The 143144-nt window shown below is 48.6% G+C and overlaps 3 protein-coding genes across 5 annotated transcripts; 1 reads left to right on the forward strand and 2 right to left on the reverse strand.

The window, feature by feature from the left end:
• Nucleotides 1-6777: 6777 nt before the first annotated feature.
• Nucleotides 6778-7152, forward strand: Qrfp (pyroglutamylated RFamide peptide). The gene has a single exon (XM_032901843.1). The coding sequence runs from the start codon at nt 6778-6780 to the stop codon at nt 7150-7152; it is 375 nt and encodes a 124-aa protein (XP_032757734.1).
• Nucleotides 7153-12221: 5069 nt separating this feature from the next.
• Abl1 (ABL proto-oncogene 1, non-receptor tyrosine kinase) lies at nt 12222-113668 on the reverse strand. Of its 2 annotated transcripts, none has more exons than XM_032902807.1 (11): nt 112031-113668; nt 36792-36965; nt 36094-36389; nt 30292-30564; nt 24872-24956; nt 24423-24600; nt 22757-22941; nt 20294-20446; nt 18735-18824; nt 18075-18239; nt 12222-15399 (listed from the first exon to the last, which is right to left on the reverse strand). In XM_032902807.1, the coding sequence occupies exons 1-11, from the start codon at nt 112164-112166 to the stop codon at nt 13700-13702; spliced, it is 3435 nt and encodes a 1144-aa protein (XP_032758698.1). In that variant the 5' UTR covers nt 112167-113668; the 3' UTR covers nt 12222-13699. The 2 variants fall into 2 exon arrangements, with proteins under 2 accessions (XP_032758698.1, XP_032758699.1); XM_032902808.1 differs by lacking the exon at nt 112031-113668 and adding an exon at nt 50845-51018.
• Nucleotides 113669-119798: 6130 nt separating this feature from the next.
• Nucleotides 119799-129669, reverse strand: Exosc2 (exosome component 2). 2 transcript variants are annotated; one of them, XM_032902810.1, is made up of 9 exons: nt 129534-129669; nt 128300-128401; nt 126395-126440; nt 126180-126269; nt 125185-125250; nt 124352-124420; nt 122598-122774; nt 121655-121783; nt 119799-120912 (listed from the first exon to the last, which is right to left on the reverse strand). In XM_032902810.1, exons 1-9 carry the CDS (start codon nt 129653-129655, stop codon nt 120832-120834), a joined length of 882 nt encoding a protein of 293 aa, XP_032758701.1. In that variant the 5' UTR covers nt 129656-129669; the 3' UTR covers nt 119799-120831. The 2 variants fall into 2 exon arrangements, with proteins under 2 accessions (XP_032758701.1, XP_032758700.1); XM_032902809.1 differs by lacking the exon at nt 119799-120912 and having other exon boundaries at nt 121350-121783; nt 129534-129661.
• Between the last annotated feature and the right edge of the window lie 13475 nt (nt 129670-143144).

Genomic DNA, 143144 nt, shown 5'->3' on the forward strand with positions numbered 1-143144 from the left:
CTCCTGGTTGCTTTCAAAGCTCATTTGCTTTCCCACCTCAAACAAGGTCCACCTGCCCTCCTGCATTGCAACCATGGGTCCCACTCCACATCACCTGCCTATGGGGCAAGAGGGGTGGGGTGGGACTGGCCTAAGCCAGTGAGAACCTCTTGGGGTGAGGCTGTGTCAGGCTCTTGTGTCGTGCCAACCTCTGTGGACTGACTCCAGGATCTTCTCAGAAGCCAGAGTTAGAGTCAGCCAGCCCTGGGACTCAGCATGGCCCAAGACTGCAGAGAGGCTGCCCCCTGCTGGCCATCATGGACACTGCCATCAGGGCCTAACGGGGCAGGGGACAAAGCATCAAGCAGGTTGGACGTCTGGACATTTCCTTGTCTAACCTTCTCAACACCTGCACAGGTTATCCCCCAGGAAGGCAGGCTGCAGCCCCACCCTCAGCTACCTTCTTGTCAGCTGAGACGCTCTCATGGGAACCTGACAGGGGCTTTTAAAGGACTGGGTGGTAAGATGGCAATGGTGACCTCCAGTCAGGAGGCAGAGACCCATGCCTCTTCCTTCTGCCAGACTTGTGCCAAAGCCTGAACCCCGCTGACGAACTGTGTGACCCGCTCAGTCCCTCATGTTGAGCCTGGGGTCTTCAGCAAGGGTCTGTCGCACATCGGTTGGAGTCAAAGCCATCCTAGGTGCTAGACAAGGCTGGCTATTGCTTATATGTCCCAAGCTGATGGCAAGAAGCATGGGTAGAGTAGCCAAGGTTCTGATGGGACAAGGGATACACAGGGAAGTCCCCTCCCATTCCCTCTCTGTCCTCGACACCCGGCACCTAGCTTCATTGCAGAGGTGGGTAGGAGCCTAAACACATCCCGGCAGACACCACCCGCCCCCGAGGCTGCTGCTGAAGTGGCTTCTGTTGCCAGCTGCCGCTTTGAGCGCTGCTCAGAAGTGCCGAGCGCTTTCTGATGTGGTATCAAACAAACCCCTTCGAGTGAAGCAACGGATTCACACAAGCGAGTGTGGGACAGGAGAGCTTCCAGCCAGGACTGAGCTGCAAGGACGCAGGAACTGAAGCTCATCCCACCAGGGCAGCTGGTGGACAGGTGAGGGGTGACAAGCATCCCTGTCTGCTCACATCGGAAATGACAGCCCTTTCAGCCCAGCCACTGCCCCAGGGACACCAAGTCCTCTCCCAGGACAGGTTGGTACTCTAGGGGGTGTGGTTCTGCCAAACACTGGCGGAGTGGGCACAAGGTAGGGAAAAGTAGGGAGAGACCAGGTCAATAGTCCTTTACCTTCCTCGTGTGCACCCTCCAAGGGCAGGTGGGAGCACTGTCCGTGGGAGCACTGTCCGTGGGAGCACTGTCCCTGGGAGCACTGCCACAGCACACTGGGCCACAGCATCCAGCCCTGGCTTGAGTTCACTGGTCTGATGTCTGTGTAGATGGCTGCCAACCATGATCAGAGTAGCTGCGGAAATCAGGAATGTTTTTGGGGTGGGGGCAGGACAGGTGCACGGAGACATGATAATGTCAGCAGGCCGTGGGCCCTGAACCACCGGACCTACTTTGGTTTGGCAATGGATGACTAACCAGGGTGAGTCAGTGATGTCACCTGGCAGAGTCACACTGCTTGCCTTCCTGGGCGGGGCCTCCACACCCCACACTAGGGTCTTGGCAGTGTGGCTGTCTCTTTGCAAAGCATCGAAACTTCCTTCCAAGCCCTAGCGGGCTCTGTGGATTCCACCAAAGGCCTCCCAGCTGGCTATACCTGGATGGCAATCCTGGGATGATGAGAGACCAGTCAGAGCCATGAGCCTCTCCGGTGGCATTAGTGGCTTGTGGGAGTGGCAGGACACTAGTGTTTGTAGTGGGAGTGGCGTCGCCAGCTTCCGGTTCTTCCCTGCCCCCAAACCCGTGTCACCCCAAGCCTCCAGGTGGAGGACCGGCATCTGTGGTCATGGTCACTACAGGTCTTGGCTCCCAACAGCACTTCTGGAAGAGAGCAGGCCCTCGAATGACCAGAAAGTCTCCGAGCAGCAGTGTGAGCCTCCAGCTTTGAATAAAATGACTTGACCCTGAGGCAGGAGACATGGATGAGCGAGGGGTAAGAGCCAGGCCCATGGCTGCCCTGAACCCTGTGATCTGAGGAGGAACACGGCAGCAGAAGTCTCATGGAACCCAGGAGTGTGGTGAAGCAACATGGACGCAAGCATCCGGAGGCCTCTCAGTGCCTCCGTCTGCCTTCGGTGAAGGTTGCCCGAGGTTCTAAGGCTCAGCAACTGCAGGATCCATAAATCCAGAGGCCGGGGTCAGGCCGCTGTGGAGTTGGGGGTGAAGGAGGGGTCAGACCTGAGGCTGTGAGGAGCAGGGCAGGCGTGCATGCTGGCAGATGCAATGGGACCCTGGGCTGGGGAGCAGCTCTGAGGGTCAGTGCAGCACCCCACGGGCAAATAGTGTGGGACGGTTGCTACTTGGGGCTTTGTGCACTCAGTGTCTTGTATTTCCCCGTCTTCAATAAAGTCTCGTGGTGACCCAGCACCAGCCTTCCCTGATAGTACGCGCTCCATGCCACAGCAGAGTGAGGCAGGTATCCTGTGCTCTGGGACTGTGCTCACTGCCCTACTCTCCAGATGGTTTTGTGCTCGTTCCCAAGGAGACACAGAGACAGAGACAGGCTAGGCAGAGACAGGCAGGCCTGGCAGCAGGGCCAGGTCAGGCCAGCCTTCTGCATAGGTTGCATCCAGCAGGGCTTGTGTCCTGGAGTCTAGGTCTCACCTAGGCTGGCTCTGTGCAGCCCACGGGTGTCTCAGTGGTGATGAACTGCCCCTAGAGGGGATGGGTCCTGGGGTTCTGAGCAGTCAACACTCTGAGAAACTAATTAGCAATCATTCATTCCTAATAGATGCTTCAACTTGAAGCCCAAGTTATCCCATGAAAGGCAGTGTTGATCGAGGGCCCACATTGCAGGAAGTACATGGGAGGGCAGGGCCTGGCATGAGGGCAGACAGGGAGGGACCTCACTCCTGTACTGCGGGAGTGTCCTGAGGCCATGTCCATGGGACATTAGTTCTCAGACTCTCTCCCAGGATCCTCAGTGTCCTGTCCTTTAGGCAGTGCATTCTGGGACACGGGGCTGAAGGGATGGGGTGGGGGAGATATTTGGGGACAGAACTCCTGAGCCATGCCCTCAGATATCCCAGGTGATTGTGTCCAACTGACTCTGTGAGAGCACACCCACCTATGTGGGGGCCACCGCCATGATGTTTCCCTCAGCTGAACCATTCTGGCTATGGCTCCAAGAGCCAGCTGGATGGGTCTTACCAACCCAATCTCACAGAGCTTTCTAGAGCTATCAAGGGGCATATACTGAGGGAAGAGGGTTCGGTGGGGAGACTGGAGAGGCCCGAGTAGTGGTGAACGTTTGTGGGGAGGGCACCCTGCTGGCCTTGCCATCCTCAGGATGTAGCGTGTCCTTCATGACATGACTGGTGTTGACACATCATCAATTTCAGAGGTTCAGGGCTGCCTGAGATCATGGCCACATGGAGTTCCAGGCTGGGTCCTATTCTGGGATGGATCAATCGGATGAAGCCAGGAGTCTGCAAGGGTACAGCCCAGACTGGCTGTCGTGAATATACCGGTTCACATCCAGTCCCAGCCCTCCCTCACACCATGAGAAATAAGGATGGGTCCAGAAGCCAGGCTGTTAGGGGAGCTTGGATGGACGGCTGAAGCCCTGCTCCCGCTGGAGCCTTGGAACCTTCTGAACTCCCCAACCCCCACGCTCCCTCCTGTAGCACTGCTTCCTGCTGTGCCTCTAACCTCGATGGACCTGTGCTGCTGGATGACATCATAAATGCCCTCAACTCCCGCTTCCACGCTGCCCCGGACACCAGTTGCTGGCAAGGTCCCACATCATGGTGGTCAGCAGCTGACAATACTAGGGCTCAAGGATCAGAGAGACAGATGCACGCAGGAACCCGGGAGTGTGCCTGAGAGCTCTTTGGGAGTCTGCCCAGGCCTCAGCGCTAGCTCCTGGCCTGAGAGACACAGCATTGCAGGAGAGACCCAGTGTGAGCTGAGGAACCAACTGTGGGGCCCAGGGGGAAGGGTCCCACCCCACCATGCAGCTGCTAAATCCACGTCTCAACTGGGAGCGGGGTGGGTGGGGACATTGTCATTAGTCACTGGAAGAACTGTACTGAGTAGTGGCCCTGGAATGGGCAGTGACCATGCCTTGGCCAGAGCACCCGTGGGCAGCCTCCAGAGGGATCTGGTAAAAGGAGTGCACTGTGGAGATGAGGTGTCCACAGCCCCTGTGGAGACACACTCGCCTCGGTGATGCTAGTATAAGACCAGCACCCAGTCATGGACTCAGCTGAAGAGAAGCCATGGCCTTGTGGTGAGGGGCGGTGGTGACAGACAACCCTGTCCTTACTTGCGGGTGCCAGTGTGGGAGGAGCTGGAGTTGATGACATCATCATCTGCCCTACCCCTTTGCCAGGGTCCACCTCTAGCTAGCAATGATGCCTTATCTTCAGGCCACCGTGACAGCCACTGTGGAGGTGGGTATGATCGTACTCTGCTGTTCAGAAGGACCGGTCCTTGTGGTTTTACAACCGGATGGGCAGCCAAGTCTGAAAAAGTACATATACCCAGGCATCAGGTACAGCCCAGCCATGGGGCCGCATGGTGAGAGAGACAGAGTACACCATCACTGGGACAGAGTATGTTGCTGGAGCTGGAGGCCAAGAGGGGCCTCCTTAGTCATGAGTTCTAAACCCTGAACCCCCAAGAAGCAAGAATTCCTGCCCAGTTCCATGTATCCTAAGGAATCACACAGACCGGAACACCTTACCTGCCTACAGAAGGGACTGGGTGTCCATGACCCTCCAGCACCCACAGTGGTGAGGAAGCACCTCTGCAAGCCCACTCTCTCTGGAGGGAGGTCAAGGCAGCACCATCAGGGTTCTCAAGAGTGGGCCTCCATGTCTCCACCCAGACCCAGGGTCTGAGCCCGCAGTCGACCCGTGATGATGCTACTCTCCAAGGGTACTCTCATCAAACCACATCCTGTTTGCATTGTGTCTCTTTGTCCTGTGGTCCACAGCGTCTCTTCCTTCGCCACCAGCAGCCCCAAAGGAATCCTAGGGCTAGGAATGCAGAGCAGCCAGGCAGGTGGGGGCTCACCACACTAGGGAGCTTCATAAAGCAGGGAAACCCCAGAGCCATGCCTGCCGATTCCGGACCTGAGCAGCTCTGCCTGACACTGGGACCCAGGGACTCGCCTGCCCTTCTTAGAGCAGCCCACAGCACAGTGAGTACAGGAGGGGACAGGAGGACAGGCTCTGCAGGTAAGCTGGGTGCAGGCAGGTACAGCAAGGAGCAGGAACCACACCGGGAAGGGAAGGGCGCGTTTGTGGGAGACCTGCAGCTTCATCCTCAGCTCAAGTTCCACCAGAGCCAGTCAGCCCTAGCTGCCAGCCAGGAAGTATTAATCTCCTAGGATAAAGAACTTCCCTTGGTCCTCCCCTTCCTTGGGGAGAAGGCAACTAGGCTTGTCTGTCCCCCATGGGGGGCCCTCTCTACCCAGGCCTGAGGATAGCCCTTTTAGCAGCAGCAGACTGGAGGCTACTCCAGCCCCTGGGGACCAGGGGGCTTAGCGAGCTGGATTTGGGTAGAAGCAGGGCTGCTTTTGTTGTTGTTTTTGAAGCTTTCTGGCTGAGCTCACTTCTTTGAAATGTTTTCAAGGGAGCTGTTTCTGGAAAGAAGTCCTCCCCTCCCCTCTATTCCAGCTTTAGGGGTTTCCTTAGAGGATGAGCCAGCCCAGCCCAGCTCACCCATGGACATTGCAAAACAGACTTCCTCTGTGAAGGGGGAGAACCGGTCCCAACAAGGGGTGTGTGTTGGGGGGGACTCTGGGACAGATTTGGGGGCACGGAGTAACAAGGCTGCCTTGAACTCAGCTCCCTCCCTTATAAAGCTAGGGGCAAACCCTGAGCCTCTTTGAGGCTGAGGTATTGGGGGGTGGCCCCCTAGTTGGTGGGCTGGATGGCTGCACACAGGACACAATCGATTCCCCAAGGACTGGCACACGGAGAAACCGCACTGATGTGAGAGCCCAGAGTGTGTGGTGGGGCCGAGTTTGCTGCAGATAGACTTACTGTGGAGAGAGGTCCATTCATGTGTGTAATCTTTAGCCCAGAACCTGTCCTGTCCAGGGAGCTCAGTGGGTGTTGGTTGTCCCCAGCCTTACCTCCAGCTCCTCTCCAGGTAGATGTGTGACTTACACAAAGGCCACCAGACCCATTCCCCCCTCCCAAGAGCAACTTGTTCCTGAATTAGGGAGACAGTGGGGTTTCCCAGCAGAGCTGCTAGACCTATTCATTATCAAGTTGAAAACACAGGCAGCTTCTCACTCTGCCCACGGCCCAAGCGTCAATAATTATAATAGAAAATTGAACCCAAATACACACAGCCCCGAGGGCCACCCAGGTACCTCTGCAAGCCAGCTGGCAGCCCTGGTATTCTAGTACTGAGCCACCAAGGCAGGCGGCTCCCTGGCTGCAGGTGAATGGGAATCAACCTAATTGGTACAGCCAGCTCTCCAGCTCCCACGCTGGCTAGGAGAGCCCGGTGGCCTGGCTGTTAGGGAATCAGGCTAAGCGCAGTCAGCAGCTTTCTCTCCAAAGGCTGCCGAGACCTTGGGGAGCCTGGGGCCAGGGATCCTGTGTGGCCAAATGCTGGCCACTCACCCGCTCTTCTCTCCCCTTCCTGTGCTCAGATGAGGAGCCTCTGCTCTTGGCTTTGCCTCCTTCTGCCTCTGAGTGCCTGCTTTCCTCTGCTGGACAGAAGGGGACCCACAGACGTCGGTGACGTCGGAGCCAGGATGAGCTGGGTCCAGCTGACTGAGGGACACACCCCCCGCTCAGTTCAAAGTCCACGGCCACAGGCCCTGCTCGTGGTGGCCAAGGAGCAGCAGGCCTCTCGAAGGGAGCACACCGGCTTCCGCCTAGGGAGGCAGGACAGTGGCAGTGAAGCCGCGGGGTTCCTGCCCACTGACTCAGAGAAGGCCAGCGGCCCCCTGGGGACTCTGGCAGAGGAGCTCAGCAGCTACAGCCGGAGGAAGGGAGGCTTCAGCTTCCGCTTCGGCCGGTGAGGGCCTGCGTGGACTCTGCCCTGACTGTCCACTCAAGTCTGGGCCCCAACCTTGAGAATCCAGACCCAGAGAGAATATCACAATGAATCTGGTGGTGAATAGGTGTGTGTTTGTTTTCATTTACAACTTTGCTAAAGTGAAAGACCTGGGTGGTGTTAAAACAACAACAAAAAAAAACAAAAAAAACCCAAAAAAAAAAAAACCAAAAAAAAAAACCAAAAAAAAAAAAACCGGGGTTGGGGATTTAGCTCAGTGGTAGAGCGTTTGCCAAGCAAGCACAAGGCCCTGGGTTCGGTCTCCAGCTCCGGAAAAAAAAAAAAACAAAAACAAAACCCCGGCTGGAGATGGCTCACAACCATCTGAAATATACATTAATAAATAAATAAAACCCCAAAAAATGAACCTCCAAAAATTAACAACCCCCCCAGAAAAACCCCCAACTCTGCACACAGGAGGACCCAGTGTGTCTTGGTTAATAAAACAATGCGTCTTTCTCCCAGCGCTTGTCTCCAGCTGCTGTCTGTCTCAGCCTCGTCTTTCCCCAGCGGTCTGACTGGAGCAGCCCCCATCCCCCAGTGGCAGAGCATTGAGGCTGTGATGGGGCCACGGATACAACAGGCCTCTGGCTCTGTTGTTCATTTGTCAGTAGGTGGACTGAGAGATTACAGCGGGAAATCAAAGTTCTGACAGTCCCCAAAGGGACTCCGGTAGCTGACATCTGAAGGGCCGCGGCGAAACAACGCACTCCGCTGTGTATAGACTGAGAGTCTGAAAGTTAGAAACGAAGAGGAAGAAAATAACCCAGACACAAACAAACCCAAAACAGTCAGTGTGTTCTCCATCCCATTAGCACAAGACGCCTCTGGCAAGAAAGCCCGGCAGAGGCACCAAGCTGCCCGTTGAATGGCCGGTGCATCCCCTCTGGCTGCCCATGGTAGTGTTAGCTAACCTAAGGGCCTCCTGGGAACGGAACCCTGAATGGGGTGGGATTTTTTGTTGTTTTTGTGCTAAGCAAGGTTGAGTTTCAAATACCCAAACTAGGAATTACCCTGTGTATCTTCTGAAATAAAAGTTGTAACAAGTGTAGCATCATAATGGGATGCTGGCCTCCTCCTTGCAGGTCCTCTGGGCTCCAGAAACTTCTTTTCTTGAGTTCCTCCAGCCTTCACTTTGGGGAGATGGAAATCAGGTTGCCTGTACCCCGTACACCTCTCCAAGCAGCCCCTTAATTGGCAGCTGGGCGAAGGTACAGGGAGAGGAGAAGGCACAGGCTGTTTTCCTCCCCACTTCCCTGTTCCCTGAGTTTCTCAGAATGAGTGCGAGGGAAAAAAAAAACCGACATCTCCACCTGGGGGAGGCGAGAGGAGGTGTGTGAAGGGGGGACAGGCTCGGTCTGGGCTGTGTGCAGGCCTGGGGCCACGCAGAGCATCCCTTTCAAAGGCTGCTGAGTCTCCTACATCCCATCCCGGGTCACACGCAGCCGTCAGAAGCAGCTCACTCCAGGGCTGGCTGTGACTGCTGAGATGAGAACTTATATTGATGTTTCTATGGCAACATCTCCCCTCCTCCTTGCAAGTAGCGGCTTGCCCCCGTTCACAATTGAATAATTTTCCATTGAGCTGTCACAATTAATTGGTGGATTTTTATTAGCCTTTTAGAACCATACTGGGCCAGGCCCAGCTTGGCCCCTCACAGTATTCTGGTGTTTTCCATTCTATTAGTGACTTTACGTCCTCTGTAGCAGCTTTCAATCCTCGGCAGCCAGGAAGCCACTTCATTAAGGTTGACAGATCAGAGCCACAAAAGAACCGTGTTGACTGGGGAGCAGGGCCGGGAGGTGAGGTGAGGAGGGGGGCCAGAGTCAAACACCTGACACTGCGGTGCCCTGCCTTCCCCCAAAGATACCCTGGGCTCCCCCCGGGTCTTGTACATGAGTCCTGGGCTGCAGACACAGGGACAAGACAAGCGCACTAGAATCTGTAAGGCACCATCTCGGGAAGATGTGACGGGGACTGTGTCCAGCGAAGGGATGCTACTGCTCTCCCCTGGTACGGACATCACGGGCACCACCATACTCCCTGGGTCAGTGTCTGTGAAGACAGCCCTGAGAACACGGATCATCTGTGGACACAGAGAGGCAGCTGTGTTTCCACTCAGCTCCCTCGCCAGCCAGGGATGCCCACCCTTCTTCTGTGGGGCAGTACCCTGCCTCATTCAGACACACGTAGACAGGCTGAGACAGACAAGACCACAAGCCAGGGCTGAAGGGCACCCTGGGGACCGGGCCCTTGTGCCTCTCCTGACCCATGAGGCTCAGCCTGCACACCCCCATTCACTCTGTGGGTAGGTAGGGCTCGTTTTGAATTTTCTTCTTTTGTGGTGCTGGGGTTCCAGCTCAGGCCCTCGTGCACGCTAGGCAAGCGCTCTACCACTGAGCTGCACCCCGAGCCTGGCAGGTTCTTAATTTAGCAGGATTAGATTAACCTCATCGGAGAGGACTGGGATGAAGGGGGAAGCCTTCAAAGGAACGCATCTGCCGTCATTACCTTTAATCATTAGAAGAAAACCAACAAAGCTATTTTTTCCAGTTTGCTTGTACATTGGAGCTCAATAGCCCTGAAAATCAGAACAGTCAGACTGCTAAAGCATTGATCTGCTAAACCAGCTCGCCTACGTGGCGCTAAGCTCCGTCTTTAACCCCCTGCCCCCAAGTTTCCCACGCTCTGGCAGGGTCTAGGCCCTCCGCTGTCCTCTTGGGAAGGAGAAAAATCACTTCTCTCCAAACCGGGGAAGGGGAGGCTCTGAGAAACAACCACCCCGGAGTAGACTCAGCCCCACGCTGCTCGCCCGGCTGGCCTGGCATCTCCTGCTCTCAACCAGGAGCTGTCTGTAGCGCCGCCCTGTATTTATTCAAGACATAAGCAAGAGGCAGGCATGGTGGTGTAGACCTGTAATCCCTCATCCTCAGGAGGCTGCAGCTGGAGGATCAGAAGTTCAAGGCCAGCTTTGGTTTCACAGCCAGATGGAGGCCAGCCTGGACTAATGAGTCGCTGTCTCAAAGAACAAAAAGAGAGAGAGAGGGAAAGGCAAATCTTCCCCATGGTATGTACACATATGGGTTATTAGCTGCTAAGATGGGTGAAAAGGTCTGTTCAATTTCCCTGTGTTTAAAATAGTAATTAAATGCTTAAGGAAGAAGAAAAAGGAAGGCCCAGGACAGGTGCTTCGGTACCAGAGACACCAGATTCACAGCCCCCAACCCTGATGCGTTCTGGTGCTCATGGGGCCTAAGTCCCGAAGCCCCTGGGGAGCGGAGTCCCACAGGTGTCTTGACTGCAGAACTGACATTAGCTGGAGCAGAGTCCCAGGCAAGAGGCTAAGTGGTTATCAGGGGTGAAGGCAGATGAGGTGGGGGTGGGGTGTTTGTGTCCCCGGCCACTTTAGTGTCATCTGTGCAAGACCAGGCTTAGAAATGACTTCCCGGGGGCTGAGGACCATAGCTTTGTAACGAGCCTGCCAGGTAAGCCAGGAGGAGCTAAGTGCAGGCTCACAGCACCTACAGAGAGGCCGGACACCAGTCTGTCATCCCGGCTCCGGCTGCGGGTGTGCGGGGTAGATGGCAGTGGTGGAAGTGGAGACAGGGCTTGCTGGCCAGTTAGCCTAGCCAATGGGTGAGTTTCAGGTTCAATGAGAAACTGTCCCCTCGTGCTGTGTGGGGGTGGGATGGGGTGGTGGTGGGTGGGGGAGGGTAACGGCGGTGAGAGAGACACTGTGTGGTCAGGTCAGCTAGTTTACCATTGTAGAGCCCAGCCTGGAGGGCGCTTCCGCATTGTCTACCAATGCCCTGGCTAAGTGGCTTCGCCTCTTTGAGCCTGGACAGCACCAGACCTCAGGGCGGTTATGAGCATTCCACACGGTGACACGGGACCGTCACGGCTGTCATTTCCAACTTCCTCTGTGTACGTACTCAGGTGTGCACGCACACGCACCACGGTGTACACATGGGAGGTCGGAGGACAACTCGCAGTGGTTGGTTCTCTCTTCCACCACGTGGGCCCCGGAGATTGAACTCGATCATCAGTCTTGCACTAGGTGCTCTGGGCGCTGAGCCATCTCACTGGCCCCTCAGAATGGGCGTGTCAGGGTGTGTCTCTCTGGGCAAACGTCTTTCTATCGTTGTTTTCAAGCCAGGGTTTCTCTGTGTAGCCCCGACTGCCCTGGCACTTGCTCTGTAGGCCAGGCCACCTGCCTTTGTGGGCACCGCCATGTCTGACAAGAAAGCCAGCCTTAGAAGTAACAAACTAAGTTTCCGATGACAACATCAGGACCTCATTTGGGAGACAGGAAGTATTTTATGCTTGGGACAAGGTGACAGGTCTCACGCCTGTGGCCTTACAAGAAACAGAGAATAGAGGCAAACAGTATTTGCGTGAGGTCACCGGAGCACCCTTGGGTCCATGTCACACATGGGCTACGCAGCTACGCTGTGTGTGGTAGCTGCGGTGGCTGCCCCTGGGACCTCCTGCTGCTCCTGTTACACAAAGCAGCCACTCAAGGACGACCCTATTGGCTACAGAAAACCTGCAGGAGGGCCAGTGTCTAGATTTGATGGGTGTCTCTGAACCACTCTAACATTTGTGACAACAGCCAGGGGAGGCAGAGCCCGTGTGGAGCTGTCGGAGCGGCAGGGTACCGCAGCCTGTGGCCCTGGCATGGGCTCCAGTGACTGAATCACACCCCTCCCAGAGCCTGCTGGAGGAGGGGCTCGTTCTCTGCCCACTCAGACTTCACATCTGGCACTCGAAGCCACGTGTGTGAGTGCCGGGCGGCCGAAGGCTAGGGCAGGAAGTAGGCTCAGATGCAGAAGCGATCTTGCCGGGGAGGGATCCACTCTGCCAGCAAGAATCTCAGGTGTTTAGCCGCTCCTCCTCCAGGCCTGACACAGGACACGACCATCTGCTGTGAGGCCGACAAGAGCTGGGCAGCTGGCAGCTATGTGCTCAGGACAAACGGGCTGTGACCCTTTGGGACATGAGGGGTGGCAGGGATGAATCACAGACCAAGCAGTCTGCCAATAGTTCTGTAAACATTTATTTAAAAAATACTACAGAGAGATTTGGATTCAAAAAACAGTCATATACAGAAACAAAATGTACTGGACTGAGAGAAAAGGGGAATGCTGTTGGAGTGCCAGAGGGCACAGTGGTGAACTATTTACATGTCACTTATAAGAGCACACGGCTATTTAAAAAAGAGTGGAATACCAAAGTGTAATACAAAATATAGTGGCACCAACATCAGCTACAGAGCAGTACCTTGTGAGCATGGTGTCAGCGCATGGTAGTGTCTGGCAGTGTGGACCATGGGAGAACAGTCCAGAGGAAATCATCTACCAACCCCGAGTCTAGGGGTTGTGTGGGCCTGGGGCCAGCACAGCGCAGCACAGCGCTGCAGGAGTGTGGAGGTGTCGTCCAGCCCCGTACAGGGCCTAGGTAGGTGCCCCGTTCTTCGCTGGCTGCTCTGGGTCAGTCAAGGAGTTGCCCACACCTGTCCCTGCCTGTGCTCAGCTCTGGTCCTGGCTGCCTGGGGAAGGAAGACAGGCCCTGGCTAAGTCTACAAAGTACACCCAGCCGCAGCTGTGCTGTGTGCTCCCAGGAGCTCTGGGCTAAGCCCTGCTCAGTTGTTGGGCAGCAGTTCTGAGCAGTCGGGGCTCAGGAGAGCCCGGTGGTTTGTACCTAGTGGCTGTTCCTTCCTATGCAGACCTTTGAAATGCTCAAAACCCCAGAAGGCTGGATCCTTGTCATCAAGGCAAGGACCAGAGAGAATGGGTCTGACCTTAGAACAGGAGAGGGAAATGAAGAGTACTCAGAAATTCAGATTTTGGGGAGTCCCTGGAGCCCTAGGCTTGGCCTGGCTATGTGCCTGGTCAACCAGTGACTGCCACCCATGAAATTCAAGCTTGCTGTCCAGGATCTGCAGGGCTGCACTGCTGAGGACATTGACAGCGGGTGACAGAGCACTGCCCAGCGCCTGTGTCCAGTCCCACCCACCCGGGCACCTAGCTTTAGCACCTCAAGACCCTTAAAGCAATTTTCCTTCACATGAAAACACAGTGAGCACAGGCTCTCTGGGACAGTTTGTGAGCATAGAAGGTTAGGGACAGCAAGCACAGGGCTCCCATGCCTTGGTGACAAGAAGTCCACCAGAAGAGGTGGTTTTCCTGCAAGGCTGACCTGGGAGCTGGGTCTGAGGCACCGGGGAGTGAGGAGCCTGGCGGCCTGGCGGGCCAGGTGCAGTCTTCAGAGCAGGAGGCCGGCCCACAGTGGGACAGTGGGGCAGTGAGGAGAGGTGGCTTGAGGTGCCTGGGTTGGGCAGGAAAGGTGCACAGCGTAGGTGGAAGAGCCGACTCCATCACACCCTGGCTCTGTGTGGTGCTCTGTAAAGCTCCTGGGAAGAGGTACCAACTCCCCAGTCCTCTGTCCCCATCTTTATAAGCACAAAAGCCCTGTGGACTGCAGTATCTCTCGCTGACATACACTGGTTGCTGCTACCTCCGGACAATGTCGCTGATCTCCTTCACAGAGCTAAGCAGCTTGCTGAAGTCTTGTGTGGCCGCTGGCCCACTGGAGGCTGTCGCAGGGCAGATCTGCAGCTCTCGGAGGTTGCTCTCCAGCTTGTTGATAGCCTCGCGGAAGGCAAACTTGTTCCTCATCTGCTGGATAGAGTCCACGTAGCTCACACAGAATGTGTACAGGTTCTTGCCTGCCTCCAGCACAGCACTGTGGCTGGCCATCTGCTCCGAGTTCCGGGAGATGGCAAGGCATAGGGCCTCAGTACTGTCCAGAACCACACCCTTGGTGATGGTGCCACTGGCGATGCGCTCTGGCGGCTGTCGGGTCTTTCGAAGAGACACTCGGGTTGATATGAGGGGGATGAAGGCAGCAGAAGATGGCTGCTGGTCCCCAGTCAGGGGTGAAGGTGCTGGCGCTGTGGAGGGGGTGGAGACCGGGCTGGTGGGGGTCCCCGGAGGCTTAGTAGCTGACTGAGGCTTTGGCACAGATGGGGGCACAGATTTTCTCAGTCCTTCTCCAGGCTGGCCAGCCTTGGGGGAGTCACTGTTCACAGCATCCACAGACAGACTTGTGCATTTTGTCTTGGTGGCCCCACCCGCCTCCCCAGCCACATCTTGGTTGGGGCTCTGTGCAGGCTTCCCTGCTTTCCCTGTGGAGGCGGGCGGAGGTGGCGGGGCCGGCTTGAGCTTGGACAGCCGCCCCTTGTCTCTCCCTGGGGACTCCGAGCTGTGCTTGTGTCTCCTTGCACGGGGCTCCTCGGAGGAGGCCTTGCTGAGGCCCGCTTTGTTGCTGGGGGCTGCTGGCTCTGCAGTGGCAGGAGTCCCCATGCCTGAGGCATTGCCCTTGGTGGCCTCGTCCTTGTGAGAGGGGCCAGAGGAGGGGGAGGCAGGGACCTGCCTACGGAGGAGTTTGGGGGTCAAGCTGGGAGGGCTGGAGCCAGGGCTGGACTCCGTGTCTTTGAAGACATCTTCTGTGGCCTCCTCAGTCTTCTTCACCAGCCGAGGAGGGGGTGTCGCTGTGCTTTTGGCCACCTGCTCAGACCTGCTCTCACTGGTGCGTTTCCGAGGCAGAGCTGGCTTTTCACTTTTGTGCCCTCCAAAGGTGGAAGAGTCAAACTGCTTACCAGCAGATGGCAGGTCCCGAGGCAGCGTGACTGACCGCCACTCAGTGTCCCTAACCCCATGGGGCATGCAGGAGGCCGAGCAGGAGCGCAGGAAGCGCTTACTGGAACTGAGGCCACTCTCCTCTTCAGCAGCAGCTAGGCGGCTGCTGGTCAGCGTGCTGCACTTCTTCCACACGTGGGGAGAGCGGAAGCCCGAGTTGCCTGGCTCCCGGAAGGCTCCATTGGGGACACCAGCCCCATTGCTGGCCTTTGGGGACTTGGTAGGCTCTACTGCATCTGAGGTGAGAGCTGGTGGCCCATTGCTGATTTCCCGGCCGCCGTCATCCTCACTAGCCCCTCTGCGTTCTGACTGGCCATCCATCTCTCGGAAGGAACTGCTGCGCTTAGGGGGCGTCGGCGCCATTTTCTTCTTCTTCTTGATCAAGGCGCTGAACAGGTTGGTCTTTTTGTCTTTGGGGAGGAGACGCTCATCTTCATTTAGGCTGCCGTCTGGGGGCCCACGCTCTTTCCGAGGAAGCAGTGGTGATACAGCAGGTTCACTGTCCAGTGCGTCTGAAACAGAGGAGAGAGTGAGCAACAGTGCCCAGCAAATGCTGCCTCAGGGCTAGCGACCCACTGTGGGGAGGCTCCGCATGGCACGAGCAGCACGGAGCTCAGCGCCACTGGAGGGTGGAAGACACAGCTGTGGCACTCCTCACGGCTTGGCCTTGTCATCGATACCATGATGACCCCTGTCACCGTCAGTAGAAGTACAAGTCTCTCTCCCTGAACCCAGAGGGTCAAGGGCTGGAATGACCCTGCCTTCCTCATCCTGAAGCCTGTTAAAGCTGTGGAGCCCTCCACTGTCAGCAGAATGACAATGCCAAGTCAGACCTGCTGAGGGGAAGACATCAGCTGTCCCTTGGGGGCATGACAATCAGCTGCTGTGACAACAGGGCAAGATGACCTTTACGAAACTTCACATGGGTATTTTTAAAACACGAGGGACATGGCTGGGCAGAGGTGCCTGCACCCTACACTCAGGAGGCAGAGGCAGCCAGATCTCTGAGTTTGGGGCCAGCCCAGTCTACAGAGTTCCAGGTCAGCTAGGGCTACACAGAGAAACCCTGTCTTGAAAAACAAAACAAAAAAGAAGCCTTTGTGCTGTCAGGCACTGCAGCCAACTGTACAAGGCTTCCTTCTGTCAGCCTCCAGGATGGAGGTAGACTGTGCAGCTGTCCTATGACTGGTAGACATGAGCATCAGAATGAGGCAAGCAGAGGACCTGGGTCTCTACTGGGTCACAGAGCCACACCCAGAGCACAATGTTTGGGGCACTACCCAAAACTTCAGTAATGACACTGATGGAACAATCTCTCAACCTCTCTCTCTCTCTCTCTCTCTCTCTCTCTCTCTCTCTTTCTCTCTCTCTCTCTCTCACACACACACACTCCTCTCTCTCTCTCTCTCACACACACACACACCTCCCCCCCCCTCATCCTGCTCTCCCATCACTGACTTTTTCTAGTCCATGCTCCTGCAGCAGCTTCTCTTTCCCACTGCCAATGACCTGACAGCATGGCAGCCAATGGGGAGGACAGCACAGCTTGTGTGCCGCAGCCGACACAGGCGACACAGGGGAGGGAGATGATCCAGTGGCTCTACAGTTTGGACTTTCTTGTTTATATAAACTTTCTTAAGGCACACACGTGTGTGCACATGCCACAGCATATCTGTAGAGGTCAGAGGATAAGCGCAGGCATCAGCTCTCCCTCCCGAGGTTGTTTGAGGTAGTGTGTCTGTTGTTTACTGCTGTGTGTATAACACTAAGGGGCCCTTACATTTCTTTTTTTTTTTGGTTCTTTTTTTTTCGGAGCTGGGGACCAAACCCAGGGCCTTGCGCTTCCTAGGTAAGTGCTCTACCGCTGAGCTAAATCCCCAGCCCGGCCCTTACATTTCTGAGGAGTCTCCTGCTGCCCCTCCTGTCTCTGAGGAGTACCGGGAGTTTCGGACATGTTTCCACATGTGACTCTGACTACTACTCAGCGCTTCCCACTGAGCCACACCCTTGTCTCGCATGCAAACTTCCAAACACGCTCCTTTAGCACCTGTGTCTGGATAGCTTTATGACACAGTGACAGTCACATGAGCAGAGAGCCTCAATTGAGAACACCCTTCCATAAGACCGGGCTATGGACAAGCGTGTGGAACACTTTTTAATTAGTGACTGATGGGTGGGCCCAGCCCATTGTGAGTGGGGCCATCCCCAGGATGGTGATCACAGGCTCTATAAGGAAGCAGGCTGAGGAAGCCACGGGGAGCGAGGCAATAAGCAGCACCCTCCATGGCCTCTGCATCAGCTCCTGCTCCAGTTCCTGCCCTGACTGAGTTCCTGTCCTACTGGAGTGGACGATGACTTGTAGTGTGGAAGCGTACGCTAAGGAACCACCGCTTTCCTCCCACGTCCTGCAGTCATAGCGCTTCCCGGCAGCAATGGTGACCCTGACTGAGACAGTCCCTAGAGCCCTCTTATGCTCTGTAGGTTTGACCACGCAGCTTCTCATCAGCAGGAGAATAGGTTTAGAACTACAACTGTTTAAACAACAGAACTGTGGAGTCTGCTGAGCAATGCCTCTCATGAATTCCTAGCAGAATCAAACTTTATCCTGCCTGGTCCCACGCAACCAGGCCGACGGCCCATCAGCCCATGATGGGAGCCCTTGGGGCCCTTTGCGTTCAGGGACGGGCGGGCAGCCCCCGGGTCAACTGACTTTAGTGGGTCTGCAGGAGAGGCGGCTGCTGTTGTCCTGGCACTTACTCAGGGCACAGCCGGCATGCAGGAAGCTGCAGACACTTGTCATACTATCCCTGTAGATCTCAGGCACCTCCTGCCCCAGCTCCAGTGCCCTAACTGAGCCTGGGAGACAGCCTTTCCAGAGACCACACGGAACTCAGTGCTGACTGAGCCCGGACTGCTCCGTGGGCTCCATGTTGTTTAGTGCTGTGACTGCCCTGGAAGATGCCCACAGGGCTGTGAAGAACACAGCAAAGGTGGGTGTGCTCTCTTGGCAGGAGTCCCAGTTTTTGGTTTGTCTAAGCAACTGCTGAAAGGCTCCCCTGGGCAAGAGGCGAATCTTCCTCCCTGGGCTGGACCACTGAGGAGGGACTAATGCCCTCTGTGTCAGCCCCACTGATGGCTTCTGCTTGCCTGCCTGGTTTGAGGGGTGAGGGATGGGAAGGGCGCGTACCGCTTTCGCCCAGGCCCTTCGTGTGGAGCAGTTCCAGGGCGTCAGGTGCATCTTTCTGCTCAGCAGTTTTCCTGCAGGTTCTGGTCTTGGTGGGCAGCTCTGGGGCCTGCAGAGTGCTCCCGGCGGCTCCTCTCATGCCTCGTTTCCCCAGCTCCTTCTCCACCTCTAAGGACCACATAAACATAACCCAGTAGTCATCAGCAAAGATGCCAGATTGCAAGGGATTCTTTTTTCTTTGCTCTTTTTCTAATTTATTTTAAAGTTACTTTTTGTATGTGTATGGCATTTTGCCTGCAGGTATGTCTGTGTACCACATGGGTGCAGAGGCCAGAAGCTGGTAATGGATCCTCTGTGACTAGTGTCGTGGGTTACCATCATCTGGGTGCTGAGAACTGACCCCAAGTCCTCTTAGCCACCATGCTAGCTCTCCAGTTCCTGGGATTCTCTTTTTCTTAAGATTTATGCAGTTAGAGAAAAGGAACACAAAGCTGAAGAAACAGCTCTTATCATGTTCTAGAACTCTGCGTGCCTGCACCTGACAGACACAGAGCCACCACCAAAGCCTCTGAAGAGTGCTGTCTGGTACCAGGTCTGAAGTGAAGGCTTGTCCAGCCTCAACCCAGCCCTCAACCCACTGCAGGCCCCTGGGAGGCACATTACCGTCTGAGATGCTGGACTCCTGGAACATGGTTTCAAAGGCTTGATGGATTTCAGCAAAGGAGGGCCGGTCAGAGGGGTTCCACTGCCAACCTGGACAGAGAAGGCCACGTCAGAGCAGCCGGAGAGCATCGCTAACAAACCAGAACTAGCCACGCCCAAGGAGCAGTCTGGACATGAAAGAGGCATTCCAAGCCTGCTGATGGCTGAGGCTGGGACAGGCTAATGGCAAAAACTCCTGTGTCCTCTGACAGACACTAAGAATTTAAGAAGACATCATATACAGGCAGAAATACTGTTCGCAAAATTCCAGAGACACCGATAATAAAAACCACATCTATAAACGTTTCTCCAAACCCCAGTGATAGACAGGGAATTAACAAGGCAACAGCCTGCCTCGGTCACCATCCTTACTGATGTTATCAGTGTCTACCGTTCCCCATTAGCACAGACGAGCATCTCTCTTGCTTCTTTGAGATTAGACCTCATTACTGTCTGGGCTGTTTGACAAGCGATACTCCTGCCTCAGCTTACCTTGCACTGAGACCACAGCCTGTACCACCAATGTCATGACAATGAGACTAAAAGGACTAGGGCTTGGAGAGGTGGCTCAGCAGCTCAGAGCCTTGCTGCTCTTGCACAGGACCCAGGTTCAGTTCCCAGCACCCATGGGACTCACAACCGTCTGCAACATCGCTGGCTTATTATTACAGCACAGATTCTTTGGACCAACGGCCCAGCTTTTAGGAATATCAGTGCTATATGCAGAGACGAGGCTAATCGTGTGTGTCTGCCTTATACGCAGCAGCAAACACAGGGCCACAAAATGGCGCACTCTGCCAAGACTGATGCTAAGTTTGACCACTGGGATCCACATAGTAGAAAAAGAGAACCAGCTCTTCAAAACTGTCACTGTAGAAGGCATGCCCCATAAACAAACAAAATAAATAATAAAAATATAATTAAAGCAAACAAGTGTGTAAAATATGAGTGGATGCTTCAAACTGTTAACTGAAATGCTAGACAGCAGCACTGTCTCCAATACGCTAGGAAAAAAAGGTGAGGGAATGATCACATGAACACATGATACAGCCATGTGCACACATGCACACCACACAGATGCGCTCATACACTCGCACAATACAAACACCAGAGTTCTATCATCTGGAGCGATTTGTAGCCAGGTATTTGGAAGCAGGACCTAGGGATCTGTACTAATAATACCCAGGTTGACATCTAACCCTCTCTATGCTTAAAGAACTTAAAGCGACCTGGGCATGGTGGCTCATACCTGTAGTCCTCGAGCTTGTGTGGTTCAAGCAGGAGAGTCACTATGTAGTCAGGGCTACATAGTTCAAGACCCTGATCCAAAACAAAAACCAAACAAAAACCAAAACTAGCTGTCCCAGAGGGAGACAAAACCAACCCAGAAGTACTGCATCTGGGAATAAGCGCACGGAAGACTCAAAGCCACACTGCATGGATGGCTTGGGAACACAGGACACTGGAATGGCTTTGTGCAATTTCCTCAGAGTAGTGCTGAACGGGTTGGGGAGGCTCACATGCTCGCATGAGTTCGTAGACCTTCTCTGGGCAGCCTTCCGGGCGCTCCATGCGGTAGTCTTTTTCCAGCAGCTCATAAACCTGAGACAGGTCAATTCCCGGGTAAGGTGACATGCCATAGGTAGCAATTTCCCAGAGCAATACTCCAAATGCTGAAAGAAAGAGGGAGAGGAAGACTATCAGGGTGTGTGAGCATTGGCCAGTGAGGTAGCATCTGCACAAAGCTAATGACCTTTCAATCTTGAAACCCGGCATAAAGGTGGAAGGAGAGAAGTTGTCCACAAAGTTGTGCTCTGACAGTCACATGTGTGCCATAGCATGCACACACCCAAACAGACATATCACACACATACATACCAAAACACCCAAACACACATCCACACACCCCCCCCAACACAAACACAGGACATACAGGCATTTTCCACGCTGTGCAGCAGAGAGACCTGCAGAGCAGTCCCAGCATTGACAGTTACCAGGCTCTCCATGGTAATAGCCTAGGAGAGGTAGGACAGAGCAAAGCTGTTTACTCAAGCTACTCTAAAGCATGCAAGGGAGAGAGGGGAAGGTGAGCCTCCTGGGGCACAGCGTCCCCCTCGGGTAGGCAGCATAGGGCTCTAAGTCAGCTGCCATGTTCTGAGCATAGCTCTGTGACTGTAGCCACATGCCTGTCGGGCCGTGGGTTGTTTGAAGGTGAGATTACTTCCAAGGTCCCTTCCAGCCGCAACGGTTTGTAAAAATCCTGTGAACTCTCAAAGTCTTGGCATCCTTCTTCCCACTAAGAACCAGGATTCCTTAGAAAAACAGGTGATTGAGACCTAGGACAGGGAAGAAGCCTGGACTATCTTGTTCCCTGGAGCACAGGTATTGTGGAAGACTACAGGGCACTGTCAAAGGACAAGGAAGGAGACGGCCAGAGATGAGGAGAAGAACCACAGTACACTGGAACACAGGAAAGTGTCAACAAAGAACTCAGAGTGACACCACAAAACACTAGCAAATCAACTGCCACCAGCACAGGCACTTGGAAAAGTGGGAGACATGAAAGGCAGTTTCTGAACCCACCACTCCTATACGGAGTCTACCACTGGACAACCAAGGACACAGAGGCTTTTCCTTTTATACTCCATGGCTACAGCCTGTTGAGAACACCGCTGACCATCAATTGCTGCTACACCGTATCCCTCCAGTGCAGCGGTGTCTCAGCCTTCCTGATGCTGGGACCCTTAATACGGTTCCTCACGGTGTGGTGACCCCAAGCATCGAATTATTTTCATTGCTACTTCATAATTACAATTTTGTTATTGTTATAGATTATAATGCAAATATTTTTGGAAATAGGTTGTCAAAAGGGTCATGACCCACAGGTTGAGAATCACTGTACCAGAGGGAGAAAACTCAAGCATAGATCAACCAACCTAAAACCATCAGCCTCAGGGGTTGGGGATTTAGCTCAGTGGTAGAGCGCTTGCCTAGCAAAGCGCAAGGCCCTGGGTTGGTCCCCAGCTCAAAACAAAACAAAATAAAAAAAAAAACCCCAAACAAACAAACAAAAAACCTATCAGCCTCTGCTAACGTACTGAATGAAAGAAAAGTCAACTCAAATGTCAGCAGCTAACCAGACCTGACCCAGATCACAGCACAGAGACACAGTGAACACAGTCTAGAATCTAGACAGTCTAAAGAAAAGGGACAGAGTTTATCAATAAATGACCATCAGGGAAATACAATCAGTGATGGCAGACCCAGGATAGAGACACACAGGATACATCAATGCATTGAGGGAGGCATGTCTGGCTCCCAAGTGAGGCAAATACTGAAATGTGTGTGTGCAAAATCATGTCTGGAGTTTGCTTTAAAATAACAAGAGGAAAGGGAGTAGGCGGGGCACAGGGCTCACTACTCAACTCCACCTTCTTTGATTACTCTTGGCATGAAAAGTTCTTAAAGCTGGGCAGTGGTGGAGCACACCTTTAATCCTAGCTTGGGAGGCAGAGGCAGAGGCAGGTGGATTTCTGAGTTCAAGGCCAGCCTGCCTACAGATTGAGTTCCAGGACAGTTGCAGTTGTATAGAGAGATCCTATCTCAGAAAAAAGAAGCTCTTTAAAAATGAAAATAAACAACAGGTGACACTTACACATGAAGTGCCCTGTTTACAGCCCAAGCCAAAGTGACCAGCTTTCTGCAGAGAATATGATTCTGGATGCCGCCCCAGGGTGGGCTCTGGCATCATCAAATCCAAGCAGCAACATGGAATGAAGACCTGAAGGTGGTGCTATTCTGGATCATTCTAGAAGTGGCTTTTGCTTTATTTGTTAAAGAAAAGAGCAACAGGAGTTTAAAATAAGCCAGAAACAAACCAGAAAGACTGTGGTGATGGAGGAGAGATGGAGGTGTGGCAGTAAAGAGTGAAGAAAGTAGAAGGGGAGTCCCCTGGCCAGGACTGGCCAGGATCCGGCCCTTACCCCAGACGTCCGACTTGATGGAGAACTTGTTATAGGCCAGGCTCTCGGGTGCGGTCCACTTGATGGGGAATTTGGCTCCAGCATGGGCTGTGTAGGTGTCCCCTGTCATCAACCTGCTTAGGCCAAAATCAGCCACCTTCACCAAGTGGTTTTCCCCTACCAGGCAGTTCCGGGCAGCAAGGTCTCTGAGAAAAGAAAAGGGTCATCTGCGGGTGCTCCTGGCTGACGCCCTTCCTGTGTCACTCCCTACTACTGACAGGCATGATGCTGACAAGGAAGATTCAGTGTGGCCCCCAGAAGCTTCCGAATGCCCTGCCGTGGAGCGACCATTCCTCAGCAAATACCAGTCAGGCTGTGTAGCACGGGCAGGGCAGACACAGTGGAAATGGGGCAGGTTCTGCCCCATGACCTGGAGCCTGTTAATTACCTTGGAACTCGGCTACCTCATCCATGACATGAAGATGGTAACCAAGCGTGCCTTGGGCAGCTGTGATATCCCTACTTTCCTCTTGCTTCCTGATGCAGACTCCAGTGTGTTTGAGAAACTCTCCTGTATAATCACCTCCTGAATCTTCAAGGGAGGAAGGGTCTAATCTCTGGTTCATGGATGTTAACCATGAAATCCTGAGGCAACTGGGAACCGAGGAATGAGAGGATGAGGGAGCTCAGGGCAATGACTGAATGCTACAGATTGATCACCAGCAACGGGAGAGAAATGAAACACACAAGAGTTGTGCCTAATAGGATTTTGGTAAGGCATTTTAGTGTGTGAATGGAAGGGGAACGGGGCTGGCCATGCAAGGCGAGCCAGAAGTCAGGAAATCTCAATTTGCAGCATCAGAGGCTACACTTTGCTGAGCGACAGGAGCATTTGGATTGGGCTCTCGTGGAGCAGAAAAAGATCTGTCTTCCGAGGGGCTGCCAGCATTTCACACACGCTACTTATTCCTGGCTATGAAATCTCATGTCGAGGTTTCACACTTGAGTTAATTGGGTAGGAAAGGTCACCACAGTGGCGTGGAGAACATCTTGCATGACGGAGTTGGGCCAAGCCCATCAGGCTCCCTCAGGCTCCCTCCTGCACAGGTTGTCACTCTGCTAGGAAGCCACTTCCAGCAGCAAAGCATGCAAACCCAGATAATTGTGGTACACTTGAAGGTCAAAACACTCTGGGTTTTAAAAACAGCAACGGGCTTGCATGTATATAATTCTCCAGCCATGGAGCCATCCCAAAGCCCAGTGACAGCTGGTGGACAAGGAAACACAAAGGGAGGAGGAAAAGCCACACAATGAAGCTAAGCCCAGGCAGAGAGAGGTCATGACTGACCGAGTGCTGGCCTCAGGAATGCCTGGTTTCAGAGGGAGCCAAAATTATCAGGAAGAAGGTCTTTTACGAATTTCATTTCATATTCCACTAAATCCAAAATGGCTCAGAAATGAAACACTTCTTTCCCTGGGGATTAGCTGCTCCACTGGCCCAGGCCTTGGGCCTGAAGCACTTAGTCCCGCCAGCTGCAAGCAGTGCTTACACCAGAATTGGTGTCTGCCTTCGTTTCGAGGGCCAGTGAACTGCTAGGACCAAGGCTGGAAGCTGAGCCCTAAAACCCGCAGCTGGGTGCTCTGAGGCAGGGGTGAGGCTGGCTGAGGCTGCTTTGCCTAGCCCTACCTGTGGATGAAGTTCTTCTTCTCCAGGTACTCCATGGCTGAGGAGATCTGTGTGGCCATGTAGAGCAGCACCACAGCGCTCACCTCCTGCCGGTTACATTCCCTCAGGTAGTCCAGCAGGTTCCCATAGGTCATGAACTCGGTGATGATGTAGAACGGAGGTTCCCGGGTACACACCCCTGACAACAGACACAGGCTTCAGCATGTGGCTCTGAGCCAGGGGAAGGAGCCCCAGGAAATCTGGCACTGAAGACAGGGCTCCTGGCCTGTAGGAGGGCTCAGACCCCAGAACCCACGTGAAGGTGGAAGGAGAGAACTGACCAGAAAAAGCATCTCTGACCTCCCCCACCTGCCCTAAACATTCAGTCGTCTTTTATGAGGAAGTGGTGCCCATTCAGCCGACATCACAGCAGCGGCTTGCGGCCGTCTCCTGCGTCTGCGCTTGGTTACCTAGCAGCTGCACCAGGTTAGGGTGCTTGATCTCCTTCATCACTGCGGCTTCCTTCAGGAACTCCTCCACCTCCATAGTGTCCTCCTGCAGAAGGGAAGCTCAGATGCATGACATCTGTTTAGAAGGAAGTGTCTAAGCGGGAAGACAGCTTCACGGCTAAGGCAAAGAGCAGTGGCGACCTCCACTCAGCCCTGGCCACTGCTTCCGATGAGCACTGGCTATGCTGGCCTTGAAAGGCCCATGGGTCTTGTCCTGGTGATGTGAAGACTCCTGTGGGGCGAATTCTCACCCAGGGCATTATGGGTCATACATGAAATGTCACCGAGGGCTCGTGTTGTGAACAGCTGCTCCCGGCTGTGGGGCAGTTGTGGGAGGCTGTGGAACCTTTCAGGGGGGTGGGGCTTGCCCGGGAGTTCTCATTATAGGCAGGCTTCTACAGCTCAGACCCAGGCTCTGGTCCTAGAGCAGCTCTCCTCTTCCTGGGCTACAATCATGGGAACAGCTTTGCCACACACTCCTGCCACCATGGACCAAACTACTCTGCCAGGCTTTCTGCAGTGATGGACTGAAACCCTTTGACACCATGAGCCAAGTTGGATCTTTTCTCCCTTAAGGTGTTCCTGTCAGGTACTCTGTCTGGCCCAGAGTGGCCTGATATTGCTGCCTGGATCTTCTGTGGAGTCTTGGAGAGATGTGCAAACACTACAGAACTATTTCTACAAGTACTGTTTACTTCCTGATCTAACACCCTTAACATTAAAGAGGGAACACTGTGAAGAATCTGAAATGGAGCTGGCTTGAGAGAGCCACTTTCCAGAATGCAGAAATAGCAGACAGACCCTGAGCTACTCAGGTATGCAGTGTCATGAGCACCTAATGAAGCAATCATCACTGACTAGGGGGTCAATCACCCAGATTCTAAATCAGTCTTACCAGCAGCTCTCTGATGACTCAGAATCATCTGTGTAGGTCACACAATACAGGAACAGAGATGGGCAGACCACCACTGTTTCCACCTTTCCAGGCTGAGTCTGAAGGGCTGTGGTCTATGCTACTCAGCCTCCTTGAACCTAAGCCACTGTTCCTTTGAATCAACTACCATAAACAGAAAGCAGCAACAGTGAATGGTAGGGTATCCCTAGCTGCAAGAACAAGGCTCTGGAGGTAAGGAGGACAGTAGGCCACATGCAGTGTCTGCAGGGAGTCTGCCTGTGTGGCATGGAAGAGGTGTCATGAAAATCAGCTCTCTGGGTAGACAGCTTCACCAGACCTCAGGCTAAGTGTGGAAGTGTCTACACTGTCCTGTGCTAAGTGCAGAGCTGTCTACACAGTTGGCACTGTGGCTGTTCCAATTCCTGCCGTGGAAAGGGAAGTGACACTCCAGAGGGCAGACCAACCTTTTCTTGATGCTTTCTGGCTTTGGTCAGCCACAATGAGAAGCAAGTCAGAGCCAGTGTGATGGCTCGTTATTACCAAACACGGGTTCTAGAAGACTATGGAGATGCTGTCTACTCTTTAACAACACAGGCTGCTCTAATGCTACCACAGCATGCTGGCTGTCAATGCCCAGCAGTGCAGAGGGCATTCATCCCATGCCACCCACCCACTGGCTGCTGGGCTCCTCAAGTCTCTTCTGTTCTGAAGCTGCAGGCAACCAGTCTGGTGTGCGGCACTGTGGTGACACACTATGGATGGCTGCCAGAACCAGGAGGTCAATGCTGCACAATCCAACTGGTTTTGACAAAGTTCCTCTTCAGTGGTATTCTCTAACACTCAAACCTTTCTGTTCTAAAGCAATGCACCAACACAGTAAAGCATACAGGTTCATCACCTCAGAAATCTCCTTTGCTTTCCTACCCTTATCTAGAGACCCATGATCTCAAGGCAGAGTTACCCAAAAGCTCCTTCCTGCTGTGACTACAGATCCCTACTGTCTCTCACATACACACTCACACCCTGTGCAATCATTCCTGTCTGTCCCCACCCCGTGTGTCTGTCTCTCTGTCTGTCTGTCTGTCTGTCTGTCTGTCTGTCTGTCTGTCTGTCTCTCTCTCTCTCTCTCTCTCTCTCTCTCTCTCTCTCTCTCTCATGTATGGGGTAATCATTTCTTGTCTTTTTTCCTTTCAGAAAAATCAGCGTGAGTTTGTCTCCCCCTGCTGGAATTAGACATGATTCAACAAATCATTTAAACGGTAACCTAATGTTTTTAAATATTGAAATTTAGATGGCTCAGCAGTTAGGAGCACTGGCTGCTCTTCCAGAGGCCCTGAGTTCAATTCCCAGCAACCACAAGGTGGCTCACACCCATCTGTAATGGGATCTGATGCCCTTTTCTATCATGCAGATATAGGACTCGTTAATATATAAGACAATCTTTAAAAACAAGAACAAACTCCTCATCCCAATTTGTGAGGTCCCTGTTCTTTTTTTTAATTCACCCTATCCTTTTGAAGACATTTTCCTTCTACATGGTCAAATAGAACATGAAGGCGTGGGTGAAAGAAATGCTTGGGGGATTTTCCTTTTTCTCTTCATTGCTTGTGCTTATGCTTGTCGGGGAAAAGAGGGGTCAACTGATCTCTTCACAGGGCCTGCATGGCACCACTCTTGTGGGAGGCCGAGGAACTGAGACAGTGCTATGGGGGTGTGTGTGTGTCTAAGAGGATGGCTTGTTGGTTATGCTGACCTGGCTCTGCTGCTGTGTGAGACCCTGGCAACTTAATGACCTGCAACCCTCATCCCCACTCTTCTATGAATCTTTCTTTTCTTCTGTCTCTCCTTAGAGGCAGGAGCTCACATGACGGCCTCAAACTCCCACTCTCCCTGCCCCCACCTCCCAAGAGCTGAGATTACAGCTGTAGACAGTGCCCAAGGCTCTGTGCAGACAGACAGGCACTCTGAGCTGGGCCACATCCTAGCCTCCAGACTTGTTTCAGTGACTGGCCAGCAGACATTAGGGACACACTGACTGCAGTGGATGGAACAAGCACACCGCTCGTTTGGAAGGAGGACTGGATTTCTAATGAGCCCTGTCTTCTCATGGGCATTGTGGAGGGAGTGCCTTACACAGGCGGGCCTTGCACCCTGCTGGTTAAGGATGGGAGGAGGCAATGCTCTGTGAGACTACTGAAGGCCAGCAGGGCTCTCTTGAGGAGTTTCACAGCCAAAACCAGCAAGGGAAGTCCAGGAGCAGCCTTTCCTAACCTGCGGCTACCATCCCTTAGGAGTCACAGATCAGGTATTTACAATTCATAACAGCGGCAAAATTACAGTTCTGAAGTAGCAATGAAATAACTGTGTGGGGTCATAAGGCACCGTGTTAAGGGTTGCAGCATTAGGAAGGCTGAAAACACTGCCTCAGAGGATGCGGAGGAAGGTCTCCTACGGAGCAGAACTGAGGCCCACGTGTATTTTTCATGGGGTCTGAGGAATAAGACTCTGAGGGAGGGAGATGGTGAAAGAGTTGGGCCTGGGAGCTGGGTGCCTGGCTTCGAGTTCTGGTTCAGGGCTCCAGCTTCCACAGCCTTAGTGGTGATGTGTTAGTACTTGCATGAGCTGAGGAGCTGCTGTACGGACTAGTACGTCACACACTCAGCTCTGTAGGCTGCACTAACTCAGGACTCTGGCCATTACTGTAATTGTGTAGCTCTCGACGTCTGCCGAGGAGGTAAAGAGCCAAAATCCTTTACTCCTCTCTTCTGAGAAATGGGTAACTAATGGCAGAGCCTCACTCCCGCAGGGCTGGGCAGAGTAAGGACAGAGCATTTAGCAAGTTGCACGTGTGAGTCCTGAGTTAAGACAACCTCCAGTGAGGTCAGGCGCCATGAAGGACTACTGGCAGGTACCCTCCCAACAGAACCTATTACTCCTTACCAACCATGGTGCATACATGAATGAGGTGCCTGGGAACCTGCCGAAGTCTTAACAGAAAATATCAGGACAGACCTTCCTCTGGATACTCTCTGCTATGCAGAGCTGAGCACTGCCCATCATGGGGCCTCCCAGCTGTGTAACCTCCGTCTTCCTTAATGCCCTGTTTATGGCGTGTGGAGAGCATCGGTTCTCTCCTTACCATGTAGGTTCAGGGGAGCCCTCAGTGTGAGGCTCAGCCCAGTCCCTTTACCTACTGAGTCACCTGGCCGACCTCTCTCAAGAGGTTTCAAACAATCTTCCTTCCTTGCTGAGTCTTAGACACCCTGTGTTTCCCTCTGGCTGTGTTTGTAAATCCATGTCAGCAGTGCCTTGTCCTCCAAGCCAGTGCGCGGCACTGTGGCCTGGTGTACTGAACACGGGCCATCGATACTCTCCTCTATGCCCCTGCAAAACTGATGGTGTCAGGTTTGCCTAAGTGCCCTCAGCTAGGGCTTGGAGGCCGGGGTCTCTCCTGGCCTCTGCCCCCTCTCACGGCAGGGGTTCACATTTCTCTATCCTCTCTGCACAGCAGAGCTCACACTGACCCGCTGGGTGGCCATTATTGGGGGTTTGTCCTGTCTATCTGACATGGGCACCCAGGACTGGGTCTGTTTGGCACACAAATGTGAAGAACTCCTATTATTACCTTTTAAAAAGTTGAATTTGGAAAATGCCCAAGAGTACCCCAGGCAATCCTACCTTTGCCCCATCTCTTCCCTCAGTGCTGGTCTGCCACAAGGCCAAAGGAAGGGAAATGCTAACCAGCAAGATTCACTCTGTAATTAAGGAGGGCAATCTTGCTCTAAACAGTTACCATGGCAACCAAAGTCCCAGCTTCTATTTCCCCGTCTCTCATTGGTGGAGCCTGGGCTGTCAGATGTAGTGACTGGCTGAGCTGAGACAGGAATATACAGTCAGACCTGTGCTTCCAGCAATGGGCAGCAGCCACTCACAGGTGATCATCAGAGTCTGTCTAAAACATGCACAAGCAAGAATGCAGTTCAACACTAGGGGACACTCTCACCACAGGGACAAGCTCGGATTATGCAGATTCAGGGAAGAACAAAACCACACGCAAACAGGACACGTGGCTCAACAGTGGAGAGGTGTGTGGCCCTGTGATTCCAGGAAGGCCACAGCCCAGTGACAAGCAGAAGCCTGCCATGTGAGAAGAAGAGCAGGCCAGGACACCTCACTGGCCTTTTCTAGCAGCCCCCAGAAATCCACATGGGACTCATGATTCTCCTTCAACCCAGCCTGTGTACTTTCTCTGAACTCTCATTAAGGACACAGCCTCCATGTCACGGACGAGAGCAGAAAGCAGGCTTTGAAGGAGCACTGTCCTCTAATAACGAGCCCTTCCCGACCCTCAGCACTGGGCAGTGCTCACCATCTGCAGTCACAGATGGAGGCGCTCAGCCTCAGAGAGGCCAAGCCAAGGAGGCCAGGGGCACTGCCCAGTCACAGCAGACGCCCATCCTCACCCTTCAACCAGGCCCCAACTCACCTTCAGGGTCTTCACGGCCACAGTGAGGCTGTACTTCTTCCAGACGCCCTCGTACACCTCCCCGTACTGGCCTCCACCCAGCTTGTGCTTCATGGTGATGTCTGTGCGCTCCATTTCCCACTTGTCATAGTTGGGGGACACGCCGTAGATGGTGGGCTTGTTGCGCTTGGGAGCTGGGTAGTGCAGTGTGGTGATGAGCCCGTCAGCCACAGTGGAATGATGGTGAACTAACTCGGCCAGAGTGTTGAAGCGGCTCTCCGAGGAGACATAGAGCTGAGGAAGACAGGGGACAGTCCTCACTCACAGAGCAGAACCCTAGGGAAGGCTCTGCAGACTGCTTAGCGTCACCTGCAGCAGCAGCTTCTAGCAGGGATAGAACTCACCCACACAGATGCCCGAAAGCCCAAGGGCACATGCACCTGCCTCGCTGAAACCCCACCCAGCATTCTCCCCTCTAACATCAATCTATTACTTTTAATTTCTTTAAAGATTGTTTACTTCATTTATATGAGTACACTGTAGCTGTCAGACACACCAGAAGAGGGCATCAGATTCCCAGATGGTTGTGAACCACCCATGTGGATTTGAACTCAGGACCTCTGGGAGAGCTGAAAGTCAATGCTCTTAACTGCTGAGCCATCTCTCCAGCCCCTACTTTTAATTTTTATTATTTTTGTTTTATGAGTATGGGAAATCCCATGTATGTATGTATGTATGTATGTATGTATGTATGTATGTATGATGTATGTGCATCATGAGCATGCCTGGTGCTCTCCGAGGCCAGGATAAGACTTCAGACTCCCTAGAAGTAGAGTTTCAGAGAATAGTAGTGAGCCACCATGTGAATGCTGAGAAGAGAACTGGGAGCCTCTGGAAGAGCAGCAGCCAGTGCTCTTAACCCTGAAGAGACATCTTTCTAGTCCCTACCCTCCAATTCAAATGTTTTCCCTCAGTGTTCAATCTGAAGCCACCACCAGGGTGGAGGACAGTGTGGTTCCACACCCAGCCATGTTTCTGTCAGCGCCTTGCAGGTCAGAAGCCAGCAAAGCCTTTTCCGAGATGGGACACAGGAAGACTGAGATAGGAGTACTTCAGGCTTCTCTGAGAGCCACAGCACTGGGGGCCTCCTGCTTCCAGGGATCACTCTGCAGACACAGCAGAGGGGACAGCAGTGGCAGAAAGCACTCAGTGGGAGTGCAGCCACCTTTATCTCCTGTTGCTGCTGTGTTGTAGGAAAGAACTGCTCCATGCATAGCCACAGGGACAGCTGGGCTCCGGGCACAGCAAGCACTGAGCACCTGATTTGCCCCAGTAGCGCATTCACAGGAGGGGCTGTGGAGGGGCTGTACTCAGACGTGCTAATACTTGGTGAGACAGGCATAGAAAGAAAAGGGTCAAACTGTGGCTACAATAGTGACATCTGAAGGGGGGGACAGAGACAGACAGGCCGACAGACATGGGGGGGTGGGTGGGAGGAAGCCCGAGACATACATAGCAGACATAAGATCTTTGGTTGTTGGTTACGCTGGGCACCAGTCATCATAGTCTGTATGCATGGTCATCAGATAGCAATGTGCTGTGGTGGGGAAGCTTTAAATAAATGGTGTGGTCTCAGGAGGGTGGGTAAGGCCTTCCTGAGAGCCCAGAGCTCTCCTGCTCCAGAGTGCAAGAGGGGGGTTACAAAGGATCCAGCCTGGCTCTTCCCCCTCTCTCCAAAGAGAAGCCTGTTCTTGCCCTCAGCTGACTACTCCACTAATCCACTGTTCTTGGGCCACGGGCCTGTACCACATTGCTTCAATTTTCAGCTTTCCACACCAAGAGCTAAATAAAACTGTTTCTGTGAATTAGCTGCTTCAGGTTATTTCACTGTGGCAATAAAATACAGACCAAATTATTTTCTATAGCTTACAGTATTAATATTAGATCATTAAAACATTTGAAAGGAGATAACCACAGGGGGTAGGTAGCTCCCTTCTCCGCTTGTCCAGAGAATATACTTTAGAAGAATCTATAATTCTACTAAAATAAAAGTTCAAAGACAACCTAGACATGTACCTCACTTCTTGTGTGACAACTGTGGTCTCTCTGTGAGAAGCTGCATCTGAGCAACAGGACACTCCAGGCTGAGGAGGTCCCCCCCCAACTCACTCTCTCTCTCTCTCTCTCTCTCTCTCTCTCTCTCTCTCTCTCTCTCTCTCTCTCTCATCTCAGAGGCTGTGTGAACCTCTCTGGAACCACAGTGAGTCAGACTGGGGCATGAGCTGGTGAAGGAAGAGGGTAAGGGAGCACACAGCAGCCCGCCGTAAGCCTGGTACCCACACCATGCTGCCCACAGCCCTCCCTCAGTGCTGGTCAGACAGTGTCCTCTGTAGGGTTCAGGGGACAGCTCCCAGTCTCTGCCACTCCCCAAAGAGCTGTGACTGAGTTTATGTTCCAAACCTAAAATGTACATACCCTCATTCATTAAACATTAATGCCACATTGCTCCACCCCGGCCGTGCTCCTACAGTCACACCGTCCACTTTGGTGGCTGCCTTCTGACTGCCATCGCTTCTGATTAGAACTTCAGTGATAATCGGGACGAACACTGAAGTCCACGGTGTGCTCAGAGGAGCAGGTGAAGTTAGTACCGTACGTAACGTGCTCTGTGCTGTGCTTATACCCCAAACACACAGCGTGCCCAGCCAGGGCTCTGCCTCTTCCTGTCCATCGAGAAACCCTATACTGACTCTCCTTGGTGCCACGCCATAGGCACATGCCAGCTGTGCTCTAGAATTGAACCTGGGTCTTCAGAGCTGCTCACATGCTCTCTCGGAGGCAAAAGCCCTTTAGTTCCCACCCTGTCGCAGCTCTTTCCCCAAGAATGGCTACAGCACTGTTCCGCTCCAGGGGAAGGCAAAGCCCAGATAACCTGGAGGCCAGGGAGCCAACCCATCTTTCTGCCTGGGCCCCATTCCTGTGGACTCCAGCTGCAGCTTCTGACCATGAAACAACAGAGGCTGGGAGGGATGGAGGGAAAGCTCAGCTGTAGCTGCAGGAGAACATTCCTGCAGGAGAGCAGCAACAAAAGGCAAGAGAGGCTGTCGCCTGGAAGGCAGCCCTGTCTAAGGTCGCTTCGGAAAAGCACAGAGCACCTCAGAGAGGGAAACAAGTCAGGGGACAGAAACAGAGATCCGTTGGCCCCACAGAAGAATCTTCTGTACCTGCTTGTTGGCTGGGGCTTGGCTGATTTTGAAATAAAATACAAGCCTCATCAGTCCCGGTCTGTGCCTCCTACCACTCTTAAATGTTCTCCTTAGTAATCAGAGGATTGCATCAAAGCAAAGCTATGTGGGGCGCATTCTTCAGTGTTGAGCCCCACTATCCCACCCAGAGCTGAGGCACCTCCCAATCCTGATGCATGTCTCTCACTCCAGGGACACGATTCCATCCAATACAGTTTCCTTGGATGTACTCTCTGCAGAGGGCTGAGAAGTCTCCAAGGTCTCTGGGTGCCTGGACAGCAGAGGAAGAACCTCGTCTAGGGAGGGGCAGAGAGCAAGCTGTCAGCTGAGCTGCTGGTCATGGGAAAGGCCTCTCCACAGAGACACACAGCAGCCTTTACACAGTGGGACCTCAACACTTCCCCAGTACTCAGCCCAAGCACAAGCTACGGAGCTGCCTTAGAGCTACCTGACTGCGCTGTTCTGAGGTTGGTGACTAAAGGACTCTGGGGACGAGACAGCAATGCTTTGCTCAGTGCGGACCTCAGTGGTTATCCTGAAGCAGCCCAGCTGGCTATGTAAAAAGAGAGCAAGTGGGAGCAAGCAGACAGCTCCAGAAACCCACCTTCAGGGAAGAGGCACTTTGTAGCCTGAGGGCTCTTCAAAGGGCCATCACCCTGGAGTCCAGTCTCCAGCATAAACACCTAGTGGCTAGCCTGCCTGTGTTAGCCAACACCTAGGGCAGTTCACTGTGAAGCACAGCATGGGTGTTTCTGTGACAGTCTCCAGCATGGACTGTGGGGGAAGACCATGCCCAGTCAATGTGGGCAGCACGTCCCAGTGACTGGTGTCCCAGACTGAACAACAGGGGATAGAGAAAGTCAGTGCATTCCTGTTTTCTGCTTCTCCGTTCCCTGGGGTATGAGCAACAGCAGCACCTACGGATACGCCAGCCCCACCAGGACTTGCCAAAATACACAGACCTTTCCTTCCGTGAGTCGCTTCAGTTAGGCATCTGGTCAGCATTGGGGAAAGGAGTTAAAACATCCCTGAAACCACAGTGCTACACTACAGATGCTCCTAGAGACAGGCAGGAGGAAAGAAATCAGAGAGGCACATGGATGGGCACGGTGGCACATGACTTTCATCCCTGTGCTCTGGAGGCAGGGGCAGGCCAGTCTGGTGGGCAGAGCAAGTTCTAGGAGGGGACTGTAAAGATGCCCACTCGATACAAATGAATGGGTGAGCCACTGGGGAAATGCTGAAAAGATTCTCCGAAGTCTCACCCTAGAAGCAAACAATCAGGGGACCCATAGACTCCACACACCTGAAAGTGCGCCCCACAACCTTCTCTAAGCAGGAGAAAGACAGACTTAATAAGTGGAGCAAGAATGGCACATGGGTAGGAATCCAGTCCCGTAACAAAGGCGGTGTGTGGTCTGCTGAGATGCTCTAACCCTGGTGAGGGAGAATGAGCTCTCATGGGCCGTCTGTCGCCTTTGCTTAGTTCAGCCTTTATCTTGCCGACGCTTACACCAGTGCAGAGAAACAATGTAGCAGGTCACAGCCTGGTTTTGGTTTTGTTGCTGTCTTTACACTGTGGCTCACGATGTCTCCTCGCTGTATTCAAACTCAGCAATCTTCCTGCCTCACCACCCCAGGAATTGGGCTTTTAGGTGTAAGCCACCACAGGACCTGACAGAGGCAGGTCTTCATGTGCCACTGCCAAATTCTCCAAAACACCCACCCTGTCCCATGGGGAATGGCCAGGTATGTGAGTGTGCAGGCATTACGTGTCTCTGCTTCATAAAATGATACACTGGGTAAGTCTGAAAGGAGCTGGAACAGTGGGCAGACTGAGCTAGGAGACAGAATTAGTTTTCATTGTAATGAGTTTACCATTTGAAATCATGCACATACATTACATAGAAATGAGAAGCAGGCTGCGTGTGGCAGTGCACACTTGTCATTCCAGCACTCACGAGGCAGAGGCAGGAGTGTTGCCACAAGTTTAAGGCCAGCCTGGGCTACATAGTAAGTTCCAGGAAAGCCAGCATTACATACATAGCAAGATCCTCTCTCAAAATCAAACAAAAAAGTGTGTGTGTGTGTGTGTGTGTGTGTGTGTGTGTGTGTGTATAAAATGTATCTGCATTAACTGCAGTTCTGCAGCGAGAATACATGGTCATGCTAGGCGAGTGTCACATGGAGCCGATCACCCCCCAACCCACCGCCCCCACCAACCCTGGTTCAGAGGCTGTGGTGGTTTAAATAAGAACACAGCTCATATATTTGTGAAACTAATGGAAGTGTCTGCTGTTTACTTGGAGGACTCCGACGACATTGCCTGGTTTGTTTGGAACAGGGTCTTCATGCAGTTCAGGCTGCCCTTGGACTCACTATGCAGCCAAGGAGAGCTCTGAATTCCTGATCCTTCCGTCTAGGCCTCTTGCTGGGACTACAGGCATGAGTCACCACACCCTGCGTGGGGTACCCTGATGGAGCCTTGCTGAATAACTCAGCGCCCTGGGCTACCACCCGCTCCCCTCTGTGCCTCCCACAGCCCTTCACTGCTGGTCCCAGTCGGGGTGTTACCCACCTTGCCATCAGAGGCAGTGTTGATCCTGTAGTGGTACACCCTCCCTTCATACCGCAGCGAGATGGACCTCTGGCCCGGGCTGCTCTCGCTCTCCCGCACTAAGAAGCTGCCGTTGATCCCACTGCTCAGCAGGTACTCTGCAGCGTTTCGAGACACAGGCCCGTGATACCAGGAGTGCTTCTCCAGGCTGTTGACAGGGGTGATGTAGTTGCTTGGGACCCATCCTTGGCCATTTTTCGTTTGGGCTTCACACCACTCCCCATTGTGATTATAACCTAAGACCCGGAGCTTCTCGCCTTAGAGAAAAGAATAAACAGACATCATTAGCGACCGGCTTTCTTCTTGCTAACCTTTCTCCAGCACATCTTATTTTCTGGTTGGTCAGGAGCACACAAGGGACAATGCTGCCTCGGCATCTAAGGTCATACAAGTTTACTCAAGAGTTTCATTCCCATTACAAGAAAATGTCTTAAGGAAAAAAGGCTTTTGCTTGGGGAATTAAAAGCAGTAGAAAACCCCCATGTTTCCAGCGTGGGGTTCAGGCGTCTTCTGTAGGAACACAGGAAGTGTGTTGCCCTGGAGCCTCGCACCCACCCGCAGGCATTTCTGCTCTTAGACTGTAAAGCTGCCCTCTCAGGGAGCAAAGGGCGGGCCACTCCAGCCACACCCTCCACCCTTGCCTGCCATCTTTCCTTTACCTTTAGTGATGCTGAGAGTGTTGTCTCCACTGGCCACAAAATCATAGAGTGCCACAAAAAGGTTGGGGTCATTTTCGCTGGGCCCAGCAAGAAGGTTTTCCTTGGAGTTCCATCGAGCTGCTTCGCTGAGACCCTGGGGCTCAAAGTCAGAGGCCACCGGCCTCTGCAGGGCTTCTGTAAGACAAGGAAGAGGCAAATGAACCTGGAAGAGAACTTGGGAGAGCTGAGCTGAATTCACTGTTTAACATCTAGATGTTCTACATAATAAAATATTTAGTTGTCTTTGTCAAGTACTCTGCAAAGCACTAAACGTTTTCATCTCCTTGATAGTTCCTTATGGTGGTTTACGTGAGAATGGGCCCCATATGCTTGAATATCTGAATGCTTGGTCTGGTCCTCAGAAATGGAACTGTTTGGGGAGGATTATGAGGTATGACTTCATTTGAGGTTCCCAACATTCATCCCATTCTCAGTCAGCTCTGTTTCCAGGTCAGGACGTGAGCTCAGCTCCTGCTCTGGCAATGGCCTGCCTGTGCCACACTCCCCACCATGACTGTCATGAACTCTCACCCTCTAGAACCATGAGCCCCAAATTAAACACTTTATGAGTTGCCTTGCTCATGGCGTTCTGCCACCGCAATAGAAAAGAAACTAAGGCATTCCTGGTCCCCAGTAGTTTAAGCCTGTAAATTCATTCATTCACTCATTCATTCATTCACTCATGCAGGCAGGCAAGATGGCTCAGCAGGTAAAAGCAATAGCTGTCAAGTCTGACAAGCTGAGTTTGATCCCCAGAACCCACTGGTTCGTTGGAGAGAACTGACTCCAGGAAGCTGCTTTCTGACCTCCATACCCATCACGGCATATGCACATACAGACATATCCCCCAAATAAATGTGATCAAACTCATGCACCCAATATGAGCTTTCTCAGAAACAGACATAACCCATCTCTATAATCTGCCACTGCCTACAACAGTTGCCATCCCAGCATTCTCTATGCTAGTGTGAGAGCAAGTTCGCGCTGAAGTCTCTCGGTCACATATTAAAGTTCTTCTCCACTGAAACCTCTTGGGCATACACAGTTCAAATGACCCTGAGCACCAGTGTCCTCCATATTCCTACCAGCATGGCTCATTAAGCCCCACTTAAAGCATTCCATGGCTTTCCAAATCCAAAGTCCCAAAATCCACATTCTTCCAAACAAAAGCATGGTCAGGCCTATCACAGCAATACCCCAGTCTCTGGTACCAACTTCGTCTTAGTTAGGGTTTTACTGTTGTGGACAGACACGATGACCAAGGCAGCTCTCATAAGGAGAACATTTAATTGGGGCTGGCTCACAGGTTCAGAGGTTCAGTCCATTATCATCAAGGCAGGAGCATGGCAGCATCCAGGCAGTCATGGTACAGTAGGAGCTGAGAGTTCTACATCTTCATCTGAAGGCTGCTTCCAGGGAGCGAGGATGAGGGTCTTAAGCCCACACCCACAGTGACACATCTACTCTAACAGGGTCAAACCTTCTAGTAGTGCCACTCCCTGGGGCAAGCATATACAAACAATCAGAGTCCCAGAGTGAGTTTGAGGCCATCCTGGGCCATGGAGTGTGTTCTAGGCTAGGTAAGTGCTACACAGTGAGTCAAGGAAGAGAGGGAGGGAAAGCAGACATGTCTAAAGGATGAACAAGACCCATAAACAAACAACTCATGGGGAACTAAAACCATCATTATACATGGAAAGTGTGATGCCTCGCTAGGACTGAAGAGCGGCAATCCTTCAAACCAGTGGGCCCTTCTGAACAGTGGCAGGCATGTGGTGGGTGAGATGTCATGACGGCAGGCAGCCCTCTACAGTGCCTCCTGCCCTCTACAATGCCTCCTGCAGCCGTGTGCACTGCAGGGTCCAGGGCAACACAAATCACCTCAGTCTCACAATCTTTCAACATCTTTAGCAATGTATCCCAAGACATACAAACAGTGACCAGTGCTCACCAATGTATCCCAAGACATACAAACAATGACCAGTGCTCACCAATGTATCCCAAGACATACAACAATGACCAGTGCTCACCAATGTATCCCAAGACATACAAACAATGACCAGTGCTCACCAATGTATCCCAAGACATACAAACAGTGACCAGTGCTCACCAATGTATCCCAAGACATACAAACAGTGACCAGTGCTCACCAATGTATCCCAAGACATACAAACAGTGACCAGTGCTCACCAATGTATCCCAAGACATACAAACAGTGACCAGTGCTCACCAATGTATCCCAAGACATACAACAATGACCAGTGCTCACCAATGTATCCCAAGACATACAAACAATGACCAGTGCTCACCAATGTATCCCAAGACATACAACAATGACCAGTGCTCACCAATGTATCCCAAGACATACAAACAGTGACCAGTGCTCACCAATGTATCCCAAGACATACAAACAGTGACCAGTGCTCACCAATGTATCCCAAGACATACAAACAGTGACCAGTGCTCACCAATGTATCCCAAGACATACAAACAGTGACCAGTGCTCACCAATGTATCCCAAGACATACAACAATGACCAGTGCTCACCAATGTAAAAGACAAAAGAGCAGGAAGGTCCAAAACACACACTGATCAACTTAAGACAAGCTGAGTCCCATCCATAAACCGGGACACTTCAAAGTCCAATTGGGATGTTTTAGACAGGGCTCAGGGGCAGGACACCAGCCTGGAATGTGAGGCCTTGGGTTTGATTCTCAGTATCACAAATAAACAAAATACTTTCATTGAAAAACTCTCTAATGGCTTGGGAATATGTTTATAACACATTCATTAAAATTTTAAATTATACCCTGGCATATATAGTAATATCCCAATTTTCTTTTTTCTTTTTTTTCCCCCCCCCGGAGCTGGGGACCGAACCCAGGGCCTTGCGCTTCCTAGGCAAGCGCTCTACCACTGAGCTAAATCCCCAACCCCAATATCCCAAGCTGACTTAGTGCAGGGGGTCACAAGACTGTCAGCTTTCCTCGCTCCCCTCTGTTATAGCTCATGTGTTAACGTGACCAGGTTCTTTTTATAATCAGCCCCCAATCCCAGCACTAGAACGGCACGTAAGTAGGAGCCAGGGTGCTTACATAACAGACAATTTAAAATGGGTAGCTCTGGGAAGAGGCTCCTCCCACTGTCCTAAAAGAGCACTTGTGTGTTTCCCTGCATGCCCCAACCCGGAGCCAGAGTGTAGCGCATTGGAAGGCTGGGCCCATACAGGAAATGAAGGCTGTGTCACGCGTACAGAAGTGCTTTTCTTCTCAAACGCCATTTGACCTCTTCTATCAAACATTCTGCTGCATCTGGATTTGATCAGAGTTACATAACCAGGGGAAGTGGCCTGGAAAAACACCTGGAGTAAGCAGGACACATTCTGCCCAGAGGTGAGGAGGGAAGTAGGCCTGTCCCCAAGGCTGGGATAGAAGCTGACAATGTAGGTAGGGGGTGAAGCCTTTGTTAGAAAACTGTCCTGCAGCTGCCTGGATCCAACAGGATAGCCTCCAAGCCCTCTCACCCGCCCCTACCCCATCCCCCAATCCTGGTCCTCCAGTTAACAGCCAAAGCCCAAAGGGAAGTATTGCTCATGCATGCCTCTGGATGGAGACATCGAGTGCAGCCTCAGTTCAGCAACAAACCTTCCAGCCAATTCCCAGTCCAGGCTGATGTCAAAACTGACTCACAGTGCATCAGTGCCAAGTTACTTTCTTCATTTCATAGTCAGCCATACTCGTCAACTGTAAAAATGATCACAGCTCACCAGGCCAAAGCTGCAGAATGTACTCAAATCTTTGTTGCTCAAGACATTAACTTTCTGCCAGTTCAATGTCAGGAAACCACAGCATCACCACCACCAAGCCTGAAAGCTTTACTCACAAAGATGCCTCGACAAGCTCCCCTTCCCCTATTCCCTCAGCAAGTCTTTGACTGCATTCTCAGACAATTTTCAACGCACACCACTGATTAATTCTCTTCTCTACCACAAACACTTTCTGTTGTGTCCTTTTGAATGACATTTTAAATATATTTAATTCGGATTTTTAAATGTGCCCGTTGTCCCCTTTAAGACCATTTTGTTCTCTTGCTGTTAGTAAGGAGGTTGCCGCCCATCAGTGACACTCAGCAAGAGCTGCTAATCAGCCTATTGCAGCACCATGAATTGGTGCCATCTGAGAACTGCCTCCAAACCACTAGGAAACCCGGGCTCTGTTGGCAAGTTCAAGTGGAACCATGCCATGAAACTGTGCATGATTGGCTTGTCTGGACAGTACTCTAGGGAAACTGTTTGGGTCTTTAAGTTAAAGATCCTTTCTATTAAAATAAAAAGAAATCCCTCTTCAAGGTTGTGAGTCACTGATGAAAACTTTATAGAAGATCCTTGGATGTAGCATATCTGGGCTAGACCACTGTGAGGAGTGAGGCAGCCAGCGGCTGCCCTGAGACCCAGGTGCAGGAGACTTTCTTGTCTCAGGGAGATGGGAAAATCAGTCTCCAGGAAAAACATCCCCAGGAAGCTCCAGCCTTCCTGTTGGCACCGGTCCCCAGGTCCTCTTGGAGTGTGGGGCAGCCAGATGCACAGCACTCCCCCTGGCCCTCACCTTGGGCCCTGGGAGACACTTCCTTTGGGAAAGGGACAGAAAAGGGTATGTTCCTGAGCACACAGTCCCATTTCCTGCGCTCATTCCTGCCAATGTAACTTTATTTCCTTGGTGGCCCCTTTGAGATTTCCTCTGGTTAGAGGAATCCACACAATGCGCAGATCTGTAAAACAGACCCTTCGAAAAGGAGAGAGACGGCTTCATGTTTTAGCTCCTCTCTGTTCCAGCTGATGAGGTCATGCTCAGAATATTCTCACGTCAGTCTGTAACTGCCTCATGCGTTCCTCATAATGTGAGCCTGGAGGAAAAGTCTTATTTCCCACAATGTGAACTTGCTGAAAGCCATTCCATCCCTCTTGTAGCTCAACCCTCGCCCACAGTTCAGATTATTGAAAAAACAAAGCCACTCTTAACTAAATACAGCCTTTGTATTACCCTCACACCCAGAACCCAATTTTCCCAGCACCTTGAAACACCGAGTCATGGGGTATAGAGGAACTGGAGTGGAGAGGTAAGAACACCAGAGCCATCGGTGGCCTCGTGCCAGTCCTGGTTTGAGAAGCAGCTATGAAAGCTAGATAGATATAAAAGTGAAAGCCCAAGAGGGGCTGTCTCTACAGATGGGGTCTCCTCAGGGAGAGGAGACCGGAGACAGAGGCAGTGCTCAGCGAAGAAGGGGATGGTCCAAGGCCAGTCTGACACCCTGATCTTCATAAAAACATGCTTCTTTATGAACACCTTTGCTAAGAAAGGCCAAGTAACACCATCACTGAGGCAGTGACAGTGTGAGCCCCTCTGCAGCTGTAATGTGTGGAACTGACTTCTGCTGGAGATGGCTACCGTCTTGTGCTTCCTGTGTTCCGGCCAGAGACTAGTGAAGCAAAGATGATTTCTTTGCAAGGTGACCCTGGCAAGGTCATGGACCATCCCCGGCTCCCATGACCTTCAGAGTAACAATTCCTGCACAGGGCTGCTGAGGTGTCCCAGTGATACCCAGGGACCAAAACAGCAACATGAAGAGCCTCCTGGGGCCGGTGTAGAGAGAACACATACTTTGCAACTTTCTCTTTAAATGATCATTTATTCCTTTCTTCTTCTGATATTACAGGTATTAGGAAATAGGATTCTAGGGAAACCTCTTTTTTTAAAAACATCCTCTTTTTTTAAAGTCATCCCACGGCCTTGCAATCTATTACAATGTACTTACCTAGACAATTAAAACAAGAGAATTCTCCCTGAACCTCCGAACTCTGATCCTGCCAAACAGCCCAAATACTAACCTTTTTGAAGATACAACCCTTGTACCCAAAAATAAAAAAAATAGGAAGGACTCTTGTATCATCTTTTACAGATCGTTGTTGGGGCTGGCGATAGGGCTGAGTGGTTAAGAACACTGGCTGCTCTTGCACAGGACTGGAGTTAGGTCACCAGCACCCACATAGCAGGGGCGGGCGGGGCTCACAACTGCCTGTAACTACAACTTCAGGAGATTCAACACTCTGTGAGGGAACCTGCACACATGTGGCACACGTAGAAATAAAAATGAAAACAAACCATTTTTAAAAATTAATCTATTGTTTAAATAATCTATAATACTATTGGTGGAAATGACTAAATATTTTTGAATTTTAGTGTTTATGAGTATTATGATTTGGGGTGTGTGTGTGTGCATGTGGGAGTCAAAGGACAGCTCTTTGCAGTGGGTTTACTCCTTTGACCTTTATGTGGGTTCTGAGGTGGAACCCAGGTCACAGGACTTGCCCAGCAAGCACTTCATCCATTCAGTCACCTGACAGCCTTCTAAAGAATCTAAAATAGAGACCATCTTCTAAAACCTCTCAGAGCACCTGTCACTCAGGCCCATGTCAGCACAGTATCCATCCGTCCCCCGCCCCCACACTGCCTGCCATGTAAGGGTCCTTCTGAAACACCAGTCGGACTACTTGCTACCTGTTACTGGCCAGCCACCCTTTATTAGCAGTGTTACCCAGGCAATGCTCAGATCATCTTGTGCCTTGCAGGGTACGTAGCTGTGGGGAGCTTTTTGGACACTGCTCTTAAATCTACACAGGCCTCAGAAAGTGACACTACCAGTCCTACCCATGGTAGGACACTTCAGGCCCCTCCTGAAGCGGGTGGCAAGGTCCGCAGGCTCCAGGTGGGGCTGTGCTCTTCCATCTTCCCACCCCTTGGAGTCCTACTTCCCCAGCCCCTGCTGTGTCACCTGACTGCTCCTGACTGATCCCACCAAATCCAGTGGCAGGCTCTTCCCAGCCTGAAACATCCTCCTGCCTTTCCTATCTGTCGCTGGACCTCCCTCCTACCTCTGCGCCCCTGCATTATTACGGCTCCCTCTGGACCCACACTTGAGCACTTGGTATTGACTCTGCCACCAGCTATCAGATGACAAGGACCCTCCCGAATTCCCCGGCTTGGGTTCTGACATAGACAAACTAGATTAAAATCTCAGCACACTTTGTATCAAAGATGCTCCTTCCCAAGCCTGTCTCCAGGACACCAACAGTTTCAGCCAACTAGACTCAGGAGGGGTCAGTGCAGCCCAGTGCAGCCCAGCACAACGCACTGCTGGGAAGCTTAGACACAGAACCCTCCATGCTTGTTAGCAGGGAGCAAAGTAATTTTAGGTCAGAAATGAAAAAGTGCACCGAAACAATCAGTTAACTCAAAGAAAGCCAGCAAAAATGTAGGGCAAAGCAGCCTGTCTGTCCAGAAACCCTCTAACACAGCCGGGGGACACAAGGGACTGTTTTCAACAAAACGTAAGCTATGCTCAAGATCTTAAAACAGGGCAGGACACAAAACCCTATCTCTCTGTGCTTTCAAATCAAACAGGGAGACAGCGGTGCAGCCCTGGGTGTCTCGATGGACCATCCCAGAAGTCCCTGCACTGGCTGCAGACTCCAAGTATCCATAGTGAGCCTGATGACAACACAGGGTTTTTACTGTTTCAGGGTGTGGACAATGAATGGACTGAGAGCCAGGGACAGACTCTATGCTCATCCTGAGGTTCTTTGTCTTTTGTCTTCTGGTTTCCCTGGGACCTGGCTGAACTGGACCACTCAATGGTAGCCAACTCTTTCATAAGGTCTCACTGCCATCAGCATTTTTATTGCTAATCTGGATCACTGAGAAACACTGACAAAGACACACATGCATGCACACACACAGGCTCCAAAAAGTCACGTCTGATTCTACCTGCACCCAGAGTCGAAGTCAATTTTTTTTTCTTTTTTTTTTTCTCAGAGCTGGGGACCGAACCCAGGGCCTTACGCTTGCTAGGCAAGCGCTCTACCACTGAGCTAAATCCCTCAAGGTCAATTTTAAGATGACTGTGTAAAATGTGCTACATCGTAAGGGGCTGGAGTAAACATTGGAGCGCTATAGACTCAGACGGGAGGTTCAAGTCCAGTTACTCCCTGGGTGAGCACTAGCTAATGACCCATGATGAGAGCTGATACCACATGACCCCGGGGAGGTGACCTTACCTACTAGGTGAGGCTCTCCAGCTCTCCAGTCATCCTTGTCCCCACCCTCACCCATCACACTGTACCTGTCCCAGTGTCTTGTCTGTCCCTCCTGCTGGCTGACCTCCCCGTGTGTCTGCACACACCCAGTCTCCCCGCCTGTTTTCCTTCTTCTCCCCTGACTTTGTTGTCTTTGTCTCCCTGTCTCCTGGGAGAAGTCTCTTTTTTCTCCTTTTCTTTCTCCTCCTCTTCCTTTCCTGCCCTCTCCACTTACCCACCAGCACTCAGCAGTATGTGATAGGAAAAGGGACTTGAGTGTCTGAGGAACAGTTCTCGTTTGTGGACAAAGTTATATTCTCAAAAGGAAAGGGCTGGCTGGGGAGAGAACTCTGTGGGGAAAGTGACTGCAACATGGGCATTAGGAACCGAGTTTGTATCCTTGGAAGCTTTTGTCAGCTAGCATGCTGCACACAGACCAACAGTAACAACAAAAAGACCTTGTCTCAAACCAGGTAGAAGTCCAGGACTGACAGCCAAAACTGTCCTCTGACTTCCACACATGCAGATATGTGCAATGTCTATCCGCATTCCCACACATCACACACATATTATATACAGACACAGAAAAAAAAAAAGGCAAGTGACCCTTCTGTTACTTTTGCAACTACAGCTTCACCATGCAAGGAAAGAGGATCACACAGCTTGACCACTGTTAAAGGTGGGTGATACATGCAAGGGGGTTCCTAACTATCTGCTTTTGATGATGTAAGATCTCCGGGGGTGGGGCTGGGGGACAGTATTCTCGCTGACTTATACCTATAATTTCAACACTGAGAGGCTGAGACTGGAAGACAACTTCAAAAGAGATAAATACAGAAAATTAAGAATATAATTTATGAATTGTTCTATGAATTATGATTATGAAGGAAAACCATTTGTGTCTCATTTGATCTTTAGTTCTAGTTTTGCATGATGTTTGTGCTTGTGTGTGTACATGTGTGTGTCTACATACATATGGACATGGTGGGTTTGCGAGGGAGATAGTTTTTTGGTTTTGAGACAGGGTCTAGCTAAATAGCCCTGGTTGTCCTAGAACTCATTTTGTAGATCAGGCTGGCCTCAAACTCATAGGGAGGGAACCATCTTCCTCTGCTCATGAGTGCTGAGTGTTTGTGTGTGCTGACTATGAATGTGTGTACACATGTATGTATAAAGACCCTCTCATGACCTAATTCGTCGGCCCCACCCCATGCTAGGGTTGCAAGCACAAACACTGACCTGGCTTAGTGACGCATTTTTAACCGATCTATTCCTGTTTTCCCACACCCACCTCAAATCAGCAACAATACCAGCTCAATTCCAGACTCAGTTCTTTCTTTCTACTTACACTGGTGTTTTTTGTCCAAACAGATATCTGTGTGAGGGACCTGGAGCCACAGATAGTCAGAAGCTGCCATGTGGGTGCTGGGAATTAAACCTGCACCCTCTGGAAAAGCAGTCAGTGCTCTTAACTGCTGACTTATCTCTCCAACCTCCACAATGACACAATTTTTAAAAGCTCTGAGCAGCACAGGATTTTAGTTTGTAAACGCCCAGGGCTGTGGAAATATTTCTTCCTTGGCAGAAAAGAAAGATACTGACCAAAAATCAATGGGAATGCTTCTTTTGGTCCCCCCGCCCCCCCGGAGCTGGGGACCGAACCCAGGGCCTTGCGCTTCCTAGGCAAGCGCTCTACCGCTAAGCTAAATCCCCAACCCCGGGAATGCTTCTTGTACCATTAAAATATTCACCATGGGATGGACTAAGGAGAGGATCAAGGATCCTCGAGGAAGGAGGATACTGAAGAGATGCTCAGTGTCTAAGAGTACTAGGTGCTCTTCTAGAGGCATTCCCGACATCCACAGTGGCTCAAGCCATCTGCAACTTCAATTCCAGAAGATCAGAAGCCCTCTTCTGACCTCCACACAGCGCCAGGCATCACATATGATGCACAGACACGCAGATAAAAAATGATAAGATAATTAAATTCTAAAATCTAAGAAGACAAAGTATTAATTTTCTTGCATATATATTTTTAAATTTTGAAATAATTTATTAACAAGAAAAATTATGGGTGAGTCTACTCAATTCTATCATTACTTCAGCCATCAAAGAAATGGGTAAAGTCTCCATTTTTTTTTTAATTGCTAAAGATCTGTTTATAATAACAACAGCTTACAGTTACTGGCTCTTGCCCAGTGACAGGCGCTGGATTGAACAATTTACATGTCTCTCAACAATGAGGAGAGACTACTGTGAGCCTCATGTTATGTCAGCTGCTCAGAGAGCACCCCAGCTAAATCATCTGAGAGGATGGCTGGCTCCTGGGGGTGCCTGGCTCCAGAACTGTCTACACTTCAGGGACCCAGGGGTGGGAGGGGAGGTCTGATGCTGCCAGGACTTGGAAGGGAAAGCCTAACAATGTCTGAGGGCGCCAAGGAGCAACCCCCAACAGTTCAGTGGAAATGCACGTTTTTGCCTCAGCTGTTTTTCAAGTGGTCAACTGGGATTCTCATGGGTCCTTAAAGCAACCCACAGGCTAGAACGAGGAAGTCTCCTGACTTGAACAAAAGAAAAGAAAGCCAAGCAAGCCAGGGTAGGATGGGTTGGGGAAGGGGGAATCTTTTAAAGCCAACTTCTAAAGTGCGGTCACCAAAGTGCTCTGATGGTCTTCCCTTGGGAAATCAACAGGGCTAGTCTGAGAAATAAGTGAGGATGTCTGGGGTAACAAACTGTCACATTGTAAAAGCTCAATGATATTAACATAACCCAAAATGACAAAGATTGACCTGCTAGGTAACAGAAAGAGCTTGGGATCCTCTTGTTCCTGAACAAGGGAACAAAAGTGGTGAGCTCAGGAGAGGACTCAGAGCCCAGTTCTAAAAGCAGAGCCATGCGGCTGGCACTGCAGGAGGTGCTGGCTGCACAGTCTCAAGCTGAGAAGCTTCAGCGGGCTCTTCAAATAAATGAGAAAGGTCAGCGTGAGTTCACTCTGCAGACCGCACAGAGCTCGCAGAGTCCATACACATCCCCGTGCTAGCGGATGGATACAGGCAAGGCAGTGAGCGGACCTGGAGACCCAAGTTCACAGAGAAGGAACACTGACAACACTGGGGTTCAAGGTGGACCAAAGACTAAAGCTGATAGTCATTCTGGACAGAGACTTCAGAAGAGCGAAATTCCCGCATCACAAAGGCTTCTTAGAAATATAAGCTACTTCTAGAGGGGCACAGTTCTCTTAGAAAACCAAACCAAAAAATAGTAATTGCCTCTAGGAAGAGAATAGGAGAGCCAATTAATTTCCATTAAATATTCTTTTTTTTTTTCCTTTTCTTTTTTTTCGGAGCTGGGGACCGAACCCAGGGCCTAGGCAAGCGCTCTACCACTGAGCTAAATCCCCAACCCCTCCATTAAATATTCTTTCAGAATTTCCTTACAAGTATTCTTATGCTTGCTTAAAACTGTTAATGGTCCTGTTGCTTTATGAAAGTAGATGTTTTCCTAATAACAGATGCAGAAAGGGAAGACTGGTCTAGCTTAGGCCCTAGCTGGGCACGTCTGAAGACATCATTGAATGATCCACAGTATTTCCCACAGGAGACAAGTGATCCGTTATTAGCACAGAGAGGCTAAGAGTGGGCTTTCTGGGCCAGCCTAGGTGCTCAGCAGGCTGAGGCAAGAGGATGCCAAGTGCAAAGCCTGTCTCTGCTACAGACTGAGTCCACAACCTGACTGGACAACTTGGCAAGTCCCTGTCTTGAAATTCAAAAGTTGGCAGGGGCCTATGGGTGTAGTTCAAGGCCCTGGCTTCCAATGCCCAAAAGACTAACTTACCGACTGACTTTGTTTTCCCTCCCTCCCTCCCTTCCTCCCTTCCTTCCTCCCTTCTTTCACAGCGATTCCCAGATGGTATAAGTTCAAATCCTGGGACCACCACTCGCTAATTCTGTCATCTCAGAGACATCACCTAACTTTTTGGTGCCTCATTTTCTTATCTACAAGATGAGATAGCCAGGGCCACCACAGGAAGTCAGGAAGTGAGGTCATGTGGAGTGCAGACAATGCGTGGCCCACGATAGCCCTCTAACTGCTACTGCTGTCTTGCTGCCCATGCCTTCTCTGCCCAAGGAGCAGGGAGTGTACATTTGGTAATAATGGAAAATTCACCATATTCAATTCTCTCCCTGGCCTGGGAGGCCTAGGTCCCCGAGTGAGTGTCAACGAACTGATTGATTGATTTAGGATGTAAGCAAAAAATGAAAAGCCCAGATTACTTCCCCAGATTCTGGCAACAGCTCTCTTCCCCAGAGACAGACAGCACTTCCGTCTTCAAGACATAATTACACTGAGGCTGGCTTGATTCCGTCAGCTACAAAACAAGAATTCCTTCTACCTTTTTGATCTTAGTGAGCAGAAAGAGCTCCTGGAGAGACACCTTCCTGGACAAGGCCTTACAAAACCAAAGTGAGAACAACACTTCTTTGGAACTTGGCAATGCTAGAATTCAATTTAAAGTATGTTGGAATAAAAATGGATTTTTTTTCCTCCTAAAACAAGAATTAAACCAACCAGATAGTCACTAAACTCCACTTTACCCCCAGGAACAAGCTGAGACCTAAGCAAATTTGTGATGTGACCTAACTTTGCAGTTACAAAAGTCCATTCATCTCCGCCTCCAGCGGCCTCAAAATGGAGATAGTGCCTCTGACTAACTGGATACAGATGGGGAGGAGAGATGTGCGTAGAATGTGGAGCAATTTGGAAAAAATAAGCAACACAGTAACTGAGGATGACTCTGGCCCCTCAGATGCCAATTCTGGGGACAAATAAACCATCTTCCTCCCTCTGATGTTAGGCCTTGAGCTCAGCCATCCACACCAAGCTCCTCTGAGGAATCCAGTCCCTGGAGTCAAATGCACAGCTTGTAGCAGAGGGAGAACGCGCTCCACCTGTGCTGGGCACTTAAGTTGAGATGGGCTGGGAGGGGCTGTAGGCCTTTGAGTGAAGAGTTGGGAGGGAGGAGGGGTAGGGAAGCAGGTTAGGTATTGAAAAGTCTTCAATTCTTTACAATTCAAAACAGGAGAAGTCCAAGCTGTTCTGAAGTAAACTTTACATTTCTACCCCTATCTTGACTCTTACGTGGAAGAGGCAGAAAAGCCAGGGCGTCGCACATCTGTGAGCTCTGCCCTTCTGAAGAAAGCAGCAGTGCCTACGAGAGTCAACCATACTCTAACAGGCCTGCCAGGCCCAGTCCCCAGTACCGTCCCCTCATCCTTTTAGACTTAAACACTAAAGACAACAGGAAGGAGCCATGGAATTAGAGGAGCAGGGTAAAGCAGGTAAAAGCAACAGGTTCCGGATTCTAAGTTTAAGCAAAGAACAAAACATGAGGGGCTCCCTGACCAACCACCAAACTAGATGCTCGAAACTCCTGGAAATACAAGCAAAACCATTCTCTTTCCCTTCTGAAAAGCGAGAATTCCCAAGACCTCTTCGTGGTCTGCAGAAAAGTGGGGGTGGGGGTGGAAAGTTCACACGAAATTCTGTACCCATAAATGGTAGAGCGGGATCCCTTTGTACGCGGCACTTGGTGGAGGTCCACCTTTGTGACACAATTCCCAGTTGGCCGTGGAAACGCCACAACGTGGGCTCACCAGGACCTAAAGGCCTGTGGCGCTGGCTTTTTCAAACTTTCTGGGCAGGAGCCACACCATGCGCTGGGACCTTGCCAGCGCCAGAGCCGCGGCTCTCTCACTCTCTGGAAGTCAGAAGAAGCCACCAGCACCCGCGGAGGCCTCAGAGGGAGAAGACTAGGAACCTAGAAAGCACAGAGAGCGGGTGGGCAGGCCACTCCTGGTTGGTCCCCGCGCCCAGGCCGGGATTTACCTTCTAGGTAGCAGCTGGAGGACGAAGAGAGCCCCTTCTTGGATTTGCAGCCCACCAACTTCAAGCAGATCTCCAACATGGTCCCGCGGCCACGGCGAAGGCCCCACCGCCTGGGCCCCCAGCCCCGCCAGGCCGCGCTCTACGCGCTCCCAGCACGGCCCGCGCCCCGGCCCGCGTCCCGCCTCCCGCCTAGGCCGGTAACAAAGGGCCCTGCGCTCCGCCCCGCCCGCCCCTTAACCCCTTCCAGGCAGAAGGCAGGCTCCACGCCCTCCCAGCTGCGTCGCAGCGGTGGCGCAGCCCTTGTTGCCGCGTGTCCGGGAAGGTCGGTGGAAATGCAAATTCCTCTCCACTTACCAAGACTGATCTCGCTTATATTTGGGGAGCAACTGTGATTAAACCTAAAGTGGGTGTCTGAGGTATGTGAACAGTCAGGGCTGGACCCCACTAATACCGGACGCTGCTCCAACCATCCATTTAGACCTGGAGATGTGAGTTTTAGTTTAGGGAACTGTCTCTACAGTGCATGTTCATTGTGGGCTGAAGAGGCGGCCCTTCCTGACCTCATTTTCAGGAGAACTTTACCTCTGTTTTCAATGCCACGGGTAATCAGCGTTTGAATTCATTTCACGGTGTTTTTACCTTTTCCTAAACGCTGGCTTACCAGAGGTTACCAACAAGATTTTAATTAAGCAATGGTCATAGCAGTGGGCTACTGGCACTAAGTTGGTGGGAAACAAGGACCCCAACTACAGCCAATCTAATAAAAACTCACCCATGTTCTAATGACAAAGGGAAAATAAACTTATGAGATAAGCCATATAACCAAGTCTGGTCCAATCTTTGCACTTGAAGAGATGACCTGTACTGGGATGGTTCTCTATGAGAAGTATTCCATGTGCCTTGCCACCCATGGGACCTGTGCACTGTAACCCTGTGAGGAAAGTCAGATCCTGACCCTGGTTCTTCATGTGAAAACAGACAGTCTAGAAGGTCACATGGTGGAAACCAGAAGACATGTGCTCAACTAGGATCTGCCTGGTTCCAAAGTTTGGCCTCTTGGCTACTAAGCGGACAGCACTGGGTAGCTAGAGCCATGATCACATGGCAAAAGTTATGACCTGTTTCAGAGAAAAATTTGGTTAAAGGACTTTGGTTCCAAAAGAAAGAAAAGCTGGGCAATGGCGGAGCACGCCTTTGATCCCAGCACTTGGGAGGCAGAGGCAGGTGGGTCTTTGAGTTGGAGACCGGCCTGGTCTATAGTGTTCCAGGACAGCCAGGGCTATACAGTGAAACCCTTTAAAAATAACCCCCACCCCAAAAAAACAAGCAAGGATAGGGGACAGGGCGGGACCCTGGTTCCCGGCTGGGCTACCCTACAATACTGATTACTAGGATGTCTGGAGCATCGGCACAGCGAAGGAGCAGGTCTCCACTTAGGTCTACCTAAAACAGCAGATGTAATCAAGAGTGCCACGTCTGTGTCTGGGACAGGCCTCTCAGCCAGGATGTCACACACTTTTTGTGCTAATCAACACTAACATATATTTGTGCTGAAGCCAAGTGGATCTACTTTGCTGCTAATACAGGTGCCAGACCAGGCCTCACAAGTACCCAGAACTCATGCCACTCAATCTTCTGGAGAAAAGGACCAGAGTGACCAAGAGACCACGGTCCCAACTGGATACTTTCCTGATCCTGGAAGACCATTTTCTGCGAGCTCCCACATGCTGACTAGTGTTGTCTTGATCCCGCCAACCTCTACGTGATGCCAAAAGTAACACTGAGAGAGGTGCCGCCACTTCCCATGACGCAGGGCCTGCCTGTTCTGCTACCACTCGGAAAGTCCAGGGGTCTTGGATCAGGTTATAATAAAGTCGGTCATAGAGCATATCAGATCACAGGGTTATATTCAGATTGGCAGCTTAATGCCAAGAACTACACATTAAAGGGCATTCTGAAATTCTAACCACATCCTTGAATACTCTTTAATACAAGTCAGACATTCACGTGTGCTGGACTTCATGCTGGGATGTAAGCCTGTTTTTAAAAGCTAATGACTACTACTAATATTCTGCTTTTATGGCAATGACCTTATCCTCTGAAACCCTCTCTCAAGGTGAGTAATGCTTCTAAATTGTCTAGATTCGTTACAATTAAGATAAAAACTATTCAATAGGCCAGGCAACACACTCAAGCAGCAGCGCTCATGGTAGCCATTGCCAAGTTGCACACAAACACAAACTGACTGAACTTCTATCCAGCTATAGCTTTTGAACTCTTGCAAGATAGGGAGAGTGCTGTGTACAAGCACATATCTGCATACATGCAGGCATATTGCTGTATACATAATAAATAAATCTTAAAAATTAAAAAGAACTTGGCACCTAAGCTTCCATGTCTGAGCACAGCAGAACCCTGTCTGAGTTGCAGCCTACTGCTTCAGAATGTGTGGGCTAAACTGCTAAAGCCCCAGAGGACCCAACCAGGGGCCATTTTGGAAGAAGGAAGGAAAGGCTGCTACTGGATCCTATCAGGAATGGGACAGACCTGGATGGATGGATGGATGGATGGATGGATGGATGGATGGATGGATGGATGGATGGGAAAGCCAGCGGGCGGGCAGATGGACGGACGAACTCCATGAATTTGGAACTCATCTGAAAACAACTTGTAGATTTAAGAAATACATCACAGTAGAAGTAATTAATAAAAGAGGGACTCTAAAATTTTAGATTGGATTTATTTTAAATTTGGGGTTCAATCTCTTTTTTAAAATGGGGCAGGCACCTACCATAGCAGTGGGTCAAGAGGAGGCAGGAATGTGGGAGAGGGACTGGAGTGGGAGTGTGAGTGGGGAAGGTAGGTGAGTCTGGCCAGGGGGCGGCCTGGGCCCTCCACAGCTGAACCCTCCGTCTTTTCAGCACAGCTGGTTGTGCTGGAGGAACAGGGATGGTCTGTTTCACAAGTTCAGCCAATACAGCCCACAGCCTCTCTGTTGGCCAGTTTCTCTAGCTTGGACCATCTGTCTGTGTGGAGCTGATCACAATAGCTACACCACTTCACTGCCCTCAAGGACGCATGTCCCTGGTAACCCTTGGAACCTTTCAGTCATAACTGTTTGTCTGCAGTCATGGATCACTAAGGTCCAGTGACTCCAGTCAGGCAACTGACAAGGCCAAGCTGTAGAGCTTGGAAAAGCTTAGGCCATGTTGGAGACCTGCTTGAAGCTGGTGGGCTGCAAACCCAAGAAGGGCTGTCCTCCAACTGCTACCTGGAAGGTACACTCTGGTGGGAGTGCTGGGGGACCCTCCAGGACTCTCCTGCCTGTGCCCTGCACATGCTCTAGGTCCCTAACCTTCCCCTTCTGAGGTCTCAGCAGGTATTTGTGGGTTGAGCAGACAGCCTCATTCAGAGCCCCGATTTCCTCATCCGTGAGGTAGTGGGAGTGTCCTAAGAGTGGTCTCCACAGTGGAAATAACATATGGAGGCCTTGATACAGAAGGTGCCTAGTGGCTGCTATAGCATTTTCCAGAGGACTCTGCACTAGTTAAGGACAGCACTCCTGCATGAGTACTGGGTGTATGTTGAGACACAAATGAATACTCTGCATCAAGAATGACTGGAGATGGGACTGGAGAGACAGCTCAGTGGTTAAGAGCACTGTCTGTTCTTTCAGAGGTCCTGGAGTTCAATTCCCAGCAACCATAGTGGCTCACAACCATCTGTAATGGGATCCGATGCCCTATTCTGGTGTATCTGGAGACAGTGACAGTGTACTCATATATAAAAAAAAAAAAAAATAAATCTTTAAAAAAAATGACTGGAGACAGCACAACATGAATTAGCTCTGTGGTGGTTTGTACTTGCTTGGCCCAGGGAATGGCACTATTTGGAAGTGTGGCCTTGTTGGAGGAAGTGTGTCACTGTGGGTGTGGGCTTTAAGACCCTTATCCTAGCTGCCTGGAAGCCAGTCTTCTCGCACCAACCTTCAGATGAAGATGTAGAACTCTCAGCTCCTTCTGAACCATGCCTGCCTGACTGCTGCCATGCTCCTGCCTTGATAATGGCCTGAACCTCTGAACAGGCAGCCCCAATTAATGTCCTTCCTTCTAAGAGCTGCCTTAGTCATGTGTCTGTTCATAGTAGTAAAGCCCTAACTAGGACGCTCTGGAAGGGTCGGGGTTGCTCGGGTTCAAATGTCATAGAGCCTACCTGACATCTACCTGACATCTACAGCTGACGTTTGGGAGACTGAGACTTAGACTTAACCAGCCCCTCTACCCTCACCTTCACCAGCCTCTTGCAGACTCAACATACCATGTACATGCACACTGCAGGCTGCCCTGCACATCATAATAATGCTCCTTGTCTGGTCCATCCTCTTGGGATGTCTAGACTGTGATTCTCAGTGAGGGCCCAAAGCAAATTCTCTTTCTAGAAAACTTCATAATTTGGAAGGTGGAGGCAAAAGATCAAGAGAACAGCTTAGGCTAAGGAGACCCTGTCTTAGAAAACAAAACAAAAATTTCATATACTATATATACACATGACTTTACTATAGTTTATAAGTAAAGGGTATAAACCTATTTGGTCAAAAAAAACCTGGGTTGGGGATTTAGCTCAGTGGTAGAGCGCTTGCCTAGCAAGCGCAAGGCCCTGGGTTTAGTCCCCAGCTCCGAAAAACAAAACAAAACAAAACAAAACTTAGTTTGATGAATAATAGTGCATCCATGTTAATCACTTTTTACTTTTAATCAACGTAATATATACACTCTGCTAAAAAAATCAAGCAGCATGAAGGTTCTTTTAATAGTCTTAAGATTAAAATTAAACCTACACATGGTGGCACCCATCTTTGATTTCAGCACTCCAGCGTCAGAGGCAGGTGGATCTCTGAGTTCAAGGCCAGCCTGGTCACATAGGGGATTTAGGCCAGCCAGGGTATACTCTGAAAACCTACTGAGAAAGGAGGGAAGAAAGAGAGGAAGGGGAGAGGGAGGGAGAAAAGAGAGGTGAGAAGGGAGTGACAGAGACACAAAGACTAAAACTAGTCCTGCAGCGTACTCTGGTCTGGTCACAGAAATGCCTCCTTTGGGTGTCTAATCTTAACACTTTGCTGCTCTGGGCTCACTAAGTCACACATCACTTACTAACTCAGTAGAGCAGCATTACACAAAGGTCTAAAGCAGACCTGAATACAATTGTGACAGTCTAGCTGGGTATAGAATCCTCAGCTAATTGGAATTTCCCACAAAGTGGTAATAGTGGCATTCATCTTAATCCCAGCACTTAGAGAGCAGACAAAAGAAGGGTGAGGAATAATTTCCCTAATTTTGAAGGTATTTCTCCATTGTTTTCTAAGTCTACAAGATCGCCATTTAGAAATGCAATCCTATTCTGATGTCTGAGCCTTCATAAAATAGCTTGCTTTTCTCTTAGAAAACTTTTAGAATAGAATTTTCTTTCCCCTTTGGTATTCATAAACTTCACAATGATGTGTCTTGGAGTAGATCTCTTTCATATACAGTAGTTGGGTACCCAAGAGCTATCTAGATCAGAGTGACATCATGAGTTTAGGAAAGCACTTCTCTAAGCTCTGAAGATTTCCCTTTAAAGAAATACGATCAGTGTTAGGAGAGTATGTGTGCCACCGCAAGCTTGTGAAGGTTGCAGAATCACCTCTGCCTTTCTACCTTTCTGTGTATTCTGGGAATTGAACTCAGGCCCCAAGCTAGTGTGGCAAGTACCTTTAACCGCTGGGCCATGTCACCAGCCCCAATTTTTTCTTATAACTGTCTTCTAACTTCTGTTTATTGTTGCTATTATTATTACTTAATTCTCTTTCTGAACTTCTTGCCACTTGGACACTCACACCCTGGAAGGGGCTTTTAACCTCATTATTGTCTTCCTTGGATTTCTTGTACATGTCTTTATGTTTTACATTTTAAGGTAAATTTGATTTTCAAATCTTTGGTAAAATTTTAAATTGGAGTTATAATTGTTTGTTTTTTGACACAGGGCCTCTCTATAGCCTTAGCTGTCCTGGAGCTTACTGTGTGAACCAGGCTGGCCTTAAACTCATAGAGGGCCACCTGCCTCTGCCTCCCAAGTGCTGGGATTAAAGGCAGCACTGCCCAGGCAATGTTTTTATTAGTAAAATATTGATGCTTAGGACTTCAGGGCTATCTCAGCTACATAGTGAGTTCAAGGCTTACCCGGGCCACTTAAGACTCTGTTACACGAACAACAATTAACAACAAAAACAACAACAACAAAAAGTGTTTTTCGGGGTTGGGGATTTAGCTCAGTGGTAGAGCGCTTGCTTGGGAAGCTCAAGGCCTGGGTTCGGTCCCCAGCTCGAAAAAAAAGAACCAAAAAAAAAAAAAAAAAAAAAAAAAGTCAAAAAAAAAAAAAAAAAGTGTTTTTCCTTCTGCTGTCAATAGCACATGCTGTTTGATGCTGTGCTGTCCCTAGGGACCAGAAGACCTGTCCTTTCGAGCTCCTCTTGCATGTCTCTATTCCCACTGAGTTCCTGAGTTTTGTGCATCTATTTCACTTTTTCTAATCATTTAGAGAATTCTCAGAATTTTCAGTGAAACTTAGGTGTTCATTCATTCATTATCTACAAGGACTTAGACTTAAGTCCTGTATCTGGAAAGGGGGTACCACGCTTTGAGGGAAGGAGCTGAGCAGCCCCCACTGCTGGGATCTGGGGGCACTTTTCTGGGGCCATTCCACTTTTTCAATCTGTTGTCTGCTAAGGCCTTGCCCAGCAGGCCCTGGAAAAGGCTGGGCATCTCACCACTCTGCGGACTTCCAACAGCAAACCCCATTCTTAACTATACCACTATGACTAGCCACAGGCTTACCTGAATCCAGCCTGCTTAGCAGGCTCCTGAACCCACAGCATTATGGGAAACACGCCATCTCATGTGACTGAGGTGGAGTAGCGTGCAGGGCTGGGAGCCCTGTGAGAAGTCTCAACACCTTTGCAGGTTGCCCTCTCCAATCCTGAGCGTTCCTCAGTTCCCCACCAGTGTACAGGGCTCTCGGAGGCCAGGCTGCCACTCTGGGCTGCCTCCCATTCCCCAGCACACGCTGCATTTGTTACTCACTTCCATCTTCCCTCAGGTTCCCTCTATCCTTACACATCTTCAGTTTAAAAACTGTATTTCTATGTGTGGCTCATGCTCACAGTCCAAGGACTCAGGAGTCTGAGGTCAGAAAGACTGCCATCAGTCTGAGGTCTAGCTGGGCTCCACAGTAAGGTAGGCTCAAAGCAGCAAAATCTTCCTGTCATTTCAGTGGGGCAGGAAGAGGGATGGGGAAACAGTCCCTTCTCATAGACAGCTCTGTGCATCTTACAAGTGTCGCAGCTGTGCCTAAGGTTAAACAACTTGCATCAAGTCACCCGCACTTTGGTAGCAAAACCAGGCATGGAACCCAAACCCTAAAAGCCCTTTCTTACGTTTTCTTCACAGATAACATCCACTAGATCCCATAATTAACAAGAATGTGATGGTGAGGAGATGGGTTAGTCAGTAGTGTCTGTCATGCATGTACAGGACCTGAGGTTGGATCTCCAGCACCCACCTAAAAGCAAAGCCTAGTGGGAGGTCTGTAACCCTGGTACTGTGGAGGTAGAGACAGGAAGACCCCTGGGGTCTGCTGAACAGCCTTGTATCCAACTACGAGCTCCAGGCTCAGTGAGGCCCTGCCTTAAAACACTGAGAGTGACTGGAGAAAACACTCAGTGTTGGCCTGGGACCTCAATGCAAGGCGCTCGCACACATGCACACACACACACACACACACACACACACACACACACACACACACACACACACACACACACACACACACACACACGGCCATCAGGGTGTGAGGTAATCAAGAAGACATTGGGCTGAAAAACTAAAACTGTTTCAGTGAACAGGTCTCAGCTTTGCTGATGAGGATCCAGGCTCCAAGTCCTTACATCCACTCACACGGGCACCTTAAGGTTTGCTTGTAAATAGGAATCTTATTAAACACAAATAACACAGAGCCCAAGAGCACTCTTGTTCTATTCTAAAGCCCAATTTCAACTGTAGTTATTTTTCATGCTTGCACAAATGTCTGTTTTCCTGTCCTTGGGTTCATTCTGCAGTGAGGGTCAAATAATTTGTGATTATTTGAAATACTATCTTGTTTTCTTCTCACCTGAATATTGAATAAAGATTTAAGTCTCCACAGCCAAAGTTAGCACAACCCTTTAAATGCTAACATTCAGAAGGCTGAAGCAAGAAGATCATAGATTCTAGGTCAGCATCAGCTGGTAGCCCCTGTCTCCACCACAAAAAAAAAAAAAAAAAATATATATATATATACTATTAAAGCCCTACATCCTTAGAGCTAACATCTGTGAAATAAGAAGTCTCACGGGGGAACTTACAAGCCCAGGTGGACTCTGTTACCCTATCATCCTTTTGCTTCAAGGCCAGCAGCACTGTGCTTGGCTACTGGGGTTTGGTTAACTTGGAACTGGGAAGCTAACAGTTAATGTCTTTCCTCTCTTTCCCTAAGACTAAAGGAATCTGCACAGCGGCCTAGGAGATCACGTTACTTTTGGGGGTGGGGAAGAAGGCAGCTGGAGAGGAGTGCAGAGAGAGGGCTCCAAGGGAAAGAAAACAAGCTGTCCAACTCTCTGCACAGTGTAAACTCAGCTGGGAGGAGGAGGTAGAAGCGCCATGTTTACCCAAGTTATCAGCCATGGTGCCCTCCCTTGGTCTGGCAGCCTAGTTCTGCACCCAAGCAAGCAAAAGCTTGGGACCTGAGGAATGTAGCTTATGTTCGAGTCTTAAAAGGATCTGCACTGAGCGTCCGGCTGGCAATGTTTTAGACACAAGAATAGATGGGGCTGTCTTCCCTCCACTCAGAAGAGCAAGGACAGTACTTGGACAGGCCTGCTCTTCCTCCTTAAAGTGGCAGATGGAGCACATCGATGGTTCACAGCTACGTTACGAACACGGAAGGAAGGGCAGCAGTTGACCTGAAGAGACTCCTCAAGGAACAGTGTGCTTAGCGCCAGGAAAGGGCCACATCTGGGTTCCTGTGCCCCTTGAACAGAGAAGACAAAACTGGGCTTGCTTCCCAAAGGTCACTTTCCTACCAGCTAGCACAGAAGGTGCATGGCACAACACAGGGTCTCCAACTGATCTCCACTGAGTGTGATTCCCTAAGTGTGGCAGCAGTGGGTTTTGTGTCGCCAGAGAAGTGATGAAGCATTATTGCTGGTGTATCTGTGAGGACAGGGTTAGATGGGATGAGCCTTTGAGTGAAGGGACGGCCTTTATCCTATCAGCAGAGGGCCTCACAAAAGGAAGAAAAAGGAGGGTGATGTTTACCTTCCCTGGGTCTGACTGCTTGAACAGGACAGGATCTTCTGCTCTCCATGTTCCCAATTCAAGACATTTGTATCTCACACTGCCCTCGGGTCTCAGACCTCTAAAAACACCACCAGCTTTCTCTAGCGTGCAGTGTGGATGGTGGGACTCCAGGGCCTAAATTCTCATGAGTCCAAACTTAAAATAAATCTCTCCAGAGAACATAGGGGAGAAATGGTATCAGTTTGAGGAATGCAAATCCATGTATCCTACCATGAATCTGATACATAACTACATCCCAAAATGCAGCGAACCCTTCCTGCCCAGTTAGAACATGTTCAAACTGGTTTAAAATGGGCAAAAGAGTCATTGGCGTGTCACCAAGAACCAAAACAAATGGGTGATAAGCACCCAGGCCAGGCAATGGTGGCATACACCCTTAATCAAAGCAGGAGGGAAGCAGGCAGGTTCTAGGCCAGCCTGGTCTGCTTCTAGGGGACAGAAGCACAGTGAGCTCCCCATGTCCGCTGCAGCGAGCTTCCACCTCACCTCACTCCAGGGCTACAGCCACAGACAAAGCACTAGCAAACGCAAGGCAAGGCAATGGACACACAGCTCCTTTATAAAGGAGTTTTTCCTGGGGAGATGGACAGACAGGTGAGCTCCAGGTTCAGAGAGAGACTCTGTCTCAAAAATTAAGGTGGAGAGCACTGGAGGAAGACACCGGTGGTTCTCTGACCTCTGCTCGACATACAGAATTCCAAGACAGATAGGGCTTCATAAAGAGACCACGTCTCAAAACAAAACAACTAAAGCTGGGATAAAACACTGTGAGCTAAGCATCAATTGAAGAGGGAGGAGAGTATATCCACACGTGAACTGTGTGAGAATGTTCACAGTAGCCCCAGTCACCAAGGTCCCAATGCCCATCAGGTGGCAAATGAGTAATCAAGTGTCCCTCAGTAATGGGGTAAGCTCCAACAGCAAGCAGTGAGGTGCTGGTGCTATGCTACTACCTGGACAAAGCTCTAGAGCATGACAGTCAGTACAGCGCCTGCTACACATCAGGAGAACTTAGGTCCATATAACACCTCATACAAAGCCAGATGTGGCAGCACGCACTGGGCAGATGGAGACATGATTACCTAGTGGACTGATGGGTGAGCTCCAAGTTCAGGGAGAGCAATGGAAGAAGAGCCCTAATGAGATCACAGAGCTGTCACAGCCCCACCCTCCTGACACCTCCAGCCAGCACATACACAACGGGTTTCTGCTAGGGAGTGGGGGAGGGGAATGCCATACATACAGATGAGGCCATGGTATTCAGGCTGATCCCAGGAGAGGCACAGGGGAAGCCAGTGCCTGGTACAGCTGGGACCAAGACAGAGACCATGCCTCCCAGTCAGGAAGCATAAGACGTTCTCAGTGGCATAGCAGCTTCCTAGGCTGGGTCTTCAGAGACAGAGAGCAGTGCTCACATACACCGTGGGCCCACCAGTTGAATCCTTGTGGAAACCAAGTATTATATAGAATTGGATGGGTCAAATACTTACAGCATTTAGACCTGCTGCAGAAAAAGTTCTAGAAAATAAACATCATGTTCCTAAAATGCTGAGGCAGCTTTGTCCAATTAGCTTTTAGGATCAATTAACAATCAGTATCTCATGAATCATAGGCTTATAATAAACAAAGGAATTTTAAGAATCAGGCAAATAGGAATTTTCAGTCCTGGTGAAACACTCATGAGACACTCACTGGGAAACAACAGTTGTGCCAGTCTGGACCTGAGGTCACTCCCCAGAACTCATGTAGGGGTGGAAGACGGAAACTGACATCCAAAAGTTGTCCTCTGATCTCCATACAAGCACTGTGGTATGGAACCCCATCACACACACACACACACACACACACACACACACACACACGAGATTTTAATAATAACAATTTTTAGTATTGTTTGGTCTTCTCTTCCATTTTCTCACCTTCCTCAGAGTGGGTAAAGGCAGGCAGGGAAGAAGTGCAGGGTAGCAGGGCCTGGTTCTGTCTGCTTCTGTGGAGCCAGCTCCCTGCTCAGGGCTCACTTATCCAACCTGACCCAAAGGTAACACAGCTCATCACTTACAGGGTGCATGAGCTTCCCTCAGGAAAAGCAGTGTCACAGAGCTGCAGGTGAGGGGCAGGAGTTGGGGGGCTATCTAGTTCTCTTGAGGACAGAAGACACTAGGTCCACTGTATGGGGACGAAACCATCCTTTGTCCCATGGCACCAGATCACTTGTGGGATGCTGGCAGCCCTGCATGGCACACTGCTTGTCTTTCTCATTTCCTGTTCCCAAGAGCCTCATGGGGGAATTTGGCAATATTCCATAAAAGCCAAAATTGCAAACATATTTGCCCTCTGACCCATCAACTCTTCTGTGGATTTACTTTACAAACTTACCTGTGCATGTACACACACACACACACACACACACACACACACACACACACACACACACACACACACAGCACTGTTTAAATATCAAAAGTATCATCATTAAGTTAAATTCTAGATTAACTTTCCAGTGGGGTGCATGAAACCCCCGAGAAGTGTGTGGGTGGGTACTTGTCAAAAGGGAACCACTGTGAGGCCCTCATGTTCATTCATTTCTTCTCTGAAACTGTCAAGATCCTGGCCATTAACTCCCTTTTCCAATGTGGTTTCAATGTCTGCTGCTCCCCAGGAGGGGTGGCCACCTCTATCTTGGTGGTTGTCAGCATTCCTGGACACCAAACCATAGGATACATGGAGAACACATCACTGTGGAAAAAAGTGTATCAGAAAGACAAGTAATTAAAATGTCACCAGGGGGCCAGAAAGATGGCTTGTGGATAAGGCTCTTGCCCAGCAAGGGCCCCATAGCAACTCCCACAGTTGTCCTCAGATCACAACACATGTGCTGTGGCATACACACATGCACTCATGTGCATACATGCACAAAGATACACACAATACAATATGCATCATTAAGTCATCAGGAAATAAAAACTGAGTACTCTGCAAACATTTTCTGGAGAATCTACCGAGAGCTGGTGTTCACTTTGGCTCTAAGACTGGGGTTGTTTACCTTGGCTCTAGGACTGGGGTTGTTTACCTTGGCTCTAGGACTGGGGTTCTCAAGCTGTGGTCTCAATCCCTTGGAAGGTCAATTGACTCTTTCATAAGGGTCGCCTAAGACCATCAGAAAACATAGATATTTCTATTATGATTCATAACAGTAGCAAAATTACAGGTATGGAGTACAAATGAAAATAATTTTATTGGGGGGAGGGTCACCACAGCATGAGGTGTTAAAGGCAGCATTAGAAAGGTTGAGAACTGCTGATCTAGGGTCACAATGGTGACAGGCATGAGAAAATTCCCCCCCAAACCCCCCCCCCCGAGAGAACATTCAGGTTGAGAAGAGACACAACAAACTAGGGAAAGGCTGTGAGTCTGCAGAGCTAATCCACACAAGAGGTCTGCAGTTTTAGATATGGTGGCCAGGAAAGCCACCTCTGAAGATTACCGCAGGTAAAAGAAAGAGGGACGTATGGGACAAGTGCTGTCCTGGCAAGAGAACTATGTGCAGAGGCTCTGCACAGGAAGGACAACTGGGGGAGGTTCAAGGAAAAGCAGAGGCCAATATGGTGGGACACGTGGAGGTGTGTGTGGTGTGTGTGTGTGTGTGTGTGTGTGTGTGTGTGTGTGTGTGTACATGTGGAGGGGGGGGTTATATGTGTGAGCAGATGAAAAGCAAATCTTTAAAGATGAATCTGGAAACAGTTGTGTGAGACCTTCATAACAAAGACTATAAAATACTACAAAAAGGAATCAGAAGTTCTAAACTCCTGGGAAAGTAATGACTGCGTGCTGGGATGAGACAACTCCAGATGTCGGCTGGGGTTACAGAGTCAATCCTATCTCAACAAAGACCCAGCAGGTTTCTATAGAAATGAATGAGCCTAAACTTAAGGTGCAAACCTGAAGACTGAAATAGACAAAGCGGCTTTGGTAGTAATATGGAAGACTGACACAGTCAACTACAGGTCTGCTATAAACTAAAACAGTAAGTACATCAGCAATTGAAAGGATGGTGAGCAGGAAGTGGACTCTCACACGAGTCCTCAGCCAATTCCCAGCAGTGATGAAATCTGTAGGGAGCAGAGTGACTGCAGCAAGGGGGTGGGGCTTATTCGGCCTCCTGACTGCCACAATGATTAAGCAACAGCTTCTGACACCATACCTTCCCAGATGGCAGTGTCCTCTGATGAGCCAGAGTAAACCCTTCTCTTCTCCCTTTAGGTAGTCTCTTAACAAGACCAGACTGAGTACTGTCCTGTGGCACCTAGACAAGGCTGCCCCAGGATGTCCAGATGCTTTGTTAAAGAATTACGGAGCCTGGTAGAGTGGCTAGTAATAGGACTCAGTGGTCAGGAGTGCCTGCTGCTCTTGTAGAGGTCCTGGGTTCAGTTTTCAACACCTAAGTTCAACCACCTATAATTCCAGCTCCTGGGGATCTGACACCCTCTTCTGCTCTTTGAGGGCACCTGCAAGCACATACACAAGTGCGCACACACACACACACACACACACACACACACACACACACACACACACTGACATAATGTTGCTGTACACTATGTAAAGATTATCCTTATGTTATTCAAATGCTGATTTCTCTGCTCCCAGATCTGGTTGCAATCCAGACATGGCATTGTAATGCTTATAATTATCTCCTGCGTGAATGTTGTGTAAGCATTGTTCAGCATTTATTCTCTGACTTGTCAATAAAAGCTGATCAGCCAATGGCTGAGAGGAAAGAGAATAAGGCTGGACTTCTATTGGAAGGGGGAAGGGCTGGTGAGAGGGAGAGGATTCATCACAAGAAAGGGTTCAGGAGACATCATGGGAACACACCTGGAGCAGAGAGAGCCAGACCAATACTAAAATGCAAGTATCTCCGGGATTTGGGCTAAGAGGTAGCCAGATCAGCTTAAAGGAACAGAATAAATTAGTAACTACTCAGCTGCTGTGCTGTAAAGCCTATCAAATAATCTTAGTCTCTGTGCATTTATTTAGGAGCTAGCCAGGAGAGAGAAAAGATTATCACTTTAAAAAAATGCTTTTAGGGGCTGGAGAGATGCCTCAGCAGTTAAGAGCACTGACTGCTCTTCCAGAGGTCCTGAGTTCAAGTCCCAGCAACCACATGGTGGCTCACAACCATCTGTAATGAGATCTGATGCCCTCTTCTGGTATGTCTGAAGATAGCAACAATGTACACACATACATTAAATAAATAAATAAATAAACAAATAAATAAATCTTTTAAAATGTTTTTACACACACACAGATAAAAATGACTTTTAAAAAAGAATTATTCATTCAGATGTGTCTATGAGGAAGCTTTAATGGGAGCTTAGCATTTACACTGGTGGAGAGATCACCCTCCCTAATGTGATGGATCTTTCTCCAATCAATCAACTAAAGGCCCCAGAGTGTGACCCACACTGGAGTTGCCAATTCTTCCTTCTGGTCTGCCTGCAAGGCACCTGTGCTTCACCTTTCCTCTAGCCTCACTGCGAGAGCAGTTCTACCTGGGCCAAAAGCTGGCAACCTTCAGGCCGCAACCACCTCACTGGCTCTCTGCAGAGCAGGGGCCTTGCCAACCTATAATTCCAAATCCTTACTATAAATTTCTCACTTTTCAGGACAGACAGACAGAGGGAGGGGGGAGGCATGTGAAAGCCAGAAGAGGTGCTGGATCCCCCAGAGCTGCACTCACAGTGACAGCTGCTTAAGACTGTCAGCTGCGTATGCCAGGGACTGAGCAGCAAGCATTCCTAACTGCTGAGCCTCCCAGCCCTACGGCAAGTGTCTTTCCACACACAAACATGCACACTGCTGAATCTGACCCTTTGTGATCCTGATGAAGAGATGGCACTGCTCGTTATATGTCCTTTAAAGGCCTCCCTCTAAGCCACGTTACAGCTTCACATATTTCATCCCGGAAAACCTGCCTAAGGGACAATGTCCATGGATGGGGAAAGGTGAACAATTCTTGTTTTTTTCTTGTGCCTAGAAATTTTTATTTATTAATTTATTTATTTTGAAGACCCAGTCTCAGCCCAGGGTGTCTGGGACTCAGCATTCAGCAAAGATGACCTTGAAGTCCTGATCTTTCTGTGTTCACCTCCCATTTGATGGAACTATAGGTATCTGCCACCACAGAAGCTACTAAACTTTCATTAGTTGATAATAAATACAATTAAATAAAGAAATATGAGCATGTCTACAACAAATGTGGTTTATCTATTCTAAAAAACTGTTCAACTACTAAGAAGGAACAATGACGAATTGTTTCCTAAGTTGCTGGCCATATTGAACATCTTAAACATCAATAACTTTACTCCTGCAAAAACCAGATAAATCTTTCAGAAGAACCAGTAAGTATGGCCTAGAGAGATGGCTCGGAGGATAACAGGACTTGCCATACAAGCATGAGTACCCCAGTACAGGTCCCAGCGCTCACATTAAAAAGCTGGGTGTGGCTGCACACACCTACACCATAGATGGGACGGAGAGGAGGGCCTGGGGGTGCTTGGCTGTTATCAGCTGAGCTCCTCGGTCAAATGAGGCCCTGTCTCAAAGAAATAGTAAAGATGACAGAGAAAGACACCTGATATCCCACTCCAGCCTCCAGGAGCACATACATGTGCAGCTAGCACAGGCACATGTGCACACACACACACACACACACACACACACACACACACACACACACACGATATACAAAAGAAAAAAGCATTGAATCTCCTGACTGTAAAATGACCAAGTTACCCCCTCAGACAATGAATTCCTTTCCTCTTTATCATCAATGAGACTTAATAGCTTTCTGGCATTTTGGGGACTTGTGTTCACAAAATGTTCCATATTTTTACAAAGTTGTCTTTATAATAATTTTACTTATCATTGTGTTTCCAAATTACTGCCTTTCCCTGCTCTGTCTGTGGCTTTGCCAGCATAGCTCCAGTGAGAAAGCTCAGTATCCCTGGCTCAATGAGTCAGAAAAGGGAAGCCAGGAACTGAGTCTTGACATGAGTGATATAACCCTGGAAGAGAGGGATGTGAGGAGCTGCAGCCCTACTGTGTCTCTTGAGAAGACTGAAAGAATACAGAATTCCCACAACAGAACTTCAGACCACCCTGAATGCAATCAGAAATGCTGGCTGTACAAGGCATTGGGGAAACCAAGTCACAGTGTAACCCAAACAAGGTCCTACCTGGTTTGCAGCAGCTCTCACAGCTGTTACATGGGTGACAAGAGGAAACATGTTCCAATGAGTGAGTGAAAGTCTCATTGAGGTCAGAAACCCCAGCAGGGGGACAGAGACAACACAAAGACTCAATGGAAATTCCAGAACTGAAAAACATGAAATACAAGAAGTGAAAAATTCACTAAATGTGCCTAACAGCTGACGAGAGAGGGATGAGGAGTGGAATACCGAGAGAGATAGATGAGCAGGAGCAGCCAACGGCATGGCGGCTCACAACTGCCATCCCAGCATGGGGGAGGCAAAGGACTGAGTATGTGTGCAAGACCAGCCTTGGCCTACACAGTGAGTCTCTGCCCACTTCCCAAAAGGAGTCACAGATAGAAAACCAATACACAAGAGAAGAAAGACTAAAAAAAAAAACAACTAACTCAGAGTAAGATCTAGATGATACCAAGTGGTCAACATGGAGAGCTAGAGTTGCAAGAAAGCAGAAAAACAACGGATGCAAATCGTCTAAGTTTAATGACATATAGAAACTGGAGGCAAACCACTAAATGAACACAAGAAGAATCAAAGCAAGCCACACAGGAAAACCAAGCACCCAAGGCCTTCGTTGAGTTTTTATTTTTATTTTATTTATTTATTTATTTATTTATTTATTTATTTATTTATTTATTTATTTTTTTTGGTTCTTTTTTTTTTTCGGAGCTGGGGACCGAACCCAGGGCCTTGTGCTTCCTAGGCAAGCGCTCTACCACTGAGCTAAATCCCCAACCCCGAGTTTTTATTTTTTTTAAGATAGAGTTTTGATGTTGCCCAGGCCAGTTTCAAAGCCACGATCCTCCTGTGTCAGCCTTCTGGAAAGCTGAGACTGCAGATAGACACCGCCATGATCACTTACGAGCAAACACTGAAGGCAACCATAGAATGATCTAGCAGAGAGAGAGAACACGGCAGCAAGGCAGAAGACTCAGTTCTAGAACACTGCCTTAGACAGGATACTCTTCAGGAATGCAGCCTGGGCTAGGGTTGTAGCTCACTGAGAGCACTTTCTTAGCTTGAGTAAACCCTGTCTTTGATCCCCAGTACACAGAACATCAAAACAAAACAAAACAAATGCCTCGAGAAAGAGGACAGGGCGGGGCTGGAGAGGTGCCTCAGCAGTTAAGAGCGCCAGCTCCTCTTCCAGAGGTCCTGGAGCTCAGAAGTGCCTGTAGCTCCAGTTCCAGGTAATCTGTCACCCTCACATAGACTTAGATACAGGCAAAACACCAATGTACATAAAATAAAAATAAGTAAGTAATCAAAAAAAGGAAGGTCTGATGTGACCCATGGCAAGACAGAATTTTCTAGTTCCTAAGGAAAGGAGACAAAATGGCTATGCAAATCCACAGAACACAGACCCATTTCATCAGAACAGCATGCGGTCCACATGGAACTCACTTTTACATCATGAACAAAAAATGGGCTCTTGTTGTCTCACGTATGTTGTAGGAAACCCCAAATGAAATCATCCCAAAGAAAAGAACCCAGCACAACACACAAAGTGGACTTAACGGTGCTGCACACTGAACCCAGGGCTCCCACTAGACAAGCACTCTACCAGCTGAGTTGTATCCCTAGCCCTGTCAAACTTCTAGAAGCTAAGAAGAACATGTCGACACCAGGGAGATGTTGGCATCTGGCTTACTGGGAAAGCAAATTGATCGACAGTTTTCCTCTAAAACCACAAAGGCCACATAGCATCAAGAGATCGTACAGACAGCACGCCTGTCCTCCAGGGGTAAAGGAGAAACTCAGGTATTCAGAGACGAAGGAAATTAAGAGACTGTCACAGCAGACCCACTGAGAGGGAAGAAAGGCAACATGGGAGCAAGCTGTGCCTTCCCCACGACACAGTGCCTCTACACCCCTCACCAGCCCAGAGCCACTGGGACTGCCGCCTAAGCTCACCAAACACAGCTCCAGCATTAGTTTCCTTCAGCGAGGCCCCCGCACCTCACGCCCACAGCTGAATGACTCCCCAGCTCTCAGCAAGTTCTACTGGGTGCTGGAAAAGAGCATTAGGGCAGCTATTCTGAATTCATACACACCATGGAGGTGGCTATGCATTTTAACCTGTTTGTTTTTTTCATTTCATTAAATTTTTAATCTAATGGGGATGGAAGACCCTCCTACTGTTTTTAAAATTTTTATTACTAAGAATATAATATAATTACAATATTTCCTCTTCTCTTTCCTCCTTTCAAGCCCTTTCCAACACCCTCCTTGTTCATTTTCAAATTCATGGGCTCCCTAATCAGTACAATGTCTGTCTGTCCTGTCTGTGTTCTCAGGGCTTACTGACCATTTGGCATTGGCTAACCACTTGGCTGACCGACCATTTGGCACTGGATAAGCTCTTGGTGTGCTTCCCTGGGGAAGGCTGTTCTCTACTCTCCACGCTATGGCTGCTGCAGTTGTGTGGGGCTGAGGCCTTGTCTCTCTGCCTCTGCACTCCTCCTGTTCACTTGGGTATGTCTACTGTCGGGCTGTTCAGCTCCTGTGTCAGGCAGTATGTTGGTGAGACTGTAAGTGTAGCTTCTGCCATCTAGACAACAGCTTCACAGCAAACCCCCATGCTCTGGCTCTTAGACGCTTCCCTCCCCTCTTCTGCAGTGCCCCTGGGCCTTAGGTGTCGTAGATGTATCCATTGGTACTTATTTGGCTTCACAACTCTGCATTTTGACTGGTTGTGGTTTTCTGTAATAGTCTCGCTATCTGCTGCGAAGAAAGCTTTCTTGTCAGTGTGTGAGGGCTGCACTGTGAGTTCTGAGGACAAATGTTTAGGGTGTAGTTAGGAATTATGCTGGCTTAGTAATGCAGCAGATACAGGTTCTCCTCCAAGGTCCACGGCTTCACTAGCCCTGAGTGGTTGGCTAGGTTTCTAGCACCAAGCACGATTCCCTTCTTGGATAACACGACTTAAGTCCATCAGAGGGCTCTTGGTTACTGCCAAGGTATGTGTACCACACCCTGCGTCCTTAGGGTCATCAAGCCATGGCCGGTCACTGCTGTGGCTCACAGGCATCATGGCTGGGTAGGACTCCTGTCTGCCTCCCTCCTTTGGAAGCTTGTGCAGTGCCTTTCAGTACCTTGAACGCTAGTTCTCAGCAAGGAAGGATTTATTTAGATCAGTTCCAGCTCAGGGCCCCTGGGCTCTTAATTCGAAGTGCCTGGTGTCTTTAGCAATAAGGACTTACCTTCCACCTTTGGGGGTGGGGGCAACAAAGGACAACAGCAATAGTCTATAATATTAGGGAGACTCTTGGACAGCCCTGACCAACGAAAGAGGGCTTCAAAAGAGGACTTCTCATGCCTGGAGTTGGGGTTTTTGTTAAGTGGACTTTGGTTCTGGGGCCAGCATTGCCAGCCCAGATGGGAAAACTTCATTTAAACTATATGTGTATGTTAATCCACAGACTTACATGTATTACAGAGTTTTAGGTAAATAGCTAACAGTATGACTCTTTATGACTTTTCCAGGCATCCGGTAATTTTACTGTCCCTTCTTTTGTATTTACCCCACTTCTCTCCCTGTTAGACACCTCCCTCCTTTCCCACTTCTCCGACCCTTTCCCATTCTTTTTTTGAAGTGGGACAATCTTTTTTTTTTTTTTTTCGGAGCTGGGGACCGAACCCAGGGCCTTGGCGCCGCTAAACAAGCGCCCCACCGCTGAGCTAAACCCCAACCCCCATTCTTTTTTTTTTTTAAAAAGGTTTATTTATTTATTATGTATAAGTACACTGTGGCTGTCTTCAGACACACCAGAAGAGGGCATAAAATCTCATTACAGCTGTGAGCCACCATGTGGGTGCTGGAAATTGAACTCAGGACCTCTGGAAGAGCAGTCTGTACTCTAAACTATTGGGCCATCTCTCTAGCCCCCTGTTCCCATTCTTCATCTTTTTTTTTTTCTTTTCTTTTCTTTTTTCTTTTCTTTTTTTTTTTTCCAGAGCTGGGAACCGAACCCAGGGCCTTGTGCTTGCTAGGCAAGCGCTCTACCACTGAGCTAAATCCCCAACTCCCGTTCCCATTCTTAAAGAAGCACTATTCTTGTGGAAAGTGGCCTGGAGTACAGCAGGAAGGTCAGAAGGAAACACTAAAGACACAAGTGTCTCATTGCACGCAGGTACCACAAATGATATTGTGTTGTAAAATTCCAAAGGTGAGGAGAAGCACTCTTGAGCTCATGTGGAGTATGCCTCCTCTGCACAGTCATGAGGGGACTCTGTCAGTAGACTTGTAGTAAATATTTGCTTTTAACTGGGTACAGGGTTCCTGCTTCTTGTCATTCATCTCTCTCCCTTTCCTACATACCTGGGTCATCTGATCACCAATTTAAAATGAACTTCACGTGCTGTTAGAGATTACACTGACAGTGACAGCAGTAAGAAGTACAGCTCTTGGGGCTGGCAAGATGGCTCAGCAGGTGAGGGCACTCGTCGCCAAGCCCTATGACCTGAGTTCAAGCTCCAGAACCCATATGGTGGAAGAAGAGAACTCATTCCCTCAAGTTGTCCTCTGATCTCCATACATGCTCTTCCCTTGCTCCCCACTAAATAAGTAAATGTTAAAAAAAGAAAAAGAAGTTTTGTTTTGTTTTTGACTAAAAAACACACTTTCCTAAATCCCAATTAAACTCCAGCTCAGGGCGTCTTGTTAGAAACGTCCAGCCTTTGTCTGAGAAGTGGACATTTCCTTTTATGCAGAGCCATGGGCTAGAATGCCTCCAAAACACACAGAAAGAAATGTCTCCAACATCTAGGCATGCAGGAGGGCAGGAGACACACGACATCTTAGCAACACCTGAGACAGGTCATGAGAAAGACTTCTGCCTTTAACATTTTCCAGTAAAGAAGGAACACATTTCAAAGTTTGCTTCAAAAGTTTCATCCCAAGGATGTGCTTCAAGATAAGAATGAAAAGTTAACACGTGCGGGTCAGGGGTGTTGGCGCCTTTAGCCCCAGCACCTGGGAGCCAGATGCACAGGTCTCTGTGAGTTTGAGCCAACCCCGCCTACAGACAGTTCTAGGACAGTCAGGACTATGCAGAGAGACCCTGCCTCCAAAACACGCAAGTTAACCACCCGCCAGCACGATGAACCTGTGCTCCTTCTGGCCTGCAGGAGAAATTAAAGTGAGAAAGAGACGATGAGCACGGAGGCAGAGTCTACAGACACAGCACGGGAGAGGGCAGCAGGCACACGTGCACTGTGTTTTGGGGGCAAAGACTCCTGTTTGGAAATGCCTGGGACAACTGGCACACACAGGCCACAAAGGCCTTGCGACAGACGTGAACGTGATGTGACACAGCTATGTGTTGGGTGCTCTGTCCACAGTCGCCACCTAATACACCGGATACTCGTAACACACATGATCTACTATGCAAAGAAAGCATTCCGAGTGGTACGTGGCGCAGCAAGTGTGCTGTGTGTGCAGCTCTAGTTCTTGCTTTGGGCTACACGCCCCCACATCCCGCTGTTGACTATGGACCCAGTTTGGAATGAGTATTGACAAGTGGCGAAGCAGAGCACAGGCATGGTCCCCCATCAGAGGGGCTCACACGGTCCTGGAGGAGACTGTATCACACTGGCTGTAAACTGCAGTGAGGGCTTCAAAGACAAGAAAAGCTCCTACGAGGGAATGAAAATTACATGTTACATAAAAGGTTCTTAATAAATCGCGTGTGTGGTAAAAAAAAAACCTTTATATTTCCCATTATTTTTAAGAGTCTTAAGTAGCCAGTGGTATTGCACACCTTTAACCCCAGCACTCCAGAGGCAGAGGAATCTCTGAGTTCAAGGTCAGCCTGGTCTACAAAGCAAGTTTCTGGACAGCTAAGGTGGTTTAAAAAGTTTCAAAAACAAAAACAAAACAAAAAAAGCTTTAAATAAAGGAAATTGGGGTTGGGGATTTAGCTCAGTGGTAGAGCGCTTGCCTAGCAAGCACAAGGCCCTGGGTTCGGTCCCCAGCCCCGAAAAAAAAGAAAAAAGAAAAAAAAAAATAAAGGAAATTGCTTTCAGACGAGTAGGAGTATAGACAAATATCTCATTTTGTATTTGCACCCGCTCTTTAAAATTTTAATATCATGGCATTCATTATATGTTATGGAATTCTATACCTTACTTTAAAACATGTTAACAACTTAGGTAGCCTATTCCAGCTCTTGTTGGATTTTTCATATTTACAAAGTAACAAAAGCTCATTCTCTCTCACTGTCCAAGGTGACTTTCAGACCTCAGAGCTCCTTGATGGTGGGAGGTGGGGGTGCCAGGCAACCAAAGAATCTCTTTGGTCTTATAAAATAAAGAGATCTAAATATCAACACTCTTGACTGAACCAAGCCAGCAGGTAGAGGCTGGGCGAGCAGAGTCTCCTAGTGTGCTGTGGTGCTTGGGCTCTTATGGTTATCATTAAGAAAACACTTTCAAAAACAAGAGCAAAGGAGCAGTGAGCTACAAGGACAGACTATTCTGAAATCACTTCCAGGAACAGCACTTGTTTAAACAATGGTGGTAAGTGAAAGCGGCTGTTTGGAGGGCCAGTGCATCTGAGAAGACCTCTAAGCTTACCCACTGCGTCTGCCAGGGAATGACTCCTTCCTAGGCTGTGAAGGAAAGAATGGGCAGGATGCTCACACGACACCATGTGAGAAACTCCCCAGGCCAGCCTGCTCCAAGCTCCCGTCCTTCTCATAAAGACTGTGCTGAAGGAACAGGAAGGGGCCAAGAGCAGCAAAGGGTGAGGTGAAGTCACTTCCCACAATAATGCTTGAGAGCCATGAACAGCAGTGGTGATCGGGTTAGTAATGGTGCTGTCACAGAAGCCAGGGGTCAAAGTGTTCCTTGTAGGCTCCAGGGGGATTCTAAATGGAATGCCTCTTCCTGTCTGAAAGTTAGCACACGCCTCAAGGATTGCAGGTGTGTGATAAGGTTTGATAATTTAGATCATTTTCCTTAACTTGACAACAAGAGCTTAAGACACAGCTTATGCCAGGGTGACCCTTGCTGAAGTCCTATGGCCCAGCCAACAGCAACCCCTGGTTAAAGTCTTTGCCCATGAATAAGCCAGCACTACTAATGGGGCTGTAAGCAAAACACAGCTAGCAATCAAGTCTAGTGAGTCTTGGTGAAATCTGGCCTTTAGAGAAGGGCTGAACAGGCCAGGACATACACATTCCTATAGCCTAAGGTGTTTTAAATTGGGCTTTTGAGAAGGAAAGGAGCTCTTCCTAAGCTTGTGAGCAAAAGAAAGGAAACATGAGCCAATTCACTGAGCTGGATCATAAAGTGACGCTCCTCTGTAGGACAGATCTACCCTGCACTTTACGGATGTGAACTTACAGCTTAAGAAAATACCACCTAGGTCAGGCCTTGCCGTCTGCAGCATATAAGCAGTGGGGCAGCAGTGTGCTGTCACCCTCAGTCACCTGGAGATGACAGGCTTAGGCTGCAGCTGCATTTGCCTGCAGCTTTGTGTTTCTGTAGGAAGCAGACCAAACTAACACTAAAGTCCAAGTCAAAATGAGCTGTCTGCATGCAGCCTGCAGACTCCAGTTGCTGCTATCTAGAACATGGCCTGAAAGTTCTAAACGGTCCTGAGCATCAGAAGGTACCAGAGACATGAAGAAAACTCACAACGGGAAATTCCAATCTGGCAGGACCAGAAGAGTCAGGCCCAGGCTGCCCAAGGTCATGTGGAAGAAAAAGAAATAACATGCTAAGTAACTGGAGAATCTGGGAAGCAAATACATCTATGGGGGAAACCTTAGAGAAACATCCGGAACCAGAAAGATGGTTCGGTGGGGAAGAACACCTGCTGCTTTTTCAGAGGACCTGGGTTCTTATCATGCGTGTGTCAGCTTACAACTGTAACTGTAGTCCCAGGAAATCCAATGCCCTCCTTCAAACTACTGCACACTGTGTGCACGTGGTACAGATATGTATGCAGGCAAAACATCCACACATACAAAATAAAAGAAATTCATCTGCATTGACAGGAATATTAAAACACAAACTCACCCTATGTCCTTCAGACTGGCAGAGCTTAGGCAGCATTTCTTAATTATTTTTTAAAATTATTTATTTATGGGGGGACTAGGGGGATGTTTGCCCGGAAACTGGGAAAGGGAATAACATTCGAAATGTAAATAAGAAATACTCAAGTTAATAAAATAAATAAATAAATAAATAAAAATTATTTATTTATATGCACTGGTGTTTGCCTGCATGTTTGTCTGTGGGAGGGTGTCAGATCCTGGAATTACAGACAGTTGTGAGCTGCCATGTGGGTGCTAGGAATTGAACCTGAGTCTTCTCGAAGCAGTCAGTGCTCTTCTTAACCACTGGGCCATCTCTTCAGTTCCTGATTTTGTTTTGGTTTGGTTTGGTTTTTTGGGGGGAGGTGTTTGATTTTTGAGACAGGGCACCTTTTCAAAGCCTTAACTGTCCTAGTACTCTTTATGTAGACCAGGCTGGCCTCAAGCTCACAGAAAACCATCTGCCTCTGTCCTTCTGCCCCTCTGCCCCTCTGTCCCTCTGCCCCTCTGCCCCTCTGCCCCTCTGCCCCTGCACCCTGCCTGGCTTGGCAGCTGATAAAGCTGTTTCTAGGAGGAAGCAAGGGACTACCAAGGAACAGAGTATCTGACTGGAGTCCAGAACAGCCTGCCGCTTTACAACCTGATGCCATCAGGCGAGTCCCTACCTTCTCTATGCCTTAGCAGCTCTGTCTGGCACCTCTTGTGACTTCATCACTTCTGCTGAGTGTACCACAGTGGAAAGAGAAGGTAACCATTATTCAAAGTGTATCTTACATCCTACCCCCAGAGCAGCACACTCTTCCCATGTCAAGGAGGCGAGATCAGGAAGCTTCTGGTACTGGCCTCGGGTATGCTATGGAGACTAAGACAGAACTGGAGGTCTGGGAGTTGCAGAACCATCAGGAAGACACTGATAGAAAAGGAAGAGCTGATGCATGGAACTGAAGAGACCTTCCCTGGCAACAGCTGAAGCCTCGGACTACCCTGTGGCTTGCTGAAGGGCACAAAGCCCAGTGCTACCTTGATTTGCAAACAAAGAAGTCAGGACCCATTAGCAAAGACAAGCCCCAGAGACTGAGACTCAGCCCAGGGACTGTGTGTCCTAACAGAGCAGCATTTATCCTAGTATAAATGCTTCCTGGTAGCATACACACTGCTATTTGTAGCCTGCTTTCTGACAGAAGAAAGCATGATTAGGTGTGACCTTCAGGCAAACTAACAAGTCCACAGGCAGTCTCCTTCAATGCTAGCCCTTCCTTCTTGGGTTCACTTCTCTTGAAATGAACCAGTGAAAATGTTCTTTGATGATGAGTTCCTGGCAGTAAGTTCTTTTTGTTTTTATAGAACTGACGTCTTGTATGTTTGTGACAGGGTCTCACCATGTATATTTTTGGCTCTCCTGGAACTCATAATATAGACCAGGCTGGCCTCGAGCTACAGAAATCAACCTAGCTCTGCCTCCCTGGTACTGTAATTAAAGACCTGTGCCACTATGCCTGGCTCACTCTCAATCTTAAAGGGTGGTTTTATGGCTCTACAATTCTAGGTTAAGTGTTGTTTCTTGAATATTCTGTGTCTAGTCTGTACTGGGTCTTCTGTTCTCACTGTACAAAACCCAGCAGTTACCTGCTGGGCTCTCTAGGTCTGCTCTGTCTTTTCTCTATAGATATTTGTAGAATTAGTCCTAATCTCCGGCCTTTCCTACTCTTCTGGATAAGCCCCCTATCCCATTCCTTTCCCCTTCTTCTATAAGCATGTTCCCCTCCCCACCCACCCCTTTCCCCCCACCCCCCAACATTCCCCTACACTGGGGGGGGGGTCCAACCTTGGCAGGACCAAGGGCTTTTCCTTCCACTGGTGCCCAGCAAGGCCATCCTCTGCTACATACGCAGTTGGAGCCATGGGTCAGTCCATGAATAGTCTTTGGGTAGTGGTTTCGTCCCTGGAAGCTCTGGTTGGTTGGCATTGTTGTTCATATGGGGTTGCAAGCCCCTTCAGCTCTTTCAGTCCTTTCTCTAATTCCTCCAACAGGGGTCCCATTCTCAGTTCAGTGGTTTGCTGCTAGCATTTGCCTCTGTATTTGATGTGCTCTGGCTGTGTCTCTCAGGAGAAATCTATATTCAGTTCCTGTCAGCCTGCACTTCTTAGCTTCATCAATCTTATCTAGTTTTGGTGGCTGTATATATATGGGCCACACGTGGGGCAGGCTCTGAATGGCCGTTCCTTCATTCTCTGCTCCAAACTTTGCCTCCATATCCTCTCCTATGAATATTTTTGTTCTCCCTTTTAAGAAGGACTGAAGCATCCACATTTTGGTCATCCTTCTTCTTGAGCTTCATGTGGTCTATGGATTGTATCTTGGGTAATTCAAACTTTTGGGCTAATATCCACTTATCAGTGAGTGCACACCATGTGTGTCTTTCTGTGACTGGGTTACCTCACTCAGGATGATATTTTCTAGTTCAATCCATCTGCCTATGAATTTCATGAAGTCACTGTTTTTGACTGGAGTACTGCGTAGTACTGCATTGTGTAGATGTAACACAATTGGGGGACTGAATTCTAAGGAGCCATAATATCTCCAAAGATAGATAGATGTGCATGCAAAATGTGTAACCTTCCCCAAAGCCCAGGAGAATGGGATGACTGCAAACCGCACAGGAAGCAGACAGCTTACATGTTCATGAAACCTTAGAAGGCTGATCACGGGCCAGACACCTGAAGAATTCCTGGGAGTCCCAGACAGAGTCCCTTGCAAGGTCTTCTCCAGCAGGTGCTCAGGAGAGGACTTCAAGGCTGGACCAGCCTGTCTGGATATCGGACCCTGTTCCACGAAATGCAAGCACTGTGACCCAAAAAGAAGACCAAGGCCCTTCCTGCCTTTGGGACCCTGACAGGGCTTGGCTGCTTCTAGGAATGTGGCAGAAAAACAAAAATCACTGTCTGCTGCATTCTTCCTTGGCTCAAGTCACAGGCAGCTACTAGGAGAGGAGAAGCACAGGGCAAGTTCTGGTTCATCAAGAGCCCCCACCAAGCACAGACATGCACAGAGAACTGAAATGCATGATGCTAAGAAAATCAAGAACTGAGCTGGACAAAGAAAACCAGTAATGTTGCTGTCTTATCAAGAGTCTGGCTCCAAGAACAGAACAGCAGTCTAGCACTGCACTGTGACACAGCAGGATAAAAGAGAAAGGAAAAGACAGACTTTAGCAGTATTCTCCATAGGAAAAAAAATAACAAAAACAAAAACAAAACAAAACAAAACAAAAAAAAGAACAACAACAAAAAACCCGGACCCGAAGCCCAGTGTACTAGCTAGTATTACGTCAACTTACCACAAGCTAGCGTCCCAGTGTCACTGGAGAAAAGGGAGCCTCAATTGAAAAAATGCCTCCGCAAGATCAGGCAAGTCTGTGGGACATTTTCTTAGTGATTGATGATGGAGGGTCAGGCCCATTGTGTGTGGGATCACCCATGGGCTGGTGGTCCTAAGTGCTATAAGAAAGCAGGCTGAGCAAGCAGGACCCCTCCATGCCTCTGCATCAGCTCCTGCCTCCAGGTGCCTGCCCTGTTTGAGTTCCTGTTCAGATACTATTTTTCCCCAAGTTGTCCAACTAGGACAGCCAGGGAGAGAGGCGAGATGGCTTAGCAGGTAACTGAACTTATCGCCAAGCCTGAATACCTAAGTTCAGTCCCCAGACCCGCATGGTTGAAGGAGGAGAGAACAGAGTCCCACAACTGGCCTCGCACCTCCACCTTGACGGGCACTGAAGCACATGCACACACACAAGTAAGTAGTAATGTGATTTTAGACAGAACAGAACAGAACAGCCCTGGAAGGAAAGCTGGGATGGCCTATGCAGGACAATGTCAGAGCAAGAGTTCTTCATGGAGGACAGTCTTTGGATTCTGACTAATCTTCTCTTTACTTCTGTCCATACTGGTCTGAGTTAGTTTTCCTACTTAATTGTAGAACAACCTTTCCAAGCTAAAGACTAATTTTGAAATACAGTATATTTTTAGCATACACTGTTTGGCTTGGCAAAATTACTTCAGAATCCCCCTGGAACAAGTTGACAAGTACGTTTACAGCACAAGGCAGAGGAAGAAACGACCAGGTCCAGACCCTTCCTGCCATCAGAGCTCAAAAAGAAAGGAAAGCCAAGAGTCAACCCCAAGTGTCAACACTTCTGCAAATTCAAGGGATGAGATGATATCAGGGTTCAAACAAGAGACAGAAACCACAGCAACAATTCCAGCCTTAAGTCTCCGTGTACAAGGCGGGCAGCTAAAAGCCCTGGCTTCAGCTAACAGTGTGTGGCTCTCTTCCGTTTTACATTCGTCATCCTGGCATCCATCAGTCTCCAGGTTGAACAGCCTGAAACCCAGAGCCCATGTTCACACCCAATTCCTTATGTAACTCACGTATACACTCAGTATTTTCCTGCCCTACAGCACCCATGGAAGGTGCTACACAAGGAAGAACAGCCAATGCCTCAAGGACACCAGAGTTAGCCACACCAGCCAACCCTAAGTGGTCTCCTTCATCCACCTTTCATTCCCCACACAGTCTGCAAGGAAGATTCCCTTCATCCCCTCTGGCCCTGGGGAAACCTGGCACTTCCCCAAGGGGACCTGCATGGTTATGGCATGTAGGTCAAAACAAACAAACGAACAAACAAACAAACAAACAAATCTTCCCATGCCCTCAGCCTGCCTACGTCAGCACTCACCTCCATACATTACACACCTGTAGGTACCCAAGAGCCAGAGAAGGAAGAAGGGCCTATGGGGCAGGAAGTGGAAGGCAGAAGCATAAATACGGAAATCACCTGCCACCTAAGCAGAGGGCATGCAGGAGGAAATCACTATGACCTTGCCAGAGCCTCTTTCCACCTACAGCTCAGATCCAGACCTCTTCAGGAACACAGCCTGCTGCTGCGGGCAGAGGCTGAACTGGCCTGGGGAAAGGCTGTGTTGGAGAGTGGGACTGGGTGCAGTACTGTACTGGCTGTGAGGCAGCTCAGTGGTCCTCCTGGGCTCACAGTGGGAACGAGAAAAGATCCCTTCTCCCACCATGAGCTGGTAGGGTCCTGTGAGCACCTGTGCTAGCAAAGCCTGACGCAGGCCGGCTGCACAGAAGCTGTGTCTACAGCTGGTGCCCGGACATCAAAGCACGCTGAAGGAGAACGGGTCTGAGGGGCAACAGACTGAAGACTGAGAGAGACCAGAGCGGGCCAGGAGGAAGGAAGACAGTTAAACTTTGTATTTACTTCCTCGAGGACGTCTTAAGAGAAGGTCACTGCCAACTTCGCATTCAACCAGTCATGTGGAAGGTTACAAGGCAGAAGAGATGGCTAAGCACAGGGTTTGAACACTCAGCCTCAGTGTGTGCTGAGAAAGGAGCATTCACGTTCAAGTGTCTACCTTCTCCCTGCGTGAATACATGAAAGGAAAGGTCCCTGGACAGAGACAAAAGGAAAAATCAAAACAGTGTCACTAGCCACAACAGACTATAGTTCCAGAGAAACACAGACAGGAAAGGGCCTATTCAGAAGATCTGACAGTCCTCGAGACACACTTGGACACCATTTTTAATAGGGAGCTGGATGAAGGCAGGAAATATGACATAGAATTGGTGAGAGACTATTAAGCACAAGGGGTAGCTAACTTTGGACTGCTCTCTCAGGACAGTTCTGAGGTGCACACCGTAGCAGTACTGTCCTGTTTTTCTGCTGTTAATTCTCTTTGCACAGCTAGGAGGTGGGTATAAATCTATAACTCTACTAAGTTACCATGTCTCAGACAGCACACGAACCTGAAAGTACAGAAGACATCACACCTCACTGGACCTGACTCTAGGGGTCACGTTAAATTTGTAGTCCATCATTCCACATGCTGACCAGACCACGGCTTTCTCCAACCTAGACACTAAGCAGGCCCAGCCCTGCCTAATTTCCTACACTCATAAATGAAACCATTTACATTCTTTTTCATTATATGATCCATCCTGACTTTAGAGAAACTTGAAATAATGTAGAGTTTAAGTTAAAATGGCTCTGAAAAACACAGACAAAACTTAGAGAACAGGACTTAATTTTACTGCATGCCTTTAAAAAAAGTCAGGGCTGGAGAGATGGCTCAGTGGTTAAGAGCACCGACTGCTCTTCCAGAGGTCCTGAGTTCAAATCTCAGCAACCACATGGTGGTTCACAACCATCTGCAATGAGATCTGATGCCCTCTTCTAGTGTGTCTGAAGACAGCTACAGTGTACTCATACATAAATAAATAAATCTTAAAATAAAAAGTCAGAGGAAAAGTTGTGGGAGCCAGTTCTCTTCTTCCACCATGGGGTTCCCAGATTGAATTCAGGTCAAGTACCTTTACATATTGAGCCATCTTGCCAGACTTAATTTTCTCTCTCTGTGTATATTTTCTTAAAACACACACACACACACACACACACACACACACCCGCATACACTCACGCACACACATGCACACATGCACACACACACATGCACACACACACACACACACGAGTACACACATACACACGTGCCAGGTATAGTGGCATATGCCTTTATCTTACTATTTGGGAGGCAGATGCAGGAGGATCTCTGTACATTTAAGGATAGCCTGGTCTACATAATGCGTTCCAGAGCAGCCAGGGCTACACAAGGACAAAAGACCTTAACACACACACACACACACACACACACACACACACACACACACACAGAGGCATGCAGGGATCATTTTGAATTCTCTCCTTAGAAGACATCCTTATAGGGCTGGAGAAACAGCTCAGTGGTTAAGCGCACTGGCTGCTCTTGCAGAGGACCTGAGTTGGTTCCCAGCATCCACTCAGAGGTTCATAACTGCCTATAACTCAAGTCTCAGCAGACCCAATACCCTCTTGAGGCTTTGCATACACATGGTATACATATATACATGTGGGCAAGACATTCATATACATAAACTAAAAATAATAATCTAAAAATAAAGATATATGGTTCTTAGTTTGAAGAACTTTCTTTTCTACCCAGCAGTCTATTCAAATGGAATGTGCTATTCCAGAGCTCTGCCTTTTGGTTCCCCTTGCTGCTATTGAACACCTCGGTGTGGACAGAAAGGAAAGGAGGCTGCCCACAGGCAGTGTGAGCGGGTCCCACACAGTACACAGCCTTCTACCATTTGCTCCCTGGGATCGTTATAAGGAGGCATAACAAGCAAACGACACCCACACAACTAATTCACTAATTTACAACCCTTAAAGCTTATAGTTACTGGGGTCACTTTTCAGTTCAGTCTCCATTCCACAGTCCAGCAGCCAGGCTCCCTTTAGTGGCTTGAACGCAAAGTGTACTGATACCCAAAGAATTCAGAACACAGACTACATATTAAATAGTATCTTAGGTTACTTTGGAGTTTGTCTTTTCGGGGATTTGTGCTGGGACGGAATCCAGGGATTTGCCTACAGGGGCCAGCACTCTTCTTAGCACAGTTCAAAACAAGTATTGTTCCTCACTGTGGATTTGGATCCCAGCACCCACATGACACCTCACAACCACCAGTAACTCCAGTTCCAGGAGATCTGATGGCCTCATCTGGCCTTAGTGGGCTCTTGAATGTACATGGTGCACATCAATTCATGTAGGCACACCCATATACATATATGAATGAATGAAACTTTATAGGCTTCTCAATTTTCATTTAAAGTAATAAAGTAAAGGACCAGAGAGATGATTTAGCAATTGAGAGCATTTGCTGTGCCCCCAAAGGACCTTGAGTTGGTTCCCAAAACCCCCATCAAGCAATTCCCAATTGCCTGTAACTCCAGGGGATCAAACGACCTATTCTGGCCTCCATGGGCACCAGCACAAACCGAGTACACACACATTCATGGTATGCACACACATACACAGTAATAAATAAAAATTTTTATTTGTTTATCTATCTGTTTGTTTACATTAGCACTGGCTGCCTTGGAATTCATTCTGTAGACCAGGCTGGCCTTGAACACAGAGCCGCTGCCGGCCGCCTCCCCCCCCCCCGCACCCCCGCACCCCCCCCCCACTTCCCAAGTGCTGGGCCTAAAGTCGTGTACCACCACCGCCTGGCAATGAAATGATAGAGTAAGAATAAAGATAAATGGTCTTGACAAGTCCAACTCCCCCACTCCTGACATCTTCAGGAAAGGTTCCACCCTTCTCTGGAGTCCGGCCCAGCATCTCTCAGGAGCCACCTCTGGTAGCCCATGGGTCCGTCTATGCACTTGTATCTCCTAGGTATGAAGCTGTGTGGTAGACCAGCAGCTGATGGGTCCATCAGGCTGAAGGAAGGCTTGGCTTTAAGACTGATGGACCCACTGTGCAGCCTGCGCCTGGCAGTCAGTGGGTCCCATCAAGATTGCTCCTTGGTCATGAAATCCACTAGTGGTTGGAGCCAGAATTATCCAAAATGAAGTAAAAGAGAAAATACCACTGCATACATTAAGGATTAAGTCACATGCTATCTTCAGGTATACAGACAAACATGTAAACATCCACATGTAAATGTGTAGGAGCAGCCAGTTCTGATGGACCACACATTAAATTCCCACACAGGTCACACCTACAGTCCCTGCACCATGCTACCCTGCCCCTCCGCTTTCTTCTCCTGGCCAGAAGCCTCCTTTTGAGAAGACAAAGGCAGCACGGATTTAGACGGCTGAGGGGATGCCTCAGGGAATTCTCTAGTCTCCAAATGTGTCAAAATAACACATTCTGAGAACGCACTAAGAGAAAATGATTCAGCTGGCTATATAAAACGCATATTTTCAAGTAGGAATTTGAATCATCCTCTCGGTATTCATTATAGTAAGATGTTATCTTCAAAGCTAGATATAGTGGCATACGCCTTTAATCCCAGCACTCAGGAGGCAGAGGGAGGCAAATCTCTGAGTTTGAGGCCAGCCTGGTCTACAGAATGAAACTCTACCAAAAACAAACAAACAAACAAAAAACTCTCAAAACAAAAGCTCTCACTTGAATCCAGTGTGAATGGTTCATCTAAGTGCAGCTGCAGGTTCATGAACACTAGGTAGTAGTCTCTGACTCCCCACTGAAATCTCTGTGCAGTCAGCCTGGCATTGGTCTAGAACTGCCCAAGAGCAGCATAGGCACTTCCTCCCTCCCTCCCTCCTCCCTCCCTCCCTCCTCCTTCCCTCCCTCCCTCCCTCCTTGAGAAGTTGAAAGCAGTTGAAGTATAATGGAGAGCCCACACTGGGCAGGTCAGACCACAGAGCACACACCCAACTCTATGTCTATTTACATGGGAAGAAAGATTGAAATTCATCATTCCACATGTGTTTAAGATCTGTCATTCGAGGGTTTTCTAACCAATCCTAGTCTCCAGAAGAGAGCCACCCAGGCTGGCGTGACACTCTCCATTCTCCTGTCTGTCTGAGTGCTGGGATGCACTAGCACACCTGGTTGACAGTATGAATCTTGTTTGTTTTTTGAGTGAGGTCTCTTTATGTAGCTCTGGCTGTCTTGGATCTCTCCAGGCTAGTCTGGAACTCACAGAAATCCACCTGCCTCTGCCATCTGAGTACTCAGATTAAAGGCATGAACCACCGCCCCCAGCTCTGAGTATGATTTTTTAAAACTCAGAATCATGCTGCACATAAGAGACTATGCACACAGCATCTATGCTTTGTTTCATGTGGGTGTTCAAGGTGTGTTACCCACAAATCCAACTACTGCCGTTGGAAGATGCTACAATGGGACCGCTACTTTGTCTGCTAGTCCAGACATTTATAACTCTTATGTATGTGTGTGTGCACATATATGTGTACCACAGTACACATGGAGGCCAAATCTCTTCCTCTACCATGTGGGTTCTGGGATTCAAATGTGAGAGTAACTGCTCCATCCCACGATCCCTGAAATGTTCTTTTCACTTTTTCTCCATATAAATGTATATGCTCCTTCCTCCATAGGGGGCTAGCATAGACGGGTAAACAGGCTCAGGCCCCTTACATTTTGTGGCTGGGGACTCGTGTCTTGCCTTCATCTCTAGGCTCACAGGCTGGTTTTAGAGGTGGGGTTGGTACCTCATCACCTACACATCAGCAGCTCTGAATCAGGAGCCGGTGGAGGCAGGGCAGCAGGGAGGCAGAGATGGACGAAGTTTTCATAGCACACAGTTCTGCCATCATGAATGACTACTCTGAAATGCAGCAGCTCCATTTCCAGGATCTCCTCCTTCCTCCCTGTGTTGACCACTGTTGCCATAACTACCATTTAGTCATCTTAAAGCTGTCCACACATCTCTGCTGGGTCACTGCAACTGCAGATGGCCATCCTTTCCCTGGCAGCTGTGATCCCCTCAGGACAGTGGAGCTGTCTGGTGAACAAGGAGAGATCCTAAGATGGGACCTTGGTTTACAACAGCATGCTTCCCACCAACATCTGCTAGTTAAGTCCCAATAATAATTGTCTGCTAGATAATGTTTCTTTCTTACTTATCATGGACCTTTTCTTTTAAATTTTCAAAGAGGAAATGACAAGTTTGCAAAACACAAGGGATCTGAAATAGTTCTAAATAAGTTGGTGGTTCCTCCAGGGATTTTCATGCCCTGGCCTCCCGCCCAGCCTGTGACATGAAAGAACGAGCAGGATTCTGGGTCAAGATGGGGGACTGAGACAGGTGCTCAGCTTATGAGCCTTAAACTAAACAGGCAGGAAGTGGCCGCCACCACCCAGAGAGTCGAGCAAAGCTGGGATCTGAAGGTGGAGAGATGAGCACTGCTCACAGTTAGCACAGAGGGATCGCAAGCAGACAGACATCTGGGAGGAGGGGGCGGCAGGGTGGTGAGGGCATCAACTCTGCAGAAGCTGGAGTGTGATGATGACATGTGAGGTGCTGGGTGACAGCAGGGAACTAGGATGACTCTGGGATCACAGATGTGTGTGGGTAACAGACAACAGTCCAAATACACACCCGTTACCTAGGATGACTAGTGTGTTCTCTGCTCTCCCCACACACCAGGTTCTGAAGAAACACTCCGTGTTTCCTTTCTGGACACATTTGTCTTCCTGTTAAGCAGACTTCTGAGTGTAGACACTGGGAAGTGCTGAGAAGCCAGCACCAGTTAGTGCGCCCGAGTGTGTTAGCTGCCTGAAAAAACAAGTATGTCTATATTCTGACAGCTCAGTAGCTCACTGAGCCAAGAAAACAAAGCAAACAAAACCCAAAAGCTTGCACTTTAAGCGTACAGAAAACAAGCTGCTCCTAATCAGCTCTATTCCTAACGTCCAATGCTAACATCTAATTTTGTGTTTTAAGAAAATGCCACCATGTGGTGAATGGTTTTAGTGCATGCTCCACAGTTAAGAGGCTGTGTCACACTTGAAAGGATGACAAAGCTAGGTGCACAGCCTGGCACAATCTGCAGTCGCAGTTGGGGTGTAGCACAGCAGCAGGTACCTGCGTAAGCAAGTGGGAGATCTGGTGTGATCCTAGCATGGTGCAGAAATGTCACCTGGCCATGTCTTATAGAAAACCTGGCAACAGGTAACCTCTTGAACAAGTTTTTGTTTTGTTGTTTTTAATGAGTGTAGGATTCAGGTCGTCAGGCTTAATGGTAAGTGCCTCTACCAGCTGAACTATCTCAATGCCAAGTACTCCTGCTTTAATAACCAAACTTGCAGGTTCCAATTAGAGAGATATCTATCCCCATCTGGAAGATTCATCCTGTGCTCCTCATGCCCTGTGTCAGCTTGGGCTACAAAGCCAGTGAACTGCCCAAAGGGGTGCAGCATGGAACTGTAGCAGAGGAAGAGTGGGGGAGAGGGGTTAATGTTTCAAGGTCTGGAACCCTGGGCGTCTGCCCTTCTCGTCTATAAAAATGCAAAAAAAAAATTGACAGGGTTTCTCTGTGTACCCCTAGCTGTCCCGGAACTCTCCTTGTATGCCAGACTGGCCTCAAACTCAGAGAGGTCCACTTGTCACTGCCTCCCAGGTGCTGGAGTTAAAGGGTGTGACCACTGCCTGGCACAGATTATATGTCTTAACGATCTAGGGTTAAAGAAATAGGGGTTGGGGATTTAGCTCAGTGGTAGAGCGCTTGCCTAGCAAACGCAAGGCCCTGGGTTTGGTCCCCAGCTCTGAAAAATAGAAAAAAGAAAAGAAAAGAAAGAAAGAGGCACAACTGTTAGGAATGGAGCAGCAGAAGCTGCTGGTCCATCCTTGAGCTGAGACCCTGGAGCACCACCCTGCAGCTGTAAGTGGATGCCTGTGCTATACCCATGCACCTGTAAAGTACAGCTTGCACAGGGTCATACCCACCCCAGGGTGCTCACACCCTGCCACGCTCACCCTGAAATGCACAGCTCAACCAGAACAGGGCTCATTCTGCTGAGTTAAATATGCAAGGCTCAAAAGCCACATGATTTCCCATTCTGGGGAAGGCAGAGCTACAGGAACAGATCAGTGGAGAAAGGGAGGCCACAGAAGACCATACAAAGAAATTTTTAGGGTGACTAATAGGACTGTCCTCTGTCCAGAATGTATAGCAATTTCATGCTGTCTGCATCTGTCAACATATAGAGCAGCATGGGGTGTGTGTGTGTGTGTGTGTGTGTGTGTGTGTGTGTGTGTGTGTGTGTGTGTGTGTGTGTTTGAGACTGTATCTCAATAACCCTAAAACCTTGAAAGGAAATGCAGTAAGTAAAGACTGGGGACAGAAACTGAATGTCTACTGTGCTTTCACAAGGAAGGAAGTTACATGCTATAAAAGTTAAACAACAACTGGTTGGGTGGCCCATGGAGCAACCTACTCTAGTTAGCCTTTGGTCTTTATGAACTTTGTAATTCCCCAGCATGCTCCAGCTTACTGATCTGGCCACACACTAAGCACTGTCTGTCTCTTTATATCTGCTGCTGACCCTGGCCTCTCTGCTGTACATATCCCCATCTCAATGAATTGTGCTTCACAGACCTTATCTACACATCTATGTCCCCAGTCTTCTCTACCTCGAGTAGGCTCCATGAGCACTGGCAACACCTCTCCAAGCCACTCCCATAAAGCCACATCCCATCAACTGCTGTACAGGCAGGGCTGAGGGTGACAGCACCAACCCTCACAGACTTCAGTTGTTCAATGCTCTTGTTCCGCATGAGCTTCTCCTGAGGTTTTAATTAAATTCTCAAAAGGACTCTGGAGACAGGCTCAGGTATAGCTTCAAACACAAGCATGCTAATCCACATTTTCAGAATGAAGCACAGAGACTCCTCAATCCTCCACATCTGACCATCCTGGCCAGCACCTAACTTACTACTGTTCCTCTAGCTAGATCCAACACCCTTCCTGACCACTGTGGCTTGGCTGATTCGAGGGTTCCAAGGGCCTCTGGATGAGACTAGGGTAGGAGCTTGATGAGACAGAACACACAATGAGTTATCCCTGTCTGGGGGTGTGGGGAGGGTCTCTCACCAAGCAAACTCTCCTAATAAGCTCTATGTTACTGACAGGGGCAGTCTGCTCCTTGCTTTCCATGAAGTTGTTCATTTAACAAAATACCAAATATTTCACAGATTCTCCAACAACTAAGTGACCCCTCCCCTCCCTGCCCATCAAAAGTCAAAGGGAAAGGGGGGGGCTGGGAGTGGAAAGATGCCCAGTGGTTAAGAGTGTGATGGGAGGACTGGGTTCAGCTCCCAGCTCCACGTCAGGCACTCACAGTATCTGCAACTCCAGGTCCAGAGGATCCGATGCATTCCTCTGGCTTCTGTGAGCACCACCCACACATGGCACAGACACAGACAAGCAAGCACACACATAAATAAGGACAAGGAAAGCTACAGCTTTGAGGAGGGCCCTCTAAGCTCTCCTGCTTGCAGGAACCAGACATTTCTATTGGGTGTCCAAGGTACACTCTCCTGTGTTAAGAGACAAGCTTAGGAGAAGAGCAGACCTGGCTGTCAGGGAGAAAATCAAGTGAAGAGGAGCATTCTGAGCAGTCAGGATACAGGTCACTTAGTAGTGACACACTGTTAATTTGAATGTACAAAACCTTGGTTCCATCCCCAGCACTACCAGAAAAGTGTCACTGGTCCAAGTGACACTTTTTCCAAAAGACTGATGCTGACTTTTGATGGGCAAGGAGGGGAGGATTCACCTGGCCATTGGAGAGCCTGTGAAATAACTGGTATTTTACCAAATGAACAACTTCATGGAAAAAGGAAGATGACAGGGAAGAGGATGTGGTTGTTGTGTGTTCATAATCCCCACACTCGGAGTTTGAGGCAAGAGGATCATTTGAGCCCCAAACTTTGGGGGCAGACTGAGCTTCAGTGAAAGCTTCTGTCTCAAATCCCCTTGTTGATAATTCAACAAGAAAATAAAATTATTTTGAATATTTTGAAGTTTTTTTAAGTTTACTTGTTTTTCCCCCTTTTAAAAGATGGAGTCTTGGGGTTGGGGATTTAGCTCAGTGGTAGAGGCGCTTACCAAGGAAGCGCAAGGCAAGGCCCTGGGTTCGGTCCCCAACTCCGAAAAAAAAAAAGAACCAAAAAAAAAAAAAAAAGATGGAGTTATGCCAGCTACTAGGTAATTCAGCCAAATCATTTGTTCTAGATAGATCTCCTTAGTATACATTTTGGTGACTGAATTTAATCTGTTAGAAGTGTGTTTTAATGTTTTCTTCTATATAAAAACTATCTCTGCTCCAAAGCAAGTGGCAATTTTTGCTGCTGTTGTTTTTGTTTTTGAGACAAAACAAAACAAGCCCTGAGTAGCCATGGCTGTACTAGAACTCGCTCTGTAGACCAGACCGTCCTTAAACTCAGAGATCCACCGCCTCTGCCTTCTAGTGCTGGGATTATAGGTGTGCATCACCACTGCCTGGCCAAAGCAGGTGGTAATTCCTGCTCAGAAGTGATGCTCAACTGAGAAAGTGGACACACATCCATGCACGTTATTGGATCTTGGAGAGCTGAACTGTGGCTGGTTTGAGGACTCACGCAACCTGCAGCTCTTCCAGAATGAAAAGCCTAGAGCTGAGCACAATCAGACTGAAATCACATGCCAGCGCCGCAAAGGAAGAAGACAAGGGTACAGTGCCACACTCCACACCTGACGGATGCTGTGGCCTGTGACTGCAGCAGCATTGGTCTTTTGGGAAAAGTGTCACTCGAATCAGTGACAGCAGGACTGTTGTGATGTCTGGGACAGAGCAGAAGGCAGACACAAGGCTATGCTACCAGGGAAGAATGGTTGCAGCAAACAGGGCAGCCAGGGCTGCAGAGGGACTGGAACTCCACTCATGACTCAGACCAGCACTGACAGGAAGAAACCTGGAGAAGAGGACATTGATAACATCTACAGAGATCAGGTGGCTGCAGAGGAAAGAGCTGACTCAGAGGGCAGCAGGGGAGCAGCCATGACACCCTGCGGGCAGCCAGAGCTGTGGGGTTTCCTCTACAGGGCTCACTTGCACACAGGCATAGGTGTGAAGGGCAGAGGCGGCGGCTGGAAGCCCTGAGCACTGGCTACCACCCTTCCCTAGATCCTAAGCCATCACAGGCACAGTAGCACCAGAATGTGCTGCGCAGATGTAGTGGAAACTCTCATCTGGGAAAGGAAAGCCTGGGAACCTGCGGTGCTGCACTTCGCTCCACAGGGCACACTCTTCCAAGGGGTCACACCCCAGGGACCTGGATGTCCACCTCCATGGCCCACTGCTGCCTGCCATAGCTATCCTGGCCAAAGGCACTGCATGCTTGGCATTCTTCTCTCTGAAGCTATCTGTGAGTGTCCTTCTCAACCAAGGCCCACAGTGGGGCGCTTCCCATACTGCCCTCACAAGCTGACATCGGTCAGCATAGCTGTGAACTGCTGTGGAGAGGGGTAGCAAGTGTTCTTGGTATGTGTCGGGGAATGCAATGGCCACATTCTTCCCCATGCACCAACGCACATCACTGCCCAGGCCCTCACAAGCGCAAGCTTCCAGAGGCCTGGGAAACTAGCCGTGGGCGGGCAGCGACCTGCACCCACTTGTCTCCACCCCAAAATTGCTATCTGGTGGATTTCCCCAGCTTTTGGCTTTGTTGTCCCCTCACAACTGGTTCTTTGCCCAGTTCTGATGGCAGGAGCTCCTCTACCAAGCTGCACAGGCTAAGGTCAAGGTTGGGAAACCTGGTAGATGAGGAGAACCCACCAGAACATGTATTAAATTATTAATCCTGTGACATAAAAAAGAGAGTACAGAGTGAGGAGTTCAAGGAACAGTCCAGAAATACTCTGTCACGTCCAGTGGTAGCTCTGTGCCACCAGAATGACCTTCAGTTCCTCCTTCTATTAAGAAGCAATCCCAATCTGTCACTGTTACCACAGTATCAGAGGAACAGTTAGTAAAGCAGATCAAAGACTGTAAAAACACAGATCCTTTAATACACACCCACAAACTTACGGTTTAAAAGTAGAAATGTCCAAAAGTAGATGGTGGCGGGTTGGAAAGATGGCCCAACTGTTAAGAGCCCTTGCTGTTCTTGCAGGAGATCAACACCCTCTTCTGGCCTCTGCAGGAACTAGGTATATACAGATGCACACGTACACTTGCAGGCAAAACACTCATACCCAGAAAATAAGTTAATCATAGTTTAAATCCAGGCACTGAGGAGGCAGACGCAGATGGATCTCTTTGAGTACAAGGCCAGCCTGTTCTACACACCAAGTTCCAGGACAGCCAGGGATACATAGTAAAAAACAAACAAACAAACCAAAAACCAAAAACCAAAATAACAAACAACACGATCACAGAGAAGGTTCTGAGAGAAAGATGGCAAATGGCTGTCTCACTACGAGTGCTACTCAGGAGAGCCAGCCACACAGCTCTGCCACACACTCCTGGAGTTGCAAACTGTGATCCCAGCTCCTTAGAGCAGTCTACACGGGAGGGTTGAACAGCAGCAGAGGGCCCTAGGCTGCCCCAGTGTTGACTGGAGCATAACTCCAAGGTGTGTGTGTCCATATCAAAGCCTACTGAGAAGCTGCTGAGCTAGAAGCCATGGGCCTCCTCATCAAAACAAGGGAGCAAGCCCCCAAAAGCACAGCTCCTAAATACAGAGCTACCTTCAGAGCATCTTGGAAAACTTTCTCAAGTTCAGAAAAAATGCCATGGTTCATCATACTGAAAATACAAGAATCACCCTGAACTTGAATAGGGTGGCCTAAATTTATAGTCCCAGGACTCTGAAGGCTGAGCGGGAGAATCCTGAGTTCAAGAATGGACTGGCCGGCCATGTTAAAGGCCTCACCACCAAGCCTGATAACACATATGGTCCTTGTGACAGTGCTTGGCCCAGGGAGTGGCACTATTATGAGGTGTGACCTTGTTGGAGTAGGTGTGCCTGTGGGCTTTAAGACCCTAGTCCTAGCTGTTCGTGAAGAAGGGGAAAAAAAAAAAGACCCTAGTCCTAGGGCTGGAGAGATGGCTCAGTGGTTAAGAGCACTGACTGCTCTTCCAGAGGTCCTGAGTTCAATTCCCAGCACCCTCATGGTGGCTCACAACCATCTGTAATGGGATCTGATGCCCTCTTCTGGTGTATCTGAAGACAGTGACAGTGTACTCATACATAAAATAAATAAATCTTTAAAAAAAAAAAAAAAATCCTAGTCCTAGCTGTCTGGAAGCCAGTGTTCCACTAGCAGCCTTCAGATGAAGACGTAGAACTCTCAGCTCCTCCTGCACCATGGCTGCCTGGGTGCTGCCATGCTCCTGCCTTGATGAAAATGAATCTCTGAACCTGTAAGCCAGCCCAATTAAATGCTGTCCTTATAAGAGTTGCCTTGGTCAAGGTGTCTGTTCACAGCAGTAAAACCCTAACTAAGACAGTCCTATTCCTGCAGGCTCTCTCCTCTGACCTCCATACATACATATTGATATGTACGTACACATTCTCTCTGTGTGTCTCTGTCTGTCTGTCTCTCTCTCTCTCTCTCACACACACACACACACACACACACACACAAGTTGTGTGTGATTTTAGTTGAGATGGTTTTATTTTTCTATTTCATTCTAACAGTACCTCTAAATCAAGACCTTGCTTCCTAAGGACAGGAGAACAGGCTGGGGAGGCTCTGGAGAAGAAAGGACAGACAAACCAAGTCCCGAATTTGAGGAGAAGAGAACGGGCTTTCCAGCCCAATGACAATGATCTGAATTTGACTGGTCCATCAAAAGCTGTGAATAGGTACAAAAAGAGGAGAAGAAAACAGACCTCCAGGTGTGCACAGGAAGGGCCCTCCTGAGAAAAGCAGGGCAGCAGCAAGCTCAGGATGCTCTGTCCAGTGCCTGAGCAGAGCACGTGCCTCCTGGTCCACTGGGGCTCTGCAGCAGGGTCAGTAACACTGACAGTGGAAAAGATCAGGGCCAGTTCATTTCCAATGCCCTGTACACCTCAGCCAAGGGCCTGAGTGAAGAGATAAGGAGAATCCACAACAACTCAGCCTCTGATGAGGGTAAGCATCAAGGTGAATGCAGCTTCCGTCACAGGCATACAGAACCAGGGAGCAGTCCAGTACTTTGTAGGGAGGCCTGCCACGAGATTAAACCCTACAACAAAAGTGACATCCCAAAAGCAGCTTGATCCTGGGAAAAGACAATGACAAACTTCAAGTAGCTTGTGACCTGAGGAAGGAATATGAACCTTCCTGTCTGTGACAAGAAAGCACAGGTTCCAATTCTGGCTCTGCCACTGGGACAAGCTGTCTGGTATCCCTAGGTAAGTAGTGGGCAGCCCTTCCTGTCCCTGCTGACATGGCTTAGAGAATGTCTAGCTCTGTATGTGTCATCAACTGCTATAGCAAGCGCTACTGTCCTGGGGGTCACTGCACACAAACATGTGGCCTAGAGATACTTTGGATGGCAACTCCTCAGGCATCTCTGCGATGATAAATGAGATCTACCCTTTCCTAGCCTCCCTACTCAGTGGACGGAACTGTCGCTGGAGCCACCAGCCCTATTTCAGGCCCTTTCTTCACTCCCCTGGCAGCACTAACGGATAAGGAACCTGTAAGCACCCTGTGCTGTCTAGCTCAGCATACAGACTCCATAAGTTACCACTCACACGAATATTAACAATGCCCACTTAAGGAAAGGCATCAGTCAGCCCCTTCTCATAGCCAAGAGACTTAAGTAAAACTTAAAACTCCCAAGAGAGATGAGTCTTCCCCTTGAGGTCGCTACTTCTCAACTTCCCCACAAACTTCCATCAACCTCCTCCCCTCCATCCAACCTTCCATAACCTCCTGTTATGAAACCCTGGGCTTTGAACAGCCTTCTCTAGGTGTTTTCCAGGCTGATGGGGCTAAGCTCTGGGCCCATCTTAGAACAGTTTGCTCTCTGTCAGTCCTGACATCAGCCAACAAGACTGAATTTTCCTCTTTGTCTTCCTCTTCCTAACAATCTATTTTTATGTGTGTGAATGTTCTATCTGCATATAGCTTTTGTATAGTGCCCGAGGAGGCCAGACAAGGGTGTTAGATTCCCTGAGACTAGTTACTGATGGTCGTAAGCTGTCATGTGGGTATTGGGGATTGAACCCGGTGCTGAGCCATCTCTCAAGCTCCCTCAGTTTTCTTCTAGTAGGGATCAAATGGCCTCCTCAAAGTTGATACAGAGGATGCTACAGAACCAGAGTGCGAACTTCTCTCCACAGCACGGCCTCCTGGTAGTAGACAGACAGCCACAGGGAAAGCCCCCTCTGCCCAAATTCCAGAGCCATGAGAAGAAAGCAAGGAGCTGTTTCATTTTCTTTTAAAACATCTCCCCACCCTAAACTCAAGACACCCAAACCCTCCTGCAGCTGAGTTGAAGTGCACACAGATATGTTCTGTTATGCTAGAACCTGGTCAGTACTGAGGCAGAGTCCAAAAGCAGGCTGGACCTGTGGGCACCAACGTTTGCTGTAGACATCCAAAGTTAATCCCACAAGTGACAAAAGCTCCCCCAACAGCCCTAAGTTCTCCACTTTGGTAGCACACCATTAGATTGTATAGAGCATGCCAGACAGTCCCCAGGGTGAAGAGAGAACGGCGGAGTGAGATGCAGATCGAAAGCTGGATATAAAACTGTCTTCACAGCTGGTGGTGGGACTAGCAGCGGCAGTGGGTGGGAAGACTGATAAGGGTTAGCCTCCCCTGAGAAAGGGCCACTGACCATGCCCAGACACAGGCAGGCAGTCCGAGAAGCAGCTCTCAGCACTGCAGGTGGCCTCACTGCTGACCAGGTCTGCCAAGGAGGAAGAGAAGGGAGGAAACAGCACACACCGCAAATAGCCACCTGCACAGCAGCAGAGGCAGGAGACCAGTGTCCATCTTCATTTACAAACCCACTCTTAGTTGTGGAAAAGCGCCTTTTTCCCAGAGGCTTGCTTTCTAAAAAATACTTTGTTATGTTCAGAATTCAGTCAGCATCTACTGGACTTACAAGTTGTTCTTTTTTTTTTTTAAATATTTATCTATGTGAATATTTGGGTGCCCAAATGTGTGTCTGTGCACCATGTGTACAGGGATCCATGGAAGTAAGAAGAGGTGCTGGATCCCCTAGAATTAGAATTTCAGATAATTATGAGCTGCCATGTGGGTGCTGGGAGCTCAGCCTGGGTCCTCTGTAAGAGCAGCCAGTGCTCTTAACCACTTAGCATCTCTCCAGCACCCCAAGTTTGTTTGTTTTAATTTATTTATTATCTATGTAGTATTCTGCCTAAGCATATGCCTATGTCCAGAAGAGGACATCAAGTCCCAGTCACAGATGGTTGTTGAACTCAGGGCCTTTGAAAGGACAGTCAGTGCTCTTAACCTCTGAGCCATCTCTCCACCGCCAACCCCCCAAGTTGTTTCTTGTAAAGAAATTAAATATTAATCAGCCATTGTGCACACCGGTCTGACTGCAGCAGCAAAAGCTAAGGTTGTCCCATACCTGGGCCTCCATGATGGTGTCCAGGACACTAAAAAGACAGTCTGGTAGAGAGAGAGAGTCCGTGTGGTTAAAGCAAAGACAAAAAAGACCAAAACATGGGGTTGGGGATTTAGCTCAGTGGTAGAGCGCTTGCCTAGCAAATGCAAGGCCCTGGGTTCAGTCCCCGGCTCCGGAAAAAAAAAGAAAAAAGAAAAAAAAAAAAAAGACCAAAACACATGTGGCAATTCTCACACTCAACAATCAGACACTGACCCATGTCTTGTGACATCTTACCAAGGTAGGCAAAACTAACTCTTTTTGTTTTGTTTTTCAAGACAGGGTTTCTCTGTGTAGCCCTGGCTGGCCTGGAACTAGCTCTGTAGAGCAAGCTGGCATTGAACTAACTCAGAGATCCGCCTGCCTCTGCCTCCTGAGTGCTGGGATTAAGGTGTACCCATCACTGCTCAGACAGAGCTAACTCTTAAATGACTCATGCCGGGACCCCAAAGGGCCAGTTTTAAGAATGGATGCCCACTTATTTACCCAGATAGAAACCCCATACAAATGGCACAAAAGACTATTTTTGAGTTGTTGTTGTCATTGTTGTTGTTGTTGTTGTTTTATTTGGAGACACTGTTCAAACAGCCCAGGGCTGTCTGAAACAGTGTATCTGAGGAAGACCTTGATTTTCTGTTTCTCCTGCTCCACCTCCCAAGTGCTAGAATTGAGTGGCCACATCCGCTGTGGATCGCCCTGGTGCTGTCTATATTTTGCTAATTCTGATTCCCCAAGAAGGGCTGCCTAGGAGGAGAAGTGAATAACATATTCAGGTGACTTCATCGGAATCAAATAAAGGCTACAGCTGGTAATTGGGCAGGGGAAGGGAAGGTGGAGCTGAAGAGTTTGAGGAAGAAGGAAGGAGGCGAGAGAAGGGAACCATGGAGGAAGTCAGGTGGAAGAAGATGGAACTGAAGCACGTGGCCTGGAGAAACCACGAGTTCTAAGGGATCTCCTAGCTGGGGAAGGGTAGTGCAGTGGTGCATCTGCCCAGTCTAGGCACGCAGCTTGTATTCATATTAACTGAGTTGTGTTTTCATTGCACGGGCACATTTGGGTTGGAGTATTTACCACAACAACACCCACTTCCTAACCACTGTGAACCAAGTGACTCATCTGGAAGGACTCACCAGTGCTGTGTCCCTCTACCCACTCTGGCCTGCTAAGTCCTCTAACTCTACCTCCTCTCGTCAATGTAGTTCCTGTGATAATGTGGGCTTTTTTGTCACTCACTGAAGGGCTGTATGTCCCTCGGGTCTTATCTTAGGACCTAAGTCTATCAACTCAAAAAAGCTCTTAAAGAAACATTACAAGAAGGAGTGCAGCTGTGAGCCCAGCACTGGAGAGGTAGAGTCCACAGAGGGAGCTCCAGGACAGCCAGGGCTAACCTGGAGAGAGAAGGTGTGAAGTGTCTTCCTTTCACATAAAAGGTTTATAATGGTTATATTTATAGCCATTAGGGTCCCAGCAACTAACCCACTGCCCACAATAACATTTCTACAACAGAATCTTACTCAGTACCCAAAAGGAGAAAACTGTTGTTACATGCAACAAACTCAAAAGCCAGCCTTAAAAGGTAACAAAATTTGAATGTGAGGCTGTGCACACACCTACAGGTGTGCATACTTCTGTGTACATGTGGAGAACATTAAGTGTCTTGTTCTATCACACTCTGCCTTATTCCCTTTAGACAGTGACACTCACTGAACTGGGCTGGCAGTCAGCAGGCCACAGCCTTCCTCTTGTCTGTAGCACTGGGGTTACCAGCAAAGGCTGGGGTCTAAACTCAGGTCCTCACACTTGCAGAGCAAGCCAATTACCTGGAGCTGTCTCCAAGGCCCAGAACTATGAGAACCCATGGAACCCAGCAGAGTGATTATTACACAGGGCCACAAATGCGTTAGCACTCAAGACATGGCTTATTCATCAAAAACACAATTTTCTTGATTGTTGCTTTTAAAAGTTTGCTTTTTTGAAAGGAAAAGAATGTTAACTAGGAAAACTTACATTCTCCCCACCCCAACCCCCACCAAAAACAGGGTTTAGGGGGTTGGGGATTTAGCTCAGTGGTAGAGCGCTTGCCTAGCAAGCGCAAGGCCCTGGGTTCGGTCCCCAGCTCCAAAAAAAAGAAAAAAAAAAACAAAAAAAAACAAAAAAACAGGGTTTAGATTCCTTAGGAATAATAAAGAGTTTGCATAATTCACAGACAGCCAAGGCTATGCTGCAGTGAGAAAGGCTCATCCAAACAAGCCTGCTTCTCTCTGCACGCACTGGGGATCTCGGTCAAAACTCAAGACTCGCACTTCATTTAACGGCTTAGCACCAACCACACCCCACAAAGGTTTTGTTTGTGTACTTTGCCTATATGAATGTTTTTGCATCACATGTGTGCCTGGTGCCCTTTGAGGCCAAAAGAGGGAGTTAGATCTCCTGTAACTTCAGTTCCAGGTGGCTGTGAGATGCTATGTGGGCTCTGGAGACTACAGCCAGGTCCTCTGCAAGACCAACAAATGCTCTTAACCATGGAGCCACCACTCCATCATTCCCAGCACACACAGAAAGCGTATGTGCTTTATTCCCCATCCACATTAGAGCGAGCAATGAACGAATGAGAACCTGGGAGCTAAGAGACTTCTCCAAAGGTATCTGGCCAGTCTCGTCCATATAATCAAACACCAACTCAGGAGCTGTGGTGTCTAAACTGCTCCCCAGTGAGTCTCAGAGAAATCACCTGTCCTGTTTATCATGTTAGTGAGGACATAAACCTCAGACACTAGTGAGGTTTTGTAACTTTGATATAGGCAGAGAGCAAGGAAACAGAGAATACCTCCAAAGCAGCACAGGGCAGAGATTTCTCCTGATTCCTAAAAATAGCTTAAAAACAAAACAAAGCTAGGGTCTCACGTCTCATGCTGCCCCTGAACTTGGCTATATAACCAAAGATGACCTTGAATTTCTGGTTACAGGAGTGCCCAATTTATGGGGTGCTGAGGACTGAACTAAAAGCTTCACGGCAGGAAAATACTCACTCTACCATGCAAGCTGTATCGCTAGCCCCTTGAAATGCATTTAAATCAATGGATTTCCAGAAGATACCAGGTGAATTACCCACCCCTTCAACACAGAAAAAAAAGGCCCATGTTGGAGCAGACACTTAATTTGTTGTTGAATTCTTCTGACCCAGTAAATTAAAGGTTTGCTTCACTGTGCAATTTTGAGTTGGGCTGACAGCCACACAAGCTCATAGAACCCAGAAATCACCTGGAGCAAAGCTACCCACAATGCATCAGAGCCCAACGTGGGCTTCACAAATTCAACTTCCACACAGGCTCATAAATAAGACCTTTGGAGACTGAGAAAAAGCCAGAAGACAATGAAATGTGGTAAACAAGAGCTTTAGAGATGAGATAGCGCTATCCTAAAGAAGCAGCGCACTCCTGGAGGGAAAGCTCTCTCGTCAGAGGATACGCCGGCCTCTGCCAGCGAGCCGGGCCTACAGACCCCATGAGGAAGTCCTGGGGGAAATCTCCAGAATCCCTAACTTCATGCCAAGACAGAAGAAGGGCTCTACGGCTATGCCCTCCCCAGCAGGGTCTACAAGGCAAAGCTATCTCTGTCAAGTTTCCAGGAGGAGCAACTGCCATGTCACCTCGGGCCCATCCATAACCTGCAGGGTTATAAACAACCCTGAGTCACCACAAGCACACAATCTGGTCTCAGGCTCACCAATGTCACAGCTTCTCTCTTCCTCCGCATTCCATGTGGATAGAGCCACAGACCCCACCTTGCCTCGTTCCCTGCCACCTGGCAAAGAAATGCAGCACAGATGTGCCCCACTCACTGACTCATGTCCCTAGAGTCTGCAGTCACTCACTCTGCTCCTAGGTGGCCAGTAGGAGTTCAGAGGATGCCAGACTTCACGATCTAGCTTCCCCATGGCAGGGAGGGAGACACAGCAGCACCTGCCAAGTGACAGAGCAGCTCCTGGGGTGCAGAAACCCTGAATTCTGTACAAGCCCACTGATTAGGACTTTAGCTATGGAGAACTGAAATGGTGTTGGTCCACAGACACATTTTCTTGGGCCATCTACAGACTCTGAACAGCAAATTCACTGTCTACTGGTAAATTAATTTTAGGACAGCCAAGGCTACATAGAGAAACCCTGTCTCAAAATAGAATAAAATGTTATTGTATTTTAAATATTTAAACACAATTAAATATTGTATTATATTATTGTACTTTCAAAGAATGATGTATAGATGATAGATAGTTGATAAGATAGATGACAGATTGATAGATGATCAATAGATGATAGATAGATAGATAGACAGACAGACAGATAGATAGACAAACAGATGGATGTACATATATACAAAAATTAGGGCTGGTGAGATGCTCAGTGGGTAAAGGTGCACTTCAAGTAGTGCACGAATTTAACCCCAGCACTGAGCACTCAGATCTCTGAGTTTGAGGCCAGTCTGGTTTACACAGAGTTCCAGACCAGCCAGAGACGTGGTGTTCTGTCTAGCTTTTTGTGAACGTGACACAGGCCAGAGACATTGTGGAAGAGGGAACCTAATTAAGAAAGTGCCCCCCAAGTGTGACTTGTGGGAAGGCCTGTGGCACATTTTCTTAATTGATGATTCAATGTGGAAGGGCACAGATTACCATAGACCACATCCCTAGGTTGGTTCTGGGTTCCATAAGAAAGCAGGCTGAGCAAGCCATGGGAAGCAAGCAGCACTCCTCCATGGTCTCTGCATCAGCTCCTGCCTCCAAGTTCCAGCCTGACTTCCCTGCATGATGAACTACAATCTGTAAGATTTAAAAAATAAAATAAAATAATTTTTTCCTCTATAAGCTGCTTTTAGTCATGGTGTTTTTCACTACAATAGAAAGAAAACTAAGACATATGGTGGGAAAGAAAGGAAGGAAGGAAGGAAGGAAGGAAGGAAGGAAGGAAGGAAGGAAGGAAGGAAGGGACGGACAAATGGTGAGCATGCTGGGTCTGGTGACTTTCACGCTAATGGTTTTGAGAAACAGAATATTTATACCAGTAACACATTACAGAACGATCTTAGAGGCCAGAGAAATGTGGTCAGGGATTTAATGTTTCACAGTATACTTGTATGAAAGTCTCAAAAATAAAGAAAACTTTAATTTAAAAAGGCAGAGTCAGTAACATATAACCTTTAACAAAAGGACAACTCTACAGGCTGGGGTATAGCTAGGACAGTGGGGTAAAGACAGCTAAGCGTAGCTACATGAAATAGAACTTGTCACCTTTCCAAAACAGAAATGTGTGACTGTGGCATGAAAACAACTGAGAATGAGACCAGTATAAATGTAAATAATATTATGAGGGGTTGGGGATTTAGCTCAGTGGTAGAGCGCTTGCCTAGCAAGCGCAAGGCCCTGGGTTCGGTCCCCAGCTCCGAAAAAAAGAAAAAAGAAAAAGAAAAAGAAAAAAAAATAATATTATGAGTATATTTATGCTTATGTGTTTATACATATGAAGGACATTGATTTTTTTATAAATAGCAATTCGTGTATATTGCTAGTCTATCTGCATCATTTGATCACTTGTGAGAAGAAGCCGATTAGCCAGCATGTGCTGCCTTTCTGGAATCTGGTGAACGGTTAGGTGAACTAAAGTCAATGGCTTCAGAAGGCGTGTACCGAGTCCAGAAGGAGTGGACTCAGCAACTGGACACTGCCCATCCACCCTTCCGTACCCTTCCCAGAGTTCCCGTTCCATCTGAGCCTGGCTAACCTCAACACAAAGAAACAGACTTGATCAATGTAGGATGCAGGCTCACTCTAGCCAGAGCCATTCCCAGGGTGAAGGGATTCCCCTGCTGGCTAAGCCAGATTCCCCTGGAGTGTTCAGAAACAAGAGAAGACTTGCAGGCCTTTGCCAGAGCACCTCTCACTGCAACAGCCCTTCCCTGTGCAAGCAGCTTTGACACTAGAGTCTCTTCGCTTTAAAACACAAATTGGGAGAAACCTGAGTCTCTGTCCAAACTAAGCCAGCCCCTGGCATAGAATCTAAAGGCAAGTCTTCCTAGCTCTGAGAGGATCCTCTGAGAGGACAGCCAGGGTTGAGGGTCCATCCAGGGTACCCTGGACCTAGACATGGGGAACTCCTTGGAGTAAGGAATGTGAGACAGCAGAGAGGCAAAGACAACCAGAAGCACAGGCTCCTGCTCAAACATCTGCCATGCAGAGGCCTGTAAGGTGCCCAGAGAGGGAGCTGCTGGCTAAATGCACATCAGACACTATCTCCTGCCCAATGACTTAGAGTACACAAGCTTTGGCAACAGACTCCAGCCCCTGCCTGTACCCCACCCCCTACTTCCACCTCCCTGTCCCCGTGGTGCTGGAGTCTAAACAAGAACTTTCATGGATGAAAATCTGAGGACAGTATCTAGCAGTACAGCAAGCATCTCTACATTAGTATCTACCCGGGCATCAGCTGGCCACCCACTGCTATAGACATATAGGCACTGCTCCTTAGTCCAGCACACCCCCTTCCCGCACTGTCTCCCACAGATGCAGTGCACAGCTGTGAAACATTACATGTAAGGTTATACTTGCAACATGGTGTGCAGAAAAGTGATGGGATACAAGAAGCCATTAGAAAAAGGAAAACAGGAGCTGAATGAACAGAGAGCTGAGCAGTTAAAGCACTGACTGCTCTTTCAGAGAGCCTGGATTCAGGAACCAGCACCCACATGATGTAACTCCAGTTCCAGGGAATCTGATGCCCTCTGCTGGCCTCCATCAGTACTGCACACACGTAGTGCACAAGGATACAAGCAAAACAACCCCACACGTAAAATAAAAATGAACGAAAAGTTTAAATATAAATAAATAAGGAAGGTGGGCTCAGAGGTAACTGCTTGCTGCCTGGACTTGGAACCCGAATAACAGAGAGAAGAGGGCCAACTCTCATAGGCTGTTCTCTCATCTCCACACGTGTGCTACAGTAGAGGCCAACGTGTGCACACATACAATAAACGACATTTTTTAAAAGAACTACAGAGATAGTTTTGCAGAGAAGTGGGACAAAAGGCTGGTGATAGAGGTAGAAACAAGCACTTTGGAATACACATTTGTACTGTATTCTGTACCTTATAAACTATTCAAAACAGTCAAAAACTATTCAAAACAGTTCAATTTAGTTTTAAAATAAAATTTCAAACTGCCATAAATCTTGTAAAACAATATAATCTTTTTAATTACAAATCATGATCTTACAGTTATAAATTTTGGTAAGCACATGAAATTAGACATCAGAAGAGCATAGGGCTGGAGAGATGGCTTAGTGGTTAAGAGCACTGACTGCTCTTCCAGAGGTCCTGAGTTCAAATCCCAGCAACCACATGGTGGCTCACAACCATCTGTAAAGGGATCTGATGCCCTCTTCCAGTGTGTCTGAAGACAGCTCAGTGTACTCATGTAATAAATAAATAAATCTTTAAAACAAAAAAAAGAAGACCATAAATAGGATATATTTGTTTCACATCACATAACTAATCACCAGAGAGTTAGAATACCCAAAGTCCAACCAAAACCAAACACCACAAAACATTACAATACAAAGTCTTTCATTAAATAACAATCCCTCTCATTTCACTGTTACAGACATTCTCAAAAGTCCTCACTCATCCTTAAAGAGCATTCTGTGAGCAGCGGCTCCCCTGCAAGGCCAGCACTGGGCAGTTGAGGCAGGAAGATCAGGAAAGAGTTCTTCAAGGTCAGAGGAGCTACCAATCAGGGCAAACCTGGGAGCTGTCTGACTAAGCCACTAGGGCTCAGTGGTCAGCAAAAGACCAAGATAAAGGCACTGCTGAACCAAGCGGGAGTGTGCTCTGCTTATCAATGACCCTACCTCAGGGCCACAGCCCACACAGTGGAGGCAATAACTACTTTCCCAAGCAGGGGACCCATGGGAGTTCCCAGGCTGGTCACAAAGAGCCATCACTAGCTGATGCCTGTGTCCCCTGCTGTTATACCAGACACACACAGTGCTCAACACAAAGTAAACTGTCACTCCACTTGTACTCAACACCTAATCTGCCAAAAAAAAAGAAAGAGAGAGAGAGAGAGAGAGAGAGAGAGAGAGAGAGAGAAAGAAAGGCAGGCAGGCCGGCCAGATTTCTTGACACATGAAACTGTAGGAATGGGAATTTTATCAGCAAGACCAAGGATTGAGTGCAAAGAAAACTGGGATGCTTTAAAAAGCCCAGGGTCAGGAAAAGGTGGGCATGGAAGGAGCAGCTGAGAGCCAACAGCATGCAGGGCGCTGAGCTTTCCACATGGGCGGCCTCCTCCAGTCTGTGTGTCTCTGTTTCTACCTGGGATCAAAGTAATGAATAAACGCAATGCAACCCTCGGAGAAAAGCTCTGAGTACCTTTAACTGGATCTGGAAATGAATAAAACTGATTCTAAAATGTGTATAGAAAGAAAAAAGAGGAAGCCAAGCCAACGCTGTAGAACAAGGCTGGATGCCTCATTCTATCAGACACCAAGATTTGTTTTAAAGCTGTGGGGATACACAGGTACTGTAGATGGCATAAAGGGACAAACTCTGTAGTGAATTAACAAAACACAGAGTTCCCAGACGGCCCTACAAACACAGATACCAGACTCACAAGGCAAGCACGCTCTCTGCATGTGCAGTGTGCATGTAGAGGTCAGAGGTTGGCACCAGGTGTCTTTGGCTCTCTCTGCTATAGGCACTGAGGCAGGGTCTCTCCCTTGAACTCTGAACTCCAGGTCTCAGCTGGTCTGGCTAGCCATGGCCCAGGGATGCCTGCCCTATCTCTGCCTCCCGAGTGCCGGGCTCACGGGAGGCACTCCTATTCCTATCTGGCATTTACAGGCCAGATGAGTATATGGATTCTTGTCCTCACAACTGAGCACAAACTGCTGTGCCCACTGAGCCACCCCTCAAGCCCTGGTAAGGCTCTTCCCAATGAAAGTGTGAGGTCAACATGTAAGGAGAAAAACAAAAACAAAAACAAAAAAAACACCCAAAACCCTTCACCAATAAAGATCAAAACTCATTCTAGGCAAACTGTAAAAAATAAGGTAAAGTGTCAAAATCTCCTTGTGACCTTTTGGTAAACACTATTTTTCATGCAGACTCCCCCAAAAAATATAAAATAAATAAATAAATAAATAAATAAATAAATAAGACTACATTAAAGTAAAGATGATGTGTCAGGGAGCAGCAGATGCTGGTGTTCGTGAACCAGGAGAGCATCATAAACATGCCCTTTGTATGCTAACGAACGCATTATTTCAGAGACCGCAGCCAGACCCTGCAGAGGTGGCTCAGCAGCTACAGGCCCCGGCTGCTCTTTCAGAGGACTCCAGTTCGGTCCAAGCACCCATGTGACAGCCTCAGAGGCTCTGACACCCTCTTTTGGCCTCCAAAGGCACTGCACACATATGGTACACCGACATACATGCGGGCAAAGCACTCATATAAAGTGGAAAAGTGGTTGGTTGGTTTGTTTGTTTGTTTGCCCTTTAAAGCAATAATAGTAATTTTGCTTTAATTAGCCTTAATGTTTTTAGATCTCAAAATAAATCCTGACTACATGGGGGGAAAGTGTTGGTTTGTCTCTTTTTAAGATTAGTAAAGGTGAAGGAAGGAACAGACTAGAAGGGAGGGGAAGGGGGAAGAGACAGGATGAACACACATCTTCTCAATATCAGGAATACACTACAGACATTATGAGGGTCCCAAGAAAGACTGGGAATGTGGATCATGTGGCAGTGTTCGCCTAGCAGTCATGAAGCCTGGGTTCCATCCCCAGCACAGCATAAACCAGGCATGATGGTGTACATCTGTAATCCCAGCATCAGGGAAATGGAGGCAAAAGGATCAGAAGTCCAAGGACTGGGCTCCATGAGACCTGTCTCAAAAACAAATAAACAGAACACAACAGGACAGAGCGAAGGTGACAAGGGGGCATTACAAGGGGAGGACTCCAGGATGCTGTAAGCCTCTACAGGAGGCTGAGGTTTCTCCAAGCAGTAGGAAGGTGCTAGCAAGAGAGGCCGCACAGTGGGCTCAGCATTTCAGAGGTAGTGACTCCATAGACTCCAATAGTCACAACCTCTTTATCCATAGTATAACCTAATTTTAAAAGTTGTGTGTTGTGGTTTGCCCTGGAGTTATCTATATTTTGATGCTAATTCCACTGTCCCAAGGACTGCAGCCTAGTCACATGCTCAGGACTCAGGTGACTTCACCAGAACCTTCTCCCCATTGAATTTGTAAAATACAAGTGAGGGGCAGGTACAGGATAGAAGGAGGCCTGTCATTGGATGAGAGGAAGAATGGGCAGAAGATTGAAGGAAGAGGAAGAGACTGGGACAGAAAGGAAGAGAGACGGGAGAGAAGCCATGGCAGGTGACGTTAAGATTCTGCTCTGCGTGTTTACAGGTTCTTATTAATGTTCTCAAGGGATGGATGTGTACTGGGCTTTGTATGTTTAGGTGGGCAATTATATCTTACCAATTGGGTCAAAGATTATTGTGTTGTGTGTTCTTTTATGTGACGGTGTGAGTGTAGGAAAGTGTGTGGCGGCAGGAGACACTGGGCCGCCGCGGAGTTGGGATGTGTTTCTGAGATATCTAGCAGATGTCTTGGGGCACGGAGGTGCCGGACCTAGTGAGGATAAAAGAAAATGATACCTTTTTTTATTTTTTTATATTTTTACAACAACAGTTGTGTACAAGTTACATGAACTAAAAATACAGTATATTCATTCATTCGTGCCATGAAATACTACCAAATGTTTAAAGGAAAGCCTGATCCTTGTTATGGCAGGGATGACCTTGACCACCCTAGACGAACTGGAACGCACCAGGCACAGAAGTATGGGTTTTACCACTACCTTTTATGAGATACATGAAATGGGCAAATTCAGGAAGACAGAAGGACAGCGACAGAGGAGGGAATGGGAACCCTTTCGTGTGTGCTGCTCTTCCTGCGTGTCTGTCTGTATCACATGCCTGGCGCTCTGAGAGACTATACAAAGGTACTGGACCCGGGAACTGGAGCTACAGATGGCTGTGAGCCACAAAGTGGGGCCACAGTGTGGGTGCTGGGAATCAAATCCAAATGCTCTGAGCATCTTTTCCGGCCCTGGTATTCTTTAATGAGTATGTGGTTCCATATTCAAGATAGAAAAAAAAAAGCTCTAGAATGCATAATAGTAATGGCAGTGTTGTGAATAGGTAATTTCGCTCAACTGTACAATTAAATTGGTTCTTTTTATGAGTATTTTGCCATAATAAATTAAAAAAGAAAGAAACAGAAGTATACTCACTGGAAAAGACACCCCAGATTATTGCTAGTTGTATGAAATCCCAGGATCCAGAGAAAAAGAAGAAACAATCTTCCCGAAAAATCACTCCAACTCCTCATGAGCAGACGTGGCTTGTTCAGTCCATGTAATGGGATTCTTATTAAACAAGACGTGAAGTCTGGAGAGAGAGCCCAGAGGCTAAGAGCACTTGTTCCCACAGAGGGCCAAGTCTGACTCCCAGCACCACACAGTGCTTCATAACTGTTCATAATTCCACTTCCAAGAGATCTCATCCAATGCCCTCTTCTGACCTCCTCAGGCACTAAGCATTAATTAATTATTAATTAAGAAAGAAAAATGAAAGAAAAAGGGAAAGAAAACCATTTTAAGGAAAATTATTTATATGTCTATGTTGGGGGCGGCACATGTGCAGGAGGGCACATGGCATGTAGAGGCTGGAGGACAACCTTGGGCGTCACTTTTCAGTGCCACTGTCTTTGTTGTTTGAGACAGGGTTTCTCTGTGTAGCCCTGGCTGTCCTAGAGCTCACTCTGTAGATCTGTGGAGAGCCACCCGCCTCTGCCCCCTGAGTGCTGGGGTTAAAGGTGTGAGCCGCCTCCTCCCATCCTCCATCTAAGTAGGACTTGGGGTTCACTGATTAGGAGAGACTTCTGGCCAGCAAGCTCCTGAGATCCTCTTGTCTCTGCCTCCAAGGCTGGGATTACAAACAGGTGATTCCACCTGGCTTTTTACATGGTATTAGGCATCAAACTTAGGTCCTCACTGCGTGCAAGGCAAACTTTACTGATTTAGCTATCTCCTCAGTCCTCAGTCCCAAGATTGTTTTTTTTTAAAGTGTGTGTGTGTGTGTGTGTGTGTGTGTGTGTGTGTGTGTGTGTGTGTGCACGCGCGCCACAGAGTGGGTGCTGGGAACTGAATTCTCATCCTCTGGAAGAACAATAAGCTCTCCTAGCTACTGAGCCATCTCTCCAGACCCTGAGAAGATTTAAAAAAAAAAAGCCCAAGCATATCACATAGCACTGTTACTTTCTCTCAGCACCAGCTACAATGTAGCTATCGGTATCTCCTGAGCTACAATGTAGTCTATCTGTATCTCCTGAGCTAGAGTTCCGGATGGCCTCTGTCTCTAAAACAAAAGTTCTAGGAGGGGGAGAGCTTCATTCAATTCTCTCATTAAAATACTACCTAGCCTATGTGTGCTCAACAACATTTGTAGAAGAAAAGTTTACTTTTCTGAGGGAAACACTGAGGAAAAGTTTACTTCTGAGTAGTTTCAATAATCCTAACAGTGAATTTTCTTAGGCAAGCCATTAAAATGTTAAAAGAATGTATGGAACACAAAAAAACAAAACAAAACAAAAAAAAAACCATTCCATTTCTTCCCTCTCTTACATATGAGTAAACCCTTTCCACCCTGAATGATCCTGGCAAATGTTACCATCTGCTTCCCTACCCCTTGAAAATTCATCACCAACTACCACCATCAGCATGACCACCACCACCACCATCATCATAAACACAATTCCTCATCATCACAATCACTGCTGCCATTACAACCACATCGCTTACCACCAACAAAACCCACTACCACACATTATCCTTGGTTTCTAACTCCCATCTGGCCCAACACCATGTGTTAGGCCTGGGACATAAATAAACTCTAGAAAAAAACAGTCTATGGAAGATGAAGAGCAGTTTGGAACTAAAATCCAGTCTTTGAGATAAAGAACCCTCAGAGTGTAAGGAAAATGACTGATCTTAAAACAAGACTTAAGCGGTTCCACAAAAAGTGTGCGGCAAGGAAGTACCTCTTCCGGTCACCATTCGGATTACAAATCTAACAAACCTAGTGTTCCCGGAACCCAAGCACAGGTAGAAGGGGACAACAGACTCCCACAGTCGTCTGTCCTCTGACCTACCTACACCAGATACACACACACACACACACACACACACACACACACACACACCAGACACACATTCCCCCGACAACAATAACAGTAAGTTTATCTTTTATACACATACACAAAAGGACAAAGGCATGTTGGAAGCACCTACAATTTCAACACTTGGGAGGGAGACAAGAGGATCAGACAGTTCAGGGCCAGTCTCTGCTACACACTGAGTTAGAGGGCTGCCTAAGCTACACAAGACCCTGTCTCTCCTCTTCAGCCCTGAACAGTATCACAGACACCTAGGCCAGGATTCCTAGCTGTGACTTCCCTGGGTCACTGGTAGCTAGCTGTATTTAAGTTTAGCCAGAACTCCATGGACTTTCACTATCTAAAGTTACATCAGATTCAGCAGAGAACAATGTTCTCAGTTGTGAATCTGAAGGGGCTTAACAAATTGACACTGTTGTCACCTCACACAATGCTAAAAAGAACTGACTCGAAGTAGAGGAAAAAACCAAGGTGCCCACTAGAGAGATGGCTCAGAGGTCAAGAAATAGCACGTACTGCTCTTGCAGCCTCAGGGAGGAGCTGATGTCTCTGGCCTCCATAGGCACCTGCACTCACATGCACATACCTGCACATACACATAATTAAAAATAACTAAAAGAAAAGAAAAGGAGGTAGAGAAACGGCTTATTGATTAAGGGCACTGGTTGCTCATGCTCATCTAAAGGACCAGGGTTTGATTCCCAGCGACCCACATGGCAGCTAACAACCACCTGTAACTCCGGGTTTCTAGTGCCCTCTTCTGGCCTCTGCAGCGCTTGCACACATGTGGTGCACAGACCTACATGCAGACAAAATACATACACATAAAAAAGTCTTAATAATTAACAAGTTAAAGAAAATAAATAGATAAAAGGAAAAACTAGCATCATCAACAAAATGAGGTACTGGAGAGAGAGTTCTGTAGTTAAGAACATATGTTGTTCTTACAGAGGACCCAGGTTCAACCCAGCATCCACACAAGTGGCTTCTGACTATTTGTTTGTGACTCTTTTTTTTTTTTTTTTTCCGGAGCTGAGGACCAAACCCAGGGCCTTGTGCTTGCTAGGCAAGTGCTCTACCATTGAGCTAAATCCCCAACCCACTTCTGACTATTTGTAACTCCAGTTCCAGGGATCCAACACCCTCTTCTGACTTCATGAGTACCAGACATGTGCGTGCTACTACACACACACACACACACACACACACACACGCAAAACACACATACATATAAAACAAAATAAACCTTACAAAAAGAAAACCTCAATTATCAAATATAAGCTCACCCAAAAGCAGCCACTGTTTATAGCAACCACTTGATGTTAAATACTTATGACTGAATTTGAAAGCAGATAAGACCCTTGCATAAGCTCTATTTGCTTATGTATGGTTACTGTGCTCAACTGCTATTTAAATATCAAGTTTGAGAAACATCAGTACAACCAGGACCCTAGCTAACTGGCTCCTGGCTGGCGTCTGCTACATTAGTCTAACCAGCCTTTAAATATTAGTCAACAACACAACTTGTGCTGTCAGCATTATGAACCAAATAGGTTCATAAGAAACAGCAAAGACAACTAAAGAAGGAGAAGAGGTGACGAACACCATCAGCAAGGATGGGGCTGTACCTTAGAGAAAGCAACGCAGCCGGTCTCGGTTCAGGAGGCACACTGCTTTTTTTCCCCACACTCCACTTTTCCCACTTAGCTCCAAAGAGTTTCAAGTGCAGCTCATTATTGAGAAGGTCAAAAAACAGCATGTCGACTAGGTTCTGCTCTTAACCTTTGTGTGCACAAACCGCTTTGAAGATATGATCCAAGCGTTCCATAGACAAAGCCATAAAAGACATCCGTGCACAGGCTGTAGAATCCCAGCCTAAAGTGGGAGCAGACAGGAAGCTGTGGATGCTGCAGAGTCACTTAAATCAACCCCTCCCCCACGAAATGCTGGCCCCCCAAACAGTTAGAGGGCTTGTCCTGTGTCAACAGTGAACCAGAAGTGGACTCAGGCAAGAGCCAGCAACTCAGACTGAATGAACTCACAATTTTCTTATACAAGGAACTGACACAAGTTTTGTTACAGAAACTTCTTTGATGTTTAAGGAAAAACAATGATCTGAAACCTGGAAAGCACTCACCGTGTTCCACAAAGACATTGCAGTGTGGGCCCCCATGTCTCGATGAGTCCCTCTTCCCTGCCCCTTTGATAAAATGTAGGGCGGGCAAACTAGGCCTTCTTTGGTCCCCAAGAACTTTTCCAGGCTGCTGCCCCATAAAGCAACGACAGGCGCCCCTTTCCAGAAGAGGGTTCAAGATCTTCCAGAATGGTCCGTGGGGGTTAGCAGGCAACAGTATATACCCAGAACTTCACACCACCGACTTGGGTCAGTAACTTGGGTCAATCACAGACAGACAACTTCCAGGAGCAAAGGAAGCTGGTTTTGAGGTTCACACATGTAAACAGGAGTCCGGAATTATTTTCCAAGGTAATTAGTTTGAAGTCATGTAACCACAATGCTACCCAAAGTTTCTTGAATCTAAGTCTATGTTGCAAGCTGAGGAACCCTTTCTTTGCAAGAGTAAAACTATAGATAAAAATAATCACAGAGAAGTCAAAAAAGTGCCAGCAGTACTGAAAGTCATTTCAACTCCCTAGCGCGATGGAAACATTGAGCTTCTTTTATATTCTCTGCAATCTTTCCTTTGGAAGTCAACCAATCCCCTATCTTTGTCTCTCCATCTTGTAACAAATTTCCTGCCGCCCTCACTTCCCTGCCCTGGTCTCCGGAAAATGACACGGGTCACACAGATTTCAACGAGAGCTTGCTCTCCACTCTGCCGAGAAGGAATGCATGACCAGCAACTTTTAAGTCCGCTTTTTAAAAGGCCTGTGAAACCAATCCAGACTTTTCCTTTGCATTAAAGTTTTGGGCTGCACTGAGACCAATGGGGCTGTAGGTGACATTGGAAGAAGTCAGGACATCGGAGGCCCGGCGGATGCAATCTGGGAGGACCCCCGGAGATCTCTTGACAGCAAGGAGATGATTTGAATAAGGGGCTCCGTGGCCAAACTTGGGTTGAAATCGAGAGAAGGGCGACCTGGGGGTGAGAAAGAGACTTCCCCAGATAGGGCGCGGGCGGCTTACTCTGGGGCGACGCTTCTTCTCAGGAAACAGGGTGTCCCAGGTAGGGAGAAACTGAGACCACTCTGGTGTTCCAGAGCCAGAGCAGGGCTATGAGGGACGATGGACTCCCGCGGTCCCGAACCAGGAGTCAGTCACAGGGGAGGAGGCCCCGCGCCTCAGCTGCCCCGAGCGGAGGGGTCTCTACCCTAGAGACCCCTCCCCCGGCCCCAGACTCTGCAGCCGCCGCCGAGCAGTCTCATGCCCCGCTCTGCCGAAGAACCCGGCTTCTCCAGCCAGTGGTGGTGTGTGCCGCGGAAGGGTTCCTCAGCCGCAGGACCCGACACCGGGTTCCAGCTCCGGCGCCTCTCAGGGATAGACACCAACCCCCGAGGCCGCCATGATGGATTACGAGCCGCGCCACAACGAGGCCAGGCCCCGCCCCCGGTCCCGCCCCCAGCGACGCCGGAATCTCCCGAGCGAAGTCCAATAGGCCACCGGTGCCGCTCTCCTACACGCTGCCGCACCTTCGGGTTTCCAGCCTCACTGCCTGCGACAGCCCGGCTCCTCACGACCTTTTAAAGGTAGCTTTTCAGAGCTCAAGGTGAGCGATGAGGAAGCGCCCGCCCCACCTGCTTTATCATTGGTCTTCGATAACCAGTGTGTCCCTCACCACCGTCCAATTGGCCAGTGAGCGCGAGAGCCCACAGCTAGCTGCGAGCGGTGCTGCCAGGAGGAATACTGGGACTTGTAGTCCCGGCGCCCATAGGCTGCTCTCGGAGGCCCAAGCCTCCAGCTCCCATAGCTACAGAGAGCCGGCCCCGCCTCCTGGAAGCCGGTGGACTCTGGTCAGCGCACTTCTTCACCGCTTTAGTAAGATCGCAGGAGATTCAGAGATAGGGGAAAACTACGGATTGGAGTTTTCCAGAACCGGAGTTAGATTCCTTCTTTGAGCCTCGCTGAGGAGAAACTTTGGCTCGCTCCTAGAAATTAAGATGACCGGTGCGTTGCATCCTCATCACTTGGGAAAGGCCCAAATATGGGAACCTGGGAAGAAAGTATTGAGAAAGCAAGCATCCTTTGGGATAGGAGGTTGAAGAAACAGCGTCAGTTCAGAGTATGCCAGGCGAGATCCTGCTTTCGTGTATGCTTGCACTAGTATGAATCCTTTCACAGGTGAGACACATGTCCTCCTAAAAGTCGAAGTTAGGCGAAATTTGTCGAGGTTATTAGACCTCAAAAGTCTGAGAAACTATCCCACACCTGTGAAAGTTCATCCTCTGGTCTCCTAGTCTTCATTGTCCCTATTACCGGGACCCATTTCTAAAGGGACCCACTCATCCCAGCACTCACACTGCCTGCACTTTTACATAAAATGCTTTATCATATGCAGTGCTGTTCCCATAACACAGATGGAAAAGCATTCATAGCTATGGTTGAAGTGTCATTTAAGAGTCGCTACTACTTGCTCAAAAACATGGCTTTTCTACTGAAGCATTCAGTTCCAAATAACTGTTAAACAAAGAAAGAAAATGGCATTCCGATTATTAAAGAACAGTCACCTGGCTGGGTGATAGTGGCCCACGCCTTTAATGCCAGCACTTGGGAGGCAGAGGCAGATGGAGTTCAAGGCCAGCCTGGTCTACAGAGTGAGTTCCAGGACAGCCTGGGCAACACAGAGAGATCCTGTATTGAAACAAAACAAAACAAACAAACAAACAAACAAACAAAGAAAACAGAAACAAAAAGTCACTTGAAATACTGTGAAGCAACTGAAAATTTGTGCCCAGATTCAGAACTGGAACTTATAAATTCACTCACAGAATAATCTGGTTGTCATGTTATTTGAATTGCAGTTTGGCTGTCCAGCTTTCTCTTAACTTGTACCACCAGTCTTTAAATGGGTGCCCCTGTTCCCCTCTGATTATTTATCCGTGCTTTTTTATTTGAAGAGTCTATTTTTTTAAAGATTTATTTATTATATATAAGTACACTGTAGCTGTCTTCAGACACACCAGAAGAGAGCATGAGATCTCGTTACAGATGGTTGTGATGTCACCATGTGGTTGCTGGGGTTTGAACTCAGGACCTCTGGAAGAGCAGCCAGTGCTCTTAACTGTTGAGCCATCTCTCCAGCCCCTGAAGAGTCTATTTTTTAATTCCTGTCCCTGCTTTAACCATTTCCTTTCCTTACCCACATTCTTCATCCTCTGGTTAAACTCTAAGTGAACAAGCAAACTGCAACTTTTTAAAAAGACTTCTATTTGCATGCATGTATATGTGTGCTTGACTGAGTTTATGTGCATCGCTATCATGTCTGTGGCTAACAGATGCTAAGGGGCATCAGAAGACCCGATCGGACATGTATATGAGCTGGACACCAAACCCAGAATGTCTGTAAAAGTAGTAAGTGGGGGTTGGGGATTTAGCTCAGTGGTAGAGCGCTTGCCTAGGACGCGCAAGGCCCTGGGTTCAGTCCTCAGCTCCGAAAAAAGAACAAAAAAAAAAAAAAAAAAAAAGTAGTAAGTGTTCTTGATCGAACCATCCCTTCAGCACCCCGAACTGCAGCTCTTCAATAAATAGTTCTTGAACTAACATAAGTCAGGTTTGGGTGCCCTTAATCTCTGAGAGTGTCCTTGCAACCAGCTCACAAGGATCAGGGTTACAGGTACGTTTTACTAAACCTGGCTTAAACCGTGCTAGGGATAGAACCTAGAGCCTCAAGAGTGCTAGGCCAGTACCTACCAAAGTAGCTACACCACTAGTCCTGCCAATGAGCACCCATTTCCTAAGCACCTGTGCCTGCTGCTGGCACACAGCACTGAACACTGCTTTTTACTCTCGGGGAATACAAAAGCACAGGCAGTCAGTTGGCAAAACCAGCAGTGACCCAAAGATCAGTTTGGGCGCTGCATAGATGCTCAGCTGTTAAATGCACTGGCTGCTCTCCGAGAGGACCCAGGTTTTAATTACCAGCACCCACGTGGCAGTTTACAACCCCATGTAACTCCAATTCCAAGAGATCTGATGTCTTTGCTGGACTTGGAGGGGACCTGACACACCTCGTGGTCAGACAGACATACAAGCAGACAAAACACCCATCACCGTTAGAAATGCGATCAGTCTCAACACAGCAAGCTCCACTCCTGGGTCCACAGCCTTTCAGGTGATTCAACCTGTATTCACACCTGGCACCCCCTTAAAGCTTCATTCAGTTGCCTGGGACTCGTGTCATTTTTTTTCCTCTAAATTGGTCTCCTCACCTAAAAGCAAGGGACATCGCTACTCACTGTCTGATAGTCTTGAGATGGAATTTGCCCTTGGTTCCCCAGCCTCAGATCTGCCTCTCTGTCCTCACTACAGGGTTGTGCGGTAGCCATATCTCATATGTTTGCCCCCACTTTTCTTTCAGATGAGCTCCAAGCCCCATTTGCAATTTTCTTCCAAGAGATGTACTACTTGTTTTGATCACTTGTTCTTTTTTGTTTGTTTGAGACAGGGTTTCTCTGTGTAGCCCTGGCCATCCTGGAACTTACTCTGTAGACCAGGCTGGCCTGGAATTCACAGAGATCCACATGCCTGCCTCCCTGGGGATGGGATCAAAGGTGCATACCACCACCATCAGCTTCTCCGTCCCTCGTAAAGGCTTAGTTTGGGCTGACTTCAGAAGCTTTCAGTGAAGACAGCTTACATCTGGAAATCTGCTCCTGGGATTTTTTTCTTTGGTCTCCTTCATTCTCTTGGCCAAAAGTTTAGCATATTCTGCAGCTGAAGTCCTCATGTTCCTTAGTGGACTGTTTCCTCAGGCCAGTGCAGGTTGCTTATGCTGCAGGGTAGTGAAGGATTGGACACTGAGTCTTGGGTGCTCTGGTTCCAAGCTCTTCCTTCTTCACGGGCTTCCTAACAATGGTGGGAGTCTTCTTCTTTTGAGACTAAAGAGCTTTCAGATTCTGCTAGTTCTTTTGGACCCAGCCCATGAATATTCCTCATTTCTTTTTTCTTACAAACTCGAGTTGAAAACACTCTGATTGGCATCCACAAGCAGACTTGCACTTCCCCCTCCAGCTCTCCTTGGTCTCTAACAGGAGTGCCCCTCACTCGACAGCAGGTGCAGTGCGCTGTGGGTCTAGACATCTTGCTTCATGGCAAAACCTCGTTTGTTGCTCTCACCACTGATTCTGACCACAAAACCCTCCACTCCTCACCCAGAGCATCAGCTACTTCTGTGGCCAGGCACTTCTCATAGAAAGTATGACACTTGGGCTGGAGAGGCGGCTTAGTGGTTAAGAGCAGGGACTGTTCTTCCACAGATCCTGAGTTCAATTCCCAGCAACCACTTGGTGGCTTGCAGCCATCTGTAACGAGATCTGATGCCCAGTTCTGGTGTATATGAAGACAGTAAGTGTACTCACATACACAAAATAAATAATTTTTAAAAAGTAGGAAGCTTGTGTTTGTCATCCACTTCAATGAGTTTCTAATGACTGCTGGCTGGGAAGGAGATAGTCAGCCATCTTGACCCAGCTGACTGCTAGGAGGCAGTATGAAAAACAAGCAAAATACACTTAATACTGGAAAACCTTTAAGGGTTCAAACTGCAGAAGGCAGAGCACAGCAAGTATCTGATAGAATGTTAAACCAATGGTTTTTGGTTGGTTGGTTGGTTGATTGGTTGGTTGGTTGGTTTGGTTTCTTCGAGACAAGGTTTCTCTGTGTAACAACCCTGGCTGTCCTGGAACTCACCGAGATCCATCTGTCTCTGCCTACCAAGTGCTAGAATTAAAGGCATATGTCACCACAGTCTGGCTTTAAACCAATGTTCGATGTATCTTGTACAGCTCATATAACTTTCATTACAAGGGGTTCAATTCAATCTATCTTTGCCTTTAATATAGCTCAGCTGTAACTTACTCTTACACTTACCAACGGTGCCCTCTGGTGGGCTATGAAAGCATAGATGGAGGGACAATGCTTTTGGATCTCTCTCTCTCTCTCTCTCTCTCTCTCTCTCTCTCTCTCTCTCTCTCTCTCTCTCTCTCTCTCTCTGCAGAGCTGCCCTGAAGCCAACTTCAGTGCCTTGCCAGGAGCTTGTGAGAAACTGGTGAGTACCAAGGAGCTTGAATGGCACTCGGGCCTCCATTCCTAGCCCCTTAAGAGGTGGACAACCTGGAAACTTGTGAGATTTAAGGCGGGCAAGCCCACCTGAAGTTGCAGCACAGATTCAGGGAATTCAGTTATCTATAGCTCCCTCAAACATAGGATAAAATTAAAAGTTGTCATCCATGACCCTGTCTCAAACACACATGCACAAAGCTGTCTACCGACTGGTGCTCTGCAATAATTAATCTGGATTGTAAACGTGTTAGGGTTTGGAATCACCCTGGAAACAGATCTCCAGATCTGTCGAGCTGGGTTGAGGTGGAAAGAACCACCCTAATTGGGCAGCACCATTTCACTGGCTAGACTTTGGGCTGAGTATATGAGAAAGCCAAGCACAAGCATTCCAGTTTCCTGACTACAATGTGACCAGCTACCTCGAGCTCCTACCACCATGACGGACCGAACCCTGGGCATGGGGGCAGCACTAACTATAGCTTATTGAAAATTGTAAAAACAAAAACAAAAAAACCAGCCAGGCAAATTTTAATTCTAGCACTGAGGAGAGGCAGGAGAAAGGCAAATCTCTTGTGTTTGAGGCTAGCTTGGTTAACACAGTTTCAAGACAGCCAGAGCTACAGATACAGCCCGTCTCCAAGAAAAATAAATAAATAAAATAAATAAAGATAGAAAGAAATGAGGTTAGAAGGGGGATTTATTGGAGGCCCAGGAGTTTGGCCTGGAAAAGTGGAGGATGGACGTGATCAAAATATACCATATACATATATAAAATGATTTTTCGTTTGGGAGTTTTACTTATCTTTGGTTTTTTGAAATAAGGTTTCTGTGTGGCCCTGGCTGTCTTGAAACCTGCTCTGTAGATCACACTGCACTCAAACTTCAGCCTCCTAAGTGCTGAGATTAAAGGTGTTACCACTGCCTAGCTGTTTCAGACTTTTGAGACAGCATCTCTATGTAACCTTGGCCATGTAAACTAGATTGGACTTGAACTCGAGACCCACCATACCCAGCATCCAAACAAACTTTTTTTTCTTTTTTTCGGAGCTGGGGACTGAACCCAGGGCCTTGCGCTTGCTAGGCAAGCGCTCTACTGCTGAGCTAAATCCCCAACCCCCAAACAAACTTATAAAATGTTCACTAACCGGGCCATTGCTCAGTGAGACCCTTGTCTAATAGTATAACCAAGACCCTAGGTTCCATCCCTATCCCTGGGAAAAGCAAATGTTTTGGGCCAGCTAAATGGCTTAATAGGCAAGAGTGATTACTGCCAAGCCTGAAGCCCCTGGGACCCATATGGCAGGCGAGAACTGTCTCCTCCAAGTGGTCCTGACTTCCATACACACACCAATGCAGATAAATAAGCGTGAAAGAAAAAAACAGTAATGTTAACTGAAAAAGCGTAAGCATAAATCAGGACACCATTTTTGGTAATGTTTAGTGAGATGCTCTGTGTAACCCAGCTTGGCATCGACTCCTGCTTCTGCCTTCAAGTGGAATCACAGGCCCGTGCCACCATGCCAGCCAAGCCATTTTTAAATCGTCAGAAGGACACAAAGCATAGAAACTGGCACTCTATGCCAAGGATTGCTATCCTGTCTCTTTTAAATTATTACTAAAAAGTTAATACACCATGCCAATTACACATGGAAGCAACTTGGCTTTTTTTAAAAAAAGATTTATTATATATAAGTACACTGTAACTGTCCTCAGACACACCAGAAGAGGGCATTAGATCCCATTACAGATGGTTGTGAGCCACCATGTGGTAGCTGGGAATTGAACTCAGGTCCTCTAGAAGAGCAGTCAGTGCTCTTAACCACTGAGTCATCTCTCCAGCCCACAATTGGCTTTTTCCAATTGTTTTTCTGTTTCTTTGTCACAGCACCAAAAACTACTACTGGCCCAGAACACTCATTCTCTGTTATCAGTGACGGCACACACTCTCACAGGCAGGAGCTCAGGCGCTCCGCAGGATGTCTCAGAACAGCTCCTGCCAGTAGACATGCTGAAGGAGGGCCTGAGATGCTAAGAGAAGAAACAGCTCGCTTGGGAAGGAGGCCCAGGCAGAGGATCTGACCCCTCGAACCTGCCAGCAGAAGGAACACACGGTGGGACTCAGATTCCAACAGAGGCTGCAGGCTCCCTTTATTCTCATATCCATTTGCCCCTGGCCCTACTCTACCACCTTCTCCAGCCGCACACTTGTGCATTAAGGGAGGCAGTGGAAGTGGGAGGACGCCATCCGAGCTGGCGCTGAGGCCTTTCTTTGTCTCTGGTCTTCTGTTTTCTGGGTTGGGGTAGTGCCGGGAATTGAACCTGGGAACTTGCACATGTTAGGAAGTGATCCACCCCTGAGATAGATCCCCACCAACCATGTTTTTCACCAGGACAGTTTCATGGGGGCATTGTGTGGTGTGATGGGAAGACAAACTCTCCAAGTTAGTCCAAGGTAAGTCATCAGGTTGGGACACTGTGCTCTGAAAGACCTAAAACTCCCCCTTGTACTGGGACCCAAGCGCCCAAACACACCATTTACTTCCCCCAGCTCTGTCTCAGAACAGGAGTGGACAGGGCTGGCTCTGTAGACCGCTGCAGGTGAGTAACTATTTGTCAGATCCTCCCTGGGGACCACATGGCAGACTTTTCACTCCCAACACTGGTCCAGAGAGGTGCACAGTCCCATCCCTCAGCTCTCGTCTTCACCCCTCCTGCTCCAAAAGCCTCTGGCGTGTTTCTAGCATGATCTCCTCCATTACTTCTGGTTTTAAGATGTCTTTGATCTGAAGAAAAACAGAAAGCAATGTGTTCATTCAGAAACATCCATCAAGTCAGCTAAATGAGGGATGAAGCCTGGCTAGCATACACCTTCTGCATTCTGCACTCCATCAAAGACCGAGCAAGTGCTTGGTCCAGCTCCAGACCTAGCTTAGAAAACCAGCCAGCAAGGTGCTCTGGGAGAGCTGACAACGGAGCTGTCCATCAGATGACACCTGAGGGCTGGAAGGTGGCTTAGAGATTAAGAGCACTGATTGTTCTTCCAAAGGACACTGAGTTCAATTCCCAGTACCCCATGGCAGCTCACAACTGCTAGTAACTTCAGTTCCGGGGGATCTGATGCTCTCTTCTGGCTTCCACAGGCACCAGGCATACACACGGTGCACAGACATCCATCCACACATGAAGGTAAAACACCCATACATATAATTTTTTTTTAATCAAGAAAAATCCTTCTGTGAACTTAAAAAAAAAAATCAAGAAGAAGATGGCTGAATTTTGGGACAGGGATGATAAGAGTAGAAAGCTATTATGTTTTAAAAAAAATATCCTATCTGGCATCCTATGATAAACTAAATTCCTGGAATGAGACTAGACACTGAAAATACTGGAAATATCTCAGGAAGGTGGCAAGACTCGTTAAGGTCGTCTCCAGGCCAGTTCCAGCCACTGGGTATGGGAAGGAAAGTGGAACACTGAAGAAACACAGAAGCGGCCCACATGCAGGGAGGAGTCTGGGTGGAGTACCTGATGTGCAAGGGAGGCCTCGTAGCAGTACAGGATGCTGGTGTCGTACAGCATCATTCTCTGAGTTACCAGCAAGACTATACAGTTCCGGAGCCGGGAGATCACCTCTCGATCACTAAGGGATACTGGCTATACAGGGACACAAAGGGAAAGGGAAAAAAAACAATATAAACAGGATCCAAATAGGCAAACAGTCCCAGGAGCCACAGAAGAGAGAAGTCACATTTCCACCACGGAACCCCATGTCCCCCAAACAACCAACTGTGGAATTGTTTACTTTTTAAATGTGTATATGTACAACTTCATGTATACTGATGCTCATGAGTTCAAATGCACGTGGAAGTCAGGGGCCAACCTCGAGTACCATCCCAAGAAAGCCATCCACCTCCTCTGAAACAGGGTCTTATCGGCAAGCCCCAGGGGCCCTCCCACCCCACCTCCCCAGCACTGGGATTACATGTACACCAGTACACCTGACGTTGTCACCTGGTTTCTAGAGTTTGAATCAAGTCCTCAGCTCACAATGTAAGTGCTTTACCAACTAAGCCATCCCCAGTCCCCTGTTACTTCTGCAGTGGCCGTTACCCTGAAACTTTGCGACATTCACCAGCAAAGCTCAAGTTCAAAGCCACCAAGTCTGTCTCTTTAGGGAAGAGGAGACTCAGGTGTTCATGAATACCCTCTAGCTCAGACCTTTCAAAGCACAGCAGTTTCTGCAGGCAGCGTACTAGACAGTGAGCAAACCACAAGCCACACTACAGGCATCTGCAGCTCAGGCAGACAGGTGTCCTCCAAAGTCACCACCGCTGAGATGCTGCAACACCTTTGAGTTCACTCACAATGCTCTACGATGACAGACTCGCCTAACACTGCACTTCTTAGAAAGCATCCTAGGTGGCACAAGACTATTGACTTGCTAAATGCCCAAAGGATGTCCGCTCACCTCCAGGTTGGCAATGAAGCCCCCCGCCTCCTCGTCCTTGTGCTCGGGTGTCGGGTAGATCCAGATGAAACCATTGTTACCCAGAATCACTGAGGCACCGCATGGCAAGTCATGGAAATGGGTCTTCTGTCTTTTCACCAGGGCAGGAGAGACCTGGACTAAAGCCCCCTGACCTAGCTAAAGAGACAGACCATCAGACAGGCAGGCAGAGTGGCTCATGCATATAACTCCAGCACTTGGGAGGTTAAGGCCAGCCTGGGCTACATGAAACCCCATCCCAAAACAACAAAAGAAACGGATCAGGAACCAGGTAGGGGGAGCACAGCCTCTGAGAGGCTGGGGCAAGAGACTCACTAACACCCAGCCGGCTGAGCTAGCAAGAAACAGTGAGATGAATGCAAACAGGCTCCATAATACACAACCTGGCGTGCCCCACCACTGTCCTTCCTATGGGCGCTGCAGTCACCCAGTGCACGGACGGCATGCACTTTGCAGAAAACATTTCTGGCCCATAGCTATTTACTTATCCCAGGGAAGGAGGCAATCAGGTTAGCAAGATGGTGGTAAAGGCGCATGCTGCCAAGCCTGCCAAGCCGAGTTCATACCCAGAACTCACATGGTGAGGGATGGCCACCTCCTGCAAGATGTCCTCTCGCACATGTCTGTCTGTCTGTCATCCATCTATTGTTTTCCAAGGCAGGGTTTCTCTGTGTAGCCCTGACTCTCCTAGAACTCACTCTGTAGACCAGGCTGGCTGAACTCAGAAATCCTCCTGCCTCTGCCTCTGCCTCCTGAGCACTGGGATTAAAGGCCTGTGCCACCATCGCCAGGCAGCTTGTTTTAATTAAAAGGCAGCTGTCAATACTCCTCACTTCCCTTTGTCTTCTATCCAGAGCAGGTAGGTGTGCTGGCCGTTACAGAAACTAGAGGCGACGAGGAGTTTCCCATTGGCCATATAGCAGTTTCACTCCATGACTCTAGTGTAGATCTTAACCTCAATTTCCCATGCCACCCACAAAATGTGGTCCACTGGATTGGTCAGTTTAAGTCCACATACAATAAGAAAGTGTCTACAGCACCAGGCTGAAGGTCAGCACACACACCACCTCCTACCTACGTCATGACATACATGTTTAGGAACATATTCAGGAACATGGTGACAGCTGCCACTTCATTAAAGGACACTGCTTTTCTATTCTTCTCAGAAAATGAAGAGCCAAGAAACAAACGTGTCCTAGGAAGCAAGCTATCTTTAAAATAAACCTCAATAATGGAACCTTACGGAAGCAGGCAAAATTCATCTAGAGGCTCAGATGGGAAATCCATCTCGCTGGCCCTATGATGACCGCACTGTAGACGTGGTTTCTTCGGACATGTATCCAGTCTCTCAATGCTGGGCTGAGCATCTCCCAGAGGGAACAGTCTCAGAGCCCCAAGCAGCAGAGGGGCTCTGCCAGAACAGGCTCCTCAGAAGGAGAGGAATTTAGGATACCAATCACACCTTCCACCGGCAGCACAAGTCTCCTAGCCCAGCAGGCCACTAGTCCTAAATAACTGGGTTCTGTGTTGTGCAGGAAGGTAGTCTCTCTGTGTAATCCACACTGGCTTCCAGTTTTAATTCACCTACTTCAGCCTCCAGGGCGCTGGGATTACAGGCCCATGGCACCACACCCAGCTAATACCAGGTCATTAGGCCAGCATGCCAGGGAGTCACAGGATTCAGACTGAACTTGAAGCCTCAAAGCCCAACTTACCTTTCCGTACTTCAGGCTCCTCGTGTGCAGAGAAACAGCTCCATCGGAGAACACAGCCTGGACTTCCGCCTACTCATGTGATGAAGGAACAACGGTAGCCTTGGAAACCCACACCTGTGCCACCTGCCTGCAGCCCCCCCCGCCCCCCACCACCACCAGCAGGTCACTCTGGCCATCTTTTATGGGCCTCTATAAAGGACAACACTATGACCTCAGCTTCCCCCTGGTTGGCAAGAGTATCTTGATACAAACAATCTTTGCATGGCTGTATGTTCACATCATTTAGATGAGGTGAGGTGGCTGAGTGGATAGCTGTCATCAAGCCTGACTAGGTGAGTTCTGTCCCTCAGACCACACGGTAAGAGAAGAGAACCAATCCCTATACGCTGTCCTCTGACCTCCACACAGTGATCACACACAAATATGACCAAATATTTTTTTAAATAAAGAAAGAAAATGTGGGTCTAAATTTTCTTAATTGCATCCAAATTCCCTCAATTTGGACACAGGCAGGAATGATAGTCTATACCTGGATCTCAGAACTCAGGAAATGAGACAGTAATGTGTGTATTTGAGGCCAGCCTGGGGTACACAGTGAGTTCTAAGCCAGCCTGGGCTACCCTTTTTAAAAAGAAAGGAAAGACCATTGGGTCTTCACCGTGATCACAAGTTACAAAACCCAAGGCATCGTTCTGAGCGAAGGAGAACGAACACAGCGGCAGCAGAGCCCCGAGCATGTTACCCCCGACTCCGTCCCTGCAAGGCTTCCCCCAGTCAGACAAGAGTGCAAGCACACTCGTAGCCCTATAGAACAGAAGGAAGGTGCAGGATACACTGATGAGGTCGCCTTCTTGTAAGAAGCCTCTCATGGCCAGCTCATCCTCCGCCGACCTTCTCCTCTGAAACACACAGAAGCACAAGCACATGACACAGCCCCTCTCAGCCAGAACTGCTGCTGGGAGCGAGGGAAAGGACAGTGGCTCTCCTCACTGGGACCCTCCTCCAAGTTGTCAGACCCTGTGCAGTTGACTGAGCCTGTCTCCCCACTTACCCACCGAACCAGGCTGTCTCTCATATCTCCCTTCACCTCAGAGTCCCCAACCTCACTCCAAGGCCCCACAAGGAACAACTGTCCTCTGTGTTTCCTCGTTCTCCTGCTGCCCTACAGCTCCCTTATCTCCTAGCCTCCACCCATCCATAAGGTCCCTGAGGGACTCAGTTGTCCATCCTTTCTTTAATCTGGCACTCTCCATGGGACCCAGCTCAGGGAGCCTCTCCAACATTTATGACAGGCTGAACCATGGCATGGGCAAAAGGCTGTCACTCCCTGCAATGACCAAGTGCCATTCAAGTCACTGAAAACTAAGGACAAGCAGGGCATAGTGGCATGGTGGCACACGCCTTTAATTCCAGCATTTGGGAGGTCGAGGCAAGCAGACATCTGTGAGTTCCAGACCCTGGCTCAACCCCACCAGCCCCACACTCCAAAAAAAAAAAAAAAGCAAGCCTGCTAAGGCGAGCCTTCGAGGGACACCTTCCCTCGGCAAGGCCGGAGCAGCAAAAGAAATCAGCAATGAGATCTAAGGTGCGGGGCCTCCTCCCAGCTCCCTCCGGGGAGCCTGCCCGCGGGTGCTTCTGGACTCACTGAACCCCAGCTGAACACTAGCTGCTGCCCGTGTTGAGAGCACAGGGCCAGGAGAAAAACCTGTGTTCATCAAAATAGCAGACTCATGACAAAACAGTGACAACCTCATGTAGAGGCGACTTCTCAGGTGGAGCAAAGGCACCACAGCTCACAGGAACAGATCCAGGGCAGGCGAACACTCACCAGCTCTCCCCCAGGTAGGTTCATGGATGAGAGGAGCAGGACGGAGTCCAGCCTGGAGTTGGTCTCCACCTTCCACCTCTTCTGTTGGACCTGGGAGGGAAACAAACATAGGGTAGCATCTCAGTCACCCCAGAAACAAAGGGCCTCTTCTTCACACTTTCACAGAATGAAGGCTCCTCCCTGAGCCTCCTTCACTTTGGGAACGTTGACTTTACCTCAGTAATCCTCCCCACCACAATGTCTCCGACTTCTCCATTGTATCTGCAAAAGAAAACAGAAGCTTACTCAGTAGCCGGCCGGCTGACCGGAACAAGCAGTGTCTGACGCTGAACAAACAGAGGGACTTCATCATTTTTGGTAAATGTGTGTAATTACTGTTCAGACCTGGGAACTTCAGAATCTCTCCACATATATTCCATTAGCTATCCCTAAGGCAACTGCTCATTGCAAGCTCTTACATCTCCACACTGCTTGCCTGCTCAGGCACTTGGCTGGTCCCTCACCCTGGGTGAAATGCTCTTTGTTAAGGCCCAGGCATCAGACTATGTCTCTTTTCTGCTCATAGCTCCCTCAATTACAGCGAGCTCAACGAGTTTTAATGGTGAGAGGTAGGCATGGTGGGGAATTACCCATAATCCCAGCGCTTGGGAGGTGGAGTCACCAAGCTATCCGGTACAGATAGCCATACAAAAGGCTCATGAACACTTGTAAAAATATCAAACTCGGGGTGAACTCTGCCAGCAGCTGCTTTCCCTTCCCCACAGCAAACTGCTCTCTCCCATAATCCCCAGCTCAGTAAGTGTTCACCCCACCCATGCTTAGGCAGAAACCTTGATGCCTGTCACACTCTGGGATGAGCACAGCACAAACTCTGCTGAAGGCACCTCCAAATGTGTGAGGAAAACAAAGACATCCAGACTGGAAACGGAACTAAAAATACCTCTATTCCTTCTGTTAGCTTTCCTTAAACCCATCAGTTACTGCAACAGCCTTTCAAAGGACACTCAGAAAGCAAGGCATACAGAGGACATAGCCACTGCTGAGGGCCATGCCTGCCATCACTCGGTCATTTCTCAGATGAATACAGTTCCCCAGCCCAGCTCCCTAAATATGCCCTGTCCCCCCTTCACTGTCTCCATGAAAACCACAGCAAGTGATGAAGACGTAGGTCAGATCACAGCTCTCTTCTGCTTGATCCCTTCCAAGGGCTTCCCAATTGACACAGTACGAAGCCCAAGTCCTCACTGTCATTGCCAGGCAGGGTGACCACTTGGCTGCCACAGCTCCGGCTCGCCTGACTACTCAGTCCCAGGCTCATTGCTTCCCTTCTGGACACACCTTTATGGGCTTCTTCTAGGTCCTGGGCCCTGTGTGTAAGTACTTTACTGTAGCAAGTCACTGAATTCCGAATGAACAATCCTGAGTTGGGTTATTTTCTTTATGATGCGGAAAAGGAAAGCCCAACGCCTGGAGGGATCAAGTGACGTGAGGAAACCTTTGAAACTCACACCTTCTGTGGTGTCCTAGTTTGCTTTTTGTTGCTGTGATAAATACCACAACCAAAAGCAACTTGAGAAGGAAAGGGCCTATAGATTATTAGGCCTATAGATTACACTCCATCACGGAGGAGTGCCGGGCAGGAACCTGGAGGCCAGAACTGAGACAGAGTCTGTGGAAGAACACTACTGGCTGGTTTGCTTCCCAGACTCAGGTTCTTGTTTCTCCCCCCCCCAGGACCTGCCCTGAACTCACAGAGAGCTGCCTGCCTCTGCCTCCCAAGTACTAGGATAAAAGGCCTGCAGCACAGTGCTCATCCTTCCACACCCCAAGCCCACTGGTCCGGGGGTGACACTGCCTATATCAATTACCAATGAAGAAAATGCTGCCACAGACATGCCCACAAGCTAATCTGATGGAGACAATTCTTAGCTTTAGGTTCCCACTCCCAAGGTAACTCCAGCTTTGTGTCAATTGGCTGCCAGCACTAACTGTGACAAACAGGCACATCCAACCTAGCAGGCGTGTGACAGGAATGATCTGAGATGACATGGGGAGACAACGGAGAAGGCCTGTGTACAACCCAGATGCTCCGAGAATGACATACACACCTCTGTCCTCACCTGGTTTTCAAGGCTTTGACACAGATCAGCTTGTTCACTCTCTCCACAGAGCCGGCCACTGACGCAATGAGCTTTTCCTCCCCCATGTATGTTCCATGGCCCCTGTGCAAGGACAAGACCACAAAGAAAGGATAGCAGTGTTACACTGGAGGTAACATAGGAGCATCTAGAACATGGTTCTTGAACCTAACAGGCTCCCCCTGCCTCGCACTCCGCAGAGCCACGTGGACATCCCCATCTTAAAAAATGTCACTTTCCAACAACAGAACTGCACATCCCAGGCAACACAGGGATCCCCACTGATCCACCCCATTGCCAACTACACCCCTCTTCTCCCCCTTCCTCTGCATTTACGACGTTCTTGTGGCATTTACTGTTATTGTTCCTTGGTAGATGATAAACCCCGCCTTTGGTACCCCAACCACAGGGACTATGTTGAACTTATGCTGCAAGTATGAAGAAATGAATCCTAAGATACCTGTCATCTAATACTTTAAACGTAAAGTCTAGAGGCAATGCTATAAACACCATAATCTCATTTGTACCAGAAAGAAAAAACAACTAGGTTTTTTTCAGGCCACTGCTGAATTTTGCTTCCTGCCCCCACTTTTCAGTTGCTTAATACTCCCGATTCTACCAATTCCTGTTGTCACCACTGTCTTCCAGGTGAGGGTATCAGCCTTAGCTAGGTGCTACAGCTAAGGAGAGCACGACTCCAGAGCAGGCCCAAAGCACCACAAATTCCGACTTAGCCTGAAAGTTTGTATTATTGGGTGCATCTATGCACAGTATGTACAGTATGCTTGCCTCAACCCCCGCCCCACGAAAATCACTGCTTCAAAGTCAGGCTCGTCGCTGAGGTAACACTGAAAGAAATGACCAAGCCAGCAACCCACTGTCTCTTCAGTGGGTTGTAAGAAGGGTCCTGCTCCCAGCCCCCCCCCCCCAGTTTTCCCTCCCCAGGAAGGCTCAAAACTCTTGCGTTTCAGGATAAGGGTTCAAAAGTTCAGGGACACCTTAGATCAAAGGAGGAATCAGAAACTGACAGAGGAGCACCCAAGATGCAGGGAGTCAGAAGCATGAGGCTCGGAAAGGAGGATGCTCTGAGGTGTCCCAGGTATTCGGTGACTTAGATACAAGGGGACAGGAGGCCTGGGTTCCCGGGCAGCGGGCCACGTGCAGAGAGCTCTGCAGCCGTCTCCTGAGGCCTTGGGACCCCCAAATCCTCACGTACCGCATGAAGCCTGTGTCCGTGGTGATCGTGTCCCCCGGCACTACCAAATGTTTTTTAGAATCGCGGCCCAAGCTCTCACTGAGAGGTTTGCGAGCCCTGGGGAGCCTCATCTCCAACGCCATCTTGGCGCCAATGACTTGCGCAGGCGCAGCTCCGCACAGTCGCCTCAATTCCCGCCCACCTTCAGAGAAGCAACCAATGAAATGTATAGTGTGGCGGCCATGTTAACTATTGGCAACTATTAAGTTGACTCGAAGAAAAGAGGGTACCAAGCTGCCATGTTTACTATTGGCAAGAAAGCACCCGCGGAAAGACGTTGTAAAGGAATATGACTTGTAAGGGAATTGATTTGGTTTGGTGTTTGTATTTTGAGAAAAGGCCCCGTGTATGGCTGGCCACAAACTGTACAGTTGAGAATAACCCTGCTGAACTCCAGAGATTCATGCCTCCACCTCCCAAACGCTACGATTACATGAGTTTGAGTAGGTTGTGGTTTTGGTGGTGGTGCGAGTGGTGCTTTTGGCATCTGATTGGTTTGTTGTTTTATGTGTAAAAGCGTTTTCCTGCATGTTTGTCTCCGTACACTCCAGTGTCTGATGCCCACAGAGGCCAAAAGAGGGTGTTGGAGCACCTGGAACTGGAATTACAGATGTTTGTGAGCCGCCATGTGGGTGCTGAAAATCGAAACAAAGTCCTCTGGAAATGCAGCCAGTGCTCTCCACCTCTGAACCCAGCCCAGCTGTAGAATTTTTTTTTTTTAAGATAGTGTCTCATGTCATCCAGGTTGGTCTCAAACTGGCTGTGTAACCCAGGATGCCCTTAAACTCCTCCTCCTCTATCCCAAGAGCTGGGATTACAGGTGTAAACCGCCATGCTCAGTTGTATGAGGTTTTACCCAAACGATCCAATTTCATCATTTTATTTATTGTTGGTCAAGTCTAGAGATTGAGAAGTGAACCTTGAGTTTGCCATCCAACTCCAAACCACTATCTGAGCAGAAGATAGAGCCCTTTGAATACTGTTTCTAGGGGGCCTTGTATTCTACAGTGGAGTTGACCGTTGGGTGCTGGTCTGGGTCCTCACCTAGTGCTCCTATGGCTTTAGTGTGCTTTAGTAAAGACCTCTTCTGAAAGGCACTGTTGTAAAAGCCAGCCACAGGTGACGAGCCAATCCATAGTGAGATATAAATGTAACTTTTATTCTCCTGTTGCAGTTGTTGCCTTGTCTGCTATCCTAGGTCTAGTTCTGGAAGCTTCTAGCCTCTGTACGATCTTATCTAGGCCTAGACTGTTTTCGGCCTCTCTCTCTGAATTACTGCTGAATAAACTCACCCCTTCCCAATTCTTTCAGATCTCTGGCTGGTTCAACTCAGCTGTTCTGGCTCCAACACCTTTCCCAGCTGACTTATAAGATCTGTCTTTTCTCTCGGCCTCTAAATTCCTCTGCTTGGCCTCAAACTAACTCCAGCAATCTTTTCTAATCCTCTGGCTCCTTCTCATTCGATGGTTCATTCTGTCTTTATGTGTGTCTTACTCGTTCTCTCTTAAATATATCTCTGCAAAACTCTGGAAATAAAAGTGCTTCCTTCCTCTCTATTAAGTAGCCTCTCCTCATGAGAGTGGGGCATATCCTACTCTGTCAAATCTTCCTCTGATTTGTCACTTTTTCTGCCACTCAATTAGACATCACTTTCAAACATGCTTCCTTCTTACAAAGTAACTTTACCCTCATTGTTTGGGATTAAAGGTGTGAGCTAAGGGCTGAGCCACACTGCAACTAGAAACAGGTTCACATTTCTATACCAAGGAGGCCACGTGCACACAGGGTACAAAGATCTTTGCTTATATTCAATTACACCTGAGTGGGTGCTGTTCAGTAGTGGAGGGTAGATACGGCAGGCGTCTCCTGTGGCTTTATCTGAGCCTTCTATTTAGGAGAGGCATTTCCCCTTTTCCCATCATTCACTGATCCCCATTTCCCCTGACCCTGCAAGGTTGGAAGCTCACTAAATTTGTCTTTTGTTTGTTTTCAAACCAAAAAAAAATTCTCTCTATGCAGCCCTAACTAGCCTAAACTTGCTTTGTACACCTTGAACTCACAGAGCTCTGCCTACCTTTGCCTCTCAAATGCTGGGACCTCCCAGAAGCGCGTACTACCATACCTTACCTCAGCACATTGAATTTCAACCTCACAGAATCAACGGCGTAGTTCTCCACTCAAATGGTGGACTCTAAAGGAAACTAGACTCTCAGACAGGCCCCACATACTGTGAGCAGGAAATAAGGCAAATCTGGCCCTTTCCCTCCTAGAGACACATCTGGCCAATTGTTTATAATCTCCAAAGGGTCAGCATTCTTTACTCTAACCAACTCTCACAACTACATTTATCAAGAAAACCAACCTTACAAGGAAGTCAATGACAGGAAGTCACTGAGCAGCCAGGACCTTACCCTCCCTCAGGCCTGGAGGAAGCCAGCCAGAGTCCAACTGTTAAGTCAGCCGTGGCCATAAGAGGGCGGTGGTGTCCTTTAAGACATCCTACCCAAGCTGCAGCCTCAGGGAGGGTCTCTAGACCAAAATACTTGTCCAGGTTCATCCTTCAGGGAAAGACATTGACTCCGCCCTGCTCATCCTCCTAGCATTCACAGCACAGGACCTGTGGCAGTGAGATGACACTGTGGATTCCTAATGATAGAGAAGGAAACTGAAGCCCAGGAAGGACTAGAATTTACGTAGCAGCAGCAGCCGGCCTCGTTCCATTTGCTACCAATTTTTCCTCAGAGCCTTCACCACTGACCAAACATTTTCCAGATGCTCTCTGGCCCTGTGCTGAGTGCTCACTGCTCCTGTGCTAAGTACTTACTGTCCTTGAACTGAGTGCTCACTGCTCCTGGGCTGAGTACTCACTGTCCTTGAACTGAGTGCTCACTGCTCCTGGGCTGAGTACTCACTGTCCTTGAACTGAGTGCTCACTGCTCCTGGGCTGAGTACTCACTGTCCTTGAACTGAGTGCTCACTGCTCCTGGGCTGAGTACTCACTGTCCTTGAACTGAGTGCTCACTGCTCCTGGGCTGAGTTCTCACTGTCCTTGAACTGAGTGCTCACTGCTCCTGTGCTGAGTGCTCTCTGCCTCTATGCTAAGTGGTGGTGCTCTCTGCCCTGTGCTGAGTGTTCCACAAGCATGTTACATGTTACAGCCCATCCAAGGAAAGGTCATGCTGTTTCCAATGACTGCCTGAAGCTACTTAGTCTCCAAAACAAACCTAGAGCTGGGTCTAGAACTCAGATTTCCACCCAGCTGCTCTCTCTGCTCCACACTTACCCTTTCAGCAGCAAGCTGTGGAGTGGGCACCTAGAAACAGCCGCACATCTGGGATTGGAGCATCTTAAACACATGGACTTATGCTTCGCTTGGTTTTGTTTTGTGCTCACCCATGTATTTGATACCTTGTGTTTGTGCGTGCGTTTACCCACATCCCAGACAACCTGCAAGAGCAAGTTCCCCTCCAACACTCAGGCTCCTGGGATCAAAGTCAGGCTGTCGGCCTCCCAGCCAGCACCCTCACCACCTCAGGATCTGCAAAAGTGCAGTCCAGAAGTCTGTGGTTTCAATGGCAGATGAGGTCTGCTCTGTTTACTGTGCTTTTGTTTAATTTATGCTTAGATGTGCACATATGTGTGCAGGGACATGTGTACGGAGGGCAGAGGTCAGCATTAGATGTGTCTTCTGTTCTGCACATTTTTTTTGAGACACATTTTTTTTTTTTGAGAGACAGCTCCACGCTGTCACCTCGGCAGTCTGAGGACTCCCTTAATCTTTTAGGAAGCTTGACTTAGGCTAAGCAAGGGTTGGTGGCTTTGACACAGAAAATAATCGCAAGACTAACCAGTGGGAAACAGGATTGAAAATGCTATCAAAGACATTTTAATAAGGCCCTTAAGCACAAGGGTTGTGTTAGGAAAAAGAGAGGTATTCAGAAAGTAAGACATACCTAGGTGTGGGCGTGGGCCCCTCAAGGGAGGATCACAGTTAATTGACTTTCAAGTTACACATCAAATGGATACTAGAAAAACTCCCTTTTTTCCCCTCTCTTTTGATAAGTAAAATTATAGCGTGGGTGACACACTTTTGGTCCTGATACTCCGGAGGCAGAGGCAGGCAGATCTGAGTTCAAGGCCAGCCTGGTCTACAAAGTGAGTTCCAGGACAGCCAGGGCTACACTGAGAAACACAGTCTTGGAGGAAAAAATTCTAGAGTGTCTCTGAAGATGATTTGAATGGAACCGTGATCTGATAAGGTGAAAGCAGGAACCACTAGGATTGCACAACCGATTTAGAGAGTCCTTACCCTGTAAATGGTAGTCCCGAAAACTGTAAATTTAAGCTGGGAAGGATCGGAAGCAGATATTAACTACTGGAATTCTTTCTCTGTTGAACAGAAGCTTCAACAAGATTCCCAAGTCAGGGTCTCCTTTTCCCTCTAACATCTCCATAGTTTCCCTTGCCTTTCCCTTCCCTGCCTAAGCTGAACTTGGATAGCGTCACTTCAGTCAGCTACTTCCACAGCACAGTTGCATTTAGACATGGTATTGGGGAAAACTGGAAGATATGTGCATAATAAAAAAGATAGAGGATGGCTAGAAGAGTTTGGACCCATCTAGGGGTCCATTGGATTAGTGAACTGACCTTCCTGCAAAGATTGGAACATACTGATTTGACCCCCTGGCGTTTGCCTGCCTAAGGAAAGTAGGGTACATGTTCTAAGAGATAGAATTCAGGCTTGTGAGGGAGCCCTGAGGGAAGCTCCAAGGGGAATCAGCATTGCATATAGAAAAAAGTTTGAAAAGTATTGAAGAAATAGATATTTGGGTGAGCTTAATAAAGAGATTTTGCAAATTTAAGACGAGTTAAAAATATGAATATCACTCTGACTCGTTTAGCCCCTTTCTGTTCTTACGTGAATGCTGTAACCGCAAGTTTATGCCCAGATGACCTGTGATTTGGAGGTTTTTCTTTTTCTTCTCTTTTAAAGATTTGTTTATTTATTTTACATATAAGTGCACTGTAGCTGTCTTCAGACACACCGGAAGAGGACATCAGATCTCATTGCAGATGGGGAGGCACCATGTGGTTGCTGGGAATTGAACTCAGGACCTGTGGAAGAGCAATCAGTGCTCTTAACCACTGAGACATCTCTCCAGCCCCACCCCCCCTTTTTTTTTTTAAAGGTTTATTTTGGAGGTTTTTCCGAGAGTTAAAAGTTAATGTGTAGGGCTGGAGAGATGAAGTGAAGTGGCTGAAGCAGGTTTCAGTGTTCCAGCTCTCTTTATTCAGGGGTAATAGGGCTATATAAACCTAGGGGGGTGAATAGGGATTGAATGTGGTGCTGGGAAAGGGTTCATGTGCATAAAGGGGAATTCCAGGTGCTTGCTGGATGTGTCCTTATATGGAGAGAGGATATTAAACCTGTAATTTGGCCACCAGACTAAGTGACTGCCTCAGTGGTGGTAAAGGTGGGGGTCATAGAGCTATCTGCCCTGGAGCATACAGACCCAAAACAGGGAAAGAGCTGTCCTAACTTCTGCTGGTCTCAAGATGAGATTTTTGGGGTTTGGACACATCTCGACCTCACTCCTGTTACAGACCTGTCTCCCCTCCCCCAATCGCTTCCCCTCCCCACCACCCACTTCACACTTGCCCCACACTCAGATACTCCAGCCTCCCCTTGGTTCCATGAACTAACACTACCCATTGCTAGCTCAAGGTTGGTTTGTTGTTGGTTTTTCTGCATGGCCCCTCCTCTCTCAGAGAGGTGCTGGACAAGGTGCTACTGACCTCCTCCCCTGGATAGCCCTGCAGTCCCTCTTCCAACACTGATCCTGCCTCATTTCTTGACAGCGAGTCTTCTTCTTTGTTTATTGCTTTCTCCCCTAATCAAAAACAGATGTTTTCTGAGAATGGTCCAAACTTCAGGTCTGTTGTTGTTGTTGTTGTAGTTGTTGTTGGTTTGGTAGTTGTCTGTTTGAAGACAGGGTCTCATGTAATCCAAAACTGGCCTTGAACTTCTGATTCTCTTATCTCCTCCTCCCAACTGCTGTGCTTATAGGCATGCATATCACCCCCTTTGGGCACTGCTGAGGATAAGCTCTCCGTTGGCACACGTGTATCCCACCTGCATCACCTTGTGAGTAGGGAGTGAGTAGGGGTTGAATGTACATTATTGGCTGGACATCGGATTCTATTACAGATGGTTGTGAGCCACCATGTGGTTGCTGAGACTTGAACTCAAGACCTCTGGAAGAACAGTCAGTGCTCTTAACTGCTGAGCCATCTCTCCAGCCCGCTGCTCTCAACAATCTTGTCTTCCAAGCTTCCACAGAACATCCCACAGAGCTCTCAACCACTCAATGGTTCTTCTAGCCCAAAGTTCCAAAGTCCTTCCATAGTCCTCCCCTAAACAAGGTCAGGTCAGTCACAGCAATACCCCACTCCTGGTACCAACTTGTTTTATTAAGGGTTTCTATTACTGAGATGAAACATAATGACCAAAAGCAAACTAGGGAGAGAAGGGATTAAAGGTGCACCACTCCCGCCTGGCTATTTCTTTTCTTTTTTTTTTTTTTCTTTTCTCTTTTTTTTGGAGCTGGGGACTGAACCCAGGGCCTTGCGCTTGCTAGGCAAGCGCTCTACCATTGAGCTAAATCCCAACCCCCCCGCCTGGCTATTTCTTCCTTCTTCATAGTCATTTTCATGTCTAACAGTCTCACTTTATTAAAACAAATGCTGGGCACCCCTGAAACAGTCTTCAATACATTTTTGCTTTGTTTTGTTTTGTTTAGACAAAAACTTGATTTATTCATTTCTTGCACTTGAAGTACTCTTCAATGATATCCTACTATGCACAACTGTAAGCCTGAGCCTGCCCCCTTCCCTGCTGAGCCAGCTAATAGCCTCCCCGACTTTATGTGGCTTCCCCTCTCAATTGGTTTTACAGAGGCAGACCCACTTCCCTAGTTTCTCGCTTTCATCAACCTTAATTAGGCTGCTTTGGTGCTCAGCACAAAGTTCCCCCACCAGCATGACATACATGGGCTCATCACACTTGGGTGCAAACACACAGATGCGTAAAGAGAGGATTTTATGCATTGCATGGATAAATCTGTCAATTTAAAAACCTGTGGCCTATAGGGAAGGGTAGAATAGAAGGTGGGACATCTGGGAGGCAGAAAGAATTCTGGGATAGAGCAAGGCACAGAGGATTAGCCTGGAAAGATATGACAGCACCCTGAGCACCAGTAACCCGCCATGTGGCAGTATGTAGGTTAAAATAATTGGGTTATTTTAAGTTATGATCTAGTCAGAGTAGAGCCTAGCTATATGGCCTCGATACTTATAAACATATTTTAAGTCTGAGTCTGGGGCTGGAGAGATGGCTCAGTGGTTAAGAGCACTGACTGCTCTTCCAGAGGTCCTGAGTTCAAATCCCAGCAACCACATGGTAGCTCGTAACCATCTGTAATGGAACCCGATGTCCTCTTCTGCTGTTGTCTGAAGATAGCTACCATCTTTTTTAAAAAAAAAAGTCTGGGCTGAGAGATGGGAGAGCACCGACTGCTCTTCCAGAGGTCATGAGTTCAATTCCCAGCAACCACATGGTTCACAACCATCTGTAAAGAGATCTGATGCCCTCTTCTGGTGTATCTGAAGACAGCTACAGTGTACTTATATATAAATAAATAAATCTTTAAAAAAAAAAAAAAAAAAAAAAAAAAAAAAAAAAAAGTCTGAGTGTTATTTCTAGCATCATGGGGCTGGGAAGATGAACTGGACTTAACTTCTACACAGATGGGCTTGACACTTGTCTAAGGCTTTGCCAACTTGATGTGTTCCACATGCCTGACGTGTTGTAGATGAGGCCGGTCTTTAGCATGTCATGTACAACAGTACTGACTTCCATCATATCAGTGATTTCCTCAGCCATGGTGGTGGCTGGATTACATGTGAGGCATGTACACACACACACACACACACACACACGTTCACACACATGCACACACATGCACACACACATGTATATACACAACATTTGAGACAACATTCCTTTATATATAGCTGACTGTCCTGACTCACTCTGTAGACCAGGCAGGCCTCGAACTCAGAGACCTGTCAGCCTCTGCCTCCTGAGTGCTGGGATTCGAAGTGTGCCGAATCTTGAGTGCACCAGAGCCTCCGCGTGGGCACGAATCTGGTGGCGGCAGGGGAAAGCAATATTTGCTGAATGAATAAATAAACATTCATTAGGCAGTTATCAGGTGCTCTGGGGACCACAAAACTGGGTCCCTTGCTACCCCAGCCATCAGGGTGCTGAGACGTTTATAGATAATAGGGGGAGCGGAGAGGGAGGCCCAGAGAAGCCTCACTGGATAAAGATGGCGTCTGAGTGAGCTTTGAAGGAAAGGAGCCTTGCCGTGGGGTGTTGGGATGAGTGGACAGGTGGGTTCTGTGTGACGATGGCCAAGAAGAACATCTAAAGAAGTGTGAAAAGAGAGGCTGTAGGGGCTGGAGCCTGGGACTCTGTGAGCGAATTCTCATCCATACTCTGGCTTCGCTTCGTGGTCCGATGAAATCACAGAAGAGAATGGCTTCATTTTCCAAGCAGAGATGTACAGAGATTTCTCTATTCTTTTTTTTTTTTTTTTTTTCCGGAGCTGGGGCCCAAACCCAGGGCCTTGCGCTTGCTTGGCAAGTGCTCTACCACTGAGCCAAATCCCCAACCCCCAGATATTTCTACCTAAGGATATACACTGAAGTACTATTTCTTTTTTTTTTTTTTTTTTGGTTCTTTTTTTCGGAGCTGGGGCCCGAACCCCGGGCCTTTCGCTTCCTAGGCAAGCGCTCTACCACTGAGCTAAATCCCCAACCCCAGTACTATTTCTTTACAAACATCGAAACAGCCCCTATGTGTGTGCGGGTTTGTATGTACTGTGGCACCTGTGTGTAGAGGTCAGAGGACGACCCCAGGGTGTAGGCAAACCTTTTTTGCAACCTGTTTTTAATAAGGGTTCAATTTCTCCTCTAGCCCACCACCCAGCAGTGTAGTTAGAAAAAGTTGTTAGGATATGGAGTAAGTAGACCTGCTCAGCAGTAGTTCTTTGGGGGCAAACTCGATCTCCTTGGGCAGCAGTTCAGTCCCGTAGCAAACACCAAACACGACTCAGCGGCTGCAGACCAGTCCTCTAGGCAGGCAGACACCAGGCACAAACCAGCAGCTACAGCCCAGTCCTTTCAGCAAGCAGACACCAGGCAGCTGTAGTTCAATCCTGAAGAGACGGCCAGGCTTGCCAGCCAGCCTGAGGCAAGGCCACAAAATTGGCAAGCTGTCACAGGAACCTTATGAGCAGTTCTTGGGCCAGCTTCTCTCAATGGTGGCGTTATCACAAATTGAGCTCAACAATGCACGGGGAACCAATGCACGCATGTCTTTAGCGAAGAATATCGAGGCAGAGCAAACCAAACCAAGGCCCAGTGCTTGTCTCCCACTGTCTGTGGGATCATATTCACACTCCTTCATGGTTTGGCTGGATCCAAACATCCTTTCACCACGACTACTTCAGAAAAATAGTCTTCCCTGTGTTTGCTTTAGCAAGACATTGTTTCGCCTGTGTGCCCCAGCAAAACATCATTCGCCATAGCTAACTTTCCTAAGAACTGGAAGTTTCCACTTCACCTCATAGCCTCCCCTCTTTGTTTTACTGAGTGTTATTTAAGCAGGATCAAGAACACCTCACAGGGCTGGAGAGATGGCTCAGGGGTTAAGGGAACTGACTGCTCTTCCAGAGGTCCTGATTTCAATTCCCAGCAACCACATGGTGGCTCACAACCATCTGTAATGGGATCTGATGCCCTCTTCTGGTGTGTCTGAAGAGAGTAACAGTGTACTCACATATGTAAAATAAATAAATCCTTAAAAACAAAACAAAACAAAACAAAAAAACAAACCTCACAGTTCCAGAGTTCTTCAATCCCTTCCCTTGTATGTGCTGGACCTGCACACGCCTCTCCCTAGAGGCATATGTCAGAAGGGCCTGTGTGCAACCAAAGCCCAGTCAAACAGCCCACGTAGCTTCCCCTGCCCTCCTGGAATACTTGCTTCTGAAGCTCTGAACAAACATGGAAGAAGCCAGACTCCCCTGAGGTGACCATGATGTAAGGAAGCAGTCAGGCATGGCAACTTGCCAGCGATTGTCGGGAACTTTCTCCACCCATGCACAGACTCATGTCCCAGCAAGCCAGCTCCAAGGCATACTCAGGGTATCGCTTCTCCTAGTTCAGAAGATCTTTGGGTAGAATACAGGAATGGTCTGAAGAAGAGAGGAATTAACACTTTCTGAGGAATGCACTGGGCTGGTGCTGCTGGTGGCAAAAGCTATAACCATACTTACCTACCAAGACACCCTGTGTTTACTGAGCACCTACTATGTGCCAGGCACCTACTCATGTACTGTATTTGTTTACACCTGTTACCCTATGACATCCTTAGACTAAATGTTATCCCAAATTCCATGTGAGAAGCCTGAGGCCCAGAGATGTTAGTTCATTGCCCAAGACCACACAGTGAATGGCTGAGGAGGGTTTCAAACTCAGACCATTGCCCTGTGTCTAGAATCCTCTGTTACTGTGATTCCCAAGAAGAAAAAGAATACGGGTCAGTCTTGGAGTGATTAAAACTATTCCTACTGCGTGTGATGCCTGAGGCTTGGTCCCTATTGCTATGAAAATGAGAAGAGGAAGAGGAAGAGGAGGAAGAAGAAGAAGATTTACCTGACTTCAAAGCTTGAGAGAACTTGCTGTGAATGATGACACATGACTCATCTCAATATTTCAAGGAAGCTGAGCGCAGGAGGATTGCTTTGTGTTCAAAGCCAGCCTGGTCTACCTAGTGAGTTCAAGGCCAGCATAGGATATATAGAAGAGTTTGGCTGAAAAACCAGAAAAGAAATAAAGTAACATAAAAGCATTCTGGCGTCAGGATGTGGTGGTTTGAACGATAATCTCCCCTGCCACACACACACACACACACACACACACACACACACACACACACACACACACAGACACACAGGCTCATATACTTGACTGCTTAGTCCTTGGCTGACGAACTGTTTGGGAAGGATTAGGAAGCGTGACCTTGTTAGAGGAGGAGGTGTGTCACTGGGAGTGAGCTTTGAGGCTTTTTTTTTTTAAACATTTATTTATTATGTATATATCATACAGCTTTCTGCCTGCATGTATTCCTGCAGGCCAGAAGAGGGCACCAGATATGGTTGTGAGCCACCATGTGGTTGCTGGGAATTGAACTCAGGACCTCTGGAAGAGCAGACAGTGCTCTTAACCTCTGAGCCATCTCTCCGGCCCCTGCTTTGAGGCTTTCAAAGCACGCACCAGGCCCAGTGTCCCTCTTGCTGCCTGTGGATCAGGTTATAAAGCTCTCAGCTGCTGCTGTGTGCCTCCCTTTCCGATGATCACGAGCTACCCCTCGCCGCTGTCAGTAAGCCCCCAGTGAAATGCCTTCATTTAGTCAGGCACTAGGACACCCATCTTTAATTCCAGCACTCTAGCAAATAGACAGTGCTCTGGGATCTACATCGTGAGTTCCAGGACACCCAGAGCTACTCAGGGAGACTGTCTGAAAACAACAACAACTGACAAAGAAACTTCTTCCTTCTAGAAAGCATTTGCTTTCTGCCGAGTGGTCATTGTGTCTCTTCACAGCAATAGGACAGTGAGTAACCAAGACATTGGAGGCCAATTTGGTATGGATAGTGAGGCCCAGGCCAGTCAGAGCTGTGCAGTGAAACTCTGTCTCAAAAGTAAACAAAACCAACTCTAAAGGAAGAAAAGGAAAATGTTTTCCTTCACAGACAACATGACGCAGAAATTATCCTAAGGACTACACAAAGCACTAGAAAGATTATGTGAGTTTTGCTAGGCTGAAAGGTACATGGGAGGGTTGGGTGTGGCTTAGTGACTGAGTGCTTGGTCTATCTTATGCAGGCCCTGGGTTCTAGTGATGCCAGCCAATGTCTGCAACCTTCTCGACCCACCAATGGACAACCCAGCAGGCCAGTTGCAAGGCACACCCCAGGCTTTCTGTTCCCATAGTTCAATAGATTTGAAGTTAGAGAGTATGGGAAGGGTTTGGAGGGAGAAGGGGGGCGTGGAGGTATGGAGGGGGGAATGGGAGGGACAAGACTACACCACAAAACCCAGAAGTCGACATTCAATACAAGGTCAAAGTGCATTGTGTCCTTGTGGAATGAGGATAAAGCCCTTTGAACTGAATTGACCCTGGTTGGCCAGAATTTTGTGGCCTGACTGCCAAGACCACAACCTTTGGGGTCAGATACCTGAGCTGAAACCCTGCTTTGCTGCTGAAGGACCGGATGGCACATGCACGTGATTCCCTATGTCCATACTTCACTGGGACATCAAACAAAAGGGCACTGGGAAAGTGGAGGGGGAACTCGGCTCAGCAGTGTGTGGAGACACTCGGAATGCACACGTTCAAGTGCCTAGGCATGTGGCTAGTTCACAGAAACTGCCTCAAAATATGTGTGCATTTGTGTGTGTGTTGGGGTGGGAGGCGCTTGTGCTCTTGGGGGAAAGGGCTAGAAGTTTCTGCTGAGGCTGCAAGCGTAAGGGGTAGAACGTCTCAGTGGGGGCCTCCACCTCGTGTGCAAACTTTCCAGGATCACACACCACATCTGCTTCTTCTCTTGGCATTCTAGTGACGAAGACAGTTTTCCCACCTCCTCAGAAGCAGATAAGCCTGTGCGCAAGCCGGAGGCAGCTGGGGCTGCAATTGCAGAATATTGCCACCAGGTGGGTTCTGCAGCCCAACAGAGTTACCCAGAGAGAACAAATTAGCTTTTTGTTGAAAAACCCTACTGGTTTCTTGGAAGTTTGGTTCCAGTAAGAATGTCTTTGGAAAATGAACGTTCCTTATGAGAGACTGTCAACGCTGCACCCATGGCCGTCTGGGGGAAATGGGACTCAGCACGGATAAGCTTAGGTCAAGAGAAAAAAAAGGGGAGTGGGTTAGGGGGAGGGAGGGTGGGAAGAGGTGAGGCAGGGACTACCCAAGGTCTTGAGGGTCTAATATCTGTGCATGGAAGGGGAGGGGAAGGCTTAGAAGGGAGGAGCCTGGGAGAAAAGTCATGGGACCTGTAAGCCAACTTGCCAGCTGCCCCTCTGTGCCATGACCCCCAAAGTGTAAGGGTCTTTCTTTGGCCATGCATGCCACACTGGGAACTTCCAAAGAGGGGTGGCTTCTGTGACGAGTGTGAATCCCCAGGTGCACAAACGCGAAGCTGGGGACACATGGGGAAATGTGCCTGGAGGACCAATGTATAAGAAGGATGATTCTGTAATTAATTTTTTTAATTAATTTTTTTTTGAGCTGAGGACCGAACCCAGGGCCTTGCGTTTGCTAGGCAAGCGCTCTACCACTGAGCTAAATCCCCAACCCAGGATGATTCTGTAATAGCTGACAAAGGCCAGAGACCTTCCTGCTCCTTGGTCTTGACTGAGGTAAGGTAGTGTTGTCAATCT

Source organism: Rattus rattus, chromosome 5 (assembly GCF_011064425.1).
Source record: "Rattus rattus isolate New Zealand chromosome 5, Rrattus_CSIRO_v1, whole genome shotgun sequence".
Taxonomy (NCBI): Eukaryota; Metazoa; Chordata; class Mammalia; order Rodentia; family Muridae; genus Rattus; species Rattus rattus.

Excerpts from the sequence above, each read along its gene's own strand:
- Qrfp (XM_032901843.1), top strand. The coding sequence starts at position 6,778 with ATGAGGAGCCTCTGCTCTTGGCTTTGCCTCCTTCTGCCTCTGAGTGCC.
- Abl1 (XM_032902807.1), bottom strand. The coding sequence starts at position 112,166 with ATGGGGCAGCAGCCTGGAAAAGTTCTTGGGGACCAAAGAAGGCCTAGT. Across the intron at positions 22,942-24,422 it reads AAGAAGAACTTCATCCACAG|AGACCTTGCTGCCCGGAACT; the intron begins GTAGGGCTAGGC and ends TTCTTTTCTCAG. Across the intron at positions 15,400-18,074 it reads GAAGGGCCTGGGCGAAAGCG|ACGCACTGGACAGTGAACCT; the intron begins GTACGCGCCCTT and ends CCTCTGTTTCAG.
- Exosc2 (XM_032902809.1), bottom strand. The coding sequence starts at position 129,655 with ATGGCGTTGGAGATGAGGCTCCCCAGGGCTCGCAAACCTCTCAGTGAG. Across the intron at positions 128,402-129,533 it reads ACGGACACAGGCTTCATGCG|GGGCCATGGAACATACATGG; the intron begins GTACGTGAGGAT and ends GTCCTTGCACAG. Across the intron at positions 126,441-128,299 it reads GTCAAAGCCTTGAAAACCAG|ATACAATGGAGAAGTCGGAG; the intron begins GTGAGGACAGAG and ends TTTCTTTTGCAG.